Source organism: Mesoplodon bidens (genome assembly GCF_964165515.1).
Source record: "Mesoplodon bidens genome assembly, chromosome: X".
In the NCBI taxonomy this organism is placed as follows: Eukaryota; Metazoa; Chordata; class Mammalia; order Artiodactyla; family Ziphiidae; genus Mesoplodon; species Mesoplodon bidens.
The window spans coordinates 78,607,495-78,751,673 of record NC_138163.1 but is presented as its reverse complement, the minus strand read 5'-3'; the positions used below and the strand labels follow the sequence as shown (position 1 = coordinate 78,751,673).

The window sequence follows — 144,179 nt, the reverse complement described above, 5'->3', positions numbered from 1 at the left end:
CTGCTCACATTTTTTGCTTCACGTCTGATAGAAAACAGAGCCACCTGTCCAACTCCATCCCACTCCCCCCCCCAAGCACAAAAGCTCAGTGTTTCAGACCGGAGGCAGAAGGCAAGAGAGAGAGGAGGGGAGGGGCTACCCACATGCTCCAGAAAATCACAGAGTTTGTCCTCAATGAAAAGCCCTTAGTTGTTCACAGAGAAATGCACAGCAGTACAGTGGTGCTGTATCCTTGGAAATCACAAGTTGCTTAGGGGAATGCAGCCAACTCATTGCCTCCTCTCTACCCGCACTAGACAGTAACCCAAATTCCAATTAGAGAGAAGTAGATTAGACATCCCCAAGAAAGATTTCCATAGAACCTTTGAAAAGATGCAGGATTCAGAAAGACTACAGGAGTTGTAGATGTACCTCAATAGATGTTTCTCCAGGCCTCTGTTCTTCTCCCCGGGTCTGTTCAGGATCATTTCTCTTGTTCAGGTTTCCTTCTTGTTTTAAGTGTTACAGTCCCAGGAACTGTTACACTTATTCTTCAAAAGCACAATAGCTACATCTGGTAGCTAGGATTGGTTGGGCTATGATTATTTTCTGCCCCAATAATTCTTCAGGAGGCTGTTATGTAGGTTACAGCATGCCTGGGCATTCAAACACTTGCTGGGAGTGTAAATTGAAGAACTCTTTCTGGAGGGAATCTTGGCAATGTGAAAATATCAAATGCACATACCTTTCACTCAGCATTTCTTATTGCTAAAAATCTCTATGGATGTTCATTCAACAAATATCTGAATGCCTACAATGTGACAGGCAATCTTCTAGGTTCTGGCTGTACTTGCAAAAGTGCCCCAAGGTATATGGACAAAGATGTTCATTGAATCAGTTTGTAATAGCAAAGAAATAGAAACACGGCATCCATCAGTAAAGGCACAGTTAAATGACACAATATGTCTACATGATTAAACACAAAACTGCCAATTAAAAACAGAGTTTTGGGGCTTCCCTGGTGGTGCCGTGGTTGCGGGTCCGCCTGCCGATGCAGGGGACGCGGGTTTGTGCCCTGGTCCAGGAGGATCCCACATGCCGCGGAGCGGCTGGGCCCAAGAGCCATGGCCGCTGAGCCTGCGCATCCAGAGCTTGTGCTCCGCAATGGGAGAGGCCACAACAGTGAGAAGCCTGCGTACCGCAAAAAAAAAAAAAAAACAAAAAAGAGTTTTTGACATATACCAGTATATCATGGTATAGAAGGGTCTCCAAGATAAATGAAGTGATTCAGTAAGACACATAGCTGTATGCATAGTATTTTCCTTTATATAAATAAAAATGTATAAGACAATATGCAGGAACAAAAATCCACGTATATGCGTATTTTTTTTCCAAGGAATCAAAAGAAACTGTTAACAGTGGTCATTTCTGAAGAGAGGAACTTTAGGGGAAGGTGGCTTTTACTTTTCTTTTTATAATATTTCTGTATTTTAACCATGTTCATACATTATTTTTACTTAGTAAAAAATGACAATGGGGGAAAAATCAACTGGACAGTGAAATTATGGACGATTTTTTTCTTTATATTTCTCAATATTAGAGAAGAAAACATAAACATTACTTTTAAAGGGGCAGTGTTACTTTATGCCTTTGCACAGAGCATTACTATGCCCACTCAGTGACTATGATGGGTGATCAGCTTCCTCTTAGAACTGTATATGCTCTCTCTGGGATTTGCTTTCCCTATCTGCAAAACAGACTGAAGGTGGGGAAATAAGATGATTTCCAAAGACTTATACAACACTTGAATTTTATCAAAACCTTGTTCTGCCCACAACTAGGCACTGTCCTAGTTGAGACCAAGAGCCCTTTCAGTAACCCCAGAAGGGACTGCAGAAGCCAATGGCTTAGTTCCTAAGGTCTTCCTTGCTCTTCCTGCTGTAGCCCATAAAAAAGTCGAGGTTTAACTCAAGTCATCTTGGATTCAGGGAGAAGCAAGGGCTTCTTTGGTTTCCAAGTCAGAATAGGCACAAAGACAGCTGTACATTCTCCCAAATCATGCTTCAGTATTTCCAATATTAATGTTGAAAAGTTGGGATGATAGTACTAACCTGTTTGTAGGTTAGACTCGAGACAGGGAGGAGCAGTCCTTTGATTTAAAATCTGAGAGCAAATTAAGTGTTAATATAAAGGCCTGGAGGCAATGAACCAGAACTCAAACTAATTGTCTGTTATGAGTCCACTTTCAAGAAACCCTTATCATTGATGTGTGAGCTTTGTTAAATGAGCTAAAAAAAAAAAAAAGCCTAGGAGAATCACTTGTACACAGTGAATAGTCAATCAATGTTAGGTGAATTTTAATCTGGCTTTCCTCCTGACATAAGTTGAAGACCACTGATAAGGGTTCATGGTTATAGTTCTTAATTTTGTCTTTGTATAATGAAGCAGTGTAGAGGAAAGTTTGCTTATAAAGGGTTAACAGTTAACCTTTGAACAACATGGGTTTGAACTGCACAGGTCCACTTTCAGGAAGATACTTTTCAATAAATATATACTACAGTACCACACAATCTTCAGTTGGTTGAATCCTTGGATGCAGAATCTCAGATACTGAGGGCTGACTATAAAGTTATACACTAACTTTTGACTGCACAGAGGGTCAGTGACCCTAACCCCTGTATTGTTCAAGGATCAATGGTATTCCTCTTTCTTCTTCTCCCTGGGACATGTGGCCCTTCAGAAGCAACTTTGGATTAATAGATGGTGACAGAATTTTACTATTCTGAGTTTTACAGCTCAGCTTTCTCTTATAGTGAGGTCTTGAGTGTGTAGAATGTCTTTTTCATGACAGTCTCTAAGGCAATTCACTTATATGTCCATAATCTTCTCACTACTCATAGAACATGAGAAGGAATGAGGAGGGAGAAATGGAGGACCAGAAGCTCATACAGCTAATGACTAATCTGGAATAAGCACTTCCCACAGCTATCCCCCTGGACTCAGTGCCGAACAAGAGGCAAAAATGCCCAGCTTCCAGTTTCTCCCTGGAAGAGATTTGACTGCCTAATGTCCCTGTATTTTCAGCTGCTGGCTGAAGGTCAGGCTTCTTATTAGCCTGCATCTAGGAGCTGATAGAATAGGCAATTAATAGTCTTCCAGGAGCCCAAACAGACATGTGGGCACTTTGTGTGCCTTCTCCCACCAACTACCTCCAGTGATAAAACCAAGCCTCCAGTTTCTCCCTAGAAGGAGTTGGACCACATATCTAGTGCCCCAACTTTTATATCTGTACCATAGGGACTGGCTTCTAACTAGCCTCTCTCTGGGAGCTGACAGGACCCAGCATTTGCTAGCCTCCTGGGACCACGAAGAACTAAAAGGTGGCTTTAATCAATAATCATTTGTCTTCTGGGAATTTAAACAGCTGGGTGGGCAGTTCCTATACCTCCTCAGCCTAGCTTGTTCAAGAGAGAGAACCAGCCCTCCAGCTAACCCACCTGTCTCTGAGAGCTGACACAACCTAGCATTCGCTAGGCCCCTGGGCATGATCAAAAGCAAAACGACAAGTTAAAATAGTGTGTGGTCTGAATGAGAGTGTAAGTATTTGTAATAGATCCTTTCTCTGGCAGAGTGCAGAGTGAGTGGGTGATAAACTCCAGCTCCCAGCTTCTCCGTGAGAAGAGAAGGAATTGGTCCACACATCTAGCACCCTGACATTTCTAGCTGCTACTCAAGGGACTGGCTTCTGTCTTACCTGTCTTGGGACACTGATGGGACTTGGCACATCCTAATTTCCTGGGGCCACTAAGAACAAAGGTGGTGGTTTGAACAAGCACAAAGGTTTGTGAGGCACCCAGAACCTCTGGCTGTTCTGATTGGCAAGATTCATATCTTACATGAGGCCAGTGGTGAGTAAATAACATTTTTTAAAATTTTATAAAATTTTAAAAGGTTACTTTATAGTTATTACAAAATATTGGCTATATTCCCCCATGTTGTACAATAACATCCTTGAGCCTATCTTTTCACCCAATAGTTTGTACCTTCCACTCCCCCAATAATAATGTAACAGGGAAGAGCCTTTGTATTCTATTACAAGTTAATCACTAAGGGGATGTTGCCTGTAAGCTTAAATTATACATTATAGCCCATCTCTGGGAACCCCACCTTCCAGTTAATGAGCTTTAACTAAAATACCTTTGTGTAGCTCACAGGAAACATCCTGACCAGGCCCACCTGTGAACCACTGCAGGAAGGGAAGAAATTAACACATCCCCTCTGGAGGCTGACCGGAATCAGGAAATGTTTGACTTTACTCCCTCCCCTTTTAGCATAAAAGAAGCCTGAATTCTAACTCAGGAAAGATGGTTTTTGGGGACATGAGTCACCATCTTCTCAGTCTGCTGGCTTTTTGAATAAAGTCATTATTCTTTGCCTCAACAGTTCATCTGTTTATTGGCCTGTTGTGCAGTGAGCAGTAGGAGCATAGACTTGGTAACAAATTTTGGTACCGCCAGCCAGGAGCCTTGCTGCTCAGGGCCAGCTGGCCCTAGTTGGGGAATTTTGGGATAAGGCCCTAGCAGCTGCCAGGACCACTTGTCCTGAAGATCATCCCTTCAAAATTCCCCAAAGCAGCACCGGCTGCCCCAGCACTAGGCAGTTGGAGCAAGGAATTGACATTTGGGACCCACCAGGCTCCACGGAGTAGGGTAAGTCACTCCAGTGTCCAGTGTGTACAGCCAGAAACTTTATTTCCTTCCATTTGGGGTTTTTTCTCCAGAATAAGCCGACTTGTTTTGTATTGGAGTGGGGTGTCCTGTTGGAAAGAGTTGTTGGACTTCTACCTGATTTGTGAACTGGTTCGTTTGTTTCTTTGGATGCTAGCATTTGTGTGTGCAGCTTGTGTTCTGTTTGTCTTGAATTTCTGTCTCTAAAAATAGGGAATGTTTCAACTATCACTAAAGAAAGTCCTCTGAGGTGCATTTTGGATAAGTACTCTGATCACAGCTATAAACCCATGGATGAGAGGAAGATGATATTTTATTGTAACAATATGCGGCCACAGTACCTGTTAGGATCTCCACAAGGGGCTTAGGCAGATTTATCCTGGGACCCTGTGCACCATGTACTGCTATCCTTACTGTGTTAGCTATGTCATTTATGGTCTCTTGTGTCGTTGGTATATGTAAAAACCCAAGACCAGGGCTTCCCTGGTGGCACAGTGGTTGAGAGCCCGCCTGCTGTTGCAGGGGACATGGGTTCATGCCCCGGTCTGGGAAGATCCCACATGCTGCGGAGCGGCTGGGCCCGTGAGCCATGGCTGCTGAGCCTGCGCGTCTGGAGCCTGTGCTCTGCAATGGGAGAGGCCACAGCAGTGAGAGGCCCACAAACTGCAAAAAAAAAACAAAAAAAAACAAGACCAGACTTGAGGGTTTATTTAGGGTTTTCTGTTTGTCCTTTGGGTTTTTTGTTTCATTTTGTTTGGTGCTGTTTCTCCATTTACAGCCAAATCAGTTTTGTGATATTTAAAACTTTTACTGATGTGAAATGGAGGAAAGGAACAGAAAAAAAAAACTGTTCTTGTCCAAGAGTGGGACATTCCCGGGAAGAAAAGGAAGGTTCCAGTTGTTTCCTAAAATCACCAAAAGCTACAAATAGAAATAGAAGTGTATTTTCCATAAATATTAGTGAAAAGGGCTTAGCCATCTAGACAGGTGACCTTGATTTGTCCCATCTGCCAGAAACCCAATTTGAATCCAACCTCTTTTGTAACTGATGGGTTTTACAATGTTGTACCTGACTCATGGCTGAAATTTTGGAATGGGAACTATGAGGTCCCTGTGTTTGTACATGTTATAGATGTGTGGCATTGCCAAAATTAATTTTTAAAAGAGCTCTGTTTAACTGGCTTAAAGGAAATTAAGCACTTACATAAATACTCATATATAAAAGAAACTGGCCAGGATTAGTCTTGGGTTCATGTGATCTAGGAAATATTCAGTATTGAATTAATATTTTGTATTAAATTTAGCTTAAGCCTGTTGGTTTGATTAATATAATCATGTCTTTAGAGTTATCAACATTAAGTGTAATACTTTTATTGTACCTAGGTTTACTAGAAATCAAATAAGACTTATTGCTGTTACAAAGTTTGTCAGCAAGAAAAGTAACAATATGACAAAGGTTTTAAGTAAATAAAATAGAGGTAAATGAGGTAAGAGTTTTAGGTAAACTCTATAGGAATAATTATGTTTTGGGAATGTCTATCTAAAATAGTCTCTCTTCTTTTATTTATATATATATATATATTTTTTTTAAACAATAAAAATTTATTGACTATCTACTAGCCTTACATCACAAGGTATTATGTCATAAGTAGCGTTTGTATATGGAGAAAAATACAATCATTAAAATAAATGCACTGTATTTCTTTTTTTTGAATTTTTATTTCTCCTTTTTTTTATTTATTTATTAACATTGGAGTATAATTGTTTTACATTGTTGTGTTAGTTTCTGCTGTATAACAAAGTGAATCAGCTATATGTATACATATATCTCCATATCCCCTCCCTCTTGCGTCTCCCTCCCACCCTCCCTATCCCACCCCTCTAGGTGGTCACAAAGCACTGAGCTGGTCTCCCTGTGCTAAAAATAGTCTATCTAGATTTTCATAACTTTAAACTAAGTTAAATGAAGAGAATTTATTGACTCTCTGGGTCATTGCAAATAGGATAAAATATTAGAACATTCATTGCTGGGCAGGTCTAAGTTTACCTACCTTTGCCTTCTTGAGGGAGGATGACTAAAGCATAAGTTGTCAATCAGGAAATGCTGGTATGACAGACAGTTTATAATTACTTGCTTCTTGGTTTTCACTAGAGATTAAAGTTTTAAGGTTAAGAATTATAAGGGAAACATTTCAGCATGCAAAGATGTAGGATGTGTGTTTTCAGCAAAGAAGGTATGAGGAATGAAATGCATTTTTGTTAAAGGGGAAAAGGTGTTTCTGTCCTAGAGCTGGTTGTTTCTGAATGGAAAAGAAAGTGAGGAACAGATTAATATGGATATAATATGGATACAGAAAATTGTGGAAGGTTTGTGGAGGAGGAAAACTGAAAGATTTGTGTGCGTGGTCAGGATTGGCTAAAATAAGATTGAACTTAATTTAGAAAATGAATTTTAAATTAGAAAATGAATTTTAAAGGTAAAGTGGTACAAAACCTGAATTTGGTTCTCTAAGAGGACAAAGTTTTCTTAAAATATTGAACTGCTTTTGGTAATTGTGAATTTCTTTAAGTGATCTGTATTTGCCATTGATCTTTTATTATCACTGGTTAAAACTTTTTGATATTTTTGACAAACTTCCCAAAGATCAAATTCTAAATGAAGTTAATTCGACCTCTAGCTAAATTTGAGGTTTTCCAAAGGGTCCCTGGAACACCTCAGATTGTTTTCTTTCTATTGCTGAGAGGAATATTAAACTAATTAGGCTTATTTGGTATATTAAATTATGTGGGAAGCATTATCAAATAAGTGGTGATAAATTTTCTTAGATTGTATCATATGGGTAAACATTAATATACACATTCTAGAAACTATATGGAACTTCTGGGCTTCCCTGGCAGCACAGTGGTTAAGAATCCACCTGCCAAGGCAGGGGACACGAGTTCGAGCCCTGGTCCGGGAAGATCCCACATGCCACGGAGCAACTAAGCCCGTGGGCCACAACTACTGAGCCTGCACTCTATAGCCTGAGAGCCACAGCTACTGAGCCCGCGTTCCACAACTACTGAAGCCTGCACGCCTAGAGCCTGTGCTCTGCAACAAGAAAAGCCACGGCAATGAGAAGCCCATACACTGCAACGAAGAGTACCCCCCGCTTGCTGCGACTAAAGAAAGCCTGCATGCAACAAAGACCCAACACAGCCAAAAATAAAATTAATTAATTAAAATTTATTTTTAAAAACTATATGGAACTCCTAAAATGCTGATGTATCCTAGTAAATGATCAGTCATAATTTTAGTAATTATCTTAAAATGTTTTATGTCACAGCAGTAACCAAGTTTCTTTTCAATTGCATTGAAATCCTGGTTGGTTGATGCCAAAGCAAAAAGGCATCGTTTTAATGGTTAGAGATGATCAATTGGTATTCATGGTTTTACAGTGGCTTTTGAATAACTCTATAACTATTTGTGAAGAAGCGGGGAAGAACGATGAAATCCTTTGTGTGCCAGCATGTGTGCTATTACATCAGGGAAAATAAGAAAATGGAATGAGACTGAGGGTATGTTGCTTCAAATCTTAACTCCTCCGGCTGAGCTCAGGACTTCCCCTCCTTCTAGGGATCAATTAGAAAATCCTGTGTTAGTTTCTGGAGCACAGGGACTTGGTCTGGTATCACAATTTGAGACCCGACAGGGCACCCACTTTGGGCCAGGAGCCACTCCCAGGGCAAGGTAATTTCCATTGCCGTTATCTCATATAGGGGGGCTAAATGCAAATAATCAGCCAGATGGGTTTCTCAGACGTTTTAATTGGAAAGATTGCAACCCTCCTTTATAAGGAGGATCCTCTACACCTGAAGCCCACTTGGCAGTACCCAGCTGAACCAAATTAGGACCCCAATGAGGGAAGAATGCCCTTATTAGAGCACTACTTATTAGTGCATCTTGGCAGGGCTTTGAAAAGGGGAACCAAAGCAAAAGAGTTTGAACAAAATTCAAGAGACTCAAAATAAAAATCCTTTCCAAAAATTCAGAGAGGTCTTATCAGGCCTACAGACATCATCTTAATGCAGATCCTGAAGCCCCCTAAAATATTAGAATGGTAAATTTGACCTTTTTGGGGGGGGCAAAGTGCCTCAGATATCAGGTGAAAGTTGCAAAAATTAGACGGTGCACTTGGAATAAATCCTTATCGATTGGTAGATGTTGCTTTTAAAGTGTTCAACAGGGAGCAACAACAGAAGAAAGAAGACGCAAAATGAAACACCACTTTTTGGCAGTGGTATTGGATTCCTGGAAGCTGAGTAACCGAAGAGAGGTAAGCCACTGTTGGGGAAGGAACAATGTGCTTACTGTAAGGAGGAAGAACATTGGAAAACAGATTGCCCTAGGCTGAAACATAAGAAGAAAATAAAAGACAAGAACCTCTCATATGGTAGAAAGAGGAAGATTCTGAAGAATTAAGAGGCCCACGGGCTCCCTTGGACTTGAGGCAACTAATTCCCCACAGGAGCCCCCAGTAAAATTGACAGTGGAGAATGAGCTGATTAACTTTTTGACAGACTTCACCCTGAAGTTTTTCACCAGAACAGCTTGACAGAGTCCCACCAGAACACACTTTAAGCCTACAGATGGTGTTCATGAAAACTCCAGCAAAGGAAACAGAGCTCTCCCCCACCCCCAAGGTTTACAAAAGGGTAAGACCAGAAGTGTGTGTTAACAGCAGCCCAGGGAAGGCCAAAAACACATGGCCAATAGTAATCCCATTAAAAAGGGATGCTGGGACACCTAATCTAAAACATCCTCTGAGGCAAGAGGAGCACTTCTCCCACAGATTGACTTGTCAGTACCAGCCAGTGTATTCCTAGCCAGTGTATTCCTTGTGTCTGCCCCTCCAGGACGTCTACAAAATTGGTGGTATTTGTACTGTTCCTGTGGGTTGAGTGGAGACTGGTATTCTCAAACCTGGCATGGTGGTCACTTTTGCTCCAGTCAATACTACAACTGAACTAAAGTCTGTTGAAATGTACCATGAAGCTTTGAGTAAAGCCCTTCCTGGGGACAATGTGAGTTTCAATGTCAAGGACATATCTGTCAAAGATATTCGTTGTGGCAATGTGGCTGGTGACAGCAAAAATGACCACTGATGGAAGCAGCTGGCTGCACAGCTCAAGAGATTACTTGAACCATCCAGGCCAAATCAGTGCTGGATATGCACCTGTGCTGGATTATCACACAGCTCACATTGCTTGCAAGTTTGCTGAGCTGAAGAAGATTGATTGTTATGGGGAAAAGCTGGAAGATGGCCCCAAATTCTCGACAACTGGTGATGCTGCCATTGTTGATATGGTTTCTGGCAAGCCCATGTGTGTTGAGAGCTTCTCTGACTATCCTCCTCTGGGCCATTTTTGCAGTTCGTGACATGAGCCAGACAGTTGCTGTGGGTGTGAAAGCAGTGGACAAGAAGGCAGCTGAAGCTGGCAAGGTCACCAAGTCTTCCCAGAAATCTCAGAAATCTAAATGAATATTATCCCCAATACTTGCCACCCTAGTCTTAATCAGTGGTGGAAGAATGGTCTCAGAACTGTTTGTTTTAATTGGTCATTTAAGTTTAATAGTAAAAGACTGGTTAATGATAACAATGCATCATAAAATCTTCAGAAGGAAAGGAGAATGTTTTGGGGACCATTTGTTTTGTGTGTGGCAAAGTTATTAGTTTTTAAAATCAGTACTTAATTGGTTAAAGCCCTCCTTAAGGAAATTATCCCCTGATTTAGATTAAGACATTGGAACTACATTCATCCTGGAGCCCACAGTCAACAGGAAAAACCAAGAAAATGAATAGTAAATTAACTTGGGATAAGGCCTTGCCAGTTGCTCTGATATTGATCAGTGGCTCCTTCTAAGAAGCAAGCTTAAATTAAGCCCTTTTGAAATATTGCATGGTAGGCCATTCCAGGTGTCTGCCCAGGTGAGAGAATCTATAAGTGCTCTAAAAGAACTAGCAGTTGCCAAATACATTAAAACTTTAGGCACTATACTATCCTCTGTTCATGAGTTTGCCTCCAACAAGTCTGCATATCCAACTGAAGTAGATGGTAATTTCATTGCAGCTGGAGAAGGGTTAATCAATTTGTTTAACTTTGTCCAGATAATTACAACAGGAATTTAGTGTACGTATTGGGAACTGGAACCAACACCCCAAGTTCAATTACAAATTAGACAGAGTGCTAAGGGGTTTCATCAGGTTCAAAAGGTTGTAGCTAAAAAAGGACTGACTAAAGATTATAAGGAATATTTGTCACCTCCATTCAGCAGGAAGTAGCCAGAGTGGTCTTTGTAACTTTTCCCACAAGATTGTGGAATGGACATTGACAGTGCGGAATTGTAACAGGGAAGAATCTTTGTATTCTATTACAAGTTAATCACTAAAGGGATGTTGCATGTAAGCTTAAATATACATAATGGCCCATCTCTGGAACCCTGCCTCCCAGGTAATGAGCATTAAGCTAAGCTACTTTTGTTTAGCTCACAGGAAATATACTGACCAGGCCCACCTGTGAATGACTGCAGGAACACATCCCCTCCAGAGGCTGACCAGAATCAGGAAATGTTTTACTTGATTCCATCCCCTTTCAGAAGAAGCCTGAATTCCTGAATTCTAACTCAGGCAAGATGTTTTTTCGGGACGTGAGTCCACTATCTTCTTGGTCTGCTGGCTTTCTAAATAAAGTCATTATTCCTTGCCCCAACAACACATCTCTTGATTTATTGGCCTGTTGTGAAGCAAGCAGTATGAGCTTCCACTCAGTAACAATAACTTTTAATTCTACTATAAAAAGATAAAAGTATTAAAAACAATTATAAATTATGTTAATCATACATATCAATAGTATATAATGAGTGAGGAGGAGAGATAAACCTGAGACTTTCTGTATGCAAGTGAAGTTGTTATCAACTTACTTTAAGTTGTTATCAGCTTACTTTAAGTTGTTATCAGCTTGAAGTAGACTATTATAGCTCTAAGATATTTTAGGTAAGCCCCTATGTGACCACAAAGAGAATAGCTATAGAAGTTACACAAAATAAAAAAATTAAAAATCAAAATCTATCAATACCAAAAAAAAAATTCCAATGGGAAGACAAAGGAAGATAGGAAGAGAGAAAAAGAGGGACAAAAGAATCACAAGACAAACAGAAAACAGCTAACAAAATGGCAATAGTAAATCCTTTCCTATTAATAATTACATTATATGTAAATGGACTAAATTCCCCAATAAGGAGAGTTACTGAACGGATTAAATAAGAAAGATCCAACTTTATGCCATCTGTAAGAAACTCACTTTAGATTTAAGGATACACATAGGCTGAAAATGAAGGAATGGGAAAAGATATTAGCCACTCCTGCTTTGTTTTCTTTTTATTATGAGACACAGACTTTAAGTCAAAAACTGTTTCTAGAGGTAAAGACATTATATAATAAAAGGGTCAATTCAACTGAAAGATATAACAATTCTAAATACATACGTGCTCTGATGTTGAGTGCATAAGTACACTGACAAACTGAAAGGAGGAATTGACAATACAATAATAGGAGATGTCAATAAACCCACTTTCAATAATAAATAGAACATCCAGACAGAAAGTCAATAAAGAGCAGAATTGAGCAATGCTGTAGACCAAATGGACCTAACGGATATATACAGAACTTATCATACAACAGCAGAAGAGTACATTTAAAGTGCACGTGGAACATACACTAGGATAGGTCACAAGTTAGATCACAAAATAAATCTTGACAAATTTAAGAAGATTAAAATCATACAATGAATCATTTCCTACCACAATGGAATAAAACTAGAAATCAATAGTGGCAAGAAAATGGGAAAATTCACAAATATGTGGAAACTAAATAGCACACTATTTAACAACCACTGGGTAAAAGAGGAAATCAAAAGGGAATTTAAAAAATATCTGCAGACAAAAGAAAATGAAAGCACAACTTACTAAAACCTACAGGATGCAGCAGAAGAAGTACCAAAAGGGACTTCTATAGTAATAAAGGCCTACATTAAAAAAGATCTCAAATAATCTAACTTTATACCTTAAGGAATTATAAAAAGAACAAAATAAACCCAAAGTTAAAATAAGGAAGGAAATAATAAAGATTTAGCAGATTTTTTAAAACTAGAAAAACAATAGAAAAAGTCAACAAAACTTTGATTCTCTGAGTATTGATATTCATTGGACAGTTAGATGAAAATGAATTGTAAATTATTAATGAGTCACAAATAAGACCTATTTCTTGAAAATGGAATAAACATCAACTGTTACTCCTATAATAACTATTACACTATTAAAAGAGGTAAGGCCCCTGGGAAAAAAAGTTTTGGAAGAGATGGATTTTAGAAAAAAATGAACAATAATGACAAACCCTTAGCTAGATTAAATTAGAAAAAGAGAGAAGACTCAAAATCAGTTGGAAATGACAAAAGAGACATTACAATGGATGCCTCCAAATTTAAAAAGATCATAAGGAACTATTATGAACAATTATATGCCAACAAATTGGATAAGCTACAATAAATTGATAAATTCCTAAAAATGTACAACCTAACAAGAATGAGTCAAGAAGAAATAGAAAGCCTGAACAGACCAATAAAAATATAAGGAGATTGAAGTAGTAATCAAAAGCTTCCCAAAAAAGAAAAGCCCAGGCTCAGTTGGCTTCACTGCTGAATTCTATCAAATATTCAAAGAAGACTTAATGCTAATTTTTCTTAAATTCTTCCAAAAAATAAAAGTAAAAGGAATACTTCCAAATTTATTTTATGAGGTCAGCATTGTCCTGACACTAAAGCGAAAGATATGACAAGAAGAGAAAACTATAAGACAACATCTCTGATGAATATAGATGCAAAAATCCTCAATAAAATACTACCAAACTGAATTCAACTCATCAAGTAGATTACACACCATGACCAGGTGTGGTTTATTCCTGAGATGAAATGTTGGTTTAACGTATGAAAATCAATCAATATGATATACCATATTATCTGAATAAAGGATAAAAATCACACAATTATCTCAATAGAAGCAGAAAATAGTTTGTTCAACATACATTCACAATAAAAATTCTAAACAAAATAAGAATAGAAGGAACTTTCCTTAACAAAATGAAAGCCATTTAGAAAAGCCCACTGATAGCATCCTAATCAATGGAGAAAAACTGAAAAGCTTTTCCTCTAAGATTGAGTAGAGGGCAAGAATCTCCACTTTGCCATTTCTATTTAATATAGTACTGAAGTACTAGTAAGAGCTAGACAAGAAAAAGAAATAAAAGGCCTTCAAATCAGAAAGGAAGAAATAAAATTATCTTTGTTTGTAGATGACATGATCCTATATGTGGAAAACCCTAAAGAGTCCATAAACAAAAACTGTTACAACAAATAAATGAATTCAGTAAAATTGCAGGATACAAAAATCAACATATAAAATCAGTTGTATTTCTTCATGACAACAATGACTAATCTGAAAAGGAAATAAAGAAAGCAATCCCATATACAATAACATCAAAAAGAATAAAACACCTAGGAATAAAATTATCTAAGGAAGTGAAAGATCTGTACACTGAAAACTATAAAACATTAATGAAAGAAAATGAACCAGACACAAATAAATGGAAAAATATCCTGTGTTCATGAATTGAAAGAGTTAATATTGTTAAAATGTCCATACTACCCACAAAGACCTAGAGACTCATTGTAATCCCTATCAAAATTCCAAAGGTGTTTTCACAGAAATAGAAAAAAAAACAATTTAAAAATTGGTAGAGAACCACAAAAGGCCCTGAATAACAAAAGCAATCTTGAGAAAGAAAAACGAAGTTGAAGACATCACACTTTCTGATCTCAAATTATATTACAAAGCTATAGTAATCAAAACAGTGTGGTACTGGCATAAAAAGAGGCATGTAGACCAATGGAACAGAATAGAGTCCAGAAATAAACCCAAGTACATACGCTCAATTAATTTTTGACAAAGTTGCCCAGAACACACAATGGAGAAAGGATAATCTCTTCAATGAATGGTATTGGGAAAACTGTATATCCACATGCAAAAGACTGAAACTGGGCCCTTTCTTATACCATACACAAAAAACCAACTCAAAGTGGATTAAAGACTTAAATGTGTGACTTGAAAGTAATAAAACCACTAAGAGGGAAGTTTATAGAGATAACCACCTACGTTTACAAAGAAGAAGATTTCAAATAAACAACATAAGTTTACCCTCAAGGAACTAGAAAAAAAGAACAAAGCCCAAAGTTAGCAGAAGGAAGAAAATAATAAAGATTAAAAATAAGAAATAGAGAATATTAAAAATTGACAATCTAAAATATGATACAAATGAACTTATTTACAAAATAGAAACAGACTCACAGACATAGAAAACAAAATTATGGTTACCAAAGGGGAAAGGGTGGGGAGTTTGTGATTAGCAGATACAAACTACCATATATAAAACAGATAAAAAACAAATCCTAGTGTATAACACAGGGAAGTATGTTCAATATCTTGCAATAACTATAGTGGAAAATAAAATGAAAAAGAATATATATATAAATCATTTTTGCTGTACACCAGAAACACAACATTGTAAATCAACTATACTTCAATTTAGAAAAATAAAATGTAGTATAATATATACATAAATAGAATATTATTCAGCCTTAAGAAAAGCAGGAAAGCCTGCCATTTGCCACAACATGGACGAACCTGGAGGACATTATCCTAAGTGAAATAAGCCAGACACAGAAGTACAAATACTACATAATACCACTTATGTGAAGGATATAAACTAGTCAAACTTACGGAAGCAGAGAGTAGAATGCTAGTTTCCAGGGTCTGGGGGGAAGATGGAAATGGGGAGATGTTAGTCAAAGTGTATAAAGTTTCAGTTATGCAAAATGAATGATTCTTAGAGATCTACTGTACAACATGGTGCCTAGAGTTAATACTGTATTGTATACTTAAAAATTGTCTAAGTGGTAGAGTTTATTTTAGGTGTTTAAGAATAATAACAACAATAATGGTGGTGGTGGTGGTGGTGGTAGTAATAGTAGGTAAAGAAGGCAAGATGAAATTTTTGTAGGTATGTTTATTGACATAGATTGTGATGATGGTTTCACAGATGTATCTCCAAACTCATGAAATTGTGTACATTAAGTACAGCTATTTGTATGTCAATCATACCTTAATAAAGTGGTTAGAAAGGAATAAAAGAAAAGGGAAAAAGGAAACCTATGAGAATTTGTTACTAGCAGACCTGCACTTAAAGAAATGCTAAAATATCTTCTTCAGACTGAAGGAAAATGACACCAGGTTGAAACAGAGACACTCAGAATAGAATGAAGATTATTGAAAATTATGTCTCTGGATAAATAGAAAAGATAATTTTTTTCTTTGCTATTTACCTTTTTTATGAGTCACACACTAATTATAGCAAAAAGTATAATGTTCACTTGTGGGATTTATTATCTATTTATAAGTAATAAATATAACAATTGTAATAGCAATGAGGGGAGATGTCAAGCATATGAACTTATACAGTTGCAGAGTTTCCATTTTTTACATTAAATGGTATAACACTAGCCATAAGTGTATTGTAAAATGTTTAGAATGTATATTATAACGCATAGAGAAACCTTTGGATATTTAAAATAAAAAACCCAAAGGTAAATTAAGTGATGCTAGAAAATATTCAAATAATCTAAATAAAGGAAGGGAAGGAGGAACAGAGGGAAAAAACAGAGGAGACATGTAGAAAATAAATAATAAGATTGTAAGAAGATGTCCAACCATATAATAACACCATTAAATATTAATGGATAATGAATTTGTATACTTTTAAGACACTAGTTTTGTGGTAATTTGTTAGAGTAGCAATAGGAAAGAAATACAACTTATATCAATGAACAAATTTAAATTGGTAAAAATATTCTTCCCACAAAGGAAAGTCCAGGCCAAGATGACTTCACTGGTGGATTATATCAAATATTTAAATAAGAAATATTAACAATCCTACACAAATATTAGAAAATAGAGGAGGTGGTAACACTTACCAACCCATTTCATGAGGTATTACTCTGATACCACATCACAAGATTATAGAACTACAGAACAATATCCATGATGACCAGAGATGCAAAATTCCAATAACAATTTAGTAAATTGTATCCAATAATATATGAAAAGCATAATTCATTATGGCCAAATGGAATTTATGGCAAGAATTTAAGTTTAGCTAGTTCAAGATGGCACCATAGAAAGATCCTGAAACTCCCTTCTCACTCACACACTGAGTCTACAGCTACATATGGAACAATTTCTTCCTAAAAAGACAAAGTCTGGCTGGGTGATGACTACACATTGGGCAAAGGAAAAGAAAACCACATCGAAACAGGTAGGAGAAGCTGGGACACAATCTTGCCATAAATCCCTCCCCTGGCATAGCAATCCACAACTGGAAGGGAACCGAAATCCCAGAGCTTGTCTCTGAAAAGCAGAGGGTTGAGACCCCATATTAGGCACCCCAAATTTTAAGATGTGCACCTAAGAGACAAGCCCCCCAAACATCTAAATTTGAAAACCAACAGGGCTCACATACTGAGACCCACAAGACAGTAGCAATCTGAGAAACACATCTTAAAGGACACATGCACTCAGACTTATCTGTCCCACGGCCCAACTCAGAGACAGCTAATAGTGCCTAGACTTAAAGTGAAAGAGGCTCACCTACTCATATTGAAACCTCGGCCTGAGGGGCAGGCATTTAATTTAACACACACATCTAGGAGCCTGCTGGAAAACTCTCCTGGGATGGAGATTGGTGGGTGCCATCTTTGTGCTCTCCCTTTACCATGTTCCAGACTTCACATGCATCTCATGTCCCAATTTTTGGCAACTGACACCCAGGGAATGTCTCTTCATTGCCTGGCTCTGGAGGCCAGGGGAGTTACCTTTTCTGATACCATGAGACTGTAATAATTTGTGTCACCCACAAAGAAGCTCATACTCTTATTTAGCACCCCAGGTTTTGTGATTATTGCCTGGCTCTGGTGGCCAGTGGGGCTTATGCTCCTGGGTTCCACTGGACTGTAACCAGTGGAAAAAGAGTTCATAAACAGCTACCACCTCCAGGGCACAGCAAGAGACAATAAACCCAAGAGCTTGGTCTTTCTGTGAAAGAGGCCTATTAGCTAATCATCATGACTGTGACCTGAGGGACAGGGTTCTAATTAAACATGCATGTAGAGGCTGACTGTAATCCTCTCCAGAGACCTTGGAGGGCAGGCACTATCTTCACACTCACCTTCTGCCATGCTCCAGAGCACCAGTGTCTCTTGGAGGGGAGCTTTACATGTGTCTGGTTCCTGGATCTTATGGTTGATGCCCAGAGGATAACCCTTGATTGCTTGGCACTGGTGGCCAAAATGGTTTGCATCCCTGTGTCCCACAGGACTGTAGCAATCAGAGGGACAGTTCTCAGCAGGCTACCACCCCAGGGCATTGCACAGACAGCAGAATTAGACACACATACTCCCCCTGTCTTTCTGTGAAGGAGGCCACTTTGCTTGTCCTAGAGCTCCAGACTGAGGATCAGCCTTCAGGTTTGGCCACACTTAGTGGCCTACAGAGCTGCTCTCAAGGAACATAGATTGTGGATGCCATCTTGGCACTCTCCCTTTGCCTTATTTCAGTTCACTGATATCTCCCAGAAAGGAGCTTATCCACTCATCTGGAGCCACAGTTTTTGTGACTGCTGCCTAGGAGACACCTCTAGATCGCCTGGTTTTGATGGCCAGTGAGGCTAATGCTTGTAGCCCCTCGTGACTGTGGATATAGATAAAGATATAGATATAGATATAGATACACTTTTAAAAGCTACTGCCTGAGGGTCTGTCTTCCAGTCACCCTGAATCCAGATGCTGAGATTCTCCCCTTTGTGACACTAACAAATATTGCCACATCCTCAACTACTGGGAGCTATTACAAATATAATAGACTGATTGGATAAGTACAGATGGTGGAGAGATGAAAAAAGGCTGGGGCAGGAATGAATGAAAAGTTTCATTTCCTACATGAAGCCACTCCTTTAAGACTGGGAGAGGTGGTTGTTTCATCTGCTGTAGAGCAACCAACACAGAGTCAAGCAAAATGAAGAAACAGAAAAATATATTCCAAATGCATGCACAAAAGGAAACCTCAGAAAAAAATAACTTAATGAAACAGATATAAAATTTACCTGATAAAGAGGTCAAAGTAATGGTCATAAAATATACTGGACTGGGTAGAAGAATGGATGAACACAGTGAGAACTTCAACAAAGAGGTGCAAAATATAAGAAAGTACCAAATAAAAGTCACAGAGCTGAAGAATACAACTGAAATGAAAAATACACTAGAGGGGTCCAAGAGAAGACTAGATGAAGCAGAAGCATCAGTCTACTCAAAGACAAGGTAGGGGAACTCATCCAATCAGAGTAGCAAGAAAATTTTTAAAAAAACAATGTGAAGACAGCTTAAGGGACTTAAAGAACAACATAAAGCAGACTATCATTCACATTATAGGGCCCCCAGAAGGAGAAGCAAAAGAGAGGGAAAGAGGCAGAAATCTTATTTGAAGAAATAACGGCTAAAAACTTTCCTAAATTGGGGAAAGAAACAGAAATCCATATCCAGGAAGCCCAGAAAATTACAAATAAGATGAACGCAAAGAGACCCACATGAAGACACATTATATTTAAAATGATGAAAGTTAAAGACAAGGAGAGAATATTTAAGGCAGCAAGAAAAAGACAACCTGTTACATACAAGGGAACCTCCATAAGGCTATCAGCAGGTTTTACAGTACAAACTTTGCAGGGAAGAAGGGAATGACACAATATATTCAAAGTGCTGAAAGAAAAAATTTCCAACCAGGAATCTTCTATCCAACAAAGTTATCATTCAGAATTGAAGAAGAGATAGAGTTTTCCAGACAAGCAACAATTAAGGGGTTCATTACCACTAAACCAGACTTACAAGAAATATTAAATGGACTTCTTTAAGTCAAAAAGAAAGAGTGCTAACTAATAACAAGAAAACATATGAAAGTATAAATCTCACTGGTAAAGGTAAAGATATAGTAAGTGTAGTGTATTAATCACTTATAAAGCTAGGATTAAAGCTAAAAGACAAAAGTAGTAAAAATAACTATACTATAGTTAGTTAAGGGATACATAAGATAAAAAGATGTAAAATGTGACATCAACAACATAAAATGTGGGGAAGAGAGTAAAAATGTTGAGCTTTAGAATGGAATTAAACTTAAGTTGTTATCAACTTAGAACAGACTCTTATAGATAGGAAACAATGAACAAAATGGCAATAAACACATACTCATGAATAATTACTTTAAATGCAAATGGACTAAATTCTCCAATCAAAAGACATAGAGTCGGGCTTCCCTGGTGGCGCAGTGGTTGAGAGTCCGCCTGCCGATGCAGGGGACGCGGGTTCGTGCCCCGGTTTGGGAAGATCCCACATGCTGTGGAGCGGCTGGGCCCGTGAGCCATGGCCGCTGAGCCTGGCGTCCGGAGCCTGTGCTCCACAGGGGGAGAGGCCACAACAGTGAGAGGCCCACATACAGCCAAAAAAAAAAAAAAAAAAAAAAAAAAAAGACATAGAGTGACTGGATAGATCAAGAAAAAGACCCATCTATATGCTTCCTACAAGCGACACACTTTAGATAAAAGGACACAAAAAGACTGAAAGTAAAGGGATGGAAAAAGTTATTCCATGTAAATGGGAAAGAAAAGAAAGCTGGGGTAACAATACTCTATATCAGACAAAATAGACTTTAAAACAAAGACTGTAATAAGAGACTAAGAAGGACACTACATAATGATAAATGGGTCAATCCAACAAGAGGACACAACATTTGTAAACATTTATGCACCTAACGTAGGAGCACCTAAATATATAAAGCAAATATTAACAGACCTAAAGAGAGAAATAGACTTCAATACGATTATAGTAGGAGACATTAATGCCCTACTTTCATCAATATGTAGATCATCCAGAGATTCCTGAGAATCAATCAGGAAACACTGGCCTTAAATGATATTTCAGACATGATGGACTTAAAAGATATTTACAAAATATTCCATCTAAAAGCAACAGACTGCACGTTCTTCTCAAGTGCACATGGAACATTTCCCAAGATAGATCATATGTTAGGGCATAAAACAAGTCTTTATACATTTAAGAATATTGAAATAATGTCAAAAATCTTTTCTGACCACAGTTGTATGAAACTAGAAATTAATTACATGAAGAAAACCGGAAAATTCACAAATGTGTGGGTATGAAACAACATGCTACTGAATAACCAATGGGTCAAAGAAGAAGTTAAAAGAGAAATAAAAATTACCCAAGATAAATGAAAATGGAAGTGTAACATACCAAAATTTATGGGATGTGGCAAAACTAGATGTAAGAGGGAAGTTCATAGCAAAAAATGCCTGCTTCAAAAAACGAGAAAAGACTCAAACAACAAAACCTTTCACCTCAGGAAACTAGGAAAAGAATGTCCAATGAAGTCCAAAGTTAGTAGAAGGAAGGAAATAAAGATTAGAGAAGAAATAAATGAAATAGAGACTAAAAAGATAATAGAAAGGATCAATGAAAGTAAGAGCTGGTTACATGAAAAGATAAACAAAATTGACAAAACTTAGGTAGACTCACCAAGAAGAAAAGAGAGAGGAATCAAATAAAATCAGAAATGAAAGAGGAGGAGGACCAAGATGGCAGAGGAATAGGAGGACATGGAATTCATCCCTCTCCACAAATGCATCAAGAATACATCTATGGATGGAACAGTTCTCACAGAACACTGGCTGAAAGCAGAAGACCTTGGACACTGGACACCCGCATAACCAGGTAGGATGAAAGAAAGAAGGGAAAAAGAAGAGGAGAGGAAGTGGGATGGGATCTGCACTGCTTTGGGGGGAGCTGAAGCAGAGGAGAGGCTTCTACATCCAGGGAATCCCCCTCACTGATGGGGAAATCAGTTGGGACAGAAGGGAAGCTTCTGAGGCTGTGGGAGCAGCGTGAAATGGCCAGTCTGTGGCAGACAGGACAGAGTGAGACCTACACAGATGGTCCATGCCACAACCCTGCGTGCCCCGGACTGGGAAGTGTGTCTGCCGGTGCACACGGGGACTGAGAGATGGAAGGTGGGGATTGGAGAGCAAACCAGGGTGGAAGACTGCTTTTGGCTGTGAGGAGACAGCCTGAGGGGATGGTAGGGAGGAAATTCATAACCAGGAATGCTTGTGGAGGAAATCCAGACTGCCATAGAAGCAAGGCACCACTGTTGAGTGATGCACAGGGGTGGAGCCACCATTGCAGCCTCTCTATCCATACGCTGAACCCCTGCCCTGCCAGGTGCTAAGAAAAGCCCCCAGCAGGGTTGACCTCATGCTGGCTGCCAGGCACTAGGGCTGGATCTATCGTGCCCATGGCCTCTGGCTTTCCCACACACCTGTTGCCAACAGGGCAACCCAGGCAGTTGTGCCATCTCTGTTCCCTGTCCTCACTGGGGAAGAACCGAGTACTCCAGGGCAGCCTGGCCCACACGCAGAGGTGAGTCTAAAACCACAGCTGAGACCAGGGGCAGGACAACTAAGGAACAGGAACAAAAGTCTTCCCATGCAGCTGCACAAGCCACAGATTGAATCCCAATGACCAGCTTGGTAAACACTGCATCTACGGAATATCTGAATGGACAATGAGTTTTCCCACAAATGAAACTGGTCTAGCTCTAGAAGCTGTGGACTTTGGGGACTAGTACACATGGAAGGTGGGCCAGGACAGAGTCTGAGTTGCCCACACAGTGCCACAGGGGGACCAGAAACCTACCTAGAGGTTTTGGAGGGCCTACCGGAGAGGCAGAGTTTGGCTGTGACGCACAGTGGGGGCAAGAACACTGAGAGCTGAGACCCCAGGAAAATATGATTATTACTATTGTTTTGGACTATTGCTTTGATTTTTTTTTATTTTAAGTTTCCATTATTCCCAAGTGATCCATGATATAGTTTTTTTCCTGCTTTATAACACATTTAATCAGTTATACATATACATATGTTCCCATATCCCCTCCCTTTTGCGTCTCCCTCCCACCCTCCCTATCCCACCCCTCCAGGCGGTAACAAAGCACCGAGCTGATCTCCCTGTGCTATGCGGCTGCTTCCCACTAGCTATCTACCTTACATTTGGTAGTGTATATATGTCCATGCCACTCTTTCGCTTTGTCACGGCTTACCCTTCCCCCTCCCCATATCCCCAAGTCCATTCTCTAGTAGGTCTGTGTCTTTATTCCTGTCTTACCCCTATGTTCTTCATGACATTTTTTTTCTTAAATTCCATATATATGTGTCAACATACAGTATTTGTCTTTCTCTTTCTGACTTACTTCACTCTGTATGACAGACTCTAGGTCCATCCACCTCATTACAAATAGCTCAATTTCGTTTCTTTTTATGGCTGAGTAATATTCCATTGTATATATGTGCCACATCTTCTTTACCCATTCATCCGATGATGGACACTTAGGTTGTTTCCATCTCTGGGCTATTGTAAATAGGGCTTCTATGAAAATTTTGGTACATGACTCTTTTTGAATTATGGTTTTCTCAGGGTATATGCCCAGTAGTGGGATTGCTGGGTCATATGGTAGTTCTATTTGTAGTTTTTTAAGGAACCTCCATACTGTTCTCCATAGTGGCTGTACCAATTCACATTCCCACCAGCAGTGCAAGAGTGTTCCCTTTTTTCCACACCCTCTCCAGCATTTATTGTTTCTAGATTTTTTGATGATGACCATTCTGACTGGTGTGAGATGATATCTCATTGTAGTTTTGATTTGCATTTCTCTAATGAGTAAAGATGTTGAGCATCCTTTCATGTGTTTGTTGGCAGTCTGTATATCTTCTTAGGAGAAATGTCTGTTTAGGTCTTCTGCCCATTTTTGGATTGGGTTGTTTATTTTTTGTTATTGAGCTGCATGAGCTGCTTATAAATTTTGGAGATTAATCCTCTGTCAGTTGCTTCATTTGCAAATATTTTCCCCCATTCTGAGGGTTGTCTTTTGGTCTTGTTCATGGTTTCCTTTGCTGTGCAAAAGCTTTTAAGTTTCATTAGGTCCCATGTGTTTATTTTTGTCTTTATTTCCATTTCTCTAGGAGGTGGGTCAAAAAGGATCTTGCTGTGATTTATGTCATAGAGTGTTCTGCCTATGTTTTCCTCTAAGAGTTTGATAGTGTCTGGCCTTACATTTAGGTCTTTAATCCATTTTGAGTTTATTTTTGTGTACGGTGTTAGGGAGTGATCTAATCTCATACTTTTACATGTCCCTGTCCAGTTTTCCCAGCACCACTTATTGAAGAGACTGTCCTTTCTCCACTGGACATTCCTGCCTCCTTTATCAAAGATAAGGTGACCATATGTGGGTGGGTTTATCTCTGAGCTTTCTATCCTCTTCCATTGGTTTATCTTTCTGTTTTTGTGCCAGTACCATACTGTCTTGATTACTGTAGCTTTGTAGTATAGTCTGAAGTCAGGGAGCCTGATTCCTCCAGCTCCATTTTTCGTTCTCAAGATTGCTTTGAAAAAAAAAAAAAAAAGATTGCTTTGACTATTCAGCATCTTTTGTATTTCCATACAAATGGTGAAATTTTTTGTTCTAGTTCTGTGAAAAATGCCAGTGGTAGTTTGATAGGGATTGCATTGAATCTGTAGATTGCTTTGGGTAGTAGAGTCATTTTCACAATGTTGATTCTTCCAATCCAAGAACATGGTACATCTCTCCATCTCTCTGTATCATCTTTAATTTCTTTCATCAGTGTCTTATAATTTTCTGCATACAGGTCTTTGGTCTCCTTAGGTAGGTTTATTCCTAGATATTTTCTTCTTTTTGTTGCAATGGCAAATGGGAGTGTTTCCCTGATTTCACTTTCAGATTTTTCATCATTAGTATATAGGAATGCCAGAGATTTCTGTGCATTAATTTTGTATCCTGCTACTTTACCAAATTCATTGATTAGCTCTAGTAGTTTTCTGGTAGCATCTTTAGGATTCTCTATGTATAGTATCATGTCATCTGCAAACAGTGACAGCTTTTCTTCTTCTTTTCCAATTTGGATTCCTTTTATTTCCTTTTCTTCTCTGATTGCTGTGGCTAAAACTTCCAAAACTAGGTTGAATAAGAGTGGTGAGAGTGGGCAACCTTGTCCTGTTCCTGATCTTAGTGGAAATGCTTTCAGTTTTCCACCATTGAGGACGATGCTGGCTGTGGGTTTGTCATATATGGCCTTTATTATGTTGAGGAAAGTTCCCTCTATGCCTACTTTCTGCAGGGTTTTTATCATAAATGGAATTTGAATTTTGTCGAAAGCTTTCTCTGCATCTATTGAGATTATCATATGGTTTTTCTCCTTCAGTTTGTTAATATGGTGTATCACGTTGATTGATTTGTGTATACTGAAGAATCCTTGCATTCCTGGAATAAACCCCACTTGATCATGGTGTATGATCCTTTTAATGTGCTGCTGGATTCTGTTTGCTAGTATTTTGTTGAGGATTTTTGCATCTATGTTCATCAGTGATATTGGCCTGTAGTTTTCTTTCTTGGTGACATCCTTGTCTGGTTTTGGTATCAAGGTGATGGTGGCCTCGTAGAATGAGTTTGGGAGTGTTCCTCCCTCTGCTATATTTTGGAAGAGTTTGAGAAGGATAGGTGTTAGCTCTTCTCTAAATGCTTGATAGAATTCGCCTGTGAAGCCATCTGGTCCTGGGCTTTTGTTTGTTGGAAGATTTTTAATCACAGTTTCAATTTCAGTGCTTGTGATTGGTCTGTTCATATTTTCTATTTCTTCCTGATTCAGTCTTGGCAGGTTGTGCGTTTCTAAGAATTTGTCCATTTCTTCCAGGTTGTCCATTTCATTGGCATAGAGTTGCTTGTAGTAATCTCTCATGATCTTTTGTATTTCTGCAGTGTCAGTTGTTACTTCTCCTTTTTCATTTCTAATTCTATTGATTTGAGTCTTCTCCCTTTTTTTCTTGATGAGTCTGGCTAATGGTTTATCAATTTTGTTTATCTCAAAGAACCAGCTTTTAGATTTATTGATCTTTGCTATCGTTTTCTTCATTTGTTTTTCCTTTATTTCTGATCTGATCTTTATGATTTCTTTCCTTCTGCTAAATTTGGCATGTTTTTCTTCTTTCTCTAATTGCTTTAAGTGCAAGGTTAGGTTGTTTATACGAAATGTTTCCTGTTTCTTAAGGTAGGATTGTATTGCTATAAACTTCCCCCTTAGAACTGCTTTTGCTGCATCCCATAGGTTTTGGGTCATCGTGTCTCCATTGTCATTTGTTTCTAGGTATTTTTTAATTTCCTTTTTGATTTCTTCACTGATCACTTCATTATTAAGTAGTGTATTGTTTAGCCTCCATGTGTTTGTATTTTTTACAGTTCTTTTCCTGTAATTGATATCTAGTCTCATAGCATTGTGGTCAGAAAAGATACTTGATACAATTTCAATTTTCTTAAATTTACCAAGGCTTGATTTGTGACCCAAGATATGATCTATCCTGGAGAATGTTCCATGAGCACTTGAGAAAAATGTGTATTCTGTTGTTTTTGGATGGAATGTCCTATAAATATCAATTAAGTCCATCTTGTTTAATGTACCATTAAAAGCTTGTGTTTCCTTATTTATTTTCATTTTGGATGATCTGTCCATTGGTGAAAGTGGGGTGTTAAAGTCCCCTACTATGAGTGTGTTACTGTTGATTTCTCCTTTTATGGCTGTTAGTATTTGCTTTATATATTGAGGTGCTCCTATGTTGGGTGCATAAATATTTACAATTGTTATATCTTCTTCTTGGATCGATCCCTTTATCATTATGTAGTGTCCTTCTTGGTCTCTTCTAGTAGTCTTTATTTTAAAGTCTATTTTGTCTGATATGAGAATTGCTATTCCAGCTTTCTTTTGGTTTCCATTTGCATGGAATATCTTTTTCCATCCCCTTACTTTCAGTCTGTATGTGTCTCTAGGTCTGAAGTGGGTCTCTTGTAGACAGCATATATATGGGTCTTGTTTTTGTGTCCATTCAGCCAATCTGTGTCTTTTGGTGGGAGCATTTAGTCCATTTACATTTAAGGTAATTATCGAGATGTATGTCCCTATTCCCATTTTCTTAATTGTTTTGGGTTCGTTATTGTAGGTCTTTTCCTTCTGTTGTGTTTCTTGCCTAGAGAAGTTCCTTTAGCATTTGTTGTAAAGCTGGTTTGGTGGTGCTGAATTCTCTTAGCTTTTGCTTGTCTGTAAAGGTTTTAATTTCTCCATCAAATCTGAATGAGATCCTTGCTGGGTAGAGTAATCTTGGTTGCAGGTTTTTCTCCTTCATCACTTTAATTATGTCCTGCCACTCCCTTCTGGCTTGTAGAGTTTCTGCTGAGAGATCAGCTGTTATCCTGATGGGGATTCCCTTGTGTGTTATTTGTTGTTTTTCCCTTGCTGCTTTTAATATGATTGCTTTGTGTTTAATTTTTGACAGTTTGATTAATATGTGTCTTGGCGTATTTCTCCTTGGATTTATTCTGTATGGGACTCTCTGTGCCTCCTGGACTTGATTAACTATTTCCTGTCCCATATTAGGGAAGTTTTCAACTCTAATCTCTTCAAATATTTTCTCAGTCCCTTTCTTTTTCTCTTCTTCTTCTGGAACCCCTATAATTCGAATGTTGGTGCGTTTAATGTTGTCTCAGAGGTCTCTGAGACTGTCCTCTGTTCTTTTCATTCTTTTTTCTTTATCTTGCTCTGCATCAGTTATTTCCACTATTTTATCTTCCACCTCACTTATCCGTTCTTCTGCCTCAGTTATTCTGCTATTGATCCCATCTAGAGTATTTTTCATTTCATTTATTGTGCTTTTAATCGATGCTTGATTCATCTTTAGTTCTTCTAGGTCCTTGTTAACTGTTTCTTGCATTTTGTCTATTCTATTTCCAAGATTTTGGATCTTGGAAATAGAATCTTGGATCCTCTTTACTATCATTATTCTGAATTCTTTTTTTTTTTTTTTTTTTTTTTTTTTGCGTTACGCGGGCCTCTCACTGTTGTGGCCTCTCCCCCTGCGGAGCGCAGGCTCCGGACGCACAGGCTCAGCGGCCATGGCTCACGGGCCCAGCCGCTCCGCGGCATGTGGGATCCTCCTGGACCGGGGCACGAACCCGTGTCCCCTGCATCTGCAGGCGGACTCTCAACGACTGCGCCACCAGGGAAGCCCCTGAATTCTTTTTCAGGTAGACTGCCTATTACCTCTTCATTTGTTAGGTCTGGTGGGTTTTTATCTTGCTCCTTCACCTACTGTGTTTTTCTGTCTTCTCATTTTGCTTATGTTACTGTTCTTGGGGTCTCCTTTTTGCAGGCTGCAGGTTCGTAGTTCCCATTGTTTTTGGTGTCTGTCCCCACTAGCTAAGGTTGGTTTAGTTGGTTGTGTGGGCTTCCTGGTTGAGGGGACTAGTGCCTGTGTTCTGGTGGATGAGGCTGGATCTTGTCTTTCTGGTGGGCAGGTCCACGTCTGGTGGTGAGTTTTGGGGTGTCTGCAGAGTTTTTATGATTTTAGGCAGCCTCTCTGCTAATGGGTGGCGTTGTGTTCCTGTCTTGCTCGTTGTTTGGCATAGGGTGTCCAGCACTGTAGCTTGCTGGTCGTTGAGTGAAGCTGGGTGTTGGTGTTGAGATGGAGATCTCTGGAAGATTTTCGCCGTTTGATATTATGTGGAGCTGGGAGGTATCTTGTGGACCAGTGTCCTGAAGTTGGCTCTCCCACCTCAGAGGCACAGCACTGACTCCTGGCTCCTCAATTTGGGATGATTTGTTGTCTATTCATGTATTCCACAGATGCAGGGTACATCAAGTTGATTGTGGAGCTTTAATCCGCTGCTTCTGAGGCTGCTGGGAGAGACTTCCCTTTCCTCTTCTTTGTTCTCACAGCTCCCGGGTCTCAGCTTTGGATTTGGCCCCGCTTCTGTGTGTAGGTCGCCGGAGGTCGTCTGTTCTTCGCTCAGACAGGACAGGGTTAAAGGAGCAGCTGCTTCGGGGACTCTGACTCACTCAGGCTGGGGGGGAGGGAGGGGCACAGAGTGTGGGGCGAGTCTGCAGCAGCAGAGGCCAGCGTGACATTGCACCAGCCCTAGGCGCGCCATGCATTCTCCCAGGGAAGCCTTCCCTGGATCCCGGGACCCCGGCAGTGACTGGCTGCACAGGCTCCTGGAAGGGCAGCATGGACAGTGACCTGCACTCACACACAGGCCTCTTGGCGGCGGCTGCAGCAGCCCCAGTGTCCCACGCCCGACTCTGGGCTCCGTGCTTTCAGCTGCGCCTCACGCCCGTCTGTGGATCTCCTTTAAGCAGCGCTCTTAATCCCCTCTCCTCACGCACCAGGAAACCAAGAGGGAAGAAAAAGTCTCTTGCCTCTTCGGCAGCTCCAGAGTTTTCCCGGACTCCCTCCTGGCTAGCTGTGGTGCATTAGCCCCCTTCAGGCTGAGTTCTTGCCGCCAGCCCCAGTCCTCTCCCTGTGCTCTGACTGAAGCCCGAGCCTCAGCTTCCAGCACCGCCCGCCCTGGCGGGCTAGCAGACAAGCCTCTCGGGCTAGTGAGTCTATTGCTTTGATTTTTAATATAAAGTGTTCTATCCTGGAGAGGGAGATATAGTTCAGTACTGCTCACAACGACACATCTTGCTCTTCTTACTACCTTCATTCATTATATTTCATAGCATTTTGTTGGTGTTGTTCCCTTCTCTGTCTTTATTCTCCCTTTGCATTGCACTTTCAAAACACACAGGTTGGACACAATACTGCTAGTGGTATTCTTTTAGGCATCTCAATGGAGAAAGCCTCTCTAGAAATCGAGATATAACCCAATTCTGAAGACAGACATCCAATGACTGGGGCTCTTCTCTGGAGAACTTTTCCAATCATTAGATATGTGAAACTCTAAGGGGAATATCCACCCAGTATTCTTCATCCATGCCAGTTTGAAAATTCCAAGCCATCCTTTGTTTCTGGGCTTCACCTGAGCTGTTCTATTACTATTTTTTAATGTTGGATTTTGTTCTGTTGTTTTTTATTATTTGTTTTTATTTTCATTTAGTTTTTTAATTTTTAAAATATATTTAAAATGTTTTTGGATTTCTATTTCTACATTACTTTTTTGTTGTTCTGTGTTTTTTCCTTGTTTTTTTCTTACATTTGTTCTATTTTGTCTTTATCGTTTTTTCCTTTGTGCTATTTGTTCTTATCTTTCTTACATTTTTAAAATCATTTTCATGGGTTTGTTTTGTTATTCTTGCTTTTTCTTTCAGTGTGCATTATGCTTTTGTTTTGTTTTGTTTTTTTGGCAGTAATGTTTTTAATTGTTTGATTTCATTTTAGGATTCTTTTGTTTGTCTGGTTGTTCTCTTGTGTTTTGTTTTCACTGTTTTTGTTTTTGTTTCTTGTTTTGTATGTGTGTGTGTGTGTTTTTTGTTTTTGTTTGATTCTGCTCTTACATCTGTCTGGATTTTTTCTGTCTATTCATTTGTTTGTTTGTTCTTAATTGTTGTTGTAGCTATTTGCTTGATTTTGTCTTTGCTATTTGTCTCTGGTTTTTTGTCTGTTTGTTTTCATTTGTTTTCTTCCCACCCTTTTTTTCCCCCTTTTATTGCCAAGACATATGGCCTGTGGGTCTTGGTTCCCAGGCCTGGGATCGTGCCTTAGCCTCTGGGGTGGGAGCGCCAAGTCCAAGACACTGGAACGCCAGAGAATTCCATGTCCCAGGGAATATTAAATAAAGAGAGCTCTCCCGGAGGTCTCTATCTCAACTCAAAGACCCAGCTTCACCCAGCTGCCTACAGGCTCCAGTGCTGAACTCCTTACATCAAACAACAAGCCAGACAGTAACACAAACCCACCACCCATCAGAAGACAGACTGCCTAAAGTTGTACTAAGCCCCCCCAAAACACACGACTTGATGTGGCCCTGCGCATCAGAGGGACAAGATCCAGGTCCACCCACCAGAACTCAGGCAACCGTCCCTCCCACCAGGAAGCCTACACAAGCCACTGGACCAACCTCACCCACTGGGGAAAGACACCAGAAGCAAGAAGAACTACAACCCAGCAGCCTGCAGAAAGGAGACCACAAACACAGTAAGTCAGACAAATTGAGAAGACAGAGAAATATGTTGCAGATGAAGGAGCAAGATAAAAACCCATAAGACCAAATAAATGAAGAGGAAATAGGCAGCTTACCTAAAAAAGAATTCAGAGTAATGATAGTAAAGATGATCCAAAATCTCAGAAATAGAATGGAGAAAGTACAACAAAGGTTTAACAAGGACCTAGAGAACAAATGAACAGTGATGAACACTGCAATAACTGAAATTAAAAATACACTAGAAGGAGTCAATAGCAGAATAACTGAGGAAGAAGATAGGATAAGTGAGTGGGAAGGTAGAAGGGTGGAAATAACTACAATAGAGTAAAATAAAGAAAAAAGAATATAAAGATTTCAGGACGGGGGATTCCCTGGTGGCACAGTGGGTGAGAGTCCACCTGCCGATGCAGGGGACACAGGTTTGTGCCCCGGTCTGGGAAGATCCGACATGCCGCGGAGTGGCTGGACCCATGAGCCATGGCCACTGAGCCTGTGCATCCGGAGCCTGTGCTCCACAACGGGAGAGGCCACAACAGTGGGAGGCCCACGTACAGCAAAAAAAAAAAAAAAAAAAAAAAAAAAGAATTCAGGACAGTCTCAGAGACCTCTGGGACAACATTAACTGCACCAACATTCAAATTATAGGGGTCCCAGAAAAAAAAAGAGAAAGAGAAAGGGTCTGAGAAAATATTTGAAGAGATTATAGTCAAAAACTTTCCTAACGTGGGATAGGAAATAGTCAATGAAGTCCAGGAAGTGCAGAGAGTCCCATACAGGATAAACCCATGGAGAAACACACCGAAACACATATTAATCAAACTAACAAAAATTAAGTACAAAGAAAAATATTAAAAGCAGCAAGAGAAAAGCAACAAATAACATACAAGGGAATCCCCACAAGGTTATCAACTGATCTTTCAGCAGAAACTCTGCAGACCAGAAGGCAGTGGCAGGATAAATTTAAAGTGAGGAAAGGGAAAAACCTACAACCAAGATTACTTGGGTAAATCTTACTGGGTACAGCAAGGCTCTCATTCAGATTTGACAGAGAAATCAAAAGCTTTACAGACAAGCAAAAACTAAGAGAATTCAGAACCATCAGACCAGATATACAACAAATGCTGAAAGAGCTTCTCTAGGCAGAAAAGAAAAGAGAAGAAAAAGACATATAAAAACAGACCCAAAATAATTAAGAAAATGGTAATAGGAACATATATATCAATAATTAACATAAATGTAAATGGAATAAATGCTCCAACCAAAAGATACAGACTGGCTGAATGGATACAAAAGCAAGACCCATATATGTGTTGTCTACAAGAGACCCACTTCAGACCCAGGGACACATACAGACTGAAAGTAAGGGGATGGGAAAAGATATACCATACAAATGGAAATCAAAACAAAGATGGAGTAGCAACACACATATCAGATAAAACGGACTTTAAAATAAAGTCTGTCACAAGAGACAAGGAAAGACACTACATAATGGTCAAGGGATCAATCCAAGAAGAAGATATAACAATTGTAAATATTTATGCACCCAACAAAGGAGCACCACAATATATAAGGCAAATGCTAGCAGCCATAAAAGCGGAAATTGACAGTAGCACAATAATAGTGGGGACTTAAACACTCCACTTACATCAATGGATAAATCATCAAGACAGAAAATTAATAAGGACACACAAGCCTTAAATGACACATTAGACAAGATAGAGTTAATTGATATTTCTAGGACAGTCCATCCAAAATAAGAGAATACACTTTCTTCCCAACTGACATGGAAAATTCTCCAGGATAGATCACATCTTGGGTCAAAAATCAAGCCTTGGTAAATTCAAGAAAATTGAAATCGTATCAGGCATCTTTTCTGACAACAACATTATGAGACTAGAATTCAATTACAGGAAAAAAAACTTTAAATAACACAAACACATGGAGGCTAAACAATATACTACTAAATAACCAAGAGAACACTGAAGAAATCAAAAAGGAAATCACAGGCTCAGTAGTTGTGGTGCACGGGCTTAGTTGCTCCACAGCATGTGGGATCTTCCCAGACCAGGGCTTGAACCTGTGTCCCCTGCATTGGCAGGTGAATTCTTAACCACTGTGCCACCAGGGAAGTCCTGCATGTATCTTTTTGATTTATAGTTTTGTCTGGATATATGCCCAGGAGTGGGATTGCTGGATCAATATGGTAATTCTACTTTTAGTTTTCTGAGGAACCTCCATACTGTTTTCCATAGTGGCTGCACCAACTACAGTCCCATCAACACTGTAGGAGTGTTCCCTTTTCTCTACACCTTCTCCAGCACTTATTATTTGTCAACATTTTAATGATGGCCATTCTGACCGGCATGAGGTGGTAGCTCATTGTAGTTTTGACTTGCAATTCTCTAATAATTAACAATGTTGAGCATCTTTTCACGTGCCTATTGGCCATCTGTATTTCTTCTTTGGAGAAATGTCTCTTTAGGTCTTTTGCCCATTTTCCGATTGGGTTGTTTGTATTTTTGTGGTTGATTTGTATGAGCTGTTTGTATATTTTGGAAATTAAGCCCTTGTCAGTTTCATTATTTGCAAATATTTTCTACAGTTCTCTAGGTTGTCTTTTTGTTTTGTTTATGGTTTCCTTTGCTGTGCAAAAGCTTGTAAGTTTGATTAGGTCCCATTTGCTTATTTTTATTTTTATTTCTATTGCCTTGGAGACTGACCTAAGAAAACATTTGTACGATATATGTCAGAGAATGTTTTGCCTATGTTCTCTTCTAGTCGTTTTATGGTGTCATGTCTAGTGTTTAAGTCTATAAGCCCTTCTGAGTTTATTTTTGTGTATGGCTAGAGGGTAGGTTCTAATTTCATTGACTTACATGTGGCTGTCCAACTTTCCCACCAACACTTGAAGAGACTATCTTCTCCCACTGTATATTCTTGCCTCCTTTGTTGAAGGTTAATTGACCATAGGTGTGTAGGTTTATTTCTGAGCTCTCTATTCTCTTCCATTGATCCATATGTTTGTTTTTGTGCCATTACCATGTTGTTTGATTTCTGTAGCTTTGTAGTATTGCTTGAAGTCTGGGATGGTTATGCCTCCTGCTTTGTTCTTTTTCTTCAGGATTGCTTTAGCAATTCTGTGTCTTTTATGGTTCCATATGAATTTTAGGATTATTTATTCTATTTCTGTGAAAAATGTCATGGGTAATTTAATAGGGATCACATTAAATCTGTAGATTGCTTTGGGTAGTATGGTCATTTTAACAATATTAATTCTTCCAGTTGAAGAGCATGGGATATCTTCCTACTTCTTTGAATCATCCTCAGTTTCCTTTATTAATGTTTTATAGTTCTCATTGTATAAGTCTTTCACCTCCTTGGTCAAGTTTATTCCTCAGTATTTTATTTTTGGAGCTGCAATTTAAAAAGGTATTTGTTTTTACCTTTCCTTTCTGATATTTCATTGTTGGTGTAAAGAAATGCAATCTTTTCTTCTGTATGTTAATCTTGTATTCTGCTACCTTGCTGAATTCGCTGATCAATTCTAGTAGCTTTTGTGTGAAATCTTTAGGGTTTTTGATATATATTATCATATCATCTGCATATAATTAAAATTTCACCTGTTCCCTTCCAATTTGGATATTTTATTTCTTTTTCTTGTCTGATTTCTGTGGCTAGGATTTCCAACACTATGTTGAAGAGAAGTGGTGAGAATGAGCATCCTTGTCCTGTTCCATATTTTAGTGGGAAGGCTTTCAACATTTCAACATTGATTATTATATTGGCTGTGGGTTTGTCATAAATAGCTTTTATTATTTTGAGATATGTTCCCTCTATGCCCACTTTGGTAAGAGTTTTTATCATGAATGGATGTTGGATTTTGTCAAATGCTTTTTCTGCATCTATTAAGATGATCATGTATTTTTTGTCTTTTCTTTTGTTGATGTGATGTATCATGTTGATTGATTTGCGTGTGTTGAACCATCCTTGTGAACTTAGGATGAATCCCACTTGGTTGTGGTGTATGCTCTTTTTTATGTGCTGTTGGATTCAGTTTACTAATATATTGTTGAGAATTTTTGCATCTATATTCATCAAAGATACTGGCCCGTAATTTTCTTTTTTGGTGGTGTTTTTCTCTGGTTTTGGTATCAGGGTGATGGTGGCTTCATAGAATGTCCTTGGGAGTGTTCCCTCTTGTTCAGTTTTCTGGAAGAGTTTGAGAAGTCTTGGTATAAGTTCTCTGTATGTTTGGTAGATGCAGTGGCTCGTGCCCAGTCTTGGGGTTCTCAGCTCAGGCAGGCAGCTCAGGCGTGCACTTGGGACATGTGATGGGAGTGGAGGCAGCTTGCAACGACGACTGGAATTTGGTGGGTTCATGACCACTCCCAGGGTCTGGGAGTCAACAGGGGCCCACAACCACTCCTGGTGTCTGAGTGGGAGGTGGCAGGGTCCCACAACTGCTCCTAGCGTCTGGGGAGGCAGCAGTGAAGGCTTGCCACTGCCTCTGGAGCCCATTCAGGCAGTGTCCTGCCCTCTGAGAGTGTACACAGAGGAAAAAGTCTACAGTCTGGTCCCACCACTCCCCTCATGCACCTTGCAAACAATGGTGACTGGCCTCAAGGTGGCCCAGGCTTCCTCCGCTTACACACCCAACCACAGTCGCACTGGATTAGAGCCCCCCACCCCACCCCAGTCTGTCTACACACAGCCAACCCCAGTCCTCTCCCGGTTCTGATCTCTGAAGCCCGAGTTCCAGCAACCAGCCCCCACCAGCACTGGTGGACGTGCATGTCAGGCTGCGGAGTGCTGGGCAGCAGCACTGACCACCTGTGCAGTTCTCCCTCTGCTCTGGCTGCAGCAAACTGGCTGCTGCATTCTCCTGAGGCTCTGAAGCTCCACTTCTGTCTTGGCCAATCTCCCTGCTGGTGAGGGGGCGTCCCAGGGCGCAGGAAACTTTCCCCTTTTACAGCTCCCTCCCAGGGGCACAGGTCTCATCCTGATTCCTTGCTCGCCTTTTTTTTTTTTCCTACCCAGTTACATTGAGATTTTCTTGCCTTTTCAGAAGTCTGAGGTCTTCTGCCAGCGTTTAGTAGATATTCTGTGAGAATCACTCCATATGTAGATGTATTTTTGCTGTATTTGTGGGAGAGGGTGAGCTTCACGTCATGCTACTCTGCCATCTTGCTCTCTCTCCCTAGAATCAATTCTTGTAACTATTCCAAGTGTGCTTCAAATGAATTATGTTTTCTGTAACCCTTCAAGGCAGACGTGTTTGTATTTCCACTCCCATTTGGTAAGGCTTGTAATTTGTGTTGTTTAAATTTTCTGTATGCTGTTGATTTGTATATGGGATTTCTCAACAATTGAAAAAGAGCTGTTTAATTCTCTGTTGCTTGGTGGATTTTTCGATTTCTCTGTGGACTTCTATTGCTCTGTATATTTTGAGGCTATTTTTACGTGGAAATGTAATATTTTGTAACATTTTTATGAAAATGATGACCACCATATCCTGTTGGTTGGAAGCAAGAAACAGATCCTGCCCACATTGAAGGTGAGGAGATTACACAGTGTTAAGGACTAGGACAGATCTTTTAGATTTATCCTTACAGTCTCACTTCAACAATAAATATTTGTTGTATTAAACACCACCTGGATAATTTAAGTGGCTTTGAACATTTTAATTTCATTTATGCCCACCCTAAATTACATTGTCATGTATTTGACAAAGTGGACTTTGTCAAATTAAACACTTTTACTTTGAAAAAAGCACTGTTAATAGAAAGACAAGCCACAGACTTGGAAAATCCAATTCCAAATAATCTATCTGACAAAGGACTTGTATCAAGAATATATAAGGAAGTCTAAACACTCAACAGTAAGAAAAAGAACAACCTAATAAGAAGGGGGGGGGCGCAAAAGATTTGAAGAGAGACTGCACCAAAGAAGATATTCAAATGGCAAATAAGCATATGAAAAGATGTTCAAACTCATATGCCATTAGGGCACTGAAAATTAAAACCACAATGAGAAATCACCACACACCCAATGGTTAAAATTTTTAAAAACTTATGATAATGCCAAGTGCTGGTTAAGATGTGGAAGAAGTGGAGCAACTGGAACTCATATTTGTGGTAGGAATGTAAAGTGATACAGAAACTTCAGAAAAGTTTAACACGTACTCTCACTCCTAGGCATTTACCCTATAGAAGTGAACATTTATATTTACACAAAACTGGTACCTGAGAGTTTATAGCAACTTTATTCATAATGGCCTAAACTGGAAATATCTCTCATGTCCTTCAATTAGTGAATGGATTAAAAGCTGGTACATTCATACAGTGACGTACAACAAAAATAATGAATACTGATTTACATAACAATATAGATGATACTTAAATGAATTTTACTAAGTGAAAGAAGCCAGATCAAAAGGTCTACATATTGCATGACTCCATTCATATGACCTTCTGGAAAAGGCAAAGCCATAGGGATGGAGAACAAATAGGTGATTTCCAGGGATTGAGGGAAAGGGGTTTACAACAAAAAGAGCAATCAAGAGAAATTATTAATGCTAAAACCATTCTGTATGGTACTGGAGTGGAAGGATACATGACTCTATACTTGTCAAAACTATAGAACTATACATGATAAGAATGAATTTTAGTGTATGCAAATTAGAAATAAAAATCTCAAAAAAATGGATATTTTTGCCTTCAAATGATGAGAGATTTATAAAAGGAAAGGGCATATTTTGATGCACATTTATGCACCACTGATGGGAATGTTATTTGTACAATATCGAGGACAATTCAACAACACCTTTCAGGTGCCCTAATAATGCTCTCATCAAACTCAGTAATTCCAATTCTAGAAATTTATTCTAAAGAAATAGAGATGCACATAAAGGTTAATGTACAATTATGTTCATTATATTTTAATTTTATAGGCAAAATTGATAATATCCAAAATGTCTGCATCATGGGATCATCCACAGTAAGTCCCCTATATACAAACAAGCTCCATTCCAAGAGCGTGTTCATAAGTCCAATTTGCTCCTAAGTCCAACAAAGTTAGGCTAGGTACCCAACTAACACAATAGGCTATATAGTACTGTACTGTAATAGGTTTATAATACTTTTCACACAAATAATACATAAAAAACAAACACGAAAAATAAAGAAAACATCTTTAATCTTAAAGTACAGTACCTTGAAAAGTACAGTAGTACAGTATAACAGCTGGCATACAGGGGCTGGCATCAAGTGAACAGGCAAGAAGAGTTACTGACTGGAGGGAGAGGAGGTGGGAGACGGTAGAGCTGAAGGATCATCAGCAATAGGTAAGCTTCAATTTTCTTTTTACCTTAATTTAAAAATACTTTTTAAATTTAACATCTTTATTGGAGTATAATTGCTTTACAATGGTGTGTTAGTTTCTGCTTTATAACAAAGTGAATCAGCTATACATATACATATATCTCCATATCTCCTCCCTCTTGCGTCTCCCTCCCATCTTCCCTATCCCACCCCTCTAGGTGGTCACAAAGCACCAAGCTGATCTCCATGTGCTAGGCGGCTGGGTAAGCTTCAGTTTCACTCATTCTGGGCCTGAAATAAAGATACGGTACTACTATGCTCTATACAGTACAGTACAGTAAGGTACACAAAAGCACAACCACTTGTAGAGGATGCATGCACGTGACAATGTATGCCAGACACGTGAACTAACTTACATGACTGGACATGTGAACACACGTTTGCATCTTTGAAAGTTTGCAACTCGAAGGTTCATATGTAGGGGAACTTACTGTAAATGAAGTTTGTTAGAACCATGAAATATTATGTGACACTTAATACTGTATTTTTAAATAATGCTAATGATATAGGAGAATGCTTGTTTATTCTCAAATGAGAAAAGTTAGAGAATAACATATACAATGTCAATTTTATTTTTAAACTGTGTTATATACACTTTTTTTAAAGAGTAAAAGGAAATACATGCAAATGTTATGAATTATTTTCTGGGTTATAAGATTATAGGTATTATTTACTTTTTAATTTATACCTTTCCCTTTATTTTTTAACAATGACCACTTGTTACTTTTGTCATCAAAAAGAAAACATTTTTTATTTTCAAGAAAGAAACAAGCCCAGCCTAATGTAGCCAACCCCATGATCTTTTCAGTTGCTATCTTCACTCAGAAGGCCACACTGTTGTCCCCCTGGATGCTTGTTGTCTTGCTCCTTCAGGTACTGGACTCATTGCAGATGAATGAATACCTGCCAAAGTGAGAGACGGAGAGTGGCAGCATCTCTCTAGGAACATGAAACTGCTTAGTTAAACTGGCCTGATCAGCCACAGGCTGATACTGGTATCAATCTCTATGACCTATACAGGGAACAGATGTCTTTAAAAGCTATAATGCCCATCTTATATAATTGGAAGTTTCCCCTCTTCTAAATCTCTTTCTTCTAAGAAATAATCTTTTAAAACCCTTCTCCAAAGCAGCTCCTAATTTTATTTTAGATATTCCATCATTCTCTGGGGAATGACAAAGGTCCAAGTATTGACCTTTCATTGTACTGTTTCCTTATGTCCTATCTGGTGTTTGGGGTTGCGTGAAGCCATTCTGCCCACTGTCTCTGGCCCATTCATCCTATTAAAAAGAAAAACAAAAAACTGAGCTATTTGGTACTATTTGTGCTATTTCCTCTGTCCTCAACCCCTTTAACACCCTGTCATTGAACTGGAGAGTTCTTCTAAGTTGCAAACTTCTTTCTGGGTTGTTTTATTTTATACAGGTCAACAGAAATCTCCACAAGGGCAGACCTACCTAAGAAAAGTGGCTGACAGTGATTCTCACGAGTAACAAAAGTGCAGCACAACAACTTATCTTCACTCTACCTCTAAAAATAACAGGTTCATGAAGCGAGTCTCAGTGCCTTCTCCACTGAGGTAAAGGATTTTATGACCTTTACTTTTCTCTCCTCCTTTCATTCTTAATGGCAATAAGGAGTTAACTCCTATCTTCACTCACAAATATCAGAAATCTCAGGTTTGCTTCCTTCAATCATGTAGGCTTCTAGGTCTAATACCCACTAAAATGTCAATCATTTGTTACTCCATAATGGGATTTCATAGCTTCCCTCTCCTTCCCCTCTGCACTGCACTCCTTCTCTCCTTAAATCCAGAGAGAAACATGATGTCACTGCCAACACTCACTGAATCTTCATTCACTCATTCACAGTAAGGCTCTTCCCAGCTGGGGCCTGTTACAGACAGATGGCCTGGGGGAAGGAAGAGAAAATAAACACCTGCTGAAACCCATCAGGGTGGGGCAGGAGATGAAAGGTGGCTAGAGAGAGCAAGGAGTGCACTAGAAGGTTTATGAAGAAAGGAGAGGCAGGGCACAGGATAAGGCACCAGAAGATGTGACTAGGGGCGTCCTGAACAATCACTGGGAATATTTGAAAGGTTCAAGACTTTCCACTTCCCCCATACCCTATCTTGCCCATCCCCAAGAGACAAAAAGTAACCTGACACTGTTTACTATTGACCCATAAGATGTGTGTCCTTATATACCATATGTATGCAAATCCTAATCTCTGATGACCAAGTTAGAAAGGGATACAAGCCCTCCTACTGGTATTTCATAATCAGTTGAGACATCAGGAGTAAACCCTGGGGCTGGGGTCCAGTTGCTGGCCGTGCTACAGTGTCTCCTGTGGCTGCCCCAGGAGATAAAGTGGGAGTTGGTTTCAGGGTGTTTAACATGAGTATTCTCCAACTGCAGAGAAATTATGACAAATTCAACCCCAACCTTAGTATTCATACCTCCTTGGGTTTTAAGAGATGGAAAGAAGTGCTAATGAAAGACAGTGACTCACAGTGGCATATACGTGGGACAGAGAAGTGCCAGTGGAAGGAGAAAGTCATGGCTTTTGTTTGCTTTAATCAGTGATATCTTAGTCATGGGACTGAAGGAAAAAGAATATGAATGCAGGGATTGGGGTTATTTTCAAGTCAATTGACTACCTTCCTTCCATGAAGTTGGGGTCTTATGTTGCTGAAACTCAAACTCATCTCTGGTGGCCTATATTCCAGCATTGGGGTTCTGGCAATTTTTGACTACATGGTGTCCTCTTTATGGGAAGTGATAGTTCATATATACACATAGAGTACAACTTCTGAAAGGAGCCAAGAGGGCTAAGCATGCAATTGAAAAGAGCAACCTGTGGTCTGGAGAGTCTTCAAAAGAGTGATCTATCTATTGAGTCATGCTTTGCAAAGCCGGGATGAAGAGAGGCTGTAGTCATCCTCTGTTTTTTTCCTTTTCTTCTCCTTCATGAAATCTTCTACCAGCTCCTCCTGAGGAATAAATATAGAGCAACCCCCACGGGAGGGGATGGGCTGTCTGAGGGCCTGGTCACTCTTTAACACAGTGGCTCTAAACCTTTATTGGAATATTGGCTGATTTGAAGACTATAACAAAAGAAAAACGACTGCATGCAATTTCAGAGGGTTCACAGAGACTCTCTTCCTAAACTTTACCTTCCAAGTCCTAAGGGCCATCTCTTTGCATCAATTTCCAGCCATCCTTCCCAACAGCACAGGGAACATCTACAATATGGCCACCAGACTGGATGTATCCTGACCCTAAATGGCTTTTACAAAGTGGTTTTGTTATTCATCCACTGATGTGGGCTTTCTTTTGTCTACTGTTTATCTATCTTAAAAGCTCAATTAGATAATAGGACTGTGTCTTGTTCTAATCAACACGTGTGTTTTTAAAGTACTGTGCCTGTCTCTTTCAAAGGGCAGTTCTAGTTCACTCCTCAACTCAGAGGCTCAGAAGCCAAAGCACATTATGGGACACAGCCAACAAAAGCCTGTACCATGTAATGAAGTTACTTCAAGGTCAAGGGAAAATTTTAATCCTAAACAAATCTTTTTATCATACTTCCAGATGACCAGCCTTGCTGCTCTTTCAAAGAGTTAGGAGATGGCCACAGAATTCCACCAGTGCTAAGGGCCAGCAGCCTAGCTATCCTTGCCTGGGATTGCTGCTCATTTTCACACATGAAATGCTGACAGACCCAAAAGGGATAAACAGATGGCACACAGCAAAGTGTCGGATATAGAACAAGCACTTAATAAAGGAGGGGATCATTTTAGATGTTCATTCTGCCAGCCAAAACCTCAGTGCAATGGGCAAACCACAGTTTTTGCATCTTCTAGTAATCCCCACCACTCTTCTGAGGCTCATACTACCACCCCACTACATCCTCTCTTCTCTTGCAGCTGCACAACTGTCATGTGCCAACCTCCAGATCATTCCTCAGTCACTGAAGCCTATTTTATCTAGCCCACAGTGTTCATTCCTAGCCCAGCTTTTGCTATAATCCTGGGTCACTTCAGTATCCAGGTAAACAACCGCCTGACATCCTACCATCACAGGTATCTTGATCACTCCAATTTTAAAATTTTAACATTCCAAAGTTCAGCCTCTGATACAGGTCCTATCATTCTTGTTTTCCAACTACTCAGCACCCATCTTGATTGCACTAAGGCCTCTTTTTCTTTACAGACTCTGAGCTTCCTTCCATATACAGTCTGGATCCTCAAATCCATTTCTGTGTAACTCCTCTCTTGCTAGCTGTCCATCCCTCAATCAATCAGGATCAGTTCCAGGCAACCAAATGTTACTTGTAACAATGGCCCAAGACCACTTTATATTTTCCTGAGTCTATTATCAAGTTTCAAACTAGTTGTTCACTTTGATATGTCATAAGCTCTCCAATCCAGCCTTTTGGCCTGGATATTCCTTAGACTCTTATCTCCATAATCCTGTCCCTGGTCAGCTTCCTCTCTATCATCTACCTCTCCAATTACAAATCTTCAACACCCTTATCAGGTACTCTTCCTAACTCTTATTCTTATCACTATGCCCCAGTGAAGAGGTAACTCCTTTCATCTAAGGCTAACCCTCCACCTGTGTTCTAAGAGCCAAAGGTTATCATCTCTCTCCCACATGTACAATGCCTCCCTTTTCCCTGCCCTGTAGTCTGTGAGCACGCTCAATTTTCTCCTACATTAAAAGGGAGCTTTTAAGACTCACTGTAGGGCCCTGATGGAATTGGTTAACTTGTATTCTAGTTTTCACATCTTCTAACAGAAAGAAGGCTTCTCATGAAGCAATAATGATTAATCACACTAAATAAGAAAAAGGAAGTATAAGCCTGTTGAGTGGTGAACATAATCTGGAGGCCTACCTGTTAATGTAGGTAAGGGGATAGCTGAGGTATAGTTGAAAGGGGAAAACTGTGAATACCAGCCACAGGAGCAAACCCCAGACTGTGAGGATGAAGTTTCTGATCAATGATCACTCTGGTCCTACCCAAGGAGCAACTGGCAGCAAGTGTAGTAGTGGCAGCAGCAACAATGCAACATCTGCAAGTAGCCAAGACTAAAATACAGGCATAGAAACAGAGTATTTCATGGAAAACACAATATTAAGTATGACATATATGTGGCACTTGTGCTGCTACTCCCCTTCTCCCACCCCCAGCAAACAACACTAATTAGTTATAATCCTCTTTCATACTGAGCTGAGATCTGGCTTCAGAATCCTTTTTATAAAACATAATCAAGACAGGTACTATCAATCAATTGGAGATGGTACTTGAGATGAAGTATATTTGCTATTTTTGCACTACACAGAAAAGTCCTTGGCAAAAGAATTAGAAGATAGGAGTAAGCTTCAGGAGAAAGCATACTGAAGACAGCTTGGATGTTGTAGGCAACTGGCGGGGACAAGCTGAGCCCATGGAGATCACAGAGCAGGCGCCCAATTAATGTCTGTTGATGATTCATTTTTTCATTCAACAAACATTTAATGAGGCCTACAATGTGCACCGGATTAGGCACTGCGAATACAAAGATGAATAAGGCACTGTCCTTGCCCGTTAGGAATTTAGAGTCTGGTAGACGAGAGCCATAGACACGGACAATGATAATACAACCTGATAAGTGCTAGGACACTTAGCAGGTTGTATTATATCCATCCGAGTAGGATTTCTTCAGGTTGCTGTTGGATCCATGAAGTCCTCCCAGCCACCAGGGCCTGCTGTTGTTTCTGTCACGCGGTGAATGTCCCAAGAACTAACAATGATACCTGCAATTTATAGCGTGCTTATAACATACACTTTACAATATCCTCATGAAAACCCTGCAAATTAATTATTATAATAGATGAAGAAATTGAGGTTCAATGAGGTTTAGTAACATGCCTTAGATCACACAGTTACTAAGTAGTTGAGCCAGGTTTCAAATCCAGTTTCGACCAATTCCAAAGCATTTTACTACATTTTTTAGGATACTTTTATTCAGTTTGGGTACTGTACAAATTTTCAACAACTTTATATTTGGAAATAAGAGCAAATGCAATAGATTAGTGATCAGGGCATGGACAAAAGTCATCTGTAAAAGTCATCTGTTTTCCCAACCTATTTGGCAGAGGGAAAAAAAAAGGCAGAGAAGTGACTTCACACTAGCATGCCATTGAAAACCTTGAGGTCAGTTAGTTTTACTTTCTTTTGCAAACCCCAACATCCTTATTGACAATATAAAATATAAGTACCTCTAGTTAACTATCTTCTTTTAATCCTCGTCAAGGTCAACATCATTATCTGCAGCAACTACAGTTCATATAGCATTTAGCATATTCCACACCAGTTCCAAGCAATTTACAGAAATAATCCCATTAAATACTTACATTCCCACCCTCACTCATCATTGCAAAAAGATATTATTAATTCTGTTTTACATAAGAAGTACCAGAGAGGTGAAAAACCATGCTCAAAACCACATTGGTAAGTGTGAGACTCGATTTGAGTCCAAGGCCCAAACTGTCACTGTACTGCTTTGCTGTCCTGCTCAGGGCTTCCTGTCCCAAACCTTCTTCCCCCTACTGCCCTCCAGGATGGCTAGTGACATAAGGTCCACTGAAAATACATAAGGTCTACTTAAACATAATCTCCTATTAATCATTCCAGTCACAGAAAGCCATTCTCTGAATCCCCAGGGTCACCACTCTGAGCCTTAAGGGGAGAATTTCCCAAATATTCTGTTTATATTGCTTTGAGAAAAGAGAAAATAAACACTGGATATATTTAGATTTTTAATTATTGAATGTATTTTTTTACCAAGAGATATAACCATAAACATTTAAAAATCCCTAAGCAAAATAAAGCAATTGAGACAATAACTAAGGCCATTTCTTCCCTGAGTGGGTTTTAAATATACAAGCCTCCATTTTTGGTAAAAAATACTTTGAGACATATATGACAGTGAGATTAGCCCTGCTATTGATGAGAAGGACCAGGAACTTAGTAATACTATGAGAAGTCTGCAGCTGTTCAGATGTCTTCCCGAGAGTCAACATTTCATATATGGCTGCCCCCAAACCAAAGAAACTTGCAAAATCTGTGCAGCAAAGCCCTAGTTTGGAAGGAACATCTTTAGATGTTCACCCATCTAAAGAACACGTGAGGATCTTTCACGAAGGCCAGGGGTGGGGATGGGGGATACACACTTGCCGAAGTCTGAAAGCCTAAATTTTCCCATGTTCTTATTATATCTGTATTTTGTATAAACCCTTATTTGAGAGGTTATCCCCTCTTCTTCACTCCCACTCCTTCTAGCCTTAGATCACTTATCATCTTAACTACTACAGTATCCTTCTAACTGATCTCCCTGTCCAGATTTGAAAATCTTCCATACTACCAGAGTGACCACCAAAAGCATCTCCTTAAAACACTCAAAATGAAATCCAAATTTCATGGCACATTTCCAATCTAATTTCATGAACTACTTGTAGTTTCCCAATTCATCATTCTATTTCTAATTCCCATACCTTTGCTTAGAAGGTACTTCCCTCTGTTTTCTGCCTAGTCAACCTTTACTTTTTTAAACAGTCAACTGAAGCATCAGTTCCTCCAACCTCTGCATCTCCAGACTCAGTCAAATTATTTCTCTTCTGAACCCCATAGTATCTTGTACATACCTCCATTGTAGAGCATACCATACTGTTGTAAGTATCTGTGTATATGTCGAACTCTCTCACTAGACTGAGAACTCCTTGAGGGCAGGAATCATGTCTAATTCATCTCCATATCCCCATCACCAAGCACAATGCCTGGCAGCACAAAAGGCAGCAGAAAGAAGCTGAAGATGCAGGAGAGAGAACAATAAAGCAATATTCTTGAACTGAGGCATAATACAAATATGATGAATGAGTTGAAGCTATAGAAAAATATATTTCAGCTCAGTATTGCATAGAGCTCTTGAAAGAAGAGATAAGTTAACTCAGGGAGGAGTTCCCCATCACTAAGTACACTTACTTGGAGGCAAAAAGACCATTTGTTGGGTATATTATAAAAGGACTTGAATTAGGGTCAAATTAAAATAAGCTGTTTTAGATATGAGATTTTTTTTTTTTAAGGTCCTTCTATCCTTGAGGTTCTAAATCTACAACCTATGCTATAATCAAAAGAGCCATCACTCTGAGCCCATGTCACAGTGAATGGTGGCTCCCAGAGTTGTGGACAACTGTTGAGGCTTCATCTCATTCCTATCCATTAGCAGACTGACTGTACAACATAACTCATTTTCCGGTGGCCTGATTCCCTGGTGACCCTTGATCCTGGAGCAGGAAATACTTTAAGTGCTTTAAAGGCCACCAAGTAGAACCTCATGACCCCAAATATCTTCCACAACCTGCTACCTGAAGCCTTACATTTCTTCCATAAACCTTTAGTGCTTTTGATCAGTTTGTTAAAATGCCACTTAATCTAAAATGGCGAGCTCGCACCAATCAAGTGTATACTATAGGATGGATAAAAACAGTACAACCTTCTGTACCTCATGAAATCATCTAGCCTCACCTTCCCCTCTACCCAACACAAATCAAAGAATACCTACAAAATATCCTGATTTTTAATTCTGGTACTGTTTCTTCAACTGCAAAATATGGACATTGTATTGAATAGTCTCTCAGATCCCTTTTACCCCAGAGAAATATATGTTCCTCACCTATAAAATAGACAAGTGGAATCGGTTCTTCCAACTTCACCAGCGTTTTATAAGGGTCAAATAAAACTATGTTTCTGAAAGGCTTCTAAATGATAAACTGCGATACAAATGTAAGGAATTACTATTGCAAATTAAGATATATAGGAGGGGAGAGGTAAGAGAAATGTGCTCTGCCATTAATGAGATTAGTTACCTGAGCAAACTTATTCTACCTCTCTGGGATGCCTCAGAGGGTTGTGATGATTAAATGGGAACATGTGAAGTAGGCACACAACAAAAATCAGTTTCATCTGCCCTGAGACAGAATCTCAGTTATAAATGTGACCTTAAAGTGCATGTAATCCAACTTTCACTCCATGCAGGGAGAGTCTCAAATTCCACTAGGTTATTATTTCCAAGAGTATTTTCATCTTTGGACATTCTTGAATCTGTTACTCCATTAACTAGAACTGCCTTTACACAACAAAACCAACTATCCCTGACTTCAGATCAGCAAGCTCTCCATTTTGGAGCCGTCTCCCACAATCTAAACAGCTCTAATTCCTACAATGCTTCTCATAGGATCTAAGTTCAAATCTCTCTGTGTATCCTGGATGTTCTCCTTTAGCTCCCTCTCAGAGAGTTGCTCTTAAAATTGAAACAAAACCGTCAAGTGGAACAGGATTCTTACCTCTCTGAAACTCTAAACTTTTGTAGTGAAAACACAACCAGTTAGCTCTATATTGGAGGGTTTGAAGGTCTTCAATGGGTACATATGCTATAAACAATAAGCAGAGTCCCCAAAAGCTTGCAGGATGGAAGAAGCACTTCGAAATGGGAAAGGGGAGTGTCAAAGGGATGTTGACAGTATTAAAAACAAATCGCTTACTACATAATTTCCCCTAATATTAGCAACCACCTCTGTACTTATGCAGAACAGGGATATGGAACATTATAAATAATGCAGGCTCTTGGGCCTTGTGGAAGAAATGGTAACGTCATATTCAAAAATACATTTTATATGACCTTTTATACTAATAGAGTCTAGTCTATGCAGATGACACCTTCTGTACTTTTCCCACCAGAATCTCAGTTCCTAAGACATCTGCCTACTTCTTCCAGAAACTAGTAAAAAAAAATATTGAAAATAATAAGTGGAAAAGACAAGCACACAATAATGAAGACCTGAATAAAAGGAGAAACATACCACATTCATGTATGAGAAAATTATAAAGATGACAGCTCTCCAAAAATTATTCTATAATTCAATGCCATTCCAACTGTAACTCCAATGGTATTTGTGGTGAGAACTTGACATGTTCTTTCTAAAGGGCTCCTGGAAGAACAAGTATATGAAAATAAAGAAATTTTTAAAAAAACGAATGAGGGTCTTTCCCTACTAGATAAAGTTGTTATTTAAAACTAGACATGTAGGAACATACAGCAGTCACATTGTCTAATCACAATGCAATAAAATCATATATACATGTACACATTTCATTATATGTATATATTTCAACATATGTAATATACTTCATATATATATGAAATATGTGCTCAAACCAGAAAACCTCAACATGAAGCATCACAGTAAATAACAATTGGGTCAAAAAGGAAATGTAAATTACAATCAAGCCAATTTAGCAAGTAAAAAAGGAACACTATAACATAAAGCCAATACTATACATAGCCTTATGTTCCCTTACTATAAGGTAATGAAAAATAATTACTTTCAGTAAAGATAACAAACAAAATGAGAGTCAAACAAAGGAGAAGAAAAGGGGACAGAAAGAATATGTGAATAAGTAATAGCCCAAAACTTGCCAAATTTGATGAAAAAATATTAATCTATACATGCAAGATCAATGTATGCCCAAAAGGATAGACACTCAAATCTAGACTTATGACTGACTTCAGAATCTTGAATGCAGCAAAAGAAAAACAACTCATAATGTACAATGGATCCTCAGTAAGTTATAGCTGACTTCTCATCATAAACCATGGAGACCAAAAAACAGTGGGTGATATATTCAAACTGCGGAAGGAAAAAGAATGTAAACTGAGAATTCTATGTTCAGCAAAACTATCCTTGATAAATTAAGAATTATAACATTACCAGATAAACAAAAATTAAAATAATTCAGTGCGAGCACACATGCCATCTACAAGAGACAGAATCAAGTCTTTCAGGCAGAAATGAAAAGACAGACAGTAACTCACATGCACATGAAAAATAAAGAGCACCAATAAGATAACTCCATAAATAAATATAACAGACAAAAAAAATCTGTATTTATTTGTAACACTTTTCTTCTCATTTCTGACTTAAAGACAATAGCATAAAGGAATAACTAGAAAATTGTGTTGATATGCTTACATCATGTACAGATGTAATTTACATAATAATAACATCACAAAGGAAAAGAGAGGGAACAAAGACATAGTAGAACAAATTGTATACACAATTGAAATTAAGTTGGTATTAATCTGAAATCAATTCTTTTAAGGTAAGTTGTTAATTGAAAGATCAGAGCAACCATGAGAAAAACAACTCAAAAAATATAATAAAAGAAAAAAGGGAATTTAAATGGTACAAGAAAATGCTTAAAATATTTAACAAAAATAAAAGAAGGTAGTAATACAGGAACAGAGGAACTAAAAGACATAAGACTCATCGAAAACAAGTAGCAAAACAGACATCAATCCTACCTTGTCAGTAATTATATTAAAGATACAAAAATTTTTAAATAATGCAATCAAAAGACAGAGCTTGGAAAAACAGATTTAAAAAATATAATCTACCTATATCTTATCTACAAGACACAGTTTATATTCAAAGACACAAAAAGTTTACAAGTAAAAGAATAGAAAAAGACGTACCAGGCAAAAACACTAACCAAAAGAGAGCTGGAGTTAGCTATACTAATAAAACACACAATTAAGAAAAGATTATTACTAGACATGAATAAGGATATTTTATTACAATCAAAGGATCAATCCATCAGGAAAGTATAATTATAAACATATATGTACCTAACAACATAGCACCAAAAATAAGGAGAAAATGGTAGAAACAGAAAAAGAAATAGATAATTCAGCAATAAGTTTCAGTAATAGAACTAGGTAGAAGATCTACAAGAAAAGAGAAGACCTGAACAACTCTATAAATAACCACTTGATCTATTAAACACCTACAAAACATCCACACAACTGCAGAATACACATTATTCTCAAATGTGTTCCATGTTCTCACATGGAACATTCTCCAGAATAGACTAGATGCTAAGAAATGAAACAAGTCTCAACAAACTTAAGAGAATTGAAATAATACAAAGTATGTTCTCCCATGATGAAATTATAAATCAATAACAGAATGAAATTTGGGAAATTCACAAATATGTGCATATTAAACAACAAACTCCTAAATAACCAATGGGTCAAAGAAGAAATCACAAAAAGAATTAGAATTTATTTTGAATGAAAATCTAAACAACATATAAAAAGATATATAACTCAATTCCAGTGAACATAGGATTAGAATAGACATTTCTCCAAAGAAATACAAATGGCCAGTCAGCATATGAAAAGTTGCTCAACACAGATACACTAGGCAAAACCATGAGATACAAGAAACAAATGACCCTTGAACAACATGGGCTGGAACTGCGTGGGTCCACTCACAGTGGATTTATTTTTCAATACTAAAAACTGCAGTACTACACAATCTGTGCATATGCAGAACCTCGGATAGGAGGAACTGCATGTATGGAAGGCTGACTATAAGTTACACGTGGATTTTCCACTGTGAGGAGGATGAGCACCCCCAACCCCCTGTGTTGTTCAAGAGTCAACTGTACTTAACATCTACTAGGATGGCTATTATAAAAGATAGAAAATAAGTGAGAATGGAGTTAAATTAACATCCTCATAAATTTCTTGGTGAGAATGTAAAATGCTGCAGTTACTTTAGCATTTGTCAATTACTCAAAACATTAAATGCAGAGTTGCCATATTACAAAGCAACTAAAATGCTAAGTAGATACCCAAGGAAATGAAAATATGTCCATACAAAACCTGAAATGTCCTTCAACATTATGCCAGCATCAAACTGTCCAATCTGTGTAGGCATAACCCATAAACATTTAAGCAAAGATTAGAGATAAAATAAAATACCACATGGAGATTAGTCTTACCACTGAAATATTTTCATCCAATAGGACATGTAAGCTTTCCAGTGACACCATGAAGTCAAAAGATGATCCCGTAATACAGCTGGGCTAAATAATGATCTAGCAGAGACGTAGCAGAGGCAAGACTATAAAGAACAGTCACTAAAGAACCTCAAAAACAGAAAAGTACCACATTTGACCACAGGTGGTGAAAAATCTTAGCAGGACCACATCTATAATACAAAGGGATTGCTGAGCCAACAACTAGACATTTATTTTTAGTAACAGATAGGAAAATATGACAATTCAGTACCAATACAAGGCAGTAAAAAAGCCAAAATTTTCTTAATGGTGGAAAAAGCCTAAGACCTACCAAATATGTTTCAGTCACCTTGGTGACTATGGTTGAGATTAATGCTATTCAATGAATAACGACAACAGACAGAAACAATGACCACTCACCATGATAAAATTCTGGGACACATTTGTTGATCACATGATTAAATTAACATTGGCAGTATAACAAATCACGGATCTATGGTTTCATAATGCAGCAAGTAACAGGCCCTCCAGAACCACTCAGTCCATGGTTGGCAGATCCTAATACCTAACGTTTTGCTAATTAACAAAATTACAGGCAGTCAACTGGAGGAGCAAAGAAAGGCTAAATGGTTAACAATATTAGAATACCCCAATCTAAATAGCAACACTGAACTAAAAGTAAACAATGAAAAGTTCTCCATGTAAAGCAGTATAACGTACTGAGCAACCTAGGTGACAATACTAAAGCACACCACCAAAACAAATTTTGCCATGACAAAAAAGCAAAAATTTTTGAAACCAAGTGAGATGCAGCTCAAAGTACTGTTTAACAAACAATAGTGGTTGCTAGAGAACACCAGCAAAATTAAACCACCACTCATCACTGCATTATACATATGCATGCTAGATAATTTTTAAAATAATTTGGAAAACAGCACAATTATAACCAATAATACATTAACACATACTATGCTTTTTGGTATCCATATCAGATTATCACAGAGCATGTGCTTACTAGGGCAATGTTATGTTTGACAAAAGTCAGCTGAAGTTACTGCAACAATAGTACAATAAAAGTATATCAAACAACAACAGTTGGAAATTTCGGAATAGCACATAAGTCTTTAACAATACACTCCCTCAGGCATTTTTTCATATATGGTGTAATGTACTCCAGTGAGGTCAACTGGTTTTAGGAGAAACACGTTCCTTGTTATCTGATATAAAGACATCATCCATGTGTTTTTAATTTGCTAGTGAAAGTTTTAAATTGCTAGTGATAAACCAGAACAAAGCTAATAAGTAGGAATATCAAATTAAACCAATTATACATCAGCACTACACTATACTGCACACAAACACCAATGTCAAATTTTACAAGCCAGAACCTGTAACTGGGCAAAATCAAGAAATGAAACAAACACCCTTGAAAGTCCTCAAATATATTTTTGGCTCACTGCACAGTCATCAGGTTACTGTACTCTCAATCAGAACCGTACTTGTGTTGCAAGCAATGCAATATCACTCAAAAGGGTGACACGTTGTGGACTGATGCGGTACTAGAGTCTTGGGGGGAAAAAAACTTTGTGTCCACAAGGTGGCAACAAACCTTGAAATATTTCCTGACAAGGGGCACAAAACCCTCCATAAATTTGGAGGCAAGACACCTAAAATTAAAGAAAAACAGCCACTGTAATATACGTAATGATTACACTGACCTACTTTAAAAATGTCACACACCTCAGTGAATGTGGAGATAAAGTTAATGATATTACAAGCAAATAAACAGCTTTTATCAACACTAAAATATTTTTTGCTCTTTAGTACTATTAGACTGTGATGTTAATGGAAGTTTCCATTAACAAACTTCCATTTCTGGAAGAGACTGAAGAGACCAAATTTCTGTGAGAGTGATGAACCTAACATATCCAAAAGGCATCATATTATGGGTAAATTGAGTAACAGTTTCCGTTATGTTTCCTCTTTGTCCGCTAAACTATGCAAAATCTGGATGAACTTTTCTTGGAGTTTTTATGAGTTTTTACCTCACTCCTATCATGTTATGGAGGATCTACAGTAATTGGCAAGACTACTACTTTACATATCACATGATCAAAGTGATCTATAAACAAGAAAATCACACTAGATGATATACATGCCATATATAACCTACAATTGTTGACAATCTCAATGTCCTCAAAAACCTTACATTATTGTTGTCTTACCATCACTGGAGCATTTACATTTAGAGTAATAATCCCTGAAGGGAAATATGCAACCAATACCACTAATACAAGCTGTGGAAAATTTCCACAATCATTGCTAATTGTTCTCAGAAACGCACAAACTTTGGAGGTATAAATGGTTGAATAAGACACTAAATGTACCAGTAAATAGCCTTATTAATACCTTTAACCACCAAAAAACACAACTATTGGGCCTTAAAACCCTATTACTCTTTAAAAGTATTTAAATGTCTAACAATAAAAGACACTCAACAACAACCCTGAAATATATTAGTGACTCAAAATGGAGGAACCAGATTGTAATGTTACTGGAAAACTGGGGAGCCATTTCTGATCTGCAGTGATTTCGCAAAGGGTGCTGCCCTGTGGACAAATGAGGTACAACGTAAAAGCTAACATAGTGGTTATCTTGTATCCACAAGATGGCGCCAAATTCCTACCAATCTCAATATTTGATTATGTAGCAGAGGTATTAAACTGCACTGCTGATGACACTAATTTCCTACATTCACATGAACATCAAACCGTCTAAATTCCCAAAGGGTAATGATGCATGCACCAATTGGATACAAGTTCGGATTAGCTCCAACTTCTCTACAGTTCAGTTACAAATGTGAAAACACCCATTACAAGCTATGAAAACGCCACACTATTACCTCAGATTTAATAGGCAGTGGAATTAATAATGAAACAATGGCCATAAAATATTGGAGCCCAGAGAATGACGCATATATTTACAACTAAATTTACCTACGTATGCTTTGGCCTGTCAAAAACCAAACTTAGAATGCAAGCTCGTCACCTGTTAAATAGCAGTGTGGGTAAATTTAGTACAGGGCATCACCTAACTCTGAGACAGTGCCAAGTCTAACATTTAGAAATATGCCCGGATAAACACATGCTATCAGTGCGTTAGAGAGAGTGGTATTGTAAAATTATTTGCAAATGATAATGGTGATAAATCAAATACGTTCATGAAACGTTCAGCGTAAAGGACCAAGAGCAGACACACAGTTTAATTAAAAATGTTTCGCCACCAAATGCCTTTATTACTGACTTGCTGGCTTCCAACGCTGCAAGCAGTGCATTACTGAGTAATTTTCTTAAAATTCATCTAATAGCTTATAAGAGACAACACTGTAAAGACAAATGAAATATACATAAGATCCACGGTAATGGGTCTTTTGCCCAAAACACAGCACCAAATTCGTCAAGGCTCGTGAAAGATATGATTGGCAGTGGGATCCTACTTAACGTTGCCAAATATTCAGACAAAATTGACTCCCTAAAAAAGTAAATAGGGGGCTTCCCTGGTGGCGCAGTGGTCGAGAATCTGCCTGCCAATGCAGGGGACACGGGTTCGAGCCCTGGTCTGGGAAGATCCCACATGCCGCGGAGCAACTAAGCCCGCGAGCCACAACTACTGAGCCTGTGCGTCTGGAGCCTGTGCTCCACAACAAGAGAGGTCGCAACAGTGAGAGGCCCACGCACCGCGATGAAGAGTGGCCCCCGCTTGCCACAACTAGAGAAAGCCCTCGCACAGAAACGAAGACCCAACACAGCCAAAAATAAATAAATAAATAAATTTATTTAAAAAAAAAAAAAAAAAAAAAAAAAAAAAGTAAATAGGCACCTAAGGATACCTAGCAAAATTTCCGTTTTAAAAAAGCCTTACTGTATTGGTATAGAATCAAGGGATCCTAATGAAATGCAGAGACCCTGCAGACGTTGACTTGTAATGTCACCTCTGCAGAGGCAAAGCAGAGTGGACAATTGCGGAACTCCATTGCAAGCCTCTGGCAGCGTCAACGAATAAAAAGTAGGTGACTGACGTTGTAGGTAGATGACAGTAGTAACGCTACTTAATGTAAAGACACAAACGTGGAAGATTATAGCTATCCAGGTTTGCAGCATTATCTGCCACAAAGTGATGACAAGACCAAACTTCCCATAGAAAACTGACATCCAATAGCAAATGGCTACAGTATTGCACTACAAATTCCAATTAGTGGCTCAATATTTCAAAGGTGGATGCCAAACCTGTGACTTTATTGGACAACTTGATTGCATTGCCTGTTTGCACAAGATGGAAGCAGCCCAGGTAAATTAATATTGCACCTAAAAAACAGTGACTGGTTTATCATACACGTAAGCATGAATATACAGTTACTAGAAATAAAGGACCTTAAGATACAATGAGTTTTTCAATAAGCAGCAAAATTTTACTAAAATTTTTACTAGGTCTGAACTTTGGAACACAGTGCTCTGCACCAGAGATTTCCAAAGGATAAGTCATGCAATTACATTTGATTTTCTTGCTACTTTGTCCATAGAGAAACCAAAATTGGAAGTTCATTACAACCATATCATGGGAAGATTTGCTGAGCTTAAGCTGCCAATTGGGTGTTACATTCCATCTGAAGAATCAATTAAACTAGAAAAATAGAGTAGCACCGTGTCTAAGACGTTTATCCTGTCTCAGGACAGCCAATTCTCCAGCAGTGGCTGTCTGCAATACAACAAAGCATTTACAGGAGCATACTTAGAGACAGACAACTAGAAGAGGAGTTAGGCACTTATATTCTTTCAAAGAACCAACTATTTTAAGGGCATTTCTTAAAAACTAAGAAAGCTCACCTGCACTACCAGTGTAGGGAATTGTCCGAATAACCTTAATGAAAATTCAAGTAACATGTCCTAGGCAGAAGAATGCTTGAAAGGAATAGTAATGTCTACTAATAGTATTAACAGAAGTTATATGGGAAAATACAACCCAGCCCACCAGGGGATATTTGAGGACCACGAAGTCCCAGAACCCCAGGTGGCTAGGACAAAAAGTGCTAGCAGTACACAACAACTTCTTGTCCACTTACAGGAAAACTGCCCTTAAAGCCAATGAGTGGAGAATCTATTGCAAACATGATTCCCAAAGAGCAGGGGGGCACTACGGGTGACAAAATTATATTAGAATATTTTCAGATAGCAAGTTCATTGAAGATAGGCACTATTACTAACTAGGCATTAAAGAATTTCACCACCTAAAAGATTGTTGCATATTTGCTGACAGCGATGGCAAACTCCCATCTGAAGTTTTGCTTCCTAGTTCACTTTCAGGGACACTTTGACCAATGCTGTCATTAAGCAATTCTGATTTCTTAGTACTGGGGGTGCATGATGTGAGGCACTTCACAATATGCTGAGAGGTTCTAGAAAGGGGCCTTTGTATGGATGGGGTCTAGGACAAACTATAAGGAGACCTACACTTCTAGTTCACACACTCCAGTGCAACGTAGAGAGGGAGCAGCAAAGGTGAACTAACCTTAACTTCCAACGATGAGAGATCTTTGGTGCCGCTGCATGGGACTCCTTCGAATCAATAAAACAGCCAAGCAGGGAAGTATATTCATGAGTCCCACCCATACTCCAAGGACACATTAAAAAGTATTTATTCCCCCCCTCTTGTGGAAAGCATGCCCAGTTTGTAGTTCCCACATGTATAAAACCATATGCTTTTCACTGAAAAATGCCATTTTTTTGGTGCTGGAATCTGAAACTGATGATTCAGAAGCTGGTTTTATTCCCATCTCTGCCAGTATGTCACTTTTAAAGGTTGAAATAAACAAAATCTTTCCTTTCTTGACTGCTCTTAATATGCGTTTGAGATGTGAACCAGGAAGTGCAAAGGAAGCTCAGAAACTATAAGCACAGAAAGCAATTCATCCAAAGGATGGGTAACTCAATACAGGGTAATAAATGCAAAGTGCACTGGCCATTCTGGCAGTGATCAAAGATTGCCTATATCAATGTAGGCATCACAAAGCTCTATGGGCTAAGTATACCATAAACAAAAGGCATCAGGCTCATTCCTCCTCCCGATGAAAGCAGGGGTCATCTTTGTTCTCTTCATTGCAAACGTGTTCCAGATTATTCTTGAGGTCAATATCCACAACCATCCTTCTGGTTAAAAACCATCTCACTAAGAGTGGCATGGACATATATACACTACCAAACGTAAAATAGATAGCTAGTGGGAAGCAGCCACATAGCACAGGGAAATCAGCTTTGTGCCTGGTGACCACCTAGAGGGGTGAGATAGGGAGGGTGGGAGGGAGGCAGACACAAGAGGGAAGAGATATGGGAACATATGTATATGTATAACTGATTCACTTTGTTATAAAGCAGAAACTAACACACCATTGTAAAGCAATTATACTCCAATAAAGATGTTAAAAATAAATAAACAAACAAAAAACCATCTCACTACATCCTTGAACATGTGCTCTGGTCCTAACATAAGGTATGGGATTTCTTAAATCTTTTATTTTGGAGTTTCATCTAAGACCTCCTAACTCTAGAGCACATGCTGAACTACTGCACTTAGTTAAAAGGCTGTAAGGGCAGTGAGTTCCTGAGATGAACACCAAGAGCTCATCATAGCAGGGCCTTCTGGCCCTGATAAGCAGAAGCCAGTAAAAAGTACAGCTAAGCCAAAGACATCCCATCCCAAAGGACAGCTAGAATTTCAGCAATACTATGATTGGAGACCCCTCAGGAGACCCAGAACCTTGTCTACCATGGTGTACTATTCCTTGGGGAACAAATGTTGCGTGTTCTTCCTATTGTCCTATAGAGGAACTCTCATCTTTGAAGAATACTGGCTTCCTGTATTACGTGGACATAGTTCCAGTAGCAACTAAAACTCCTCAGTAGGTTAACTTCTCTTAACCTTATCCTCAAGTGTAAAACATGCAAACTAGGAAGTGCTTCAAGTCAAATTACTGAATCAGATGGCCTACAATCTAATGTCTGTAGTTATGTATGTTGCTCAACTATCCTGTACTTACCGGACAGGAAGGTTCTTTGAGGCATGTCGAAATCCACAGAAAATCTTTAAGATCTTAACACACTCGATTATCCATCGTAGACCCGCCACCCCTCTCCCATTAACCCCCCAGTTGAACAGTGATAAATACTCAGGAAACACTGGTAGGACACAGGCTGCCCATCAATCCCACAGGCATGAGAAGCCAGGGAAAGAGTGGAGAGGATTCTTGGATGTAATAAAGGCATCTCAAGTTGGAACTTTCTATATAAAGACGATGGTCCCTGGACTCCATTTTCAACATATTGAGCAGCTTGGGAGTGAAAGAGAGAAGAGGCAAAAGAATTATTTTTTTCAAACTCACTGCTAATAACTACAGTGCCTGCTTCATAGGGTTGTGTAATAGAGCTGCAGCCATACCCAACTGAGGGCACCTGATAGGTGACAAAATACTGTGTCCCCTGATTCTTACAGGATATGCATCCTTCCCTCCATGCTGCCCCAAATACCTCCTCTGCTGCTCGTCAGCTTGACACCACATCCCCATTCCACAGGAAACCATCCCTTCCCTGCTGCTTTCGTGGCCTAAATGACAGCCAAAGTGGTCCCTCTCCCAGTGCTTGAGGTTACCCAGAGCATAAACAATCGCTGGGCTCCAAAACACACAGAACCAGGATGGGCATTAAGGGGGCAGAGGTGAGGCTGAGCCCTGCCAAGGAGACGGGGTAATGTGAAGATAGCTCCTGAGATCACATGTCTTCTTGGACTGATGCTTGATTTCTTCAAAGCACTATGCAGGCTTTCTTCTTTGAAACCGATTCCAGATGGATCTTCCGTCCCTTCCCTTCTTGCATTCTTGCCCCAAGCCCTCAGGCCCTCACCCCTACCTATCTCCCTTACCTAATAACTCTCAAACAGAACTCCTAATAGCATCAACCTGTATGACAGGAAATGCTGACTATCCCACACCTTACTCCCTACTTCCCTCTTAATTGTTTCTTAATAGATGGGAAGCCAAGACTCTAAAATCCCTTAAATACCAAAAGCAAAAGTACTAGAAGGGCTCATGCAGTTTGCTTGAGTTTTCAATCTATCCTGGGCCAGACAAGCCACCCACACCCAACCCATGGATCTCAGTGTTCACACACAGAAACTGATAGGGCCTAATCAGGCAATTAGTCTATTCAGCTCTAATACTCTATAGAATATGGATTTGTATTCCCTCTCTTAACCACACACCCCTTTCCTTGAGGCTCGGGAGGGGCACTGTCCACCCCAGGACAGCTCTGGTGTTAGCAGTGGCCCCAAAGAACTCAATCTCAAACATCTTCTGAGATGCACCAGTTCTTCTGATGCAGCAGCAGGTTGTCAACCATGGCAAAGTCTAATAACGCCAAGTGAGTCTTCATCCTACCACCCTGCTCCTTGGACCTAAAGGCACCTCCCAGATTCTCCCTCAAGCTATGTTACAGTTTGGTGTGAGGGGACATTAGGCATCCAACAGCAGGGTAAGTGTAAGTTATTACAGTTCCTGATATTTGGCATTCCTTGGTGGCCAGGGTAAAATAAGTGACTTCCTAGACAGACTAAACTAACTCATAGGCACTGTGAAATGAGAGCTCACTAGTGATATGGTACAAGGCTAAAGATTAATGGGGGTAAACCTACGAAGGACTCCCTAAATTGCCCTGCCCACCCTCTTAGTAGGTCAGTTCAAAATTCCTCCTGTTGTGAACACTCATTTACTTAACAGTCAAGCTGCTACCAAACTAGCTCAGTCACCTGGGGTTAAAGCCTCATAGGCAGAAGCAGGGAGGTAAGGCACAGAGAATAAGCTAGAGTCTAAAGACAGAAGCCCTCAACAAGTAAGCCCACCACACACAACCACCATTGTAAAGGTAAAAGGAGAAGTCTTAAAATGAGACAAATGAAAGACACCAAGAGGCACCAAGGGGCACATAGCTCATTCTTCAGTGACTCCACAAAGCCCCTCACTTGTCTGGCTCAACACGGACCCCAAAAAGCCAGCACACCACTATAGCTGAATCACTGATGCTCCCGAGCTCCCAGGAGACAATGATGCCCAGAGACCATGATCCCTACACCCCATACCCCATTTATATTCCAAAAGAAGGATAAATGACCCCACACTCACCCCCATCTGCTTTGCTGAGGATTTTATGAGAATTTATTTATTGTATAAGCCTGCCAGCTTTCCCAGCCAGGTGGTTAAACTCTGAATATGAAGGGTTGGAGAAGGTGGAGGTGAGAAGGATGATTGAAAAAAAAAAAAAAAAAAAAAAGAGTATTAGACTCAGATAAATGAAAGGGGGCAAGAAGGAATAACTGCACATGCCAGGGGAAGGAGAATGAAACAGCAATCTATGAGGGGCCTTGATGTAGGGGCTAAGAGTGTAGACCCTGCAGTATGATCACCTGAGTACAAATCCCTGCTTTGCAAATGACTTGCTGTGTGACCCTTGACAGGTCATCTAGACTGTGTAAGCTGTAATTACCCCATCTGTAAAATTTGGATAAGACTACTCACAGAACCTAAAGGAAAGGGTTACTGTATTAAATGCTTTAATACATGAACAGTATCTAACATACAGGAATTACCCAATAAATGTTAGTTGCTTCTGAATCTGGGTTCCAGCAATCTGGGTCTATCAGTCACTTTGCTTCGCTGTTTCAGCCCTGACACAGGGATGCTATTCTCACTAGGGCCATGTAGCCAGGTAAGTAACTGTGCCTGGTCTAAGGACTTGCGCACATTACAACTGAAGTGACTCACACGTACATGAATTAAGTATATTTAACTTCAACCTGAAAAAACTTGTGAGCTAGAAATTCAGAAGCTTCAAGGCCAAGTCAAGGCTGAAGGCCAATAAATAGAAAGAAAGCTTCTCAATCCCAAAGGAGTCCCTGGAAAAGGAGTAAAGCCTGACTTTCAAAAGGGCTGTAGTTAACAGTGGAGATGCAGGTCTGACACCCAAAGCCCACCCTCCTCCTACCCTGTCGAAGCAGGTCTCTGTCAGGGCAGTGAGCACTAGTAGCCCCAACAACTGCCACAGAAGTGTCTTTGAAGAACAGACGGTGATCAATTCTCCCTCTGTGCACGGCCGTTTTCTTTCCTATTAAAAAAGAAAACTTATTGAGGAAAAACTGTCCTGTTGGGGAAGGCTAACTGCACTTCAGTTGAATTGAAGGTTTAACTGCTGAGAAACCACATGTATCCCTTAGACAAATATATAAGTGCATATGGGTCATCGTTCCCAAGCAAATATGGGGAAATTTTCACAGGTGTGAAGGTTAGCCATGCTTCTCTTCCTTTGAGAAATGTCAGTTAACTGAATCCCAAACAATTCAAAGCTTTCCTTGGAATGTAAAATGCCACAAACGGCAGAGCCTTCAAATTCAAACTAACTTAAAAAGCATTCTGATCTTGTTAAAATTATCTTCTCTCCAGTTCACACTCTGATTATCTGTACAATGTACATATGCACACCAATTATAATTTACTTATCAGAGGATGTGGGGAAGAGCGCATCTGCAAGGCCCATGGGAGGTAATAATCAACAGGAACACAGACAGAGATATTCAGTTTAGGCACAGCAAAGCTCTGTTTTTAATGGATTTTCTTTAAAACCAACCAACTGGACTATGCATTATAGTTTATAAATTACTCTGTAGTTTAAAGGAATAAAACTTTCCCCCTCTGACAGAAAAGGCAGCCCTTGTCCCAATAACATGAAAGATAATGAGATGAAATGATTGCTCACCTGACTTAACTCAGCAATCCTCCGTGGACGAGACGGAAAGTTAAATGGAGGCTGAAGACCTGAAGATAGAGGAGCCTGAATTTCCAAAGTTGAACCTGGACAGAAACATCTGGGGTAAAACAGTTCACTTGATAGCAGGTTGGCTCCCAGGAATCTCTCTGTCCTGGTAGCCAGATAAAGGAACCAAAAGGCAGATCTCTACTTGGGAAATCAATTGAGTAATTTGGAATAAGTCTCATTCTAAAGTGCTTCTTCAGGGTGGTGGGGGAGGGATAAATTGGGAGATTGGGATTGACATATACACGCTACTATATATAAAATAGAGAACTAATAAGGACCTACTGCACAGCACAGGGAACTCTACTCAATACTCTTGTAATGGCCTATATGGAAAAAGAATCTAAAAAAGAGTGGATATATGCATATGTATAATTGATTCACTTTGCTGTACACCTGAAACTAACACAACATTGTAAATCAACTATACTCCAATAGTCTTTTTTTAAATGCTTCTTCCATGGAGTGTGGTTAAATTACAAAAACATGTGTATAATAAAGGTTGTTAGGATGGAGACATCACAAGAGGAAATACCAGAGAGGTCAAGGGTAATTAAGAAAGTCCAAAGATGACACTGTAGTATCCTGGGGCAATTAAGAGCTTAGGCTCTTCCATCATAAGATATGGGTTCTAAAAGGGAGTCTACAATTTACTGTCTGGCCATGCTTGGATGAGTTTTGAACTTCTCTTGGTTTGATAACCTGTCTTTGAAATGTAATAAAAATGATACTAACACCAGAGTTGGTGAGATTATTACATCAAGTAGAAGCAATTAGAACAGTTCTAGGTTTGGCTATCTCTAAAATGAACCAAACTTGGGAGGAAATGGCCTGTATTAAAAGGTCTTTTCTGTATGGTTCATTGTGTGTTTGAAAACCAGATGTGGTCATATCCAGGTGTTCTATTAGAAAGGTACCCCAGTTAATCCTAACACACCTATCCTATATACTCTTCTGATTGCCTCTACTTTGCTGGTCCAGCATTTAAACTTAAAAAAAAGGGCAAATCTTAAAGAGTTCCTGATCTTCCTAGGAGCACAGTTACGCCTGGACATTGAAAAGGACCTCAATTTACCTCCAACTAAAGCATCATTGATAAAGATAATGAGAGAGAACCTACAGAGCAGAGACTCTGGGGATGAACTGCTTGAATCGCTCTGTGACATTTCGGGAGCAATGTTACTGAGTTTAACTGACCTCAATTACAGCAGCTGAAAAAAACAAGGGATAATATTAGAATTTACTTCCTGACCATTAAAACTGAGTCAAAGCACACATAGAACAGTGTGTAACACTTACTATGTGCTCAGTTAATGTGAACTATTGTTATCAAAAGACTATTATAAAAGAAAAAGGATATTGTATAAAACCGACTGCTGTCTGTAATAGAACAAATAGATATGATTAAGAGGTATTTAAATGAGAAGGAATAGTTGTATTTGGTAGAAAGTGCTAGGAAAACAGATTAAAAGGTTAAAATAATATTTCAACCATTAAAAGTGTTATCAACTAGTGAAAGTGAAAGGAACAGAGGCATCTCATAACATAGGACTGAAAGAGGAAGGCAAAGGATGGTAGATGACAGCAGGGCACAGAATGAGTATGTCTGTCAGAGGTGAGACAATAAATTAAGTGTGAAGGGATGTAGGGATGTATGGACAACATTTGCTTCTTGAATGTGGGTCTAATTACTTTACACTTGACTGTCTTCACATCAGCTAATCAAGAGGTGCAAAACAAACAAAAAATAATCGGGTCTCTAACAAGTTTATAATAAAAGAAATTATCATGGAGATACGTACACAAAGATGTTTCTGTAAGTATGTTAACTGTACTGATATGTTCAAATTTTATTTTTTAAAAAACTTAAAATAATTCTAATGTCTAAAAAAGAGATAGATGTTATACCAAAAAATCATGGTCCAAATGAGATTAGTGTGTATTCATATTTAAAGACAGGAAAATGTTTTTGTTAATTTAAGAGCCATCTAAAAATGTTATCAGTATACATACATATACTAAAAAGAAATGTACCAAAAATCTCAGTAGTTCTGGATATTCTTCTTTTAATTGTGCTATGCTTTTTTACTTTAGTTTTTTACAATGAATACCTATGCCTTTTATAATTTTTAAATACACTGTATAATGGGGGAAAGAAAATGATTCTTTGAGTGATAGATACATAGATTTGAACTTATTCCTCCCTGAAGAAATTGACTAAACGTCCTCAGAAAATATGAAGAGAATAAGGAGAAAAGGAAAGTAAAAAGCAAATGTTCAGGAAAGAGATAGCAATTCTACACAAAATACTGACCTATATTAAAAATTATAGCTAAAAGAAAAATATATTTAAAATCACATAAAACTATTTACCCAATTAGTATTACTGTTCAATTTTAATCAAGGAAAATAGACACTGATGCCAAAGGTATCTCAACTAAAATAGGAAAATATTTTTGTTAATTTTTGGATAGCTTGTGCTGATATTAATATAGATGCCTCATAATTTCAGCAGACCAAAGTTTTATCTTAATACTACAGAGCCAATTTCAAGATTTTTATTGCAAGAGCTAAATAATTCTCTACTGTACAGTTTACTGTGAGCAATTTAATTCGCTTAATAAAATGTAGAAACAATTAACCAAAAACATTACATGCATGTTGTAGAGCAGGGCTATCCATCAGACAGTAAACAAAATGTGTTTTATAAACAAAGTGTATATATAAACAAATATATACTAATATATGTTGTATAAAAACAAAATGTGTCATATAAACAAACTGAATGCATAAATAAAGTGTGATATATACATACACACACAGTGAAATATCATTTGGCCATAAAAAAAGCAATGAAGTTCTGGTACATGCAACACTGATAAACCTTGAAGATATGCTAAGTAAAATAAACCACACACAAAAGGACAAATACTATACTGCTCCAATTATATGAGGTACCCATAATAGGCAAATTCACAGAGACGAAAAGTATATTTAGAGGTTACCAGGGGTTAAGGAGAGAGGGAATGTGACTAATGTACCATAGTAACTGATATAAAATGTTAATATAGGGGACCCTGAGTGGGGCATATATGAGAACTCTTTGTAACTTTGTGTACACTAAAAACTGTTCTAAAAACAAAAAGTTTATTTAAAAAAAATAACCAGAATGATGACATCCACATCCCCCCAAATTTTACTCTATAAATAGGTCACCACACATTTTGATCTTTCCATGTACTAAAAATTAGACTTATTACAAATTCAATAAAGGAAATTGAATCAAGTTTATAATATCCTTGTTGAGGCCCCTGATGTGCAAGGAAAATTTGGGGATAACCTGTTTTGTGATATTGTGCTAAAATACAGGCTAAAATACAGCCTTGTATTTTGAAGAAAATTAATTAAGCAACTATAAAAATGGTTAAGTAAAACATTTCTGGATGGGCAACTGAGAAGAACTTTAATAAAAATTGTTCATATTTTTCCAAATTTTGCAAAGATACCATCATATAGAAATCATATAAAAATACTCACACAAGGAAATATGGATCATGTTTTCACTTCACCATTATTTGTGAAAGGAACAAAAGGCTTTAAAGTAATCTGTTAAATAAATTATATTATGCATAAATTTTAATTTCAAACTAACAGCCAAATATTCTGATGTATAGTCCAGAGTCACATGTTAAGTGCCAAAATTGATAATTTTTAGAACATAAAATTGAGTGACTTGTGTATGACAAAGGGTCCTGTTTAAGGCATGCAAAGACACAAGGCAAGACAGAGGACTCTATGAATATGGCAGTCATGAAACATCCCATAAATATTACTTTGATAAGTAATCAGTCTTTGATAGTCTTTGATAAGACTATCTCAACCAAGAACACAAGCCATATGCAGCAATAGGCATGCAAGAAAGCACAGATCATGAAATATTATAGTACTTTTTCTGCTTTAGCTCTTTTATTATGCTATGTGTATGCTGATTAAAATCACCCTACATATTAATTTTAACATGTAAAATTTCCTGTTATAAAGCCCATGTATATATATATATACACCATACATCTTTACGGTACACCTGGCAGGAAAAATAAGTATAAAAGCAGCTGGGAAAAACAAAAACCCTGGGTAGAACTGACACAAAATAGAATAATGAAAAAAATTCAGATGGAGACTACTCTAGTAAATTGTTAAAGTGGGAAAGTCAAGAGCCATGATGAACAGTCATTGACACAAATATTATGTAGAACCAAGAAATTTAGAATATATGGAATGGTGTCAAATAAATGAATCTAAATATGGACAGGCAGCAAGTGGGCACAGCAAATAGTAGCATAATACTTACACAATCAAAATAATTCCATACTGTCACAGAAAAGACAGTTAATGGACTCACACACCAATGAGTCCAGAAGCAGACCCAAATAAATTATGAAATTTACTATTTGACAAGATGTAATTTTAAATGAGTGAGGAAAAGATGAATTTTCAATAAATAGTACTGGGCAATTGGCTAACCTTTTAAAATAGAATGTGAGATCATTATATGACTACTGACATCAAAATAAGATCTAAATGGAACAATGATTTTGATTAAATTATAAAAATACTAAAAAGTTCAACTTGTAGGGCTGCTCATGTGATGTTTTTTTCCTCTGGCCTAACCATGTGGTACTTATATTCACAGATTTCCTAAAATTGAATCATCCTTGCATGGCTGGCATGAACACTACTTGCTTGTATACTAGTCATGAATTTGCTCCTGGATTCTTCTCACCAAGTTTATATTTAGGTTACTTGCTTATACACTTGACCCTTGAACACCGCTAGGGTTAGGGGTGCTGACCCCCCCCCCCACGCAGTCAAAACTCCACACACAACTTTACAGTCAGCCCTCCATACCTGGGGTTCCACATCCAAGGATTCAACCAACTCGGGATGGTATAGTATAGAACGTATTTATTGAAAAACTAAATACTCGTATATAAGTGGGCCCTGGCAGTTCAAACCCCTGTTGTTCAAGGATCAACTGTATATCACTGTCAGAGACTGGTCCACAGATCTATTTTTATCAGGCTATTGTTTCTACAATATGCTGACTTTATAACAAGAGTATCAACTTATATATGCGGAGACTATCTCTGAAAAATTACACATGAAATTAGTAACAGTACTTGTATCTGGGAAGAAGGAAGATTGAGGATTAGAAACCAGGGGTGGAAAGGCAACTTTTAACTATATCCACTTTAGTACAAACTGAACTATTTACTATTTGCATGTATCATTGTTTTTCGAAAAAAACTATTATAATCTGTGAGTGACAGTAGAACTGGAACATTTTCAAAGGGCAATCTAGCAACCGAATGAATCAAATTATTAAATGTGCATATTCTCTTTACTCAAATTATCATACAGAATTACTAGTGCAAGTACCCCAAAACAAGTGTACAACATACAGAAAAATATAAATGACATGTAACACACTATTTGCATTTAGGGGATGACCCATATGGTATTGTAGACATATTGGTATTATATTCATACCAATGTTTATTCAACATTTAATGAGCACCTACTAAGTGCCAGGCAGTTTTAAGAGATGGAATCACAGCATTCTAAAAGGACAAAAATGCTTGGTCTACAAAGACACAAACCCTGTATATATCAGCAAAGAGCTTACGTATCAGCAGCAACAACCAAATTGCCACTAGGCTGCCAATCAATCAGGGGTTATAGGGAAATACACCAATGCAAAATGGCAGGCCACCTTATGATATTCAACCTAACCTGAGTTGAAAGTGTTAATGCTTAGCTGACTCCTACAAATTCTACAATATACCTTTGAGTTCCATGACTTTGGTAGAAATTCATTGGTTTTAAAGATGTTCATACAACCTGTTGGAAGTAGATATGTCTACACCCTACATTACAATGTAATTTCAGACCCAGGGTGCAATGCTTGTATAATATGATATGCCAACTGTTCAATCCCAGGTACTGACAGACATCATGTAATCTCTCAACTAGGAAATAATAGAGCCGAAAGTATCAAACTACCAATTATAGATCAGTCACTAAAGTTACTATAAGATACACTGACCCCTTGGGCTTGATCACAATATTTGGTCTAACATCAGAGGGAATATTCTGGGTCAAAAGAACCCCCCAAGCAGAACTTAAGCCAGACACTTAACACTACTTCAACAGATTTTTAAGTTTCTACAAAGTGAAAATAAACTGTAAATTATGCCAGGCTGCCAAGGTATCATGATTCCAAGAGAAAGGAATGGGTGATGATCAACAACATGAAATTAAAAAATGACAAAATTTATCTAGAGACATCATGAAAAAGGCTGCATTTATGAATGACATGATTCCTGACCCAGAATTACAAAAATTTTAGCAAGAACACCTAATGGACAAAAGTAGGTCCCTTGGAACCTCTAAAAATTGGAATTTAAGCCCCTTGGTGGCAATATATTGACATATATGGTGGTTAAGTCCACTGCAAAATTACCAGAAGTCCTTCAGAGAACAAGATCTACCAATGTTAGCTTGGTTACTTGGCCCCAAATATGGGTTCTGCCTTAGGGTACAACTTTGGTGATAAAATTCCCCTGAAGTCCAACGTTGCAAAGTCCTCCTCCTCTCCCCTCCTATCACCTCTACTGTTAGGTAACCTTCCTTCCTACGTACCTTGTACTTAACTCTATTATACTTCCCCTAGCTTATTGATCTCCCAGAGAAAACCTAGAACCTACTGCATGTATAAATTATGTACAGTACCCATGCATGGTATAGGAGGCATTTAATGTATACAAGTTGAATAAAAAGCTTATCAAGAGGAAAAATGAGTGAACATAGCTTTTTGTTAAAAAAAAGAAAACCTCTTATTAAAACATAGTTTAGCCTCAAGTCCATTCTCTAGTAGGTATGTGTCTTTATTCCTGTCTTGCCCCTAGGCTCTTCATGACCTTTTTTTTTTTTTTTCTTAGATTCCATATATATGTGTTAGCATACAGTATTTGTTTTTCTCTTTCTGACTTACTTCACTCTGTATGACAGAGGGGGAAGGGTAAGCTGTGACAAAGTGAGAGAGTGGCATGGACATATATACACTACCAAACATAAAATAGCTAGCTAGTGGGAAGCAGCCGCATAGCACAGGGAGATCAGCTCGGTGCTTTGTGACCACCTAGAGGGGTGGGATAGGGAGGGTGGGAGGGAGGGAGATGCAAGAGGGAAGAGATACGGGAACATATGTATATATATAACTGATTCACTTTGTTATAAGCAGAAACTAACACACCAATGTAAAGCAATTATACTCCAATAAAGATGTTAAAAAAGATTAAAAAAACAAAAAACATAGTTTAAAGACCAGCGTGTAAAAGAAATCAACAGATCAGCGAACACAGTATACCTTAGAAATATACACTATAAAACATTACAGTAAAAATTAAAGGTGTATCTTGTCACCAGAACCTTCCAAACCTATCAGTTCTGCTACCCTCCCCCTCTCTATGTAAAAAATTATATATAGAAAATTCTTGCTCTCATCCCTGGATACACCTGCCCCATTCTCCCAACACCTACAGGTAACCACTTTTATATAATCTGTGTTATTTTTTTTAACATAAGTGAACATTGTACATTTCACTTTTTCACTTAACAATATATCACCGCAGAGACTGCTTCCTCATGTGTTTTTACAGCAACCTAGTATTCCACACTCATGGGCTCCTGGGTTGTTTCCAATCTTTTACTATTATAAAACTGTCTGCAATGTTACATATGCAATTTGTTGCATATGTAACAAATCACTGGATTTGTAACAAATCACAGGGTCACTGGATCAAAGAATAAAGGCAACTATAGTTTTGATAAATATCTCCAAAGTGCCCTCCATAAGTATTATACTATTTTGTTCTCTAACAAACATTCTATAAATGCCAGTTTTCCCATAGTCCTTCCAGCAAAGTTCTCAAGTATTAACTTTCTCTGTAGTTTTGTTTTGCATTTCTCTTAAAAATGAGCTTGAGCATTCTTTCGTAGGTTTAAGTGTTGTTTTTCTGTGAACTGTCCCTGTTCATGCCCACTGCTCATTTCAAACTGTGGTCTTTTGATTTTATTTAGAATTTTTTTATACATTAATGGAGATTAGCACTAAGTAATACATGTTGCATATATTTTCCAAGTTTCTCATTTTCTTTTGACTCCATTTAGTGTTTTTGACATGAATGAAGTATTTTATTATGTTAGCTGCGCTTATGAATCATTTTATGGCTTCTATGTTTGAAGACATAGAAAGATAAAGATGTGTTTACAAATCAGTGAGCAAAGAATGGATTAACTAACAAATAGAATAAGCAAACAATTGGGAGAGAGAACAAAGTAAATCCTTTCCACTTAAAAAAAAAAGATTAATTAAGGATTGCAAGATTTTGACAGAATAAGAAAAAATACATAAACAAATATATTGATTTAGTCTTGAGATTTAGAATTCCTTTCTAAAAGTAAATCCAAACATTTTTATACATTAAACTCGATTAAATTTTACATCATGACATTTAAAAATCTTCCATATTAAGAATTTTGCTTTTGGTATTAGGAAAAGCACTGATATCCTTAATATTTTAAGCACTCTTTAAAGAGAAACATTTTAATGTTGTTTTAGAAGTGCTTTCCATTGTAATAAGCCTCTCTTCCCTTGGCTCCTAAGTGAAACTTCTCTGCAGTAGTCTTCTGAGTCTACTACTGTTAATTCCCAACCTAGCCTAGAAGAGAGCCAGTGAGGATGACAGGCTGACAATTTACACACACTCAAGTTTTAAACATGCATAATGAAGTGAGAGCTAGAACTAGATCTCTAAGGATTCATGCAAAAGCATAAACTATGAGTAAGCAGAAGCTCTAGTGTAGAGAAGGATATAAAAGGTCAAAGGAAAGAGCAAAACAATCAGAGGTAAAGTAATGATAGAGCAGAAATGCAGAACAGGGGAAATCCCTGGCGGTCCAGTGGTCAGGACTCCACACTTTCACTGCCGAGGGCCTGGGTTTGATCCCTGGTCGGGGAACTAAGATCCCACAAGCCACCAAAAAAAAAAAAAAAAAAAAAGAGCAGAACATGGCCCATAAATAGAAACAAACACATAAAGGGTTTCTCCTGATGCCTCCATTTCCTGGTGGCCTTCTAGTTACCATGCCAGAGAGGCTCAGCCACTCACCAGTTCCTTTGGTGGGTTTCCAGTAAAATTCTTACCTCCCTTACTGCTCACTATCACTTGTACCCTTGCAAATTATCCTCCCCTCATTGGATCTATCATTTGCGCTCCTCATAACAAAAAACTTTACAAAACTAGAGATAAAATATAAAAATGTATAATATAAATTTGGTCTTTGTCCTCTGTTGGAAGCACAGATCTCTAAAAAGCGTGAGTGATGGAGTGTTCTTTTGTTATTTACAAGAAGTCCATTTTGAGCACACCTAAGTTTATGCTAACTAACGAGGTAACTCAAGATGGGCTTAGTTGCCAGAAAGACCAAGCATATTAGAAGATTGGACCTTTCAGCTCTATCCTCTAGATCTTCAGAGAGGAGAGGGGCTGGAGACTGAACTTAAGCAAGTGACCAATGATAAGACCCCAATAAAACTCTAGAAACCCAGAGCTCAAGGAGCTTCCTGGTTGGTGAACACTTTGATGTGCCAGGAAGGTGACATATCCTGAGTCCAAGGGGTGAGAGAATGGAAGCTCCTTATCCAGGGTCCTCCCAGACTTTGTCCTATGTATCTTTTTCATTTGGCTGCTCCTGAGTTGTATCCTTTATAATAAAACTGTAATTGTAAGTATAGCACTTTCAGGGAGTTCTAGAAATTATTCTAGCAAATTAACAAACCCAAGATGGTCACAGGAATCCCTGAATTTAGCTGATTGGTCAGTATAGGTTGCCCTAAGATTTACTAAAGGGAAGGCAGTCTTCAGGAAGATGTTGCCCTTAACTTGTGGGATCTGGTATTAACTTGGGGTAGTTAGCATCAGAATTGAATTGAAGCCAGGTGGTGTAACAGACGGGGTGTCATAACAGTATCAATCTCTCACTGTCAACCTACCAACTATTTATTTTTTCCAACATAGTATATTTTCATTAAGAAAAAAAATCAAACCAAAACACCCCATAAGAAATAATAATTACGTATGTAAATCTGTCTCAAAAGATAACCAATGTGAACATTTTGGTGTCTTAATAGACTTCCACATTTTTACTTTTGATGCAGGAAAATGCATCAAAGGGGTTACAGCAATTTCTTCAATTTCTGATAAGGGAGAAAAATAGTATTACCTGAATTGAATTATGCCCAGGTAGCACAATCAATCTGCTTTGAAATCTTCTCAAATGGAGAGGCCTGTTACTTTAAACTGACTTTCAGTTTTTTAATTAAATTCATGTGAAACCGTAGAACAAAACTTTAATATTCCCTTGGACTTCTTTCTTAAAGAATGGTTCCTTGAAGGTGAATTTCCTAATTAATGTGTGGGGAAGGAATGACACCCAAAATTTTAACTTAACACACTTCTCTCAGTTAACTATTTCCAACAGTGTAAGGAGGAAAAAAGGAGAAAATAGCCACTATATCAAAGATTTTGTTAAAAATACTTTACAAGTTAAGCTTAAGTCACTCTTTGACATAACCTAAAAGGCTCCCTAAAATTTTTTTACATGCCCCAAACAGAATGGAAATCATATATTTAAACTCACTCTTATCACCTTAAGCAGGACTTGAATGGGATCAATCATAGAATGCTATAATTTTGATCTATTATTATACATTCAACCCATGTACACAGGAAAGAGCTAACATAGCAGGCCTAAGACTACTATCCTCAGAAAGACCTGCTTGCAAGGTTGGCCCTTGGCTGGCATCAGGAAACTTTACTGGTAAACAGTTCCCTGCACTGATAGAAAACTTTCCCTAACTGATAAGGGTGGCTCACTGTGCCTAAATTGCTTATATAAATAATGTGGATCACATTGAATACCTACTTTCCTTCTGGAAGTCTGATATCTTGGTATGTGCTAAGCAGGAAGTGCCTACGTGACCAGCCCACAATAAAAGCCTTGGTTGCTGAGTCTCTTAACAGGTTTCCCTGGCAGAAACATGGCACACGTGCTGCTGTATTTTTATTGCAAGGGGATGCTCTGTGTGACTGCTCATGGGAAGGAGAAAGCAGATGGAAGCCTGCACAGGGACTCCTCCAGACTCCACGTGTGTCTTTTTCTTTATGCTAACTTTACAAAGGCTATGTATCCTTACTATGTTAGCCCTGAGTAAAACTATATGCTGAGTCCTGTGATCCAGTGACACCCCCCACATACCATCCATTTTTTGATATTAAGTAGCCAAATCATATAGGCCACCTTTGTTTTCCTTGAAGTTTCAAAATGCATTTTTACAACCACAATTAAATATAATATATATTTACATTATAACAATTAGATGTTTTGGTTATAATTATCCTTACTGTCACATTTTTAAAATCACTGGATTAGAACTGTCAATAAATGAGGTTACAACTATCATAAAACTTACAACTTTGTAACTACTTCTGACTTAGAACAAAATGTTAAGCTGGTTTTTAAGCAAAACAATGCATTTTTCTGAACTAGGCAAGGTTTTTTTTTTTTTTTTTTTTTTTTTGAGAGGGCACTTTACTCCCCACAAAAAGAAAAAAAAGTACATTTGTTTCCCAAACTTGTTCCCAGCAAGACATTTTTCTTCTTAGTGATGCAGAGGTTCTTTTTAGATATTAAGCTGTTACTGTGAGTTAAAATATTTTACATCCTACCTTTAGTTAATGACATTTCTATCAAGTTCCAGGCTACTAAAAGCAGGCACGTACACTTTTCAATTACAAATACTTCATGCAAATCTCCCTAGTTGGATGTATTCAAGGAGTGTAAAAATCCTTTGGTAGCCCATTGTAGCCAACTTCCAACAACTGTGCCTCAGGAACAAGACAAAACATATACATGCTGCTATCTCTGAACTGACTAAAGTAATTCTCTAGATAAATTAGAAAATGGGGGAGTTTCTCCTAACAAACTGTAACCACTGATTTTTATCATATTCTCTAATACTTCTTCAAATGCATACTTATGCTAATGCCTGCTGCCAGGAACATGTCGACACTATCAATCTTTTGTTAGGCTCTTTTCCATGGAAACAAACCAGGCTTAAGGGCCCTGAGAGAATTCACTGCAGCTTCTGTGACTAAAAATTATGGTTGGTAAGGAAATGAGAGTCAACTGTGCAAAGATAAATTACAAGGGCATTCATCATAGCTGACATATAATGAGAGGTAAATAATCTTCAACATGCCAATTTAATTTACTACAAGAAACATACCCATCTATGTAACCAGAATACTTGTTTCCACATGAGGAGCATATGCTTTTCTTGTAGCCAAATTGTAATCATGGAATTGCTTAATCAGCACAGAATCTGAACAGGTGGCATAATTAAATAAAATAAATGCTCAATAACAAAGACAGCCCAACATTGAAGTCTATACACCATTAACAGTGGTTTTAGATGAATGATGGGATTATAGCTTATCTTGCCTGCACTTTTTATATCCTTGTATTATTTGAATTGCTTATTATAAGTACCTCTTTATAACCAGGAAAAATAGCACTTCCATTTTGAAATAAGCTAGGAAAAATAAAGTTATTAAAATTAATAGAAAATTGTGGCTACATATGGCATAAAATACCTAAGGAGTAACATAAGAAATACTGGGGGGATCTACATGATGAAAATTATGATTATTAGGACATAAAAAGACTTGACTAAATGTCTCTAGAGGAGGAGAAATGTTACAAGCACGTTAATTCTGACCAAATGAATTTATAAATCAAATGCTACCACGATAAATATCCCTAAATGAATTTTTTTAGATGAAGTAGAATTTTACAAAGTAATTTTTTTATTTTTTAATTAATTTATTATTTTTTTTGGCTGCATTGGGTCTTCGTTGCTGCGTGCGGGCTTTCTCTAGTTGCGTTGAGCGGGGGCTACTCTCTTCGTTGCGGTGTGCGGGCTTCTCATTGCGGTGGCTTCTCTTGCTGTGGCACACGGGCTCTAGGCACGCGGCTTCAGTAGTTGTAACACACGGACTCAGTAGTTGGGGCTCACGGGCTCTAGAGCGCAGGCTCAGTAGTTGTGGCGCACGGGCTTAGCTGCTCCGCAGTATGTGGGATCTTCCCGGACTAGGCCTTGAACCCGTGTCCCCTGCATTGGCAGGCAGATTCTTAACCACTGCGCCACCAGGGAAGTCCCCAAAGTAATTCTTATATTCAAGTTAATGATGAATTGGAGAACAGTAGCTAAGAAGATATTGAGAAAGAATAAACAAGAAATTTTACTATGAACAAGGAAGGAACAGACCAGGGGTCAGCAAACCACAGCCAATGGGTCAAATCTGGCTGCACACAGATCTTGCATTCACTGTCTCTGGTTGATTCCCTGAGTGAATAGTTGCAACAGAGACTCTGTGGCCTACAAGCCTCATATATTTGCTATCTGGAATTTTACAGAAAATGTTTGCCAACCCTTGCAATAGACACTTTAATTTTGCTGTCATGCCATAGGCTCTTCTCTAAGGGAGCTCATTAAGACCAAGAGAAGGCAAATTTACGAGGTAATACAATCCATGAATATCACAAGTAAGCAGAAGCTGGCAGGTAGAGAAATAAAGGTTGGGGAAGCCAGTTAATAGCAAAAGAGGACTTCCCTGGCAGTCCAGTGGTTAAGACTCTGCACTTCCACTGCAGCGGGCACGGGTTCGATCCCTGGTCGGGGAACTAAGATCCCACATGCAGTGCAACCAAAAAAAAATTTTTTTAATTAAAAAAGTAAAAGCAAAAGAAGCATGAAGGAACTTTAAAAATACTGATGCCTGTGGCGATTAAATCACAATATCTCACCCTGGTTTATTTTTAAAGTTCCTCAGTTGATTCTAATGTACAGCTCTGATAGAGAGCCACTGAGCTAGAAGGAACAGCAAATGCACAGTGGCTGAGTGATGTCAGTGGTGTAGCACAAGAGTAATGAACCAAAAATCCCTGCTGTTAAGGTGCCCAGAGCTGCTCGAATCCAGTTCCCATACTCAATATTGTTCCTATACTTAGATTCCCGTTATAGCCCCATTTTCCACATTGTTCAACATATTTATACAAAATAAACCCCTATTAATGAGGCAGGCTGCGTGATTCTTCATTTCTTGAGACTAAAAGAGCCAATTTTATATAGAAATTTGTATCAGAAATACAGTTGCATGAAAACAGACCCCCAGGAGAAATAGAAAACATTTGGAATTGTTAGGGTATGACTGTAGGGTAGAAAATCATACACAATCCCCTCCAGATACCAGGATGCAGAGTTTTTTTTACAAGTCCAGGTTATGTTGTGGCAAAGCCACTAATTACACAATTGCCTTTGTGACTGATACATACAGCCACTTAAGGTGAAGCACTGAGGCTATTGGTAGTGGTTGTATTATAGCAACAACAAAAAAATAAGCAGAGCGGGGTTTGGCAGTTATTTCTCTTCTGACAATGATGTGCAAATTCCAACATAACCATGAGGTGCTGACCCTGGAAAGCATGATTTTATCTCTCTTATAGCTAGACATGGTGCTCAGTTACCATTCCAACAGGCATGGAATAACATGGATCGGACCATAGGTTCCCAAGCTTGAGAACCACTGGACTAAATGTGTCCAGTGTTCAGGTTCCTACAAATGTTACGCCCGCATCCTTCTAAAGATCACCACCCTATCTATTGTCACAGCTGTAGCACAGCCCTTAATGACCAGCTTTTGTTTCACATTATCTAGTACTACATCCTCTCCAATGAGCACGACTGTCGGGACCAATCCATACACTGCCAGCATGTCTAAGCATGAAAAAGCACTGCACAAGTAAAGATAAACTAGGCCAATTAGATTCTCACTCTTTGGAATTTGAGTAGGAACAATGAAAACTAGGTCATTACCAGTAAAAGCTGAAGCTGAAAGCCTCACTGAAGTAGTGGCAAAGCCAGTCATGAGGAAGAAAAAAAAAAAAGTAGAGAGGAAGAGAATAGCTGAACAAATAACTGATTTAATTCAAGTCAACGGCACAATGGAAAAGGTCTACAAACTCCATGTGCTTAAGCTCCTAGAGCCACCACAGATGCAATTCCATACCACACTGTTCTTAAGATTCCTATGAAATCCTATCTTCCTTACTGCGTGTATCTTACTATGTGTATCTATTTGATAAATGTCTATTCCTTGAGCTAATCCTGCGTCTTATTTCTTGAAACCAGAAATCTTATGTAATTTAGAAAATAATGTAGAGTTGGGCTACATGAACAGAACTTTGGCAGGAAGTAAAATATTTAGACCTGGTTATGACTTGGTGGTGGGGCAGAGAACAGACACACCCCACCACAACCCAGGCTAGAAGGTTAAGGGCCTACAGTAACTGCAGCCAAGTTATTGTCACAGGACCACACATCCAATGAAGGTAACTTGTGGTAGAATTGCAACAGAGAAAACTGAAGTGGCCAAGAAGATCAGACAGGTGGATGCTTCTAAAATCGGCAGGGAAATTTCTAAAGTGGCCTCATGACATCAGACTATAGCATCTGGCTGTGACTTACTCTCCAACATTTCTGCTGGAAAAGAGCTGGAAAAGTATAAACAGAAGCATCTTTAGAAATGAGAAAATGAGATGAGGGGCATATGTGATTAGTGGTCAAGATGTAGAAATGCAATATACAAACACACCTGAATCAAGTGGTGGCTACACTCACAGTCTCATCTAAGGTAAACTGTCCCACTCATAGTTCTGGAGATGAGGCAGTCTGAGAGAGCAATGAATTTTAGAATATGACCTGTCCTGTCACCCAAAGCTGAATGTACCAGGTGTGGGACACACTACCTAAGTGCTGTGTCATTGCACGACTCAGAAACTGACTACCCAAGCAGGGGGTGAGCTAAGCCATTTAAATCCTTGCATTGAGGAATAAAGTTTGTGAAATACAAAAAGAGTGAGGCCCATAGCAGAGGGAGCTGAATATTAAATGACAGCGCTGGGAAACATGAGATACAGCCAAGGACACTGGAGCAATAAGCAAGGTTTAGTGATGAATAACTGAAAATGTATGAGGAAGCAGAATATAAACAAAACTAGGAAGTAAACTAAATCTTGAGTAGATAATGAGGAAGGCAAAAAAGCAGAGAAAAGGAGGAATGAAGACATGTGATATATGGCATAAGGTCAGTTAATAATACTATAGCGAATACTGAAAATTTGCTAAGAGAATAGATTGCAGGTACTCTCATCACAAAAAAATAGGTAACTAGGTGAGAAGAAAGTCAATTAGTTTGATGGTTGACTATAGTAATCATTTCACTATGTATATCAAATCATCAAGTTGTATACCTTAAATATACAGAATTTGTATTTTAAAAAAAGATGTTAAAGGTAGCATACTAGATGGATGATACAAACCCCTGTTGCTTGCATCTATCTTGGAACCGTTTCCAATCCTCAAACCATTTTCCTCAGAGAGGAAACTGAATTTCATTTTCTTTATTTTTTAATTGTCTTATTCAAATACTGGATTTTCTTTATTTGGACTCTTATGAAACCTTTGTCTACCTTAGAGGCTGGCCATGCATAGCCATGGGTGGTCTAAATTGCCTGGCTGACCCAAGAGAGGTCCGTTTCTTGAAAATAAAAGAACCTACAATACCAGAAATTGCTAACAGAATTCCAGGCATAACTGAAGCTCACCAAGAATGTGAGTTTGCTCGATTTGGTTAGGGTGTCACAGTAGGGGATAAGGAAGTGAGAATCCCCCCACATATTAGAATAGAATGATAATAGCCACTAGGAGGCCATGACAGAGCTGTTAATTAGGCATTTAAAGCCATCAAAGATGATGCTGTGAGGGATCTGGCGACTGTTGCAATAGAGCAACTTTCCAAGTTTTTCTTTAATGGCCAGGTAGTAAATATTTTAGGTTTTGCAGGCCATTTGGTCTGTGTCACAACTACTTTGCCACTTTAGCATAAAAGCAGCCATACACAATACATAAATGAATGTGTGGCTGTGTTCCAATAAAACTGAAATCTGATTTTTGTATAATTTTCACAGGTTATAACATTATTCTCCTTTTGATTTTCTTCAACCATTAAAAAATGTAAACACCATTCTCCACTCATAGGCTGTATATACATATATAAAAAAAAGCGGTGGGCCACGTTTGGCCCGTGGGCCATAGCTTGATATATAGAAATGGAAGGTTTTATCAAAGATGGTCATGCAAGTATTTTTTAACTTGATTATATTTGAGATACTCAAGGATATTCTGATGACTGTGTAAACTTTCTGTTTAATGGGTTACTCCTGTTCTTTTTTCTAAACCGTCTTAACCCTTTTAAAGTGCACAGTTCAGTAGCATTAATCATATTCATATTGCTGAGCAACAAATCTCCAGAAATTTTTCATCTTGCAAAATTCAAACTCTATACCCACTAAACAACAACTCCTCATTCTCCCCCTCCCCTCAAGCCCCTGGCAATCACCAGAGTTTTAAGAAACACTGTGTGAGCCAAAGGAGACCTGTCTACAGGAGGGATTTAGCTCAGAGGATGCCAGCTTACTCACACTATTTCACTCGGTGCCTTATAAAGTTGCTTAATCCACAGTAAGAAACAATTACATTAGAACAAAGATACACATACATACAAACATATAGCTGGAACAAAAATTTCACAAAGTACTTACCCTTTGCCAGATGGAGGCTAGTATTTTCTCATTTTTAAATATTATACCTTCATCTGTTCTTTCCTAATCTATTCGAATCTATACAATTCCATTCAAAACTGCGACCTAGTTTTAAACACTACCCAAGGAAAACTGCCAACCCCAGGCCAAGTTGAACGGGTAGTACTACACACTCATGTTTCATACCACATGGGAAAAAGGTAATACTACAAACAAGTCAAAATTATAAAGAAGCAGAAGCTATGGGGTTATAAGAGCATTTATAAACACACTGCATTCGGGACTTCCCTGGTGGTCCAGTGGGTAAGACTCCATGCTCCCAATGCAGGGGGCCCAGGTTCAATCCCTGGTTGGGGAACTAGATCCCACATGCATGCCGCAACTAAGAAGCCCACATGATGCAACGAAGATCCCGCATGCCGCAACTAACACCCAGGGCAGCCAAAATAAATAAATAAATAAACATTTTAAAAAATAAGATAAACACACTGTGTTGGCCTGCAGCATTTAAACAAATTTAAGCTAACAGCTCAAACTCAGGCTCCTTGCAGAGAGCTGGAAATCCTGTCAATGTTGGGCAGCATTTTTACTGGGCAACAATCAACAGGAGCCAAGGAGTAAATAGGCTTCTCCTTTGGATGAAAGGTTCATGTTCCACTGGACCACAAACCTAAACACTCCCTGTTAGAAGCATCAACTGCTCTTTACCATTGCATTTGAAATCTTTATTTTATTTTAAGAGAATTCTCTTTTCCAATGTCTGTATCAAAAGTAGAGCAACAAAAGAAAAGCCAAAAACAAAAACAAAACAAAAACAAAGCAGTGTTTCAAGAAATAAATAAGAAAATAAATATCAGAACCATCTTACACATTTACCCCATCTGGACCCTGCATGCATTTGCAATTGCAACCCTTGAAATAAAGAATGGAGAAGCCAGGTGTTAATGGATGCATTGGAAGCTAGAAGAAACGAAGCAAAGTAAAAGCAACAGAGACTAAGTGTAATAATCATATTAACTGCAGAACACAAAAGTAAAGACCCACAAACATATTTCCAAATAAAGTCGCGTTCTCAGGTACCAGGGGTTAGGATTTTAACCTATCTTTGGGGAGACACCCAGGGTGGCTTCTACGATGTCGTCGTAGTGAATGACGAAGTGGAGTCTGGTGAGAGCGGAGAGCTGTTGACCATTTTTCAAGTGAGAGGGAAACACGAGAAAAAAAAGACTGAACCCTGTTTATTCTAGGATTTAAGAGATATTCAGAGTAAGGAATAGTATTCTTAGGCATAAGGAAACATCCATCAATTACAGTATGAGAGCTATTATATGTGTTCATAGAATTCCATATCTACCCAGAAGTATTGTAGATTGTAGATTTTTTATCAACTTGCACAAAATCTTAAAAAAGAAGAAAAAAAAAAACGACCCACAAACTGCTGCTGTTGGTATATAAATATCTAATTAAGCTGGGATAAGTCAGGCCTAGTACATTTGTATTTTCAGGAATTAGAACTGGGCTATCAGAAGTAGTAATCATAGATAGCAAAGGGAACTGAAGCTGAAAGGATAGACAGCAAGCCAACACAATGCAGAGAGGTGAGGCCACGAGGGCCACAAACAAGCAAAACTTATGATAAAGGTGAAGCTCTCAGAACATTGTAAATCAACTATACTCCAATTAAAAAAATAAATAAAGTATACAATTCAGTGGGGGGAAAAAAAGGTGAAGCCCTAAGTAAGCAGAACCTACGAATAAGCTAAAAATATGAGGCAGAGAAAAAAGCTAAAACAAAGTGAATAGGTAAGCCAATAGGCAATGGGAGAAATAACACACAAAACTTAAGAAGACAGAGTTAACTCAGTTACATAAATGGCACAATCCTAACGTGAAGATCCGCAAACCCCTGCTTGCTGAGTTTCCCAGAGCTTCTTTGGACCCAGATCCCATCCCTAATGGGCATAACCATATTAAGGTCCCCCTATAATTGGCATTTCATGTGATGCCAGTCACCATTATCTCCCCACAAGTCACCAGCCAATAACCTGTCATTAGCTCACTGGTGAATTTGTTTCTAGCAATCAGAAGTACCTAACCAATAGTAAGAAGCAGAATAGCCCCTCAAGAGGAATGCAATTTAGGGAATTGGCTATGATCTTCCAGAAAATCCCTTGTTTTAAAGATGCTGTGCAAACCAGCTTGTGACATGAAATTTACATTTTATACCCACTTTATTGTTTTTTTATTTTTATTTTTTTTTTTTTGCGGTATGTGGGCCTCTCACTGTTGTGGTCTCTCCCGTTGCGAAGCACAGGCTCCGGACGCGCAGGCTCAGCAGCCATGGCTCACGGGCCCAGCCGCTCCGCGGCACGTGGGATCTTCCCGGACCGGGGCACGAACCCGCGTCCCCTGCATCGGCAGGCGGACTCCCAACCACTGCGCCACCAGGGAAGCCCTATACCCACTTTAGAAGGTGAGACTTTGAGAGACTTGCTAGATGCTGCAAATAAGCTGCGTTAGGGAGCTAAACCAGAGAGAATAAAGTACATATGTCATAGTGTCACCCATGCCCAACATTCTTCTAAAGGACACTGTACTGCAAACAAGTGTAGCGAAGAAAGCATTCTTGTGACCAAGAATCCCTCCTCTGAATCCACGGCTATTCAGATCAAGGGGAAGTAAGGATCAGACCCGAGGACAGACATCCACAAGCTGGTCAACAGCCTATGACTTGCTGTGACATGAAAGCTGTCCCCAAACAAGGATGAGGTAAGAAAATTAGATTCAACTTACAGCTGAGGAAAAACAGAGGGACAAAACCTCTGCAGCTGAAATGAATGGATATGCGATGAAAGAACATACCACAGCCTATGCAAGAATCATGAAGGATTTAAGTAAGATCTACTGTAAGCACAGAAATCAGAAGCTAAAAATAAGCAAAAACTCCATCAGCAATAGGATAAAGAACAGAGGATAAGGAAACCAGACAGCAGCAGGAAGAGACTCAAGGATATAGAGAAAGTAGGGTCGTGTAGTCATTTGTGAAACTGTTGCTTCCAAAGATGGTTAGGTATGGCATCTTTCGGATGTCCCACGACTGGGATGCCTTCTAGTTTTTGAGCAATTAAATGACTCTGGATATACCTATGATAGATGAATTGTGTTAGTCTAAAGCACTTCAGGATTATAAAAAGGGAAAGAAAAACATTTCCACAGAGCAATCAATAGGGGGACATGTCCTAGACCTGCCAAATAACTACTGCTACCTCTACAGGCTCAGGAAACTTAACCCACAGGCAATCAGAGTCTCGATTTAATGACAACTGGGCAGCATGGAGAACAAGAGCGGAAACAGATAGTTTGCCGAGAGAAAGATGAGGTAGAATGGAGGCCACGCCTACAGAGGCTGCACAAGCTCGTTATGAATGAGAAAAAAACATAAGTATTCAGTAGCTAGGAGGTAGAGGAAGACAGAGTATGAGGAAACCAGTTGGAAGTAGAAGCAAGATGACATGCAGAAAACCAGAGAAATAAACTGAATCACATTAATAATGCCACAGTGGAGTCAAGTTCTGTGAACTTCTTAAACCGATCCAAATGAGCCCATTTCTTGCAATAAAATTTGGATTGCAAGGAATAGACCCTGAAAAGGAATGTAATAAATATGGAATTGGTTATATTGAAGCAGCAAGGTAGACAGCCAAGCAAATCACTTTTATATCCCAGAACATAATACTAATGACATACAAAGCACCCAGTCTGGCTACCACCTGTGCTCTCAGAAACTTAGAATTGTGAAATATGTACAGAAACAGGTAATCAGTAGCAGACACTGGAGGTGAAAAAGTGCTCTAAGAGGTTATATGGGGAGATGAGAGGCATGAACATGAGGAAGTCCACCATGACTAAGTAGAAACTATGAGAGCAAAAGTTATAAAGCAAAATATCACAGAGCAGATGTTGGCAAACCACAGCCCACAGGCCAAATTCAGCACCATCTTTTTTTAAAAAATAAATATGGTTTTGTTGGAACACAGCCACGTTTGTCTGTTTATGTGCTGCCTCTGGCTGCTTTCATGCCACAGTGGCAAAAACCATATGGTCCACAAAGCCTAAAATATTTACTATCAGGCCCTTTATAGAAAAAGTTTGCCAATCCGTCACAGAGGACAGAATAGGCCAGTGGAAGCAAAGCTGAGAAGTCACACAAAAGAAACAGGGGCAGACAGAATATTTAAGTCATGTTATAAAAGCAGAAAACTGGAGAAAAAATTCTAAAACTCCTTCTGCTGAGATCCCCACTAGTACCCTAACTATCACCCCCTGAACCCTGAATGTGCTGGACATTCAGAAAAATTAGTTATATACCACACACAAAGACAGGATCCCCAACGGAAAAAGACTTATATTTAAAAGTAAATAAAGCATGAACTATATGAAACTATAAAGTGAAGATAAACTATATTTATCTTCACTGTGAAGTGCAAGGGGAGAATAAACCATAAAGAAAAAAGATATTTGAGCTACACAAAAATGAACTTCTATGTCAAATTGAGGGAAACATCTGTGACATATATGGTAGATCAAAATTCAGTGTGGGGCTTCCCTGGTGGCACAGTGGTTGAGAGTCCGCCTACCGATGCAGGGGACACGGGCTCGTGCCCCGGTCCGGGAAGATCCCACGTGCCACGGAGCGGCTGGGCCCGTGAGCCATGGCCGCTGAGCCTGCATGTCCGGGGCCTCTGCTCCGCAACAGGAGAGGCCACAACAGCGAGAGGCCCGCGTACAGAAAGAAAAAAAAAAAAAATTCAGTGTGAAAAAGAAACTTAAAAATAAGACCCAAGAAAGATTTTTAGCTGTTCCATGTCATTAGGAATCAAATAAATTAAAACATCAAGGGAGACCACTTTTCATCTTTGCATCTGGCAGATTTTTTAAAACCACAATATAGTATATTACTGAGGATATGAAAAAACAGGCATTCTCATACACTAGATGGAATTGTACATTTAATCCAACCTTAGGAAACAAACATGGAGATGTGCAAAAACTTATTTACAGGGATGTTACACAAACTTAGAAGGGCAGCAATTGAACGAGGGCCCAAATATCAGATACAAATGATCTTTTATATTATAATGCCAATTAAAACAGATGTTTAATTTTTTATTATTAAATTTTTTCTTTTTATTAAACAGATGTTTCAGAGGGCATGGGACAGTTTGAGATCTGCTGAATTTAAAAGCTCAGGCAACAAGGTTTCATTAATGACCCTAACGTCAACAACTGACAAAGACTGTCACTCCAACCAAAAACTCACTTTTGAACACAGAAACAAAGTAGTAAAGAACTAAAATAGGGCTTCCGTGGTGGTGCAGTGGTTGAGAGTCTGCCTGCCGATGCAGGGGACACGGGTTCGTGCCCCGGTCCGGGAAGATCCCACATGCCGCGGAGAGGCTGGGCCCGTTGAGCCATGGCCACTGGGCCTGCGCGTCTGGAGCCTGTGCTCCGCAACGGGAGAGGCCACAACAGTGAGAGGCCCGCATACCGCAAAAAAAAATAATAATAATAAAATAAAATAGAAAATAAAATTTAAAAACAGCGAATTTAGCAGACCTAATTCAATACTCTTGAAAACTAGGAAATTTTCTTCTGGAAATACAAGGTAGGTTCATTATAAGGAAAGCTATTAAATATAACAAATACAACAAAAGGGCAAAGAAAAAGATTTACTTCCATGTTCAACACTTACTAGACTGAGATCCCTGTTACTTTGTTCAGATCACATTTTGAGACATCAATGGAAGGATTAATTCCTCCTAATCCTGAAAGCCATTTAGGGTTTGATATAGCAAATTACCAAAACCACAGTTCCCTACGTTGACTGCTAGGAGAGTGATTACATCCAAAGTAACCTCTGTATCAGATTCACTTTTGGGCCTACATAGGGTAGAAGACATGCTGGTGAAGAAGGTAAACACTAGAGCTGTTAATGTAAGAATAAGAACAAATAACAGACATAAAGTCACTTCTAAGCCATGCAAAGAAAAGACCTGTGGCAAGGAAGAAGATCCTCTAAGGAATGATAATAACATGGCCCATGAGGATTCTATCGCTCTACCAAGAACTCAGGCCAATATCTAGGTGACTATTAAGTCATGCACATAATACACAGATCATGAGACACTTTCCAGTGCTAATTCAAGTAGAGCTGTGTTACTGTCATTGTATTACAAGCATTTTGAATAAAGATCACCCTGAATATTTGCTTTAACGTATCACCTCAAGTGTTATTTTAAAGTCTTCGTGTATATACAGTATAGAACAAGGATAGCATGCTATGGCCCATGGGCTGAATCCGGGCTGCCACCTGTTTTTGTAAATGAAGTTTTATTGGACCTCAGTCCTGCCCACTTGTTTCCATATTGTCTATGGCTGCTTTCATGCTACAGGGAGGGGAAAGGTGTATGAAAAATTAGGATAAACTCATAATTAGGAAACATGAGTAGTACTTTATTGATACTTGAGAATGGCTAAAATTTAAGTCATCCCTGAAAAGAAAAAAATAAGGGAACCATATAGGATAAACGAATAGCTACAGTGAGGCATGTAAAACATAGTTCTTTCTGTATACATAGCGAATTTGTGAATGTGCTTTCTTGGTGAGCTTAATTTGAGTGGAAAGAAATTCAGAGGCAAACTGACTACTATAAGATTCCATACTTTCTAGGATCAGCTGTAAATCTAAGTCCCACAGAAAAGAAAATGGGTGGGGAGGGGAACATCTGTAGTAATAGTACATTTGACCTATGCCAGTGGTTTGCAAACTTTCTGTGAAGGGCCAGATGGTAATGCTTCAGTCTCTGTGGATCATATGGTCTCCGTTGCAACTACTCAACTCTACTGTAGTGTGAAAGGCAGCCATGGACAATAGTGAAGGAGCATGACTGTGTTCCAACAAAACTTTATTTACAAAAACGGGCAGCTGGCATGTGGGCCATAGCTTGCCAAGCCCTATAGTCTATGTTAACTACCTGGACACTGTCACCTTACCAGCAATAAAATTTATGAAAGTATTAATTGTTAGGTATTCTTGTTGTTTTCCACTTGATATTAACAGAAAATAATTTTATCAGCATTGTCTGCTAACGGAAGGCAATGTTTATGTGTAATTCGGGCTTGGACATGCTGATCTACACAGCAGGCTGCTCCAACCCCTGATACACCTACACCTGTGTTAAGATTCTGCAAGCGATGGGATTTTCAGTTGTAACTCTGACTTCTGTGATTCCTTTTTGTTTGTGTAAAAGGAAGTATAACCTCATAGAAACTATACAACATAAACATCATGCTGGAGGGTGGGGGTAATAATAAAAGGTGAGAAGACAAGGAGAAATAGTGAATGGTGGTGTGGGAAAGAAATAAATGCTAATCCATCCAAAGTGGTCATCTCTAAAAGTTAGAGGGGCCTACACAACCCTTGCACCATCTCTCTTGTGCATCTGTATCTCCCTTCAAGAATGAACCACTCACATGTGCCCCTATATCCTGGAAGACGACAGTGATGAAGAGCCCACAAAGAGTCAGAAAGTGCCAACAACTAAGAACGTGCTCAAAACATTCTAGTGCTTCAAGTAAGGTAGCTGAGATATTTGGAGTGTGACTCACACAGCTCTACCACTGGCTCCCTGTGTTCCATGGGTGACAACACTTGTCTGATCCTCAGTTTTATTATCTGTAAAGGAGGAACAAATCCTACTTCCCAGAGGTAATGTTAATTTAAAATGAGATAGCAAATAGGTGTGAAGCACTCACCTAGAACATAAAAGGCACTTATAACTAATAAGCACTATTATTAATATTATATGACTTTAGAAAGGAAATGTTCAGATGTTGTATGTGGGTGCTAGATGACTAGCCTAAAGAGAAAAGAAAAAGAAAAAACAACAGACCTGCTGTCACAAAAGGAAAGGAGGATGGATAACAAGGCTAGGGAAGTCCTAGGGCAAGAAATGGCATTCAGACAGCAAAAGCCAAATTTATACATCCCACTTTGGCCCAGATAGAGAAAGTGACAGAAGACTTTTTTAACTGCATGCTAACATTCATATGCTTATACATGAACAATGTCATTTTAAAATAAGTTCTGGTGAAGGATACAGAATGCAGGGACTCTCTTTGTATCAGACTTCTCTGTAGGGAAAAGACCATGTTTCTGTCATTCAGGTTCCCAGTGCAGGCTAATCTACCTAATTCTGCCAGCAGGAAGTATCCAAACACACCAGAGACTATACCAAGAACATTATGTTATGAAGGCACCATCTCAAGACCATCTTTATGAGAAAAGGTGACTTTTATTGCTTCCATAAAAAATGGCAGATACCAAGGAATGATATGGCCCTCGGGTAGTAACTCTGGATGGAGGAGCTACTAGCTTAAGATAGGGGTGGCTTCTGCAGAGATCTCCCAAGAATGGCCATTTTATAGATGCTGCCGAGTTTAATTATGAACCATTTCATTATTCCTTAAAGCCTATTAGGGGGCTGATCCCTGAGGAGCCAAAAATGAATGCTGGTCCAATTGGTTTAAATGGAGTGCACAAGAAGACGCTGCTGCCTCTGAAATTACTAATCCAAAGTGCCATATACTTGGCGGCTGCTGAAACAACAAGCCTCTGCTAATGAGCTGGCTTTTGACAAGATGTATGTAGCTCCATAGTCTGATAAAGAAAAACTCTCAACAAGTCTGGTTTGAAAGATTAGACTCTCCCCGAAGGGGAGTGTAATCAGTGTCATGTTGACATTATTTATGACATGCAGCTTATGCCACCGAGTTTACTTGGGAACCATTTCAGTTCTCGTGACCCTCTGCAGGGGTGTTCTCAGACTGGGTAAGCATATAATCCACCCCAATTGTTTTGAGAAGGATATATCACAGAATAAACTGCAGGCTTTAAAAGTACTGGCCCCTGGAAATAACATTTCTAAGAGCCTCACTGACAGGAGTCAAGGCAATGTCAGTCTTTCCTCCCCGCTACTTACCTTAATCACTGTGTTACCTTAATCACTGAGAAGACCCCCTCTTCTGCTGCACGTGCACTCACATGGAAAATCTGGTAGACTCTCTAAAACACTTTTCAAAGATATCCTTCAAAATTCAGCCTAGTGAGGGGTTACAAAAAGGAAAAAGATTGCTTTCATTATCTATGACCCTCCCATACTCAGCTTGTCAGCCTCCACTGCACTGATAGACAGTGGAATGTATGAAAAGGGAGAATGGGAAGGGGAGAGAAAAAACACACAGTATTGCTTAGTCCAACCCAACCATTTTTAAAGCCATTTTCACACCAAAAGGGAGAAACTTCTGATATAACATTTATGGTACACATTTACTTACTTATTGGTTATTTATTCTTTTGTCTACTCTCATAGGAATGAAAGTCCATGATGGCAGGACTTTGTTAATATCTAGAACAGTCTCTGGCACTTAGTAAGCACCTAATAACTGTCTGTTCAAAGTGAAAGAGCGGCATGGACATATATACACTACCAAACGTAAGGTAGATAGCTAGTGGGAAGCAGCCGCATAGCACAGGGAGATCAGCTCGGTGCTTTGTGACCGCCTGGAGGGGTGGGATAGGGAGGGTGGAAGGGAGACGCAAAAGGGAGGGGATATGGGAACATATGTATATGTATAACTGATTAAATTTGTTATAAAGCAAAAAATTAAAAAAAATAAAAAAATAAAAAAAATAAATAACTGTCTGTTGAAGGAAGGGGGGAAGTGCCAGGTCACAACCATCTCTTCTCTGCCACCAACTGGGGAACCCCACCGAAACCACCACCAACTTACCAAGACTTCCTGGGCAATGATGCTTCATTCTGGCTTGCTGGTGAACCCACTGGGCAGGAAGCCTCAGGATAAGTGACAGGTAGGTCTTAGTGTTGCTCTTGACCAATGACAAGGTTTCAGGCTGCCCAGGAATCTGCATTTTTAACAAGCATCCCAGGTGATTTTATGCATAATAAAAAAAATCACACCATGGACATTTCCTTCATCAGAGGAGTACAATCTCAGAGGCTATTATAAAAATCTTTCACAGTATGGAATAAAAATGTTTCTGTCTCACACAGCCTCCTTGGAATTAGATGGAATCTAGAGGAAGCACTGGGTGGAAGACACAGTATTGGGCTTGGATTCAAATCCATTTTCTATACCAACTAGCTATGATCTTGGGCAAGGTATCATCTGCAAAAATGGGAGAATGGGAAAAGGAGAGGTTAGGCTCAGTACTCTCTAGTGTAGTCTGAATATTTTAAGATCTTTCCTCATATCATAATGGGAAAGGCCTAGTAAGACTACCTTTCCTGGCCCTTCCCACTAACTGGGCAAGCCCACCAGAGCCACTGACCACTTACTAAGACTTCACAATGGTTTGATAACCATGTGCAGGATGCTGATTTGAGTCTCTTCCAATTCTCTAGTAACCTCATTGGGCCAGGCAGGGCTCAATATACCTCTTCACCAGTGGCATGGTTTCTGATCGAGTTTGGTGTCACCTGTAGGATAGGGAGAAGGAAGAAGAAACAAATGTAAGAACAGTTAAGGTATGAGATCTAGCTTTAATTTTACTTTACCATAGTCAAGTCATCCAGTCCACACCATGGACCTCAGATTACACTCTTGCTAAGCACTGTATTAGCATCACAATTATCTTTATCTGGCAAAGACTATTGCAATGCAAACAATTATTATTTAATAAGGATTCTTGCCTCTATTTTAAATGAGATAACTTGGGTACAGAGGCACCAAGTAACTATACCGAAGTGTTAGAACTCAGATCTGAACTAATGCTGATCCTCCTAGCTACCTACCCTCTTTAGACCTCAATCAATATCCTATCTTTGAATGGAGGTAAACTTGGTATCTTAGGGGCCCTTCTATGTCTGGCAATTATGCCCCTTTATTCCATACTCCTGACTAAAAGGCCCCCCTAAAAGTGAACTAAATCTCCATCTACTCATCATATGGCATTTAGTTCACACTGATGAGGAAAGGTAACAAAACCCTGGGCTCTGGACCAAGGCCTGTCATTTACAATCTCAACTCCCAGCAGGACTCACTTTACCTATACCTGAAAAGTAATAGAACATATCTTGTCCCTTATCAGCTGTGTGGGTTGCCAAAAGGATCACAAGGAGCTAGGTAGGCCCGTGGCTAGTCCCCTACCTCCAAGACTCAACCACGAGGAGGAATGGGGCTCTGAGACCTAAGATCCACACAGGACAAGCCAAAGACCCCCCAAAGGGTCCCTTCTTCCCTAAGGAAGCAGCCTTCTGCCTCTAAGTTTCCCAGTCCCTAGCTGCTTAGCATGAAAAGCTAAGCAATTCAGTGACAGCCCAAAGCCCAGGCTATTATCATTAGATGCTGGCAGCACCAACTAGTGCAACTAGGTTTCCTGTTATTGCAGTGAGATGCAGGCAACCCTCAAACCCCAGGAAGACCCAAGGAGCAGTTTCTCAGGGCTCATTTTTAACTGTTTCACCCACAGTGAAATATAATAGTTTCTTATAATCTACTAGTGATCATGAGACCCAGGAGAAAGCTCCCCCACCATAGCTGGGGAAGATTCATAATGCCAAGTGGTGTGTGTTGGGGGCGGGGGGAGATGAGGAGGCAGCCTTGATGGGTTTGAGCCTTCTCTTTATTGGATAAAGTAAAGCAGCCTGTTACTAGAGCAAGATCTGCACACCCATAAGCAGCTGCTGCCACCAGCAATTATTTAGCTTATGAAAGCCCAGAGGGACATGGGTGGGAAAGGAATGTGTACAGGGTCTAATTGGGAAATAAACAGTAAGTGTAAAGCCTGATGCGTGAAATGCCTGCACTAAGGAGCCAAGAACAGTTAGTAGTTAAGCTAGTGCCTTTCTCTAAAGACAGAGATCTTATTTCCACCATGCCCTACTCCCACCCGGCCCAGCTCTTTTCCAAACTAAACTGCTCCAGTTTCCAGCCCCCTCAACCAACCCATTTATTCCACTTCTGTTCAGGTCAGCATATTTCAAAATGGAAACCGTTTCAATGTTTGTCTTAACTTTCAAAGTCACAAACACACGCTGTGAAAAAAAAATTCCAGAAATACATTAAGAATACATAGAAAGTAAAAATCACAAAATCCCAGAAAGTTTAACACTTGGGGTATATGCTTCCAATTACTTTTATGTATGTGTACAAACATGAATTTTTATTTAACAAAAATTAGATGAAACCATAGCCTTTCTTTCAATTAATATACTGGGTACATCTTTCCAAGCCATATACTCATCTACAAGACTATTTTCAGTTTGAATGCCTAAGTTGTATTATTACATGAATACACCATAATTTATTTATTCAAATTCCTACTTAGGGATAGGTTAAGTTTTTCTATTTTTTTTTTTACTGCTATGAATATTGTGAACATTCCCATACCTAAATCTTTTAAAATATCCTTAGAACATTTTAAAAAAATACTTAGAATTTATTTAGAATATTTAGGGGTATATCCCTAGAAATGAAATTGCTGGGTCAAAGGGCAGGCAATATTTATTCTGCCCACTAATATATATTGCCAAATTGCTCCTACAAAAGATTACACTAAAATTGGACATATCCCACCAACACTAGTATAACATTTTTTAATCTTTGCCCATGTGATAGGTGTTTAATGTAATATTGCATTTTTTATGAACACAGACATGTTTTACTAGGAGAATTACAAAGATGGGTAAGATATGGCCTCTGCCATATCTTAAATGAAGGGAGATAGACACAAACAGGTAACAGGTACCATTATCATATTCATGATAAAGATAAATAAGCTTTCAGTTCATGGTGCTTCCTTTGACTCTGTGGCTATTGCTAACAGAAAAGGTCCAAAAGAATATTAGACAGTAGTCCAAATTAAAAAGCCATTTACTAAAACTCCAAGGAGTTGTGTAAAAGCTGAATATCACATCAGCGGCACTTCGATATCACTTTGTTGTTTCTCCTTCATCAATTCTTAAAGGAAAGAACAAAGCAGAAGCAGCTCAGAAAACCAGCTGCCCCCCAACCCCCAAAGCCAGCGAAGTGAATGAGGTGCAGGGCAGTCTATTACTGGAAGGATTTACTGACACTGGATCTGGACTTCCATTTTTCCTTCGCCTATTATTTCCAGTAAACAACAGTGAGCTGCAGCCATTTTCTTTCAGAAACAAAATGTCTTATTCCCAGGCAGATCTGCTTGTACGTAGTTAGGCTGCAGTTTCCATACCATCTTGGAAAATACAGATAAGAATCAAGAGAGATTATTTTTCTGCCCCATAATGGGTCAGATACAGATGAAATCAAAATGGATGGCAACACAAGTACTTTAAAAACCCACCCAACAAAGATGGACGAATATGCAATAAAGCAGATACAGCAAAATGTTAATTGTACCATCTAGGGGGTGAGTATATGGGTTTTCACTGTACAATTCTTTCAATTTTTCTGTATGAAAATTTTCATAATAAAGTCCTGGGAAAAATCCAGCAAGCGGCTTGAAAATAACGCTGTAAGGCCTTTCCCTCCATTTTACTCCTAGAATGAGACTATCTGATATTCTCTCCCTTTTGCTTTTTTATATCTACATTTCTTGCATCAGACTTGGAGCTCTCCAACTTTTTAATGAAGTGAAATGAATGACAATATACTCACAGACAGGTTACCAAGACAACGTGCAGTGGGTGAGAGAGGGTTGAGGGAAGGGCCCTAAGCTCTTGGAAGCTCACTACCTGTATAAGTCTGAGTAAGTGAATGTTTCAGAAATCTCATTTCTCAGTTTAAAAATTAGCATTCAGGGCTTCCCTGGTGGCGCAGTGGTTGAGAGTCTGCCTGCCAATGCAGGGGACATGGGTTCGTGCCCCAGTCTGGGAGGATCCCACATGCCGCGGAGCGGCTGGGCCCGTGAGCCATGGCTACTGGGCCTGCGCGTCTGGAGCCTGTGCTCCGCAACGGGAGAGGCCACAACAGTGAGAAGCCCGTGTACCGCAAAATAAATAAATAAATAAATAAATAAATAAACAAAGGACCTCTGAGAATCACATAAATATAAATAAATTAAAAAAAAAAAAAAATTAGCATTCAGACCCTCTAAACATTTGCCTCAGCCTACTTTTCTGCTTTATCTCATATTAATTCCTATTTAATATCTCATATTAATTCCTATTTTCCATATATTCATTGCAAAGAGCTGTGTAGGAAGGAGGGGGGCAAGGGATAAGGCACCAAAGCATGAAATGTCCATATGCTTCAAGTTAGGATATAACAAAAGGAATTTTAATTTCTAGGGTTGAAGCTTGAAACTTGATGCTGAAGGACACCGTATAACTGACTGACTGCAGGACCCTGGGGGAGGCCTTATAATCAGTCTCCTAGTTTGAAGTGTGTCCTGGCTGGCCCATCTGTAAAACAGGAAAAAGACTCGTCATAAGTAATAATGAATGAAGTAAATAAATGAGTTTCTGAGAGGCTAAAAGTTATCTCCGGTGAATGGAGAGGGGAATGAAACCATGACTGGTTGAGTAATACTCCAAAAAGGGTAGGCAATCTTTTTCTAGGGCCAGCCTTTGTGGGTCACCATGTCTCTGATGTGGCTACTCTGCTGTTGTAGGTCAAAGAGGCCACAGACAACACATCAACAAATAAGCATGGCTGTTTTCCAACAGAACTTTATTTGCAAAACCAGGCAGCCCATGGGCTGTATTTGCCCACCCCTGATCTAGAATGTGGAGTCCACATGGGAATACCATTTGGAGAATGACCTGAGGAGGAGTGAAAGGGGGATGAGTCTACAAATAGAAACCATTTAGCAAACATTAGACAGTGAGGATGAAGCTCCTGATCTGGCAGCTTTCACCCAGGTTCCGCCAAGGAAGAGACTGTCAGCAGTAGCAATAGTAGCAACATCTGTAAATACCAAGGATTGAAATCCAAACACAGAAATAGCATTATCTCATGAGAAACTCTTGAGAAGATATATACATAACTAGAAAGAAACAGCAAGTTTCTGACCACATGCATTTTGAAGAAAACAGTTGACAGTCCAGAGCCTGTGGAGATCACGTTAGCAGGCACACAATAAATGTTTGTTGATGAGTCATTCATTTATTCATCCAATAAACATTTACTGAGGCCTACTAATGTGCCAGGCTGGGCTCTGGAGATGAAGACACTGTCCCTGCCCTCAAGGAGCTCACAATCTAACTGATAACATAGGAAGAGAGACAGGCATATACACAGACAATTACAATACAACCTGATAAGTGCTGTAACACTTATCAGGTTGTATTATAATGGCCGATGTAAAATTTCTTTCCAGGGGGTGCTGCTCCAGGCTGCTGCTGGCTGTAACATCAAGAGAGGGGAGGAACAAATTGTCGAAACCAAAGGTTAAATGCTTTCAGGCTATTTCTAATATCCAGGCTCTCCCTAACTCCTGATCATAAATGCATTTGGGAACTAGACACTGGCATGACGTAAAATGGAACTCCCATCCTTAAGATAGGCACAGACCTCCAGTAAAGGACCTTCCCAATCACTTCCTCTACAACACAAGCTCTGTTGTTGTTGCTTTGTTTCATTTTGTTTTGTTTCCTTTTGCTTATTATACATCTGTCAACCTCCCCACCACACGCATAAGCCTAGTTTAACATCTGCAACTAGCAAATGCTGAAACATGGGAGCTTACAACTAACTGAATTAACCCAGTATAACTGGATAACAAAAAGCAGCAAGTAACAGCTCACTTGACACCTCTAAATCCAACAATCCCCCCTTCACTGACAAAATAAAAATTAGAATGTTACTAAATATTAAAGAGATAGTATATAGCTCATGGAGTGGGAATAATAATTTAGAAAGGTTTAACTAATAAATATAATTAAACAGATTCTCTGAACCACAAATAACAGACTCAGTTTCAGGAAACCAAAATAAGATACCTTATCCCCCCCCCAAAACCTTTGAGAATATATAATCTAAATCACCTCCATATTATAAATAAGAAAAATGAAACAGAGAGGTAACACACTCTTCCCACCACCTTCTCAAAATTCGGTGAGAGGTAGTAAGAGACTCCTTGAGGAGAGATTACTAGTGTTAACTGGTCATTTGGTTCAGATCATTTTATACAAAGATAGGATGGAATTTTTGTGTGTCACATACTGTTTCTTAATAGGGCCTGGTTTTTAATGGGTCTTCTGTCTCTGCAACAGCAAACTGAGCTGATGACATCAATAAATTGTTTCTGCTTACACTGAGATCCCTGTCTTGGGACCCAATGTCTCTGAGGCCACTATTTTGTATGCTTAACATACTATTTTCCCCTCAAGTCATTACACTGCTCTTATCTACCCTGTTCCATTCTGCCAATTGTCAGCCCACACGCACAATGTCTTCTCAGGTGCTGTGGTTTGTTCCTATTACCATTTTACATCTCCAAAGAGTTCCGTGTTATCTACAAATGTGAACATTCCACTATGTCCATATCCTCCCCCAGATCACTCATAAATAGTCAAAAGAACACCAGTTCCCGAATGGATGGGGGGAGGGGGACTACTGTTTTGTGCCTTGTCTACTTGGTTGCCATGTCTTATTAAGGACAAAATGTTGCCATGTCTTCTCCCCACACTCATGAGGGAGCATCACTGCTGTGCAGCAAACAGTGCTTTTCTTTTAGATGAAAAGAAATGGTTATCTATTTAAAGAACAAATAAATGTTATCTCAAAATGGCTACCAAGAATTTGACATGTATTCCATGCAGCAGTTGTCTTTGGAATCACAAACATTTCTTCATACTCAATGGCAACAAACATATACCAGGAGTGCATGTGCAACAAATGAGGTTTGTCATTTGCAACAAATGACAAGGGGTAATAGATTCTCACACAGAACACATAATATAGAGCTCTTACAAATAGAAAACATTCAGACCCAAGTCGAATAGTTCACAAAAGGAAATAGGAGCTAACAATTAACACTGAAGAGTCCAGCCTCGCCAATAATCAGAGAAATGTACCATAAATCAAAGATACCATTCTTTTACATATAAAGTAAGTAAAAAAAAATTTTATGTACCTAAATGACTGGGTACAAAAATTGACAACGTTTGGAACGCTACTTGGCAGGTCTTTACAATGTTCAAACTTTTTGATCAATAATGCTAATTCTGAACTCTGTTCTATAAAGAAATAACTCAAAATAGATAAACAATATAAACTAAATGAAAAGACATTAATTACATAATTTAAAATACTGAAAATCTTAAGCTACTTCCATACAACAAAATATCATGAAACCATTCAATGACAATCACAGAAATGTTTAACATGGAAAAATGCACATTATAAACACAAAACACCATATAAAATAGTACAAATATGTGATCACTGTAGAAAAATGCAGAAAGAATGAAAAAAAGTGAACACATTTATTAACACTGGTTATCTCTGGGTGGTGAAATTATGGCTCTTTTTCCCTCATACTTGATGGTTATCTTCAGATGAAGCTACAATGGGTATTTACCAAATTTCTACATTGAGGGAACTATTCAAACTTAATGGAAGAAAAATCACAAAACAGAAGATAGAGTGATTGGACCACAATTTCAAATTTCTACTAACCAAAAATTTAGAAACAAAAATTAAAAGGCAAACAATAACCTGTAGTACATATTTCTAACATTACAGAAATCTGAGTAAGAGCCTTTATTTACAAAACACATTCAAATAGATAACAATAATAAACGCTAAACTAAAAACTCCAACAGATAAATCAGTATAAGACATGAACTAACATCACATGGAAAAAATAAAACTGCTAAGAAACATATAGAGGAAAACAGAATCCAAACTTACAACCAAAGAAATGCAAAATTAAATATTGTTTTTTATCCATTAAAATAATTTTTTTAATAAATACTACTCAATGCTTGTGTGGGTAAAAATTGGTACAACCTTTTCAGGAAGAAACTTGGCAATACCTATTAAGTGTTAAAAATGTTCATACCCTTTGACACAGTAATTCCGCTTCAATGAATCTATCCCAACCAAATAATAAAAGAAATCCATGTATTCTCTGTCTTTTATTATAAGAAAGAAAAGCAGTACCCTCTCCTTTACTACTGAACCTTGGTATTAACACACCAAAATATTAAAAATGGGTAAGGAAAAAATCGCTACTGCGGTAAATGACTGGTTGTCTCAAAGCGTCAGACCAGATCTCAAATCAGGCAAAACAAGAAGGGTGTGTCCAGCCTGCCGCAGTCGGCCATTTTAAACCCTCTGCAGAACAAAAAGCACAGAAGACAAGGGTAGGTAAGGATGGCCACCCCACTAGGCTCCAAACCAATTCTTTACTTTCTGTCTTCAACATATGCAACCCTGTACAATGCACTGAGTAAAAATCAGGAAACAGGTCTCCTTTCTTAAACAGCATAGATAAGTTACAAATAAAATTTGAAAACATAAAAGAAGGGTCCTTTAAATTTGCCCCATGATTTTGGTGGATAAATATAATGTTTAAGAGCACAGGATTCCAAAGCCACAGCACCTGGATAAAAATCCAGTCTCAGTCATTCAAACGGATATAAAGCCTTGGATTTACTTTACCTGTGTCCCTCAAATTTCTCATTTGTAAAAGATGAATAACGGTACTGCTATTTCATAACTGTCCAGAGTACTAAATTAGTTAAGGCACGTGTAAAAGCATGTAGATCCAGTACTTAGCACACAGTTTAAGCTCCAAAGACTTTTAAGCATAATTATTACTATAGATAGGGAAACAGGCCCAAAGAAGGAAAATGACCGTATGAGATCACAGCTAGGATTACTGAAAAGATCTGTCTCAATTTTGAATCCTGTGCCCCTGCTTCTACATATCTAACTGCTAAATTACTAGTTTTAGCGATTAACAGTAGATCCTTACTGACAGCCCTCTAAGAGCCATGACAGTGCTGCTGCCTAAAAAATATATATATATATAGTCCCCCTAGACGAAACCGTGCTCAAAGTTCTACAGAAAAAAATAATTTAGAAGAAAGGGTGTGAACCCAGGTCACCTTCATACCACTATTATCATTTGCCTAAATCCTAGGTTTAAAGCAAAGTGGAACAAGCACTTGGAAACAGCCAAATCCTCACCCCTACAACCTCAAGGGGAGAAAACCAAGGGCTTCTGACCATCAGTAGGTTCTCACAGTATTGCAACTGCTGGGTTCTGCTACTCTGATGGAATGAGAGAATGTGTCCAGAGCCAAGGACACCGGTCCACGATCTGCAAGTCCGACAGAGAGCCCTCCAGAGGCGTATTGCCCGAATGTGGCCTTGTCTCCAAGTGCTCCCGTTTTACACATTTCTTACACACAGCCTGCTGCCGTAACCTTTTGTAAAGTCATCGCCTCCGCATTTTTAAACCCACATTATCTATAGGCCAGAGAGGGGCTAAGATCCTGGGTTATTATCTGGTGGATCTGGCCACAGCCTAAGACAACTCCAACTCAGGCTAACCCCCCTCACCCAACTAGAAAGGTCGATCTGCTCCTCTGCAGGCCCTCCTAGCCCAAGATGGCCAAGCAAAAAGACAACTTACCTCCCCCCTCGCCATTTTGCAATCTTAATTACACGTACTCTACGCGCCTCCCCTCCCCGTCATTCCGTTTGAAATACGCATGCGCACCTCTCCCCGCCTCCCGTTAAAGCCATCACAAAGTCGTCTCGAATGCGCATGCGCACCTTCACTCTTCCCTTCCGCGCCTATCAACTACCAGCAATTTTGCTTTCCTAGATACGCATTCGACCCACCCCCCTGCCCCAAGCCTTGCGCGTGCGTACCTCCCGCTCTCCCCAATGGACGCCCCCCCACCCACAGACATCAGACCTCAAACACAGTGGACCCTCCGCGGATACGGAGGACTGACTATACTATGCCGTTCTATATAGGAGCCTTGAGCATCCGCGGATTTTGGTATCCGCGGGGGTCCTGCAACCAATCCTCCGCGGTTACCAAAGGACGACTGCATATCTGCACGCTACCGCGCCGCGCATCCCCACACTCTCAAATACACGTGCGCACCGCGTCTGTCCTCCCACCTCAGTTTTTTATATAAAAGAGCCTGATGATATCTGGATGTGTTTCTCGCTATAGTTGTGCCCCAGTGCTCAATCAAGGAGAGCCATTACCAGCCTTCCCTAATGGGGGTAGGTGATAAACTAGGAAGTGGAATACGGGAAAGACGTCATTGCTTGCAGAGCAGATGCCAGATCTAGATAGAATCCGCCCCGACCCTCAGGGAGGGGCTTAGAGTACCCTCGGATTCCGTAATAAGAGCCACCACCCTGAACAAAGGCAAAGAAAGCTCTCATAATCTCCTAGTCCTACAACCACGACCTTTAAATACACCTTCTACTGCATATGAGGAACTCCAAAAAAAATTTTAAAGCAAGGAACGTTATGGAAAATGCCGACGCCCAGGTGCCTCAACCCTGATTAATGGAAAGAAGTCTGTATTACTTTCACGATGGGAAGTAAATGCTCAACATCCTTTTGTAGGTCTGAGGCGCGTACTGTCCCCCATTTTTTCCTCTCGTGAACCGGGAGAACACACAAATTAAGGATCCCCCAGGGCCGAGTTCCCTCCGCCGCCCTCCATGTTCTTCCCCTATGTCGTTCCTTTACCTCCTGGATGTATCGAAGGTCATAGCATGAATTCTTAGCGCCGGCCGTCCCAAGACAGGGTGAAGGGAGAGGCGGCACAGAGTTCGCGGCGCCAGGGTGGCAAGAGCAGGCCAAGGTGGCAGTGGACAGCAGGCAGAGGACCAGCCGTACCTCCAGCCGCAGCGCAGATGCCCAGACAGCGCCGATGCCCAGATAGCGCCGCCTCTACAGGATCGCTGCAGTGTGCTTCAGGCGCATGCGCAGAGCCCGCCCTCTTCTCCCCACCCCTCCACCCAGCCGCAGCTTTTCTTGAGGCTGACCCTCCGGTGTTCCCCCTCGCCCAGGTCCCTGGCCCATCCTGCTTCTTCAACCTTTCTTCCTCTTGGTTACACCCGTTTTCACCACCATCCTTCCCTCAGCCCATCTTCCTTCGTCAATCCCTCTTCTGTTCTTAGCCCACCATTTCATTGCCAGTTGGCTGCCTTTATTCGCTCTGTTATCCGTGTATTCTTGGCCTTGCCTGGTCTGCAGCCCTATTGGGCCTCTTACTCCTCCCCTTGTGTGTCTGATGTTGCAAGTTGTAAAAGATACGGCAAAAGATGCTGTTTAAAAGATATTGTATCCACACAATCTTCTCCAAAGGAGCTCTCAAGCTGAGCCCAACTAGCTAATGTTGGGCAAACGACGCCTGATTAGTGATGAACCCACAGAGGAGACCCAGAGGCAGGGGACCAAAAGACCCTATGCACAGAGCAAAAAGGGAAAAGGTGTTCAATCAGTTTGGGGATAAGAAGGAGTATGCAACACCTTTTTCTTTCTCTTCACAACCCTGGTATTGTCTGAACATTAAAAATACTGTTCAGTGTCCTTTGGTGCTAGATGCAAGGCTTGTTCCTGTCTTCTGTGAGAAATTCACAAATTAATTTTAAGAGAAGTGGCATCATTTATTCAACAGCCTCTGAAATAGATTCCTTTTCGGATGTGAGGAGGAGAGAATACAAAATAACATTTTGTTTCTCATTATGATGTTTTACTTTGGTGGCTGGTTCTTCTTGCTTTCTAAGAAAGCCAGTTTGGAAATACCAAAAACTAAGAACCCACAATTCTATAAATTCTGAGACCCATAAAATGTGTACAACATCATCCTCTCTAATTGTTTGGAATGTCATATTAACATTATTTGGAGACATAACGGAAGATTCTTTTTTGCCTAATATGCACAAAAAGGTTATATACAACAATGTGCAATATGCAGAAAGAAAAAAAGAGAAAAATAAAAATGCTTGAAGTTATAGTAGTATAAAAAACCTCACTCCTAAATTAAAAGAATCATTTATTATTGCACAAAAGTTAAAAGGGAATTTTGGGAATTCCCTGACAGTCCAGTGGTTAGGACTCTGCACTTCCACTGCAGGGGGCATGGTTTCTGTCCCTGGTTGGGGAACTAAGATCTCACAAGCTGCCACAGCGTGGCCAAATAATAATAATAATAAAAGGGAATTTTGCCCACAATTCTACAGCACTATTACAAATGTTTTTATTTCTTTGTGTACTTTTTTTTGTTATAACGGTTCTCTTGAGATATAATTCACATGTCATACAATTCACCAGCTTAACGTGTACAGTGCAATGGATTTTAGTATATTCACAGCTGTATGGACATCACCACAATTTTAGAATTTCTCATCACATCCAAATGAAACCTCATGTCCATTATCATATCTTTGTGTTCTTTCAATTTTTGCTTAAATATGTAATGTTTTAACATTGACATTTTAATAGACATAGTGTTGTTTTAAATATTTTGACATGGTCCTAATTATCATCTTTATCATTTTAACAAATGGACATTCCATTTTTTAAAGTATTCTAAAATTGAGGTCAGCACATAATAATAATTGCAGATGCAGTTACTTGCTCTTTCCACTTCTCTTCCCTTTGACAAAACTTCCCTAATCTACTATGTCCAATCTGAAGAGAAATTCAAGAAAGAGGCACAGCTTGTAAATCTTGAATGCTATAAAATACTTTGGGTCGGGCTTCCCTGGTGGCGCAGTGGTTGAGAGTCCGCCTGCCGATGCAGGGGACACGGGTTCGTGCCCCGGTCCGGGAAGATCCCACATGCCCGGAGTAACTAGGCCTGTGAGCCATGGCCGCTAAGCCTGCGCGTCCGGAGCCTGTGCTCCGCAACGGGAGGGGCCCCCGCAGTGAGAGGCCCGCGTATCGCAAAAAAAAAAACAAAAAAAAAAACAGGCACAGACCTACTAGAGAATGGACTTGAGGATATGGGGAGGGGAAGGGTAAGCTGTGACAAAGTGAGAGAGTGACATGGGCATATATACACTACCAAACGTAAAATAGCTAGTGGGAAGCAGCCGCATAGCACAGGGAGATCAGCTCGGTGCTTTGTGACCGCCTGGAGGGGTGGGATAGGGAGGGTGGGAGGGAGACGCAAAAGGGAAGAGATATGGGAACATATGTATATGTATAACTGATTCACTTTGTTATAAAGCAGAAACTAGCACGCCACTGTAAAGCAATTATACTCCAATAAAGATGTGAAAAAAAAAGAGGAAAGGGCCTCCCTGGTGGCGCAGTGGTTGAGAGTCCGCCTGCCGATGCAGGGGATACGGGTTCGTGCCCCGGTCTGGGAGGATCCCATATGCCGCGGAGCGGCTGGGCCCGTGAGCCATGGCCGCTGGGCCTGCGCGTCCGGAGCCTGTGCTCCGCAACGGGAGAGGCCACAACAGTGAGAGGCCCGCATACCGCAAAAAGAAAAAAAAAAAAAAAAAAAAAAAAAAAAAAAAAGAGGAAAGAGGTGGTGATGTTTTAGGGAGCACATCTGAGTATTTAATCTGTTCTTAGAACAGATGAATGTAACACCAGTTCAGTGGATCTGACTTAGAATTCTGGCAATGGGGTTTATTGGCTGTGTGGCTTTTGGCAGGCTATGTAATGTCTCTGAACCTCAGTTTTCTTATTTGTAAAATGAAAATAACCACTTCTCAAAATTATTGTGAGAATTGAAGACATGAGTGTGTGTGAATATACTCACAACACACACACACACACATTATCATATGATATGATAACATGACAATATATATTAACAATGAATAGGAAAGCTCTTACCATAGTATCTGGCCAATAATTGGTGCTTACTTAAATAGTTGCTCTTAAAATTATTATTATAAAAGATAACATTATAAATAAATGAGTTATTAAACCTAAAAAAAGTCATAGCATAAGCATAAGCATTATTTATAGTTATCAATCAAACTAGGAGTAAAAATCATTTAGTGAATTGAAAGATTAATTTAATGGGTCACTACCAGCATTTTTTACACATATCCTCTATTGTGATGTAAAATGCATTTCTTCCTTCATGTCTCAATTAAACCTTTTTGAAAACCAATGCTTTAAACTATGGGCATGTATTACTTTAATATAGCTATAAATCTAAACAGGGGTTTAAATATGATAGTTAATATGGCTAATTTAATAAACATATATCAAATTTTAAAATGCAGAGAGAATTTTTGCCATTTGAAACCATTTATGCTGCATCATTTAATTGTTTAGGAATAAAACTCATCCCACTACTCTATATGTGGCAACTGCTCATCCTCTTTGGCTATAACTTTTATTAATTTTTGAAACCATTTTTCTTTGTGGTTGCATTTATGAAACCAGTTGCACATTCCAATCAAGTCATATTGAAAATAAAAGGCAATTGCTACATTCATTATTCTCACGTCTATGTTTAACCAAATACATTTGTACTGGCTTCCTGAAAAAAATTCACATGCAAAACATATAGCTAGCTAGTAACTTAAAGAAAAATATTTATTGTGGATTTTTTAAATTACACAACCTAAAGTCATTTCAAAAAGTGTAAAATACACAGAAGGAAAATAAGGAGAAAAAAGTCCTGTTCAATTTTATAGTCCCAAAATAGCTACAGTTGGATATTTTAGTGTCTAGTTTTCCATACACATTTCTATATCTATATAAGTGGACGTGTCCATAAATCCTTATGAGCTTTATATAATAAATAATTTAGAAAACAGGAAATCTGTCCAATATTTAAATTAAGATTTTGTAATTTATTTTCCAAAGAACATCATATTCTTTATACTGAGTGCTTCAATTATGTTGTTTTACAACTTAAACGGTGGTGATTATGTTGAAAACTAAGATTCCTGAAATAAAACAGGCTAAATTGTGAGTAAATCTCCCTGTGGCATTTTACAGATTTTTTTCTATCTTATGTATCTCATATCTTTATGGATGCTTGTATTTTATTTTTAACACCCCCCCAAATGGGTTACCCTAATTTGTTATAATTTCTTTCATTTACTGGATTAGATACATCTCACACATATCTTTCTTATGTCCAAAGTGCATATATAAAAACTGGTCATCGGGCTTCCCTGGTGGCGCAGTGGTTGAGAGTCCGCCTGCCGATGCAGGGAACACAGGTTCGTGCCCCGGTCCGGGGGGATCCCACATGCCGCGGAGCAGCTGGGCCCGTGAGCCATGGCCGCTGAGCCTGCGCGTCCGGAGCCTGTGCTCCGCAACGGGAGGGGTCACAGCAGTGAGAGGCCCGCGTACCGCAAAAAAAACAAAACAAAACAAAAAAAACTGGTCATCTACTAGACCACAAAGAAGGCCTAAGCCTTAATTATAAGAAATCCTACAAGGCACATTTTCTGAACAAGAACGGATTCAAACTCAAACCTAAAGACCCAAGAAGTGTTTATTTAACGCACGAAAACAAAAATAAACAAACAACGGAAAACGCCCCTGAGACGGGCTTTGGGCTTCAAGGACAGGAGGAAAGTCAGGCGGGAAGGAGCTGACTGCTAGAACGCCTGTGACACAAGAATGGGGTCGTGCGCAAACCCTGTGTGACGTCGCTGAGTCCTCTCGAGAAAAACAGCCACTTCTGTCTAAACCTCTGTAAGGGGAGTTTTGTCGGGGTTTCCGGGGCAGCAGTGGGACCGCTCACCTGAAGATCTCACTGCAGCCATGAACAGTAAGGAATGCTTCAAGTGTGGACACTCTGGCCCTAAAGGAGGAGGAGCTCGAGGGCACGGAGCTAGAGGTGGTGGCCAAGGTGCTCAGTGCAGTTCTACCACCCTACCTGTCATCTGTTACCGCTGCAGTCAGCCTGGTCATCATGCTAAGAACTGTAACCTTCTTGATGACATCTGCTACAACTGTGGGACAAGTGGCCACATCGCCAAAGACTGTGTTAAGCCTAAGTGAGAGAGACAGCAGTGCTGTTACACCTGTGGCAGACTGGGGCATCTGGCCCGTGATTGTGACCATCAGCAGGGGCAGAAGTGCTACTCTTGTGGCGAATATAGCCACATTCAGAAACACTGCACCCGAGTCAAGTGCTACCGTTGTGGCAAGACCAGCCACATGGCCATCAACTGCCATCAACTACAGCAAAAGGAGCGAGGTCAACTGCTACCACTGGGCAAACCTGGACATCTAGCCCGGGAATGCCCCATTGAGGCTACTGCTTAACTTTTCCCTTTGTTCCCCCCACCCCTACTCCTTTTGCTGCGTGATAATTGTGTTATTTTCTCTGAAACCTCTTCTCTGACCAAAGGCTGATAGACTGAGCCTACTCTCAGGCCAGTGAGCTTTAATTACAAAGGTAAAAGAGGAAAGGGCTGGGGAAAAAATCTCAGAAAAAGTTATTCACTTGTAGATGTCTTACAATTAATGTGTTTCTGCACCACTGATAACTCTGGTCATTGAACATCCTGAGCATTAGGCAGTTTCTAGATTCTTTGGAGGCATTTTGATTTAACATTTAATTAAGAGCTACTGTGTGCCAGCCACTGCCAGAAAAGCTGGAGAAATATCTGTAAACAAATCAGACCAAGTTTGCAAACACAAGCCTAGAATCTATTAAGAAGTAAAATAGTGTGTCAGATAAAGATAAATTGCTATAGGGAAAATTAAGAACACCAGGTAAAAGGATAGAGAATGTGTGTGCGGGGGACCTATGTTTCTGTCTTAGATACACAAGGCACCCTGAGGAGGCGACATCTCCTCAGAGGTTCATTGCACAAATAAAGATGATTCTAAAACTGTCTGTGATTTTGCCAAAGTAACTTTATTATATATCGATTGCTTTGATTTATTTGACCTCATTACCTCTTAAATAACATTGAAAGACATCTCTCTCTGGTCTTACAGAGAGTGTATAGTTTATGAAAATAAAACAGAAAAATATGTATAACGTGTATAAGTAGCTTTGAGAGAGAGTAATGAGAAAACATCCAAACAAAAAAACCTTAGCAGCAAATTGTGGACATAAAGATATTGGTGATAAAGTTTGGACTTAGATATTTTTAAAAATCTAAGAAAACATGTATAAACATTAAGGTTAAACATAGATAGGGGCTTTTGTAATTTCAAAAACACACATTTTCACAGGTATAAAAATTATATTTATGTTTAGGAATTTCCAAAAAATGTGTTTTCCCAGATATGAATACATTCAATTTCATATGCTGCGACCCATTTTAAAAAATCAGATCTGAAAAACAACTGAAGTTCTCTAAAATAGAAAAGGCAATTTAAATTCTAAATTCTAAATAAAACCTGGGATGGGGAGAGGTAACTGTTGTGTCAAGAAAAAATTGAAGTTGTAATGAAAAGTGATTTACAAAATAACAGTAATGACAATACTACATATCAAACCTAGGATGTGATAGAATTTATAGCAGAAAAGATAGTGTAGAGGGTATAGTTTTTGATCCATAAACTCAAACCCGGTAAAAGAAATGTAACTGGTTTTATAACTGAAGACGCATTCTTTTATGAACCTCCATAAGACTTGATGTGTGACCCTTCATCCCCATCTGAGAGACCCTTTCAATTCAGCTGAGTTTCAACTTCTGTGACCCTCTTGGGCTCCTAGAAATTGATTCTGTCACTCTGTGCTATCTCAACAAGATAAACTCAGTCACACTCCCAGCCCCTAAACGGGGCAATCTCAGTCCAGTCTGCCAAGACACAGCTGGAAACTGCTATATCACACTGAGCCAAACAAATTCTTGAGTCTCATCATAGTGCTGAACTCTGTTTAGGAAAGGAGGACCACAGGAATCTGCTTTTGAATCCCCCCAAACCATCTGGCATTTCATTTCCCATGCCCTCAGGAGTTTGGCCCAGAGTCGGAGGGGGAAAAGAGGCTATGTCCCTTTATTAAGGACACACACAGCATTGAAGTCCTCTTTACAGTCCCTTTCGGCATTTTTTCTAGTCTAAAGGAAAGGAAGTCTTATTTGACGCACCTGTACCCTGTGCCAGAGGTTACAAAATGGTAGCTCTCTTACTGGATAAGGTCCACAATATGTTTAGTTTGACCTGAACATTGTTTAACAACATTCATTAATTAGATGCCAACATTTAAAAATTGGAACATTTCCAATGGAAATTCCTTTTCTTCTTTCTGGAATAAAACGAAAGATCAGGAAACAATAGGCACCAATTTCTGTGTGGAAAATTTCAGCTGGAGGTGAGTAGTACTTTCTCCCTACAGACAAGTCACAAGTTCCCTCTTTAACTTAAAAGAAAATGAGAGGGGCTTCCCTGGTGGCGCAGTGGTTGAGAGTCCGCCTGCCGATGCAGGGGACACGGGTTCGTGCCCCGGTTCGGGAGGATCCCACATGCCGCGGAGCAGCTGGGCCAGTGAGCCATGGCCAATGAGCCTGCGCGTCCGGAGCCTGTGCTCCGCAACGGGAGAGGCCACAACAGTGAGAGGCCCGCATAACGCAACAAAAAAGAAAATGAGGCGGGAATTTAAACATTTTACTACAAAAAAATCAACTAGGGCTTCCCTGGTGGCACAGTGGTTGAGAATCCGCCTGCCAATGCAGGGGACACGGGTTCGAGCCCTGGTCCGGGAGGATCCCACATGCCGCGGAGCGGCTAAGCCCGCGCGCCACAACTGCTGAGCCTGCACTCTAGAGCCCGTGAGCCACAGCTGCTGAGCCTGCGTGCCACAGCTGCTGAGGCCCATGCGCCTAGAGCCCGTGCTCCGCAACAGGAGAAGCCACTGCAATGGGAAGCCCGCACGCCACAACGAAGAGTAGCCCCTGCTCACTGCAACTAGAAAAAGCCCACATGCAGCAATGAAGACCTAATGCAGCCAAAAATAAATAAATTAAATAAATATATTTTTTAAAAATCAACTAAACACAAAAGAAGACAGTAATGCAGGGAAATGAGGGAGAAAGCTATAAGGCATACAGAAAACAGATTGCAAAATAACAGAAGTCCTTCCTTATCAGTAATTACTTCAACTGTAAATGGATTAGACTCTCCAATGAAAAGACAGATATTGAAAGAATAGATAAAAACACATGATCCAGCTGTATACTGTCTATAAGAGACTCATTTTAGGTCCAAAAACACAAATACATTGAAAGTGAAACGATGGGGAAAAAAATTCCACGCAAATTGTAACCAAAAGAGAGCAGAGGTGGCTATACTAATATCAGCCCAAACAGACTTTAAATCAAAAAAGTTTACGAGAGTCTAAGAAGGGCATTATGTATTAATAAAAGGTTCAATAGTTATACCTGTTGGCCAGGATATGGAGAGATGAGAACCCCATACACTGCTATCGGAAGCAGAAAATTTGTATAACATTTCTGGAAGGCAATTTGGCATTATAGATTAAAAAATCTTTAGAAAGTCCCTATCCTTTGAAATGGAAATTAAACTTCTAGAAATTTAAGAGACTGATCACGGATATATACTCAAATATATATTAAAAATAGTGTTCACCTCAACATTATTTATTGCAGTGATACATAAGAAACATTTATCTTCAAAGGGTAGGGAATTTAAAATATGACACATGTATAAGATAAAATACCTTGCTGCCACTAAAAATCATATTATAGCAGAATGTTTATCAACACAGAGAAATGATCAGGCTACCAAATAATACATCCAGTGTAACATAGGTAGTTCTTCCTATTATAAAAGCTCTGAGTACATTGTACTTTCTAAAACAAGAGTAAACACCAAAAATAAATTTAAAAATTTAAACTCTCTAGATATTTTAAAATTTATAAATCATTTACTAAATAACTGTAGGTTCCAAAAGGTAATTACAATTACAATTGCCAGCAATTTAGAAGATGGAAACAAAATTTATGGACTCCAGTCAAAAATAGTATTCAGAAGCCAAATATTTTATTACATTATAATTCAGGAAGATTTTTTTTTAAACTTAGACAAAGCTGCAGAAATTAGAGAAATGAAAAAAAAGATTAAAACCAAAAAGTTCAAAAAACAAGTGAATTAGACAAAACAATTGATAAACAAAAAAAATCAGCGTCTTTGAACAAAATAAATATATTTAAAATAGAAAAGCCTGAGGCACGTGTACTTTTTTAAAGGGAAGGAATGCATAACTATACAAATTAAGAATGTGAAAAGGTATTTAGGGGAAAAAAGCCAGAGCCAGAGAGGTAGTTTATCATAATTGTAAAAGAGCGTAGACTTTGGAATTATACAGACCTGAATTAAGTCCTTGCTCTACTCTGTGACCTTAGGCAAGTCTCAATCCCTGTGAGACTATATTCTTATCTGTAAAATAAATAACACCTCAAAGGGTCATGTTAAGAGTTACTTGAGGGCTTCCCTGGTGGCGCAGTTGTTGAGAGTCTGCCTACCGATGCAGGGGACATGGGTTCGTGCCCCAGTCTGGGAGGATCCCACATGCCGCAGAGCGGCTGGGCCCGTGAGCCATGGCCGCTGAGCCTGCGCGTCCGGAGCCTGTGTCCCGCAACGGGAGAGGCCACAACAGTGAGAGGCCCGTGTAATGCAAAAAAAAAAAAAAAAAAAAGAGTTACTTGAGATTTTATATGTCAAATGCTTGGCACAATGTCTGGTACATGGTAAAAATTCAACACACAAAAGCTACTATTATATGTAGCAGACTGCTTTTAAAATTATAAGAGAGCAGTGATTATAATTTTACTCTTAATACACTTTAATATCAATGAATATACATTACTAAAAATGGCAAATTATGCAAATAGTGTGAGTATTACTACTAAGTTGATTATTGCCTCTATTAAAATGATATAGCTCAGATGGTTTTAGGGTTATTTCATAAGAAAAAATAATTACCAGCAAATTATTGACTATTCCAGAGCATAAGAGAGACAGTACACTAATTTTCTATAAAGCTAGTATATCTATAAAGCTAGCATAGAAAATTTTAGCAAATGCTAGTAGAAAAATTTTTTAAACTCTGCAGACTAACCTTATTTATGAATACTAGTACAAAAATCCTAAATAAAATTACTAGAGTACAAGTTAGAAATTTCTTAGTTATAAGTGGCATACAATTCTATAATACCAAAACCTGGCTTAAGCAGAAGGGGGATTCAGGGTTGCAAGTAATGAAGTAGGGGTAGGTGAGGCTTCAGGCATGACTAAAAACAGAAATTCAAACTGTCAGGATCAGTTTCTCTGTTTCTCCATCTCTCAGTTATACTTCTGCATTGAGTAAAAGCTGAATAGGTAATTCAAACCAAGCTGTTTACTATAAACAACTTTAAAAGCTGGTCAAAATATAAAGCACCATCACTGTAAAAGTATCACAGAGCTAACAAGATAGTGAGGAACTGCTGGAATGAAATTCTGGGAAAAGACAGGAATCCTGAAAAGTGGAGGTGGACCTATCAATTAGGTTTACCTCTGTTATGCTTACATTTGCCAAAGCAAAGAGGTACCTAAGATGCTGGACTGTGCCTTTTGAGGTTGGGGGACAAACAGGACGAATGTTGGAGTTCAGGGCACACTGAGAATGAGAACTCTGGTAAACTATAGCCCATTTGTTTTGCCAGGAAGGCAGAAACCACTTCACGTATTTACAGCAGGAGGAACATATTGCAGGGAACTGGCACACTGGTGACGGAAGATCTGAAATCCAAATGGGATACCATAGATTAATAAGAGCAAGATGCCACAATCTTTTCTGGGTTGGAGATACAGAAGTAAGAGGCAATGTCACTGGGGCTCAGGGGTCACCTAGTGGAAGCTAGAACTGTAGCAGGCCTGTCCAGTTGGAGCCACAGAGAAAATGGAGCCACTGCCGGAGCAGCTGCCAAAAGCAGAGAGAAATGCCCTGGCCTCTTTCTTCCTCCCAACCATGGAGGCTTTTCTCCAAGAGGCTGGGAGCCAGGGAAGGTAGAAGAAAAGTTTTGAAGGCAAACATGGCCAGGAGAGCACAGACCCCAAAAGCTGCACCCCAGGGATGAGAATGAACCACAACTAAAGCATCCCCTTCCATTATAGCTTATTAAACTACTGTTCCATTTTAAATGCAGATGACTCAAGGCATCATGTCACTATGTTCATAGCAGAATACAAGTTAGAACATATGGAACTATGTTAGAAGACGTAGCTTTGTGATTGATAAGATGACTGGCCCAGTATCACACATTTTCCCCACCTTTGCTCCTGACTGCATATTCATAGAGCCGTGTATTTACCATGTTGCATCTTAGATATCCATAGAAAAAAATTCTCAGGGTTTTTTAAAGTTGCAATAAAAAACACACAACATAGGGACTTCCCTGATGGTGCAGTGGTTAAGAATCCGCCTGCCAATGCAGGGGATATGGGTTCGATCACTGGTTCGGGAAGATCCCACATGCTGCGGAGCAACGAAGTCTGTGCGCCACAACTACTGAGCCTGCACTTTAGAGCCCACGAGCCACAGCTACTGAGGCGGCATGCTGCAACTACTGAGCCCGTGTGTTGCAACTACTGAAGCCTGTGTGCCTAGAGCCCGAGCACCACACAAGAGAAGCCACTGCAATGAGAAGCCCACGCACTGCAACGAAGTGTAGCCCCCACTCGCCACAACTAGAGAAAGCCCGCGCACAGGAACACAGACCCAACGCAGCCAAAAATAAATAAAATTTAAAAAAAACACACAACATAAAATTTACCATCTTAACCATTTTAACGGTATATTTTAACTGTATAGTTCAGTAATGTTAAGTATATTCACTTTGTTGTACAACAGATCTTCAGAACTTTTTCATCTTACAAAATTGAAACTCCATACCCCTTAAACAAGAACTTTCAATTTCCCCCTCCCCTCAGTCCCTAGTGACCACCATTTTACTTTGTTTCTGTGAATTCTCCAGAGATTTTATGTGTGCACACGTGTGCACACACATAAATGCAGACATTAAATCAAATATGATAAGATGTTAACATTTGTTGAATCCACATGGTGTAAATACAGAGTACATTGTACTATTTTTTTCAACTTTCTTCTGTGAAATTTTTCATAATAAAACAATAAATAAAAAGTTATTAAATGATTAGGCAAAACAGAAATAGTAAATAAAAATAGACATTTTCAGGCAAACAAAAACTGAAAGATTGTTCTGGAAGAGGGAAAATGATACCAGATTATAGGTCAACTATACAGGAAGTAATGAAGAGCAGTGTAAATGATGTATGGTGTTGTGGAAATAATAATGTCACTGTTACTAGAGATGAGCATAATGTATTATTTGAGGGTAGAAATGACCCAGTTTTTAATTCAATGAATGCCTAAGATGAAGAAAGTTCTCTACATAAGCTGGTGATGAAAAATCTTTGTGCCCTAAAGGTTGTGATTGCCCAGGCTTTTAGGATGAAGATGAAAACTTTTCAATGCCAAAATAAAAGTAAAAGTATCATATGGCAGCTCCTCAAAAAATTAAAAATATTGCCATATGATCCAGCAATTCCACTTTTGGGTATATATCTAAAAGAATTGAAAGTACGGTCCTGAAGACATATTTGCACATAGCATATATAATTCATAGCTGGGTTATTCACATTAGCCAAGAGGTAGAAGCAACCAAAGTGTCCATTGGCAGATGAATGGATAAACAAAATGTGGCATATACATGCTATGAAATATTATTCAGCCATAAAAAGGAAGGAAATTCTGATACTATAACATGAATGAACCTTAAAGATATTATGCTCAGTAAATACGCCAGACACGGAAGGACAAATATTGTATGATTCCACAGTATGAAAAGGCAACCTACAGAATGGGAGAAAATATTTGTAAACTGTATATCTGATAAGGGGTACTTATACAATTAATTCAATAGCAAAAAGAATAACCTGATTAAAAAATGGGCAAAAGACTTGAATAGACATTTTTCCAAAGAAGATATAAAAATGGCTAACAGGGCTTCCCTGGTGGCGCAGTGGTTGAGAGTCCGCCTGCGGATGCAGGGGACGCGGGTTCGTGCCCCGGTCCGGGAAGATCCCACGTGCCGAGGAGCGGCTGGGCCCGTGAGCCATGGCCGCTGAGCCTGCGCGTCCGGAGCCTGTGCTCCGCAATGGGAGAGGCCACAACAGTGAGAGGCCCGCGTACTGAAAAAAAAAAAAAAATGGCTAACAAGTATATGAAAAGGTGCTCAACATCACTAATCATCAGGGAAATGCAAATCAAAACCACAGTGAGGGGCTTCCCTGGTGGCTCAGTGGTTGGGAGTCCGCCTGCCAGTGCAGGGGACATGGGTTCATGCCCCGGTCCAGGACGATCCCACATGATGCAAAGCGGCTGGGCCTGTGAGCCATGGCCGCTGAGCCTGCGCATCCAGAGCCTGTGCTCCACGATGGGAGAGGCCACAGTGGTGAGAGGCCCGCGTACTGCAACAACAACAAAAAAAACACAGTGAGATATCACCTCACATCTGTTAGAATGTCCAATATAAAAAAGACAAAAGAAAACAAGTGTTGGTGAGAGAATGGAACCCTTGTACACTGTTGGAAATGTAAATTGGTACAGCCATTATAGATACACTGTGGAGTTTTCTTAAAAAATTAAAAATAGAACTACTATATGATCCAGAAATCCCACTTCTGGATATATATCCAAGGGAAATAAAAACAAGATCTCAAAGAGATATCTGCACCCCCATGACCATTGCAGCATTATTCACAATAGCCAATTTATGGAAACAACCTAAGTGTTATGATATCTATATATAAAATGGAATATTATTCAGCCATGAAAAAGAAGGAAATCCTGCTGTTTGGGTCAACAAGGATGAACCTGGAAGGCATTATGCTAAGTGAGAAAAGCCAGATAGAGAAAGACAAATACTAGATGGTATCACCCATATGCGAAATCTAAAAAAAAGAAAAGAAAAGCTGAGCTAATAGAAATAGAGAGTAGAATATCTGTTACCAGGGGCTAGGAGGTGGGGGATAGGGGAAGATGTTGGACAAAGTGTACAAACATTTGATCATAAGATGGGTAAGTTCTGAGGATCTAACATACAGCATGGTAACTATAGTTAATACTACTGCATTGTATACTTGAATTTGCTAAGAGAGTAGATCTTAAGCCTTCTTACACACAAAAAAGGTAACTGTGAGGCGATGTGTTAATAACTTGATTGTGGTAATCATTTCACAATGTGTGTATATATTTAATCACCAAGTTGTATACTTTAAATATATATAATTTTATTTGTCCATTATACCTCAATAAAGCCAGGAAAAATGGTTAAGATAGTAAATATTATTTTGTATGCATACTACCACACTTAAAAATAAATAATAATAATAAAAGTAATACCTCTAGTTGTATCTCTAGTAGTGAGTAAATACTGATTTGTTATTATTACTTAAACTATACATATTAAAAATATGTTGTATGTATGATATACTTCATAACAATTTTCAGAAAACTAATAATTTATAAAGATGCCAATTTTCCCTAATTTATAAATTTAACAGGATCCCAACAAATATAACTACATGGTTTCTTTATTTGATTGTTTTTTGAAGTAGACAACTTGATTCCTTAGTTCATATGGGAAAATATACATGTAAAAAGTCATAGAAAATCTCTGAAAAAGAAAAGCAACTAGGAGGAAATTTTTTTTTTTTTTTTTTTGCATTACGCAGGCCTGTCACTGTTGTGGCCCCTCCCGCTGCGGAACACAGGCTCCGGATGCGCAGGCTCAGCGGCCATGGCTCACGGGCCCAGCCACTCTGAGGCATGTGGGATCTTCCCAAACCGGGGCACGAACCCGTGTCCCCTGCATCGGCAGGCGGACTCTCAACCACTGCGCCACCAGGGAAGCCCTAGGAGGAAATTTTTGCTCAGTGTTTTTAATGTTAAATGGTTTTGGACTTTGTCAAATGGTTTTACGCATCAATTGAGATAATCATGTGGTTTATTCCCCTTTAATTATCTTAATATAAATTATATTAATTTGTCTTTTTGTGTTGAACCACTCTTGCATTTCTGAGATATTTCCTACTTGGTCATAGGTATAATCATTTTAATACACTACTGGATTAGTTTGCTGTTATTTTGCTGAGGATTTTTGTATCTATATTTGTATGGGATGTTGATTTGTTGTTTTTTTTCTTGTGATATTTTTGTCTGGCTTTAGTATTGGGATAATGCTAGCCTCATAGAATGAGTTCCAAAATGTTCCTTCCTCTTCTATTTTTGGAAAGATTTGAAAAGGATTGGAGTTAATTCTGCTTTAAATGTTTGGTAGGATTCACTAGTGCAGCCATCTGGTCCTGGTCTTTTCTCTGTTGGGAGGTTTTTATTACCAATTCTATCTCTTTATTGTTATAGGACTGTTCAGATATTCCATGCTTCTTGAGTCAGTATCTATAGTTTGTGTGTTTCTAGGAATTTATCTATTTCATCTAAGTTATCTATTTTGTTGGCATACAATTGTTCATAGTATTCCCTTATAATTATTTTCATTTCTGTAATGTCAATACTAATGCCTCCACTTTCATTTCTGATTTTTTAGTAATTTGAGTATGCTTTCATTTTTCATAGTCAGTCAAGCTAATATTTTGTCAATTTTATTGATTTTTTTTCAAAAAAACAACTTCAATGTCTGTTGATTTTCTCCATTCTCTTTTTCATTTATCTCTACTCTAATCTTTATTATTACCTTCCTTCTGCTATCTTTGGATTTAGTTTTCTATTCTTATTCTAGTTCCTTAAAATCAAGTAATGAATTTGAGACCTTTCTTCTTTTTTAACATAGGCATTCACAGCTATAAAATTTCCCCTGAGAACTACTTTCACTAAATCTCATAAGTTTTGCTGTGTTTTTTTATTCTGCGAAGTATTTTCTAACTTCTTCTTTGAATCCTTGATTGTTTAAGAGTGTGATGTTAATTTCCACACAGTTGTGAATTTCCAATTTTATTTCTGTTATTGATTTCTAGTTTCATACTATTGTGGATAGAGAAGATATTTTGAATGATCTCAATCTTTTTAAATTTATAAGACTTGTTTTGTGACCTAACATGTCTATCCTGGAGAATGTTCTATGTACACTTGGGAAGAATGTGTATTCTGGTGTTCTTGGGAACAATGTTCTGTATGTTTTTTTTAGGTCTAGTTGGTTTAAAGTGTTGCTAAAGTCCTCTATACCCTTATAATTTATCAGTTGGTCTAGCCATTATTAAGAGTGAATTATTGACTTCAACTATTTTTGTAAAGAGTCTTTGTAAGGGCAGAGAAATTGTACCCAGAAGGCACTTTTCTAAGCCAATCACTGGCCAAGGAAATGGAGTTACCATGATTAGTTTAGACTAAGGAAGATTTATTCCTCCTCACTACCACACCCATGGCTGAGAAGGGACCCCACTTCTCCTGAAGCTTATGGCCACTGATAAAATGTACAAAATAGGGGTTATATTACCAAAGAAGAAGGTGTGGAGGGAAGGAATGCCTGTTGAGTAACTATTCTAGTGATTTAGCAGCCACCTGAAATAAAATGAAGGGAAATAGTAAGGAAAGGCATGAATCTCATTTAAGGGTATTAATATGACCATGATACAAATGAGTTGTACCAAGACTCACAAATTACTGTATACCAGATGAATCGCCTCAACTATAACTTTACATTTTGGGATGAAAATAACATCAGCCCAGTAGTATCCCTCAATATAAAATTTGTAAGTCTTTTGTGTGTGTTATGAGGGAGTATGCTAGGCATTATTGCTATTTATCAAATATTTTCTGCTCTCTGTTTCTCAGGCACAAGGCAAGGTTGCACTTCCCTGCCCCTTGGAGGTAAGACATGGCCACATGACTTGCTTTATCCTATGAAATGTAGGCAAAAGTAATATGCATATCACATCCAATAGGAAACTTCAAGAGCCAGTGTATAATTTGTCCCTCCATTTCACACTTCTGTGGTAATCACAGAAGCACATGAATGGATGAAAATTTCATCATCCTGGTTTACTGAGTGTCTACAATGAACAAAATCCTTTGGTGAGCATTTCCTTTGGTAGAGCATGAGCAAGAAATAAACTTTTGTTATACTAAGATACTAAAATTGGGGCTTAAGTATTTGTTACAATAGAATAATCTAGCCTGTTCTGAGTAGTAACAAGGGGATGGAAGCCAACCCCTTCCACGTTGTTGAAAGGTTGGCTGGGTCCCAGAGATGAAATGAGGTACATTCTCAAACTGGAAAAAAATCCTACTAGAGAGGATGATGTCTCCTTATTTTCCTTTGCTATGCATGATACTCGCTCCTTAGATCTAAAACTGAAAACCCCTGGCTTTCTTCCAGACAATCTACTGCTTACTGAACACAAACAATGGTATGTTGATCAACCTTAAGCTATTTGTTTAGTGTATAATATTCCACTCATAGACTACTTTCCCCAAGTTTTCTATGCATTGTTGTTAAGTCAAGAATGCATAAGGACTTGAAGACTTGAATATAATGCCCTAAATAAAAACTTTAAAAATATGCTCCCTTAAATGACTAATTCCTCTTGAATGTTCCTGAAAAGGTAAGGATCATATAATATTATTTGATACTGTTCTAAATTCTATTCATGGATGGAGCAAAACTTACTTCTAGCTCATATCTTACCTTTTAAAATTATTTCACTTATTGTTGATCTTGAGATGTGTGTGTGTGATGATAGTATTGTGATTATGTTTTAAAAGGGGAATCCTTGTTTTCTGTACATATGGATACATACCAAAATATTTACAGATAAAATTATAAAATTTTTTGAATTTGCTTCAAAATAACCCAAAGGTTGGAGTTGGGCAGAGGGGATGAGGAGGATTAATAGAGATATAGAAGAAAGAAGATTGGCCATAACTTGATAATTGCTAAAGCTAGGTAATGGGGTTCATCTTGATATTCTGTCTGTGTTTACATATGTTTGATGAATAATTGCTAACATCAAAGTTTTCTAAACTCAGTTCTTTGTCAGCCTTTCCCTACCCCCTCCTCCAAGAGCTTCCTGGCTGGGCATATTAGAAACTGCCTCATGCTGGAGTTGGTTCATGGAGTATACAGAATGCAACCAAATATAGCTCTGAAGGTGCAGGTGTCAAAATGAACCAAAATACTAATGAGCTTGAAAATGTCCCCAGTGAATGCAGCATGTCCTGTTCAGCCTGTGGAGACTAAGCTGCCCACTAAAGAAATGTCCACACCTGTTCTCCCCTAAATAACCCCTTCTACACCTTAACCCCAAGTTATCTGCACTTATGCCACAAACTCCCAATTCTAGTACGTTTTGGAAGGGGACAGATGCCATTCATAGAATGATTGAAAATGATAGATAGTATCTGAGGATTTCAGTTAAAGATTGTGGACTGAATACTCCAGAAAACTCACAAAAATGACATTGATGGGATATTATGAAGGTATAAATCTGCTAGGACCTAGAGGAAGGGAGACAACAGCAATTTAATTTTGGAGGAAGGAAACAATGAAACTGACTTTGCACACATGAGAAAGCTGAATCTCAAGCATGGAGAAAACTGAAAAGTAATCCAATTCACCCTGAGAAACCCCCAAAACGGTAAGGAACTGGCAGCACTGAGTACTTCTAAAAGTGGGAATGAAGATGGTGAGAACAGCTAAAGCGTTGATTGCCTAAATTTTATCAGTTAGATCCCTGGACCCCACTGCATTGAGCACAGCCAGTCAACTGCCTTTCTTCCTCTTTGGCTAAAAATTGGAGGTTCATTCCCTGGAGAGACTAATACAATTTCTGGACCAGGGAACACTGGCACAGTTGAAGTGAAGAGTACTATACTTAAAACAATATAATTCATTTAAATGAAAGTATACATACTTAATATTGACAGCCACTTCATCCTGCTCTCTGAGATTACTGCCATTTAGACTTACTACAGGGGAAAGATTGGAATACTCTTTTGTGGGGAATCTGAACACCCCAACAGAAAAGACTAAAAGATACTGATATGGGGAGTTGTCCAAAGAAATGGAGCAATCAGAACACCCTATGGAGTAAATTAATCTTTAAGTCCCACCCACAGGCACAGAGCTTTCAGCTTTCTAGTACTCAAATCTTAAATACAAATAGACAACCAAGGATCACCATGCATTTGAGGAAATACAAATGTGAATAATATGAAAGACAGAGACCAAAATCAACGAACAGAGGAAGTACTTTGGAGGAAACAGAGACCATTCATGGAAAGGGAAACAAAGAAATCTAAACATTCCATTTCTCTAACATTTCCTTAGCATATTTATTCCATAGTTCAGTCTTCCTCCTCTGGGACCCACTTGATCACATTAACAAAATCCTGAGCTGCCTGCAGATCTGGTGTGTGCCAGGGTCTTCCTACCTCTACTAAACTGCTTTGTGTATGTGACTTACGTCTCTAGAAGCAATTTAACTTTCTTTTAAAAATGTGCATCATAATTAAATATTTAAGAAGCAACAGCCATGAGATCTATAATTTATTCTCAAATGGTTTGGTAATAATAATAATAGTAAAGTAATAACAACTACAACAATAATAATGGGATAAGATATACAGGATTTCCCTGTACTTTTTTTTTTTTTTTTTTTTTTTGCGGTACACGGGCCTGTCACTGTTGTGGCCTCTCCTGTTGCAGAGCACAGGCTCCAGACGCGCAGGCTCAGAGGCCATGGCTCACGGGCCTAGCAACTCTGCGGCATGTGGGATCCTCCCGGACCGGGGCCCGAACCCATGTCCCCTGCATCGGCAGGCGGACTCTCAACCACTGCGCCACCAGGGAAACCCTCCCTGTACTTTTATTGCAACTTTTCTACAGAAAACTTAAATGTTTTGTATTTACATTACATTAACATTTACATTTACAAGAAAACTTACAAGTTTTACAAAATATAGACGAAAGGTAAAATATATTGTGTTAGACAACACATGTGTACACACAGCCCTATGTGGCCCACCTCCTTTTGGGATCTTATTTAGAAACTGTTCAGCAAGCACAGTTCCAAATTTCCACTTGAAGCACTGCCTCTTGAAGGTCACTTCATCCAGTAACTCTAAGGGAAAGACTTCAACTCTCTCTCATATCCCTCTCCACTTGAGAGAATATTTCAGACACCATTACTGCTTATGCTGAGTTTATCTAAATGTCTCTGCATGATTTTTCTAACAATCTGGATGCCAGAAATGGACATGTCTTGGCTCAGACCTAAGGCATGTTTAGATTTGGATAGAGTTGAACATGACTTCATAGTTCCATTATCATGGAAAAGCCCTCAAAAGGTAACCAATATGAATACTGGACCCCTATGGTCCAATTACTGCAAGGAGTTATATTCAAAGACATATGTTCAGAACAGCTTAAATAATCAAAAACTGTTTTCCTTTTTTTTTTTACTCTGTTCTTTTATTTTTATCTTTTGAGCTAAATACTTGACACATTAATTTGTCTTAGGTACATATTGATACATAGGTATAGATACACATAAATTTTTCCATTTTTATCTTATGTCCCTTTCAGAATATGACATAGAATCCAATTTATATCAGCAATCCTTTTTATATCCTCTCTTATCTTTCAATTTTCTTACACCTCTCACCCTAATATCTCTGGAGCCTCTCATCTGCAAAAATGCCTTCAAATACTCTTTTTCCCCTCTCTTTCTCCCCAATATCTTTTGTTTCTTTATTATGTAGATGAGTTTAGCTTCTCTTTACATACTTCCTTTTCTTTGCTCACCTTTGAGATATTGTTTTCCTCAGTTCATTTTCCATTTCTGCATCACAAAAGGTCCAAGAACTCACCAGATAGGGAATTGGTCTCCTGGTTGGAGCTGCTAAACTGGAAAGACTACATCTCTTTACTTCCTTGGGGGAGAGGGAATAGATTGAGAATGTTCACATCTTATTAATTTTTTGCCCTTTCACTCAGGCAATAGGAAAAAACACATCCAGGGACCAGTCCCTAGGACAATCCAAATAATTCCTCCAGGCAGTCTCTTTCCCCCTTGGGGCTGCTTTTAATAACCAAGCTTGCAGTAAAAATTTCCGCATATCACTCTTTAAAAGATTATTAGGTTTGAAAAGCAGAAAAATATAAAGAAGAAAGAAAAGACCTATAATTCACTGTCCAGATAAACTCCCAATGACAGTATTTTTAATAATACAATGAATGTATAGATAAGGCCAGAAACTTCACACAAAATAGAAGAGTATAAAAAGAAATGTTTACCTTCATCATCGTGCTCCCCAGTTTTCCTCCTCAAAGGTAAAGGAACTAATAACAGTTTCTTGTGTATTCTTCCAGAAACATGTTATGAATATGCTGGCATGTGTGTACTCTATAGTATCATCTCAAAAACTCCAGACAATAATGCAGCCTGAAAGTTATTTTCCTAAATCAAGATGATAGGAGAAAGCTAGTAACAGTGTTTAACTATATTTGAGCCTTGTGCTTTGGAAGAGCAGAGATGGTTGAGAAATCCCCTCACCTTTTTGTGTTCTCAGAAATGGCTAACTACAAAGGGCACCCCTGCCCTCCTATATTCCCCTCCACTCTTCTTCATAAGTTAGATAAAATTTGCTGTTCACCTTTCCTCATGGCTCCCTTGTATATCTGCCTCTGTAAATTTAGGCCCCCTTCCATTTCTCTGAAACATTCTTCCACAGAAATTAACATTCTCCCTATTGCAATAGCATGAATAAAAGCATCTCCTTAATGTCCAGTGCATTTTGTCTTTCACATTACTGTCAAAGAAAAATTATTCGGACACTTGTTAAGGAATAGTAATGAAAACTTTATTCAAGGGACTACTGCAATGGGGGTTTGCAGCTGGAGGGAGAGATTGGGCTCAACTCTGAATACAGCAAGGACAAGTAGGGATTTATAGCCAAGGAGCAGGGTGGGAGTCAGTGGGCAGAAAATTACTAAGAGGAAACATCAGGGGTGAGGGGGCGATTCTGACTTGACAGGATTCTTGCTGAAGGCAGGCCTGGGTGAACAGATACCAAGGGTGAGGGATGAAGAATTTAATCAGATATCAAGGATGATCATATATTGAGTGTGGGGATCCTTGCTAATTCATTTTAGCAGGATTTCTGCTAAAACTGGGCAATGCAAAGATAGACACAGAAGTCCAAAGTTCGAGGCCTAGTTGAGAAGAGTGCTCAGAGGAGACTGACTAAAGTTTGGTCAGAGTTTTGGTCACTAACAATTGACAAATTCTGCTTTCTTTATATAAGCAAAGAATACACACTAACTCCCGATATTAGGTCAAAATCTATGTGTAACTTTTTTCTCTTCCCCATTTCTAACTTTAAATTGTAAGAAATCAGGTGCCAAGGAATCCTTTTTGTTCCTGACCAGGACATCCAAATCCCTAAAGACGTATTCGTAAAATCTTTTTTTTTTTTTTTTTTTTTTTGCAGTACGCGGGCCTCTCACTGTTGTGGCCTCTCCCCTTGCGGAGCACAGGCTCCGGACGCGCAGGCTCAGCGGCCATGGCTCACGGGCCCAGCCGCTCTGCGGCATGTGGGATCCTCCCGGACCGGGGCACGAACCCGTGTCCCCTGCATCGGCAGGTGGACTCTCCACCACTGCGCCACCAGGGAAGCCCCATAAAATCTTTTAACACTATCATTTATCCATAATAGTTTTCCAGAAATGGTTACTGATCAACAAGTCCAATATCTCTCAGCAAACAGTAATAAAAATCACGACTATTTTTTACAGGCTTTTTCATGCCATTTACCCTCTTCCTTTTTTTAAAGTATTATTCCTACAACCCCCAGAGCCAGTCCTTCAATGTTCCCTATTCCATCATTTTTTCTCACCTTATTGTCAATGTCAATGAAAGGCTACATAGGGCAATAGAAAGACCACAGGGCTTGGAGCCTAATCCAAGTTCCAGTACTGCCCTTGATGCCAACACTAATGAAGAGGGCTAAATTATCCTGAAATGGAAGTTGCCAAGTTTATCTCTAATGGCAGGGGAACATCAACAAGGGGGTCTCATGACAATAACATTCTGGGTGGTCTCATTACTTTGATCTTGCCTGCAAACAGTCCATTCTTGGCACAATTACCACAGTGACCCAGTTAATGACTAGAGGATGTATTGATAATTTTGCTCCTCTCCTGATAATATAATGCCTTCCCACCTCACTGTGAATAAAAGCCAAAGTTCTTATCACAGCCTGCAAGGCTGTATATAATCTGACTCTCTCACTTCAATTCTTTGCCACTATCTCCCAACACTGGAACTACCTCACTCTCATTACAGGCAAACTAGGTTTCTTGCTGTTCTTCAAACATATCTCAGGGACTTATACTTCTTATTCCTCCTACCTGAATATTTTCCCCCAGATAATCACATAGCTTGTTCCCTCACATTAAGTCCTTTCTCAGATGTCGCTCCCTCAAGGAGGCCGCTCTTTATGGCTCTATAAAAGATAAATGTCCATACTATATATACTGCGACGTATTATATATTCCTATTAAGGTTTTTAGTGTTTATTTCCATTTGAATGCAAGATCCATGTGGGCAGAAGATTTTGCCTATTGTTTATTGTTGTACTCCAGTACCTGGAACAGTATCTGGCACATAGCAACCATTCAGCTGAAATATTTTCAGTGAATAAACGGAATGGAAGATTAGTATTACATTATCTCTTTCCAAAATATCCAAGCTTATCATTAAATTATTAGGAGTTACCTGTGTTTCTCGGAACAAGGGCAAGAAACCTGTGTTCTCTGGGTCTCAGTTCCCAGCTCTGAGAAAGAAGGGGCTGGACGCCACCACAACTATGTTTCTTCTCTCATCCAAAGTCTGACAGGGGTGGGTATGGCATGGGGGCAAGAAGGGAAGTGTGGCCCCCAAAGGACTGGAGGCCCACTGGGATCATTGATTTTCATGGGTACAGACCCCACCCGCCAGGGTCAGTGGCAAAGAGACCATATGGACAGAGTCTGTGGGTGGGGGCCCCAGGAGACCAGAGGGCCCTTCTCTTTCTGTTCCAAGAACACATACAGCTTCTCAGTGCTTCAGTACTTATGAAACAGCCTGGAAACCAGAAGTCTCAGAAGCCAAACAACAGGAGTGACCAGGCAGGTAAAATAAGGCATTTCCTTATTTTTTCCCTGAAAGTTTCACTTAAACATCCCTGTGTGTCACTGAGCTCAGTAAGTAAAGAATCCACAGGACATTTTCCCCAGCTTTTCCCCCTTCTTTCCTGTGTCACTCCTCCACCCCCACCCCCACATACCTAGGAGAAGAGTAGCAGGGATGGAGAAAAGGGGCAGCCTTGCTCCCTGCCCTTTTTGTTCATTGCCAAGGTCAATGGAAGCTAAATTACAGACACAGGTTTGAAGAAGGCAATATCTTGGCCCTCTGCATGAGTGGGGAAAAAAGGAAGCTGTTTCTCAGAACAATTGAACTGTTGCCATTTTTGGAGGCCTCGCAACCCACACTTTGCATCGCAAGAGCCAGCAAGAGAAAGGGCACCCAGTTCATATTCAACTTCTGCTCAGAAGAGCCACTGAAGACTCAACAGTGAGCTTTGGGGTCCCAAACCACTACTTTGAGAACCCCTGGTGTGATGAAGGGGAGCCTCACCTCTTCTCCAAGCCCCAGAAGTTGCCCAGTTATCAGTGACGTGACAAAAAGTTCCGGAGGGTCATCCGCACCCTTGACCATGTCTGCCTGGCCTGAAGAAGGGAGACCGATGGCTTCCCAAGGATACCTTCCCAACCAGCTAGAACCGACTCCTCCAGAAATGGGCACGGACAGCCAGGAAAGTGCCTGCAGCACAGGATGGTTCTTGAGCCCCTGAGATGGACTCCGCTGGCTTCCCACAGCCCCTGGCTCCCTTTAGCCTGGGGGTAGATCCCTGGGTTGGACTCACCTCTCGAGCACTTGCCTGCCTAGCTAGGCTGCAAGCTCTGAGAGGGCAGGGACCACATCCCACTTGTTCACTGTTCGGTTCCCAGTCACTCGGTCACTAGTTGTTGAATAAAAGAAGTAGCTAGGATACTCAGTGGCTCGTGGGGGGTGGTCAAGTTAAGAGTCCCAGCTCAGGCACTTGGTAGTCAGACGTGCTTGTGACCTTTCTCCCTGTGGCGCGCATGCATGTGTGCATGTGTGCCTGTGTGTGTGTGTCCATCTGTGTGCGTGTGTCCTGTATTTGCCCAGGAGAACCCAGGAGCTCCCTGAGGGTGGGTTTCATAAACTGGTTTTAGTTCATGCCACAACTCTGCTCCTCGGGGGGCTGGCTCTCCACTTCACCATCACCCACCCTGCCCAGGCAAGATCCCTCCTGAGGAGGTCTCCAGCTCTTTCCTACCCCAAGCTCCTCCCTGTCCCAGCTCTGTGTAACCTTGGACAAGTCCCTGTTTCCTTGTCTGGAAAGTGAGGATTTGGGGCTACATGGAGGGCAAGGAGCCAATCGGTGCCACAGTTGCTCATCTGCATGATGTCTGAACACTGCCGCCTCCTGAACACCTCGGGGATTGGGAGCAGGGACTTGAGGGCTCTAGAGCCCACTCTGCCACCATTGTGACTTGAGTTGTAGTGATGAAAATGGCTGTCACCCACCCAGGTACTTCTGGGTCAGCCAAGAAGCTTAGACAGACCCAGGCCACGGCCAGAGGAAATGAGGCTCAGAGGCAGTGGGACACAGGCAGGAAGACCCTCCTGACTGTAAAGGTAAATAAAACCAGCAATCATTGACCAAGGAATGTTGTGGGTCTCCCTTTCCTGGAGATCACAGAAACGTGGAAGCTAACTGGCCCCTGGAGATCGACTGGTGCAGCCCCCTCATTGTATAGATGAGGAAACCGAGACCCACAGGTACAAAGTAGCCCGCCCAGGGTCACAGAGCAGAGTAATGGAAGAGCAGAGACCCAGACCTGCCACCAGGGCTCTCGGGCCAGAGCTGATTCCATTACTCCAAGCTGAGAGGCCTCCTTCAACCACAGGGCAGCCCAGGCAATTCTCTGGAGTGTCTTCGCTGCACAGATGAAGACTCCCTGAGGTTCTCAGAGGGTAAATGACCTATGGGAGGGAGGGCTGAGGTCAGAGGCCAGAGGCCCCTGTCCTCAGGATGCCCAAGCCCAGGCTGCTCCCTGGACAATCTCTTGCCTTCTCTGGGGGCAAGAGAGACCCCCATCACTCTGGAGTGTCTGATGGCTGTTCCTGCCTGGGGTCCAGGATCTCTCCTCAAAGCCTTGCCCGTACCTTGAGCCCACTCACCCTCCAGGAGGCCCCTCACTCGGGCAGTCAGTCAGTTAGTCAGCTGCCCTTTGGGGAGTGCCTTCCAAGTGACTCTGGGTGAGGCTCAGCTGGGGCAGGTCACAGATATCCAGAAACAAGTTCCCCGCCCTTGGGGTGCTTCTGAGTGAGGGAGAGACTGAGGTACATGCACCCAAGGGCAGACACTTGGGAATAGATTGAAATGGGCCAGGGTGGTCAGAGGAGGTGGGAACGCGTGGGTCTTTGACAGATGCTAGGCAGGACCTGGACTAGGAGGCGGGGACAGGGTGGAGGCCTTCCCTGCCTCCTTCCTAAAGCCTTCCCCCGCCTTTCTGGAGGCAGGACAGGTGGAGGTGGCAGAGTGTGTTTATTAGGAGTTTAGGCTCCTGACATGAGTTCCCGGCCTGGCCCCGTGCCTCAGTAGCTGGGTGACCTGGAGCTCTTCATTTCATTGCTCTGAATCTCAGTCTCCTCATCCCAAGATTTGGGAATTAATAATGCCTCACGTAACTCAAGGCAGGGCTCACAGGAGGCCTCAGGAAGAGCCCGGGAGTTAGTGGTTTGCAGGGTAATTTCGGTTTCTTGGGATTTCAGTATATTGTAGGGACATACTCGGGACCCTGAGTTGGTATAAAGATTATTTTAGCTGAAGACATTTGAGCTTTGATAGACAACAGGGCAAAAAGCCTTTTTTGTAGCTTCCCTTATCTGACTAAAAACAGCAACTTCTAGGAAATGAGCCTGCCAAAAATTCCTTCTCAGGGCGGATCTACTCCCGGAAGGTAGACTGTGAATAAAAAGTCTACGCCAAATCTTTTCCCCAAGTGAGTTTGTGGCCCTGAAAACATAGAAAGGCCACTCACACCTGTATAGACAAACGTGACAGCCTCTCTTATCAAGGGTTGGCTCTCCTGAAAATCCGTGTATCTTTCCAAAAAGTCATTTATACGCCTGGCAAGTGCTTTTCTCCTCCACTTCATCTATCAAGATGGTATATAAGCCCCAAATTCCAACCACTCCTTTGAGTTATCATCACTGAGTTCTTCTGTGTATATGGAAGTTGCACATGTAAATACACTCTGTTTCTTTCTCCCGTTAGTCTGTCTTTTATCAGTTTAATTCGCAGGCCCTAGGTACTGAACCTAAGAGAGTAGGAGAACAGTTTTTTCTCCCCCAAAGTATTCAGAAACGGGAACCTCTAGATTACCGTGTGGCCTTTATTTAGACCTTGACTCAAATAAACCGTGAAATCAGAACAAAAATGAAAAACAATCAGCACTTCATGATATTGATGAGGCATTTGAAGTTTGAACACTGCCTGGATATTTGATGAGATTATGGAATTATTGATAATTACTTTAGGTGCTCTAATGACACTGTAGTTCTGTTAGAAAGAGAGTTCTCATGTTTCAAAGCTAGATACTGAAATGCAGTTACAATGGTGTGATATCTGGCCAGGGGTTGATAATTGTTGATGCTGGGTGATGTCCCAGGAGCCTCATTATGCTATTCTCCTTGTATATAGGCTTGAAATTTTCCACAACAAAAAGTTTTTAATATGAAATAGAAAAGGGTGGATCAAGGAGATGTTTACCCAAATGTGGCTTAGCTGTCTGCCTTTGGAAGACTTTTCATTATAGAGAACAACAATCGCAAATTTAAGAAAAGCCTGGTATCTGTTTTGTGAGCCACAGCGACATATGACTAGAGACAGTGATTTCGCCCCCTCATTTCAGCCCCCTCATTAGGCAGCATCTGTGCTGCTCCTCTCAGCCTGTGGCAGCTCAGTTTGGTTGCCAGGCAATGGAAGCCAGAAGCCCGAAGCCCTTTACTTGGGAGGGAGAAAGGGGGAAAGGGAGGGAGAGAAGCAAGGAGTGGGGAAGGCAGAAAGAAGCTGCCCAGAGGAAGGCTTGTCCCTGCCTAGCGGGCTGGCCCAGGGGGGATAGATGGGGTGGTGGGGTCCCTTGTCGGACGCTGGTTTCCTACAACCCCCACTTTCCATGGTTTATTCCTGGGGGCAGCCTCATTGTCAGAGCTTGAGGCCCCACAGAAGGAGCGGGGTGGGGGTGCACACCTGTGCACCTCCCGCAAAGACCAGTGAGGTCTGCGGTTAAGTCAGATACCAACTAGTACCCACTCAGAGTCAGAATTTCGGACAGGCCTCCCCTGGGGGACGCTCCTGAGCTCTTATTGAGTTAAAAACAATTCTGGGAAAGCAGCTCGTCTAATGGAAATTCTCCACTGGTGATCACCCTTTGCAGGGGCCATTCCAGAAGGCAGGAGGGCAGGAGGCTTCCCCCTTGGGGAGGAGAATTCTGTCCTCGCTGTCTTTTGGGGAGGGAAGGAGGAAGCCTCTGGTGCTGTGCAGTGGCCTGGCAGTCTCACGGACGCTGACTGTGTTGGGGAGCCCTGTGTTCTGGCATTGGTTCAGACCCAGCTCTCACTGGAAGGCTGTGTGGGCCTGAGCCCATGTCTGACTCTCAGTTTCCGGATCTCTAGAAGCCCAGGGAGTATGGTACCTTGCCTCCCTTCAGGCTCAGATGGGCTGGGGTTACAGTGCACACCCCACCCCCCGACCCTGGGCAGGAATTGCTCTCATCCAGGGTAAAAGGAGCCTGGCCCACTCTGAGGCAGGAGGTAGATGGGCCCCAGGCTGAGCAGCTGGAGTTGGTCCCCTGTGGACAGATACTCCAAGATGAAGAGGAGGAGGAGCTGAGCCCTGCCCAGGTAAAAGACAGAGACCACATATTTCTCATTCTCGAGGTCAAGGAGACCTTCCCGACTATACATGTGCAGAAAGGCTCCTTGGAGTTCAAAAAGGGAGTGATGTCAACCTACCCATAGGCCTCTTCACTAGAGTCCATCTTGGCTAAGAGATGCGTGTGCACACATGGGAGGACCCTGAGATAAACCAAATACGGACTCAGAACCAGGCAAAGCAAGATGATTGGCCAAAGGAAACCCGGAAGAAATGCCCCATAGAAGTGATTCAAACTACCACGAGGGCGTGACTCTCTCTGAGCCTACCCGTGTGTGCCTATTCACACGTACTCTTTTTCCTCCTAATAAACACTTGTTTCACTACTTTCTGTCTCTCTGTGGAAATTCATTTCTACACAGCTGATGGGCCAGGGCCTTGTTACTGGCCACTGGTCCCTGGTGGTCTAGTGGCAAGGATTCAGCACTCTCACTGCTGCGGCCTGACTTCAGTCCCTGGCTGGGAACCGAAACCCTGCTTCAAGCCTCTGCAGGCCGAGGCCACCCGAGATCAACTCTACTCCCACCCACCAGGCCAGACTGGAAGAACCAACATAGCCAGCGACCTCTGAGAGACAGAGTGAGGACCCTTCCTAGAGCCACCCTGCTAGGATCATGAACTACCTCCTGCTGGCCTGGGAGGTGGGATTCAGAGAAGCTCTAGGCAGGCAGGATAGGGGGTGAGGTCAGGCAGCTGCCCCAGAGATCAGCCTTTCAAGACCCAGCATCTGAGAGAGGAAGGCTGGCTGTACTCAATGAGAAAACAACATCAGGGAGGCAGTAGTCAGGAGCTGAGCAGGAGCAGGGCCCAGACAGCCCCCTTCCTCTGCAGCATCTTTGTGGCTCCTGCTTGTTAGGAGCAGGCTCTTCCGTTGCTAAGCAACTGGAGCCTGGTGGATTAAAACCAATTTCCTGAGCTCACTGAAAGGGGGAGGGAGAGAAGGCACAATGCAGATGCCCTGGGGAAGCTCATCCCTGCCTCCAACCTTTGCTGGTGCATGCGGGTGGAGGTGAAGGGAAGGTGAGGTGCAGCTGGGTGCTGATCTCTAGGGAGAAGGTTGGGGGTGGGGTGGCTGGGGGAGGGCTATGCACCAGATATCCATTATAAAGACCAAAAGACCAGAGCGAAACTGGCAATTAAGATGCCAATTAGAGCACTAATGAATGCTAATGCTGCTCCTTTTTGAAACCTCAGAAAAGGCCTGCAGTCCCTGGGGTGTTTCTGAGCCACCTGACCAGAGCCCCCAACAGTCCTGGGGTCCTACCTCTTGTTGAATGACAGAGGCCCCTCAACATGTTGCCCTCCGCTTAGATAATAACCCCCAGATGACAGGGAGCTCACTTCCTCCTGCAACAGCCCTTTCTGTATCTTTCCCGTAGAGAGTGCTTTCCCCCACATGGCCCAAGTCTGTCTTCCTGTGGCTCTTTCCTGCAGGAGCCAAGAGAGTCATCCTAATCTGCCCTGCTGTAGGGACATGTAGCCTCTTTCTTCTGTTAGGCCCACCTCCTACCTCTTGCCACTACTCAAGGGACAGAATGGGTGGGGCCTCACCATGACTTGGTGCCCTCTGATCCCCCATCCCCAGCCTGGTCTTTAGCCTCCTTAAGGAAGAAGCCCCTAGGATGGACAAATTTACAAAGAGGTCCTGGATCCAATTCCTGCCCCAGAGTCCAGGCTTCTCCCTCTAGTCTGCTCAGGCAGAGACCTCCTGTCCCAGGACTTCATCAGTCAGTGCACCGGTTTTTCTCTCTCTGCTAGGGTTTCTGTTTTAGGAATAACTGGCTCTGGTTAGAGGAGGAGAGCAGTGTGTCTTCTCCCTCTCGGTATCTGTGCCCTGATCCTGAATATCTTCAGGCCTCAGCTCCTGCTTCCTAAGCAGCGCTACTCCCTGGACTTGGGCCTGCCTGGGCTTTGTTATTTCAATCTGACTGGCAGACCACCTCCCCATGCCGGTGTCCCCTCAGCGATCAAGTGCACATTCAGTTGGTCCTCAACAATCATTTTCTTTTTCTTTACAACACTTTCCATCATATAACATATGTGTTACTTATTGTTTTGTTTTTCTGTTTCTCCCCATTTTGATATAAGTTCCATGAGGGTTGAGATTCTGTGTTTCATTTGCCATATCTCAGTGTGTAGAATAGGCCTGACACCTAGTAGGTCCTCAACAAATATACACTAAATAATCAATATATGCGTACACATATAGATAAGCTCTTTATGTATTCATATGGCATGATATCCAAGCTAAATTGCTGACTAAAAGAAGCAAGGAGGGGACTTCCCTGGTGGTCCAGTGGTTAAGACTCCATGCTTGCATTCCAGGGAACATGGGTTCAATCCCTGGTCAGGGAATTAAGATCCCACATGCCGTGCTGTGCAGGCAAAAAATTAAAACAAAATTTTTAAAAAATGAAGCAAGGTACAGAACCGTATATCATATGGTGCCCTTTGTGTGGAAGAGCAAAAGTTTATAAAAAAGAATTTTATTTTGTAAATTCTCAGGTTGTCATTGAGAAGATAAACAAGAGACTTGGTAACCATGGGCAGGAGAGTTGGGTCACTGAAAGAACAGGCATAGGATACAAATTTCTCATGATGTACCCTTTTGTGCCTTTTGAATTTTGTACCATTAACATGTATTACTTAAATGTTTTTATTAAAAATTTAAAGTTTAAAGACAATTTTTTTTTTTTTTTTTTTTTTTTTTTTTGCGGTACGCGGGCCTCTCACTGTTGTGGCCTCTCCCGTTGCGGAGCACAGGCTCCGGAAGTGCAGGCTCAGCGGCCATGGCTCATGGGCCCAGCTGCTCCGCGGCATGTGGGATCCTCCCAGACCCGGGCACGAACCTGTGTCACCTGCATCAGCAGGCGGACTCTCAACCACTGCACCACCAGGGAAGCCCTCAAGACAATTTTTAAACCTCAAAAATAAAAGCCAACTTACTGAGTCATCTCCAACAACCTCAGGTACTACTGTTTGTCAACTTGACCCTAGTTATATAGGCTTATGTCATGTGATCTCCTAACTGCCATTCTTTTAGGCAGTCTATATTTAATTATCACAGATAACATAACTTGCCCACGCCGAGTTGTTATGTTGAAACAGACGAGTTCATACTATATGCCAAACATTTTCATCTGCATTAGTTGCATCAGCAAGATCTCATTCTTTCATTCTCTCCTATCAAGACTACCAGTCTTTTCCTTTCTGCAACATGAGGCTATGTATATCTTTGATAAGTTCTCTCTCATTCACTGCCCATGGGAGCATAAATTAGTATGGTTTTTCCCAAAGGTGGTGTATCAATATATACTAAAGCTTAAAAGTATTCATCCTCATGAGCATCCACTTCTGGATAGCAAAAAGAAAATATTAGAAATGTGCATCATGTGTTATGCATAAGGATCTTTGTCATGACATTGTTTTAATGGGAAAGTATTTGAAATCATATGAATTTCCAACAAGAGGAAAATGGTATTAAAATAAATTATGGCATGGCCATGTGATAGAATATCATGCAACCATTAACAAAATCATGCTTTTTGGGAAACTGAATTTAACTTTATGGAAGAGTGTTGAAGGATGTGATGAATTATACGTACAAGATATACTGTCAGGGGCAACCATGGGAATTATGGAAAACAAAATGGCAGAATAAGCCTGATAAACAATTATGAGAGAGCAGAATGCCAGACTAAGCCTGAAGACGAATTATGAAATATAGGACTTCCAAATAAGTTCAATGTAACAACTGATATAAAATGAATATGGGCTGACTGTTTACCAAAAGTACTGAGCAAAATAGGTAATACAGGTTCTAAGAATCCATTTGGTTCACCATTAGCTTTAATGGTAGAAAAATATGGGAAGCCCAGAATGTTGCTGGTAGGTCTCTCTCTTAAAAGACTGATTTCACTCTCTCATGTTTGTGATGGGGATACTTATTAAAACCCTACACAGTAAGTTCCCTACATACGAATGAGTTCACAAGTCCAATTTGTTCATAAATCCAACAAAGTTAGCTTAGGTACCCAACTAACACAGTCAGCTATATAGTACTGTACTGTAATAAGTTTATAATACTTTTCACACAAATAATACGTAAAAAACAAACACAAAAATAAACATTTTTAACCTTACAGTACAGTACCTTGAAAAATACAGTAGTACAGTACAACAGCTGGCATACAAGGGCTGGCACTGAGTAAACAGGCAAGAAGAGTTACTGACTGGAGGAGGGCGAGGAGGTGGGAGATGGTAGAGCTGAAGGATCATTAAGCAACAGGAGATGGAGGGTAAGCTGCAATTTCACTCACGCCTGACATTGACGGCACATGTTCTGGTTCCTTGCTGGATTCAATTATATCTACCCTCTTGAAAAAAATAATCCAGCAATGTCTGGGTAGTAGCCCTTTTTTTCTCATAATAGATGACACAGTAGCACTGGATTGCATTCTGAACGGCTGCTGCAATCTTCGTGTACCATTCTGTGTTCGGGTCCTGTGCCTCAAAAGCTAACAGTGCCTCCTCAAATAAAGAAAATCCCCTTGCCATTTCCTGCATCGTGAATCTCTTTGGTTCTTCAGTTACTTCTTTCCCTGGTCTCTCTTCTTTCTTTCTCTGGGCCTCCAATTCCTGGCGCTTCTTAGCAGTACCAGCTACATCACCACTGCTTTTACGCTTGCTTCTGGACATCCTGGGCTTGAAAGAAAGATACTGTACTACTGTACTCTATACAGTACTGTACAGTAAAGTACACAGAAGCTCAGCCACTTGTGGAGGATGCATGCACATGACAGTGTAAGCCAGACACGTGAACTAACTTACATGGTTGGACATGCAAACGTACGTTCGCATCTTTGAAAGTTCGCAACTTGAATGTTCGTATGTGGGGGACTTACTGTACTTCAACGGCCAGAGGAAGGCTTTTTGGGGGTAGACAAATTGGTGTACTTACAGGAATTTTTAGAAAAACCCCACCCAACCAAATGGATTATTGAAAAATCTCTGAGATGAAATATTTCTCAGGAAGTAAATGCAAGAATGAATTGGGTAGCCATAAACAATTAATTAATATATTGGAGGAAGATATTAAGAAACGGAAAACTCTTTCTCTTTCTTCAAGTTCACAATTCTTCCGTACTTTTGCTCCTTTTGTTTCCTTTTACCATTCCTTGTTTCAATCTAGGACCTGGGAGAAGGTGGGTAATGACCTCTTGGATGGAAGGTTCCTAGTGAGTCTGAGACCCAGAGATGACTTCCTTTTAGAAGAGGGAGAATTGCCAGCCTTACTCAAATGTCCTGATATGGGTTGCCCAAGTCTCAGTTTCACCTCTGAGATTCTCAGAAAACCAAACATGCAAAACATAGTTAGGGAAGCAAAAATGATTAAAGGAAAGAGCAAGGAGTCATTTAGAATTTGAATAAGAGACTGTGCCTTAGAATAAAGGCATTGGATTGGTAACTGGTTGCCCTGATAACTTGCAAGAAAAATAATTTTAAAAAGCAGTATAAATGACAAAATGAGAATGGAAACTAGGATGGCTTCCAAACCTCCCTATTTTTTAATCTCTGCATGAAGAAAATCTATCCTACCCTTCTGGAGCTCCAAAGCTCAAATGCTTCTTTAGAGGTTATCCAGGACTCCTGGGAACACCAGAAATGGTAAGAGTCCATATGCCCTTTTGCCAGCTATTACTATTTTAAGAGCTCTTTTCCAGGGCTCCAGGAAGATCTGTAACTTTTTTCTGAGGTGCTCCATGGAGTGTTTTCAACCTACAGCCTTATGCATGGGATGTATACTGGCCGCTGCATAAACTATTGCTATTCGCTGACTTGCTTGACTAAAGGAACAAGCATGATGAGGCTCTATTAGGTTCCTAGGGATGCTATAACAAAGTACCACAAATTGGGTGACTTAAAACAACAGAAATTTATTATTTCACAGTTCTGGAGGCTAGAAGTCTGAAATAAAGGTGTTGGCAAGGTCATGCTCTCTCTGAGACTGAATAGAATCCTTCTTTGCCTCTTCCTAGCTTCTGCTGGTGACTGCCAATCCTTGGTACTCTTGGCTTGCAGCTGCATCATTTTAATTTCTGCCTCTGTCCTCACATGGCATTCTCCCTGTGTGTCTCTGTCATCACACAGTGTTTTCATCTTCTTAAAAGGACACCAGTTACATTGGATAAGAGCCCGCCCTTTGCTTGTTGACATTTGCAAAGACCCTAATTCCTAATAAGGCCACATTTACAGGTTATCTGGGGTTAGGACTTCAACATATCTTTTTGGAGGACACAATATAACTCATAACAGGCACCAAATAATAACTCCTATTATCAGGGAGTACCATGCCTCAGGAAGTCTACAGTTTGCCTCCTCCAACAACTCAGGTTGCTTTTCATATCTTGGAAACTCAGCACAAGGGATTGATGTTGGCAATCCTTGACGCCTTTCTGCAGAAGGTGAGCTGGAAGAAACTACAATGCCGCACTCAAGAAGCTGGATAAATCCTCTCTGATTTTCACCAGTAGTTTACTGGGCATTATCTAAATTTACAAGGATGGATCCAGGGGCAGATTAGTAAAAGCCCTTGGTCCTCTCTACTTTTGTGGCAGCCTTTTTGCCTAGAAATCAAGCACAAGTAAGAGAAAAAATAGGTGGATGGCAAGGACAGTTTCTCAGATATTGGCAGCAACAGCAACTCAGTTTTGGGAAAATATGGAGAAAGATAAAGAAGACAAAAAGAAATTTAAGACCTCAGTGTTAGCTTTTCAGTTAGAATTATTCACAAAGGGAAGAGACCCTTATCTGAAGTCATCAACTCATATGAGGGAGTCCCCTAATGTAAAGTCAATACGTCACTATTATAAGAAGATGGGGCCCTGGATAAACGGATGCCAGAAGAGACTGAAGAATATGCAAAGGATGGAAACCAACTCTGAAGCTTTACAATTGCGTCAAAGAAACTACCCCCCAGGAAACCACACAGGAAATAACTGGCAAGTGGTACAAACTAATGAGCAAAATTGGCATAATGGGGGAAACTTGGAACTGAGAATGGGAAATACTTATATGTCTGTTTCTTTTCCCTGCCTTAATCTTTCCCTGGCTGTTCTTATGGATACTGGAGGCACATGTTCTGTATTTTCTAATGATCTTTCTCATTTTTCCTTTACCCATAAAAATATTCAAGTTGTGGGTACCTCTGCACAACATTTTACCTGTTCTTCTCCTCTAAGGTTCCTGTGCAAATAAGTCATCTGTTAGAGGAACATGCTTTTCTTTTGTCTCTTGTTGTGCCTCTTAATCTGATGGGAGGGGACCTGATCTGTAAACTAAGGGTTACCATATTCTATACTCTAGATGGAGATTTTGGTAAATTTGTCCTTCTGAAACAAAAGAAGGACAGGATAGAGTGACAGTCTCACCTAAAAAAGTGCTGGAAAAGCACTCTGAATTATAGGAAATAGATTCACCTTTAGAATTTAGGATTTAGGAATCCTAGGAACAAATGACACCTTTAATAAAAAGGATTAATACTAATGTTATAGCTTACAACAAATGAAAACCATGGCCATGGTCACAATATCCTCTCTCTCTAGCTCAAATACAAGAACTAGAACCTGCAATTACATAACTAGAAAGATGGGACATAATAAAAAAAAGGGGGGGGGGCATTTGCCATGTACCTATAAAGAGGAAGGAAAATTTGACATGAAAGTTCAACTTATAAATTTGTACAAGAAGTTAGTCATTTCTCTGACATCTTTTTTCCCGTTGCAGAGCACAGGCTCCGGACGCCCGGACGCACAGGCTCAGCGGCCATGGCTCACGGGCCCAGCCGCTCCGCAGCATGTGGGATCTTCCCCGACCGGGGCACGAACCCGTGTCCCCTGCATCGGCGGGCGGACTCTCAACCACTGCGTCACCAGGGAAGCCCTCTCTGACATCTTTTTTTTTTTTTTTTTTTTTTTGCAGTACGCGGGCCTCTCACTGCTGTGGCCTCTCCCGTTGTGGAGCACAAGCGCCAGACGCGCAGGCTCAGCGGCCATGGCTCACGGGCCCAGCCGCTCCGCGGCATGTGGGATCTTCCCGGACCGGGACACGAACCCGTGTCCCCTGCATCGGCAGGCGGACTCTCAACCACTGTGCCACCAGGGAAGCCCTCTGACATCTTTTATATCCATCCCTACTATCTTTTTTTAAAAATAAATTTATTTATTTAATTATTTATTTGGTTGCGTTGGGTCTTTGTTGTGCTCACAGGTGGTGCACGGGCTTCTCATTGTGGTGGCTTCTCTTGTTGCAGAGCACTGGCTCTAGGCACGTGGGCTTCAGTAGTGTGGCACGCAGGCTCAGTAGTTGTGGCTCACGGGCTTAGTTGCTCCGTGGCATGTGGGATCTTCCCGGACCAGGGATCAAACCCGTGTCCCCTGCCTTGGCAAGCAGATTCTTAACCAGTGAGCCACCAGGGAAGTCCCCCTGCTACTATCTTAACCTCTATACCTGCATCTGCTAAATATTTTTCTGTAGGGGACTTATTTTTAGCTTTCTTTTCTCATCTTTAGCTGAGGAATCATGGTTCTTCTTTGTGTTTACCTATGGAGGCTTTCAATATTTGTGGCAATGAATCTCTCAGAGATTTGACTATTATATATTCTCTAGATATTTATAAAAGAACTTGAAGAAGTTCCTTCGTGGCCCATGCTAGTTCAATACGTGAATGATTTATTGATAATTGCTAAGACTTTAAATGCCTATAAAGAAAATGCTTTGGCTTTCTTAATATTTTTAGCTGCTGAAGAACATAAAACCTTCCTAGATAAATTGTAGTATCGTCAAATTGAAGTCAAATATTTGGGACATTTCATATTAGTCAAAAGACAGAAGGTAGTTCCATCCCAAAGTCAGCGTATTTATAAATGAAGTAAACTACCATGAAAAAAAAAAAAACACTCCACTAATTTGCGGGGTTGGTTGAGTATTGCACGCAATGTATCTCTGCGTTTTCTGAAAATACTAACCATCTCTTTGAGATGTCACATGATGCATTACCAGAACCTTTACAGTAGTCCAAAGAAGCTAGAGAAGCCTTTAAACACTTAGAATAGCCCAATGGTATTAGGAGTTCCTAACTTTGACAAAATATTCCACCTTTTTTGTAATGATAATAAGGGAGCACTTAAGAAAGTGGTGTACTTTCTTAAAAGTTAGGTTCTGATTATAGGCTTATTGCTTACTTTTATGTGTTGTTGGATTCTTTTGTTCTAGAGATGCCAGGATGTTTATAAGCCTTACCAGCAGTTGGTATTCTAGTTGAAAAGTCTCAGGCTTTGACTCTGGAACATTTAACTTACTTATATGCACCTCATGCTGTTACTGCTATTTTATAAATTCATAAGATACAACATTGTCACTGTGCCACCGGACTAGGTATGAACAAGTCTTATTGTCTAATCCTAATGTTATTCTAGGAAGGTGTAACCTTTTGAACCCAGCTACTCTGTTGCCAAATCCTGACCAAATAGCAGACAATGATTCCCTCACAGTTATAGCAGAAGATATTCAAAGTTTGCCTGACTTATCTGATATTCCTATTCCTAATCTTGATTTAATATTGTTCACTGATAGAATTTGAGTGAGAGACACACAGGGAAATAGAAAAGCATCATATACAGTAGTCAGTCCTCATGAGGTTTTAGAGGCTTATCCTCTCCCAAATATAAAGTCAGCCCAAGAAGTAGAATTCCTAGCTCTCTCTCTCTTTCTTTTTTTTTTTTTTTTTTTTTTTACCAGAACATCAGGTAAGTTTATTTCAGATGTAACAGTAATGTTAAAATCAACAAGTTTAAATCTTAACTGCACCAAGTAAACTCAGCTATTTAAGTATTTTTAAAGTTATTCCCTCCAAAAACCTGAGGGAGTTTTTCTTTTCCACCGCATATACCATGGTTTCCCAATAATTCTATTTTTGGAGGACTTTCAGTTGATGAGTAAACTGCTTTGGGGATATTTCTGAACTTCTTTCTCCAAATGAAAACTAATCTGGACCAATTATATATTGCATAGATTTCTCTGCAGATTCTTTTCTTTAGAACCTAATGCAATTACCATACAATATAATTTTTACCTATTTGCCCCACAGAAAAACTATCTGCCCTGAAAAATATAATGGATATATCCTGTGATCTTCCAGTTAATAGAATTGTTTTACCTCAGTGATAATTTTAATCAAAATAACCAACTGAGGGGCTTCCCTGGTGGCGCAGTGATTGAGAGTCCGCCTGCCGATGCAGGGGACGCGGGTTCGTGCCCCGGTCCGGGAGGATCCCACATGCCGCAGAGCGGCTGGTCCCGTGGGCCATGGCCACTGAGCCTGCGCATCCGGAGCCTGTGCTCCACAGTGGGGGAGGCCACAGCAGTGAGAGGCCTGCGTACCGCAAAAAAAAAAAAAAAAAAAAAAAAAAAAATAACCAACTGAACATGGGACATTATTTCAGTCTTTTCTGACTCATAGGCACACGAACTAGTGCCCAGCTTCTACCTCTTCTACATCCTCCTCTTCCATAAGTGGATGGAATTATTTCATGTAAGTTTGATGTAGGACAGTTCACCCTTTACAAACACAATTTAGGTTAAAGTCAGTGACCAGTGTGGAAAAAGAAGCTAAAATGATAGGGAGCCTACACAGTTCAAAATTTAATATTCTTTCCTTCATAAATAATATGTACTTAATTGTCATGAGGCAGCTATTTGGTTTTCATTAAATACATTTAGGGATACATTCATAGGACTGATTAGATAGTCCAGGTGAAATGGTTATAGAAATAGAGGCAGTGACATCTCACAAAACTCATTTATATATCAAAATCTATTTTGATATCTGAAGTTTACAAAAAGGCTGAATTTTCAAACTAATTATACCTTCTGTAACTCAGGCACTCTTCTCTTGGCAAGAGCAAGCTGAAGCTTATCCGTGAAGGTAAAGGTGCTTAATGCTAAACTTTTCTTCTAAGCTTAGATTTGGACTGCTTAAGAAACTGATACCCAAGAAACCAACATGGTCTTTCTACATTTTTACTATCATAAGATTATAACCCTATAAACTCATTTATCAACTATCTTCCTTTTCTATATTATTCTTGGCATTCAGCTAAGACTGTTGAAGTCTACTGTACCTTGTATTTTTTTTTTAAGGGCTTCAAATGCTTGGCTTATTTATTTATTTATTTATTTATTTATTTATGGCTGTGTTGGGTCTTCATTTCTGTGTGAGGGCTTTCTCTAGTTATGGCAAGGGGAGGCCAATCTTCATCGCGGTGTGCGGGCCTCCCACTATCGCGGCCTCTCTTGTTGCGGAGCACAGGCTCCAGATGTGCAGGCTCAGTAGTTGTGGCTCACGGGCCTTGTTGCTCCGTGGCATGCGGGGTCCTCCCAGACCAGGGCTCGAACCCGTGTCCCCTGCATTAGCAGGCAGATTCTCAACCTCTGCGCCACCAGGGAAGCCCTGTACCTTGTATTTTTACATTCTCAAATAAGAACTTAAGATTATAAAATGTGCATGAACATTGTGTAAAATAATTTTGTCATTCAACATATATGAAGAGATGAAACTTTTATGCCAGAATTTGCATAATAACATAAATATTATGAATCAACATTCCTTTTAAAGTCAAATGACAGAAAATTCAAGCCCTGTGCATTGTTTTAAAGTCTAATGAAAACATTTATTGGGGGGGCTTCCCTGGTGGTGCAGTGGTTGAGAGTCCGCCTGCCGATGCAGGGGACACGGGTTCATGCCCCGATCAGGGAAGATCCCACATGCCGTGGAGCGGCTGGGCCCGTGAACCATGGCCACTGGGCCTGCGCGTCCAGAGCCTGTGCTCCGCAACGGGAGAGGCCACAACGGTGAGAGGCCCGCATACCGCACGCAAAAAACAAACAAACAAAAAAAACATTTCTTGGGCCACCAGTATTGGCAATGTAGAAAATTTTAAATATTGGAGATGGGATTATGGAGGAAAACATGAAAATTTCAGATGTCTTCTATCTTCCAAAAAGTTATCGACCCATCAAAGCCACTCATTATGTGCCAGAAAACGATGTGACATAAACCAGTCCTGTCAGTAAGGAGGTCACAGTGACATTTGCGTTATTAATACTTCCAGACTTCTACTTTTTTTCCAAGAATAGAAGCAATATGTTTAACAATTCCACCACACCCAAATTCTTAAACTCAATATCACAGGCACAGAATGTAAGCAAATCTGAGATGTTCTCCAACAGATAAGCAATAGCACACTATGTTATTCTCAAAAATACTGTCTAGATATTCTTTCCTCTAAAATCAAATGCTCAGTGGCCACACTTCTAACAGTCTGCATTAGCTGACATTAAATTCACTTGTTGTGCCACAAGTCCACCTAAGCTTCCTTTTAGGTATTTTTTTAGTATGTCCAAGAGACAACGCCTGCTTCGGGTTTATTTAGGGGTACTCACCTATGAGGACATCAACTCCATTTTTAAGGTTTGACTAACTATTGTGGGTTTACTGAAGAAAAAGAACAGGAGAAAAAAAAGCAAATCACAACAAACCTCTTTAGGTCAGTTAAAGGCCATATCTCTAGCTGGGATATTAAAAATTAATCTCACCAGCCCACACTCGAAAAGTTAATGCCACTTCTAACAATCAACAGCAAGAAAAATAAACCTAACAACCAGCCCACTCATTAGCAAAAAGCAGTTTAACTCAAATGCTGAGACCAAAGTATAATACTACCTACTCAAACTGTCCCACCTACCCTCAGCCACCAGCGAGGAAGGAAGAAATAACTGCTTAACAGAACAAAGTAAGCTTAGTATTTCTTACAAGGATAACAATGGTCCAACTTCTGAGATAATACTCAGAAGGACAAAAGGTGGAGTGAAGGCAATGTATAGGGATTGGTATCCCACAAAATCTTGAAAAACCCAAAGTACCACAAACACACTAAACTTGTCTATGAGTTAGAGAACAAGATATTGCTGCTGCTTCTTTTTGTCCTTTGAATTATACAGTATTTTGTAGACTCTGTCCTTCAATGTGAAAGCAGGACATTAAAAAAAAAAAGGAAATTGACACAAGCTTTTGGGACCATATATCTTATCTGTGAAACTAGACAGATAATTTATACCTGTAATCATTTATACCAGAAGGTATACCTATTTATACCTTCTCCTTCCTACAGTCAAAGCACCTCACAAAAATAAGAAAACTAAAACAATCCAAACATGATTAATAAGTCCTTAAAAGTTTAAAACCGTTAGAGGAAAGGGAAGGAAGTTTTGAAAGGAGGAAAAACAAGAACAAGGGAGGGGGAAAGCTTTAAAAGAAAGAGGGGGGTGGGGAATCAATGAGCATCTCTTTTATTTGGCGACAAGCGAGTGCAAGAAAGTTCATCTGTAATTTGTTCAGTTGTCTGTCTTTTTGCACACGTGCGTTCTGGCCAGAAGGGACTTTGAGGTTTTTCTGCATCTGCGGGCTCTATCCTCTTATAGTAATTCTTCTTTGTCTCAATAATCTCAAAGCCAAACTTTCTGTAGAAGTCAATTGCTGACTCATTGCTGATCTGGACATGCAGATAGATGTTGTCAAAGGTGCCAACTTTTTCACAGATGTTTAAGACATGATTTAACATTTTAGTTCCTATCCCTAGTCTTCAGTATGGTGCCAGACACCCTAGTGTCATGATGTAAAATCTCTTCTGATTCTGTGAATGATTCACCCTACAACATACTGCTCCTGCTGCAATATCATTGAAATAGGCAAATTTTGCTAGCTCGCCAACCTCCAGCACATCCTTATAGAACTTGTCATTGTAGCTGACTGGAAAGATGACCTGGTTTAATCTCTTCAACTGTTTCATATTGTGTGGTGTCACATCTCCCAGCTCTATCCGCCCTTCCATCTTCCCGGCTTGTTACCACCGATATCAACGCCGTTGTCGTCGCCGCCCTGAGCTCTCCGCACCCACAGCTCGGGCCACTCAACCCCACAAGCCGCCCTCCTCGCCTAGGGCAGGGAGCTGAGC

General features: G+C 39.8%; 2 protein-coding genes and 1 pseudogene across 15 annotated transcripts; 1 reads left to right on the top strand and 2 right to left on the bottom strand.

The window, feature by feature from the left end:
- Nucleotides 1-38,185: 38,185 nt before the first annotated feature.
- LOC308609206 (uncharacterized protein) lies at nt 38,186-100,962 on the bottom strand. 13 transcript variants are annotated; one of them, XR_014014279.1, is made up of 8 exons: nt 100,785-100,962; nt 90,466-90,606; nt 89,900-90,032; nt 89,106-89,208; nt 62,144-62,202; nt 61,376-61,495; nt 48,290-48,418; nt 44,107-46,236 (listed from the first exon to the last, which is right to left on the bottom strand). XR_014014279.1 is itself a non-coding variant. In XM_081222794.1 (7 exons), exons 1-4 carry the CDS (start codon nt 63,364-63,366, stop codon nt 48,341-48,343), a joined length of 303 nt encoding a protein of 100 aa, XP_081078920.1. In that variant the 5' UTR covers nt 63,367-63,374; the 3' UTR covers nt 38,186-39,290; nt 40,234-40,298; nt 41,244-41,379; nt 48,290-48,340. The 13 variants fall into 13 exon arrangements, 5 of the variants coding, with proteins under 5 accessions (XP_081078920.1, XP_081078921.1, XP_081078922.1 ...); XM_081222794.1 differs by lacking the exons at nt 44,107-46,236; nt 89,106-89,208; nt 89,900-90,032; nt 90,466-90,606; nt 100,785-100,962 and adding exons at nt 38,186-39,290; nt 40,234-40,298; nt 41,244-41,379; nt 63,321-63,374; XR_014014280.1 differs by lacking the exons at nt 44,107-46,236; nt 48,290-48,418 and adding an exon at nt 53,640-54,844 and having other exon boundaries at nt 55,173-61,495.
- A 4,832-nt stretch (nt 100,963-105,794) lies between these two features.
- ZCCHC13 (zinc finger CCHC-type containing 13) lies at nt 105,795-106,301 on the top strand (the record flags this gene model as incomplete). The annotated part of the gene is given in 4 exon segments (XM_081221833.1): nt 105,795-106,031; nt 106,035-106,217; nt 106,219-106,246; nt 106,249-106,301. Coding segments are annotated over 4 exon segments (501 nt in total).
- Nucleotides 106,302-143,348: 37,047 nt separating this feature from the next.
- On the bottom strand, nt 143,349-144,173 carry LOC308608677 (N-alpha-acetyltransferase 50-like; annotated as a pseudogene). Its single transcript has one exon. The product of its transcript is annotated as an N-alpha-acetyltransferase 50-like (transcript).
- Nucleotides 144,174-144,179: the final 6 nt, after the last annotated feature.

What these genes read in the sequence shown, in the direction of transcription:
- LOC308609206 (XM_081222794.1), bottom strand. Translation starts at nt 63,366, where the DNA reads ATGTCACAGAGCGATTCAAGCAGTTCATCCCCAGAGTCTCTGCTCT. An exon ending in ATCCCCAGAGTCTCTGCTCT is followed by an intron (nt 62,203 to 63,320) that starts GTAGGTTCTCTC and finishes CTCTATCTTCAG; the next exon opens with GTCTTCAGCCTCCATTTAAC. An exon ending in GGATTGCTGAGTTAAGTCAG is followed by an intron (nt 61,496 to 62,143) that starts GTGAGCAATCAT and finishes CTTTTTTAATAG; the next exon opens with GAAAGAAAACGGCCGTGCAC.